Genomic DNA, 135,186 nt, shown 5'->3' on the forward strand with positions numbered 1-135,186 from the left:
TATTACTTTTTTATTTTTACACGTAAAAAGCTATGTGACGGCTCGTTTTTTGCGTAACAAATTGCACTTCATAGTGATCGCATTGAATATTCCATGCCATGTACTGGGAAGCGGGAAAAAAAATTCCAAATGCAGTGAAAATGGTGAAAAAACGCATATGTCTCGTATTCTTGTGGGCTTGGATATTACGGCTTTCACTTCACGCCACAAATGACGCATCTAATTTATTCTTTGGGTCAGTACGATTACAGGGATACCAAATTTGTATAGGTTTTATAATGTTTTCATACATTTACAAAAATTAAAACCTCATGAACAAAATTTTTATTTTTATTTTGCCGTCTTGTGCTTATAACTTTTCCATACTTTGGTGTATGGAGTTGAGGGTGGTGTCATCTTTTGCGACTTTTGATGAGGTTTTGAATGATATTATTTTTAGGACTGTACGACCTTTTGATCACTTTTTATAGAATTTTAAATTTTTTTTTAAATGGCAAAAAAGTGCCAGTTTTGACTTTGGACACGATATTCCGTTACGGGGTTAAACGCAGTGAAAAACCGTTATTATATTTTGATAGATCAGGCATTTTCAGACGCGGCGATACCTAATGTGTTTATGATTTTTACTGTTTATTTATATCAGTTCTAGGGAAAGGGGGGTGATTTAAATTTTTAGGTTTTTTTAATTATAATTTTTTTTTTCACTTTTTTTTAATTTTTTTACTATTTTTCAGACTCCCTAGGGTACTTTAACCCTAGGTTGTCTGATCGATCCTACCATATACTGCCATACTACAGTATGGCAGTATATGGGGATTTTACTCCTCATACATTACAATGTGCTGATAGCACATTGTAATGAATGGGTTAACCTGAAGTAGCTTCGGGTCTTCGTGAGACCCGAAGCTACCATGGTGACGGATCGCCGCTCCCTGTGACGTCATCTGTTTGAAGCCTCCGGCAGCTTTGCCGGTGGCGATCAGCAAGAAAACACCCGCGATCGGTGCCGGCACCGATCGCGGGTGTTACCGGTAAGCCTTTGCTGCAATATGCAGCAGAGACTTACCGGCTATGGAGAGGGCTCGGCCCGCGAGCCCTCTCCATGCATCGGAACGCGACCACCGTCGTGAATACACGGCGGGTGGTCGCGAACCAGTTAAACAGAGGACGCCCTGCCTGTTCCGTTTCAGAGGCCAGGGAACCTGAATCGCTAATTGAGGCTACACCTTCCTCCTCTGATCCTGACCCCTCTGCAATATATACTGCTGCGGAGGTCCCTGGCTGCTCCTGAGTGAGAGGGGGCGGGTTAGGATTTGACAACTCTCTGGCCCTTCGGACTTCTTCGCTAACCACGCTCCTTAATGATTCCATCCAAACGGCAGATTCCTCAGTTAAGATCTTGCCAATATAGGTGTTACAGGTGGCTTTTTCATAACTGGAAAGGAGTTTATGAGTGCAAATTTTACACTATGGTGCGTCTTACGGGTAGCCTTTTTAGGCCTTTCTACTCCCTAAGATAGGCAAACAAAAGATCAGTACAAAAAAAGTGAAAACACTCACCGCCCTGCAGTATAGTTACCGGGGCTGGAGTCCTGGGTGTCTCTGTAAGATCTCACTTGTCTGCCATGCTGCACAACTGACTTGTAACCAGCACTCAGCAGTCCCACTCTTCCATTTTTAAAACTCCAGCCAAGTGGGCGTGGCCCCTGTCCTTCTGGTCAGGCTGCCAGCGGCGAGAACACAGAAAAAAAACAATTTTCCTTTAAATAATAAAGAAAGGGTGAGCCTCACCGCTTTAGAAGATATGCGGCCCGCTCCATTCTCGTTCCGAGCGACACTTTGAGCGCTCGTAGCCGAAACCTGAAGTGACTACGTGTCACTTCCGGTGCGCGCTTTCCACTCACGCCCGTTGTCAGCAGCCGCTGGTTCCTACAAGCAAATTTCCGGCCGAGGTTCTGCACGCACAGAGGGAGGAAGCGCCACAACCTCATACCCACACCGGAGGATAGAACTGACGGAGTCCCACAATCCTTTCATGGAGAAGGGTAAGTGAGACACCGCAGGGACACCTTCATCACGGCGTGCTCAGGTCTCCTTCCAAGGACAGGAAACCAAACTGAGGTGGAGTAGGAGGAGCCTCTTTTTATGCTCAGGTTTCCTGTCCTTGGAGGGCGGATCCCTTTCTCTCTCTGGTGGTGCCATCATGATGAAGGGGAAAAACGCTTCATACATGTATAATATATATTTGTATAATCAAATGTATCAAAAGCCGTGGTAGTATGATAACAAATTATATAAATGGATACTGGCTAAAATAGTGTAAAGATAAAGTGGAAGTGCCAACGATATCAAATATTACATGTGTGATGCTGGGGATCTATCAAATCAACAAATTTTATTCAGGCAGTGCCGGACACTGACTGTCTAACATAGCATGATGGCCAGTGGTGGGAATTGATTGTTTTTTTTCTCTGGATGTAATTTTTGTAGGATTGGGATCATCAATACTAGTCCAAGTCTTGTTGCATTCGGATTGGAAAAAAAATGGTTGATTTGATACATCCCCAGGATCACACGCATGTAATATCTGATATTGTTGGCACTCCCTCTTTATCTTGATAGTATATTAGCCAGTATCCATTTATACTGTTCATTAGGAGCATTGTATGTAACATCCATTATAGGTTCACACTAACTGGGTAGAGGTGCACAGACAATATTTTGTGTCTGGACTTAGAGGTTTTTTGTGGACGATCCAGACCGGGATCTCCACATTGGTCACTTTTTGTATATTTTTGTTTTAAATGCTTTTAGATGTTTGTGTATGGTAATTTTGTCTGCTTTGTTTACATTAATAAAGAGATTATTGTTGGAACATATCTTGTATTGTTACGTATTGGCCTGATTTGTGCATCGCTTTCCTCTCGCTTTCTCATTTATACTGTTTGTTATCATACTTCCATGGTTTCTGATACGTATGTTTTTATATAATGTTTTTAATCATTTGGTGTCTGGAATTAACAATAAAAATATGATTCTTGAACTTATTGGTATTCAGTGTAAATTATTCATAGTAAAAGGTTATGGTTATTGATAGTAAAGGCTATGGATAAAAGAAATACAGATTTTCAAAACCAAAAATCAGAGCAAATAAAAATACTTTTTATGGTAAATATACATATATTTATTTATGACCATTCAATAATTCAGAGTGATTCTATATCTTTTCTTCATGATTGTAGGAGAATGTAGCCTTTGTATTAGAGCCGCTGCAACATTTTCTGTACAGCAGAAAGCTGGAAGTAAAAGAAATGTGCCTGAAAAGGAATTAAAGGGAATATTATAGTGAGAATGCGGGTAGGTCTAGTAGTCAGGATATGCCTCCATTACCATTGTCAATGACCTCTATACCCAGCTTTATGACAACAATAATGGTGAAATCACCTTCAGCAGTCATATTTATCGAACAGGTGAACCGAGCAGAACTTATTTCCTCTTCATATGTACAGGAGGCAAAATCCAACATATTTCACACTAGGCGATAGTACTACCAAGTATGGATCCCACGCAAACAAAATGCTTCTTTATAACATGCTGGTGGACACAACTTATACTCATAGTATGGAGCATATAATTTAATAATAATCATCTTTATTTATATGGAACCATCAAATTCAGTAGTGCTTTACAAATCATAATTTCACTCCCCCAAAGCCTCTATAAAACTATTTTTGAATAAACCCAATAATAAAATGGGCAACACAGCACATGGTAGATTTCAGACACGCCTTTAATATATACAAAACACCCTTTCACATGAAAGGTAACAAATAAGCAATAATGCTTCAAGCTGCAATGTAAAATAAGCAGACACAAAAGCACATATAGTTTGGATTTACACTGAAATATACTCTTCTCGTATTATAATTGGGAATCTGCACCCAATTCAGTGAAAAGCCTAAGGGACTATGAAACCAATAAATGCCAAGCGTGTGCACACTGGTGTGTAGACGTATGGTTAAAAAAGTAAGACCAAAAACAAATCTAAAATATATTACAAATATCAATGAAAAAAATGGCTAGGAAAAAAAAAGCGGAGAGAATAGAAAGTTTTCTTTAAAAATATATATATTTCACAAAGAAAGAATCATTTATTTATATTAGCCAAAAAAAAAAAAAAGGAAAAGGATGATTGATAATATTTCTATAACAAAATATGACCTTGACATGTATATTGGTACGGGAATCCAACTGATCTTCATACAATTATTATCCAGTACAGCGAATATGTGGAAAGTGAAATGCCACAGTTCCCTTAATAGTCTTTTTTTTTAAAATCATTCACTACATTTTACAGAATATTTATCAAATAGGCTACAAGTTCAACTTGTGAAGACAAAGTACATCTAAGTACAGGATAAAGCAGAAGACCAAACAGAGGTCTTCCCAGGTCTTGTGGTGGAGCCCCACATCAATGTTCAAGTGGATCCCCCAAGGCTTCCGAGTGCAACCCAGTACGACCAAGCCACCCGCTCCTCCAGGAGATGAAGCACAGAAATGTCACGCCAAGAAATTGTCCCTGGAAGTCAGTGAGCTTTGTGCTTCCGTTTTTTGTGCTTTTTATCTTTTTTCTGGCCGTCACACTTTTTACAAAACCACTTATCTTCTTCTGGCTCTGCTGTTAATCCAACACAAGGCCTGAAAAGGAAATAGATTGAAAAAAAAAAAAAATAAGAACAAGACACAAGAGTGAAAGTACACACAAAAAGAGCACACAGACACTCAAATAACTGAGGTGCGGCATAGTAACGCATCTACGGATGACCGTAATGCAGGTAGTAGGGAGACAGCCATTATAAAAGGGTTGCGCCAAGTTTAGAGGTTATAACAAGGTGATCAGTGAATGGGACCCCCGCAATCCATAGAGCGGCTGTCCTGTACTCTAATTGGTGATGTAGCAGGACGACACTAAGTGAGCACAGCACTCCAATGTGTGCATGTTTGACCTGCAGCCCCATCAGATTAGAGAGAGCGGCTTCCCAGCAGATGGAGCCTCAAATACCGTGTTATCCCCTACCCACAGGACAGAGGATAGCATTTAAACTTCGGTTAACCCCTTTTAGGGATAAATGGCCATTTACTGCTCAAGTTGACAAGTAACATATTTTCCCTTCACTAGCTTATTTAGATAGTGTTTTGTCATACACTTCAGACAAAATGCGCCAACATCTAGTCTGCCCTAACTGTCCAGTGATGGTCCATGTTGTGGGAAAGAAAGAAGCAGGTGGTGGGATGTTATCAAACTCGGGGAGATGAGCAGTCTCTGTGCCAATTACACATACACACTTGGCGTGTGTAATGGGGGAAAGGGCATAGGCGTATTTGAAAGGGCATAAGATGTATTTGAGTTCAGCCCAAATACAGGAACACATAGCTGTGCCATCTGAATAAGTTGGAAGTTAAAAGATTATTGGTATGTGTACACATAACACATCAGATCCTACAGGAGTATTGTAGTGCAACAGACAGATGCGGGACTTAGTGATCTGCAGCAAATGAGTAACCTCACTTATTCCTGCAGATGCCGATGTGGAAATAAGCGGTCGCTACGCAATGCCACAAGGCTGCGGCAAAATAACGTCACTACACACATTAGAAATGAGCGGATATCTTTGGTTTCAAACAAAAATTAGATTCTTGCCCCCCCATTTCCAAACAGGCGTGAAACTACTCAAAAATTCATAAAAACCATGAAAAGTTTCTATGTAAAAACAGTTTGAAAAATATACTAATAAGCTTCTCACAGTAAATGTGCTGTACTAAACGCAGGGCTAAAATAGGAAGCGGCTGATCTCTGGTCAATCTCTGCAAGTCTAAGTTTCCTGTCAATCAGTATTACTTGGGTTTTGCACAGTGCAGATAAACAAAGCCTCTTAGCTTCCTGACCATTATCAGTATATTTAAAGGTGGAGAATAAGCATTATGTTTAGAAACAGAGATTTTAAGGTCCCGTATATACTCATGTATAAGCAGAGTTGTTCAGCACAAAAAATGTGCTGAAAAACCTCACTTTGGCTTATACACGAGTCAATAAAAAAATTAACTTACATACTCATCCTCCGGAGGCCCTGGTGCTCAGCGCAGCTCCTCTTCTTTCTTCGTTCTTCAGTAACAGCCGGCAGGGCGCAGCCATGTTATCTCCCGGCCGCCACATACCATGATGCGGCCGCTGATGGCGTCATAGTATGTGCCGGGCGGGAGAGGACATGGCCGCACCCCGTTGGCTGTTACTGAAGAACGAAGAAAGAAGAGGAGCTGCGCTGGGCAGGCTGGCTCTACGCTACATGGGGTAGGGCCATGACCAATACATTTCTCACCCTCAGCTTATACTCGAGTCAATAGGTTTTCCCAGTTTTTGGTGGTAAAATTAAGGGCCTTGGCTTCTACCCGGGTTGGATATATACGGTATCTCTTTTTTGGACTAACTATTTACTCGGGAGATTCACACATCTGGGGAACATTTCTTCATAAGTGTGCTAGTAGGGGAAAATGTGGTAACCAAATGAAAGAAGGGAATTTACATCAGGAAGTTCATTAAAACCAGTCAGTAAAGTGTAAGGTCATTCACGTCCGTCATACAGCCAACTCCTAAAAATAGTAGTTATCCACCCACCAATGTCATGCCAAGGTACAAATGACCAAAAAGCAATGAATAAACCATTAACATAATCTGCTTACCAATGATACCACTCATCACATCCATCACACCCGACCATTGGACTGCCGTCATCCAGTTTATTACAACCTGGACAGATCCATATCTGATTCCCCCATTCATCACGGATCTGTAAAAAGATAAGAAAACAAATAGAGTATTATATTCACGTTGTAGTGTTTCTGAGGGACAAATGATACGGAATAGGTGCACAGTATAAATCACAAAAAAAGGTATAACTAATATGATCACACACACACACACTGTAAACTTTTGTAAAAAGGTTTATCACTGCTACATTAAGGTTTGTTATTATTGTTTTAAAAAAGCCCCCACCAGCTTGTATTTCACATAAAATATGTATTTTGTATCATTATAGCCTACAAGAACCTTTTAGAGTAAAGAGACAACTGGGCGTTGGGTTGTGTCTATACACACACACTCCTGCAGTCAGCACTGTGTAGTCAGGACAAGGAGTTGTCAATTTATTCAGAAACCATCCAACAGAATTCTACAAAGACGAGTTCTGGGGATCTTATTTCATGTGAACATCCGACAGACTATTGTCTATTCACTACCATTTCCTACATATCCCTGTGTTGCTATTTTATTGACATGCAGAACACATAGAGCCTAAATTATGCAGTAAAGCAAAGTGACACACGTAGGCCTGGATGTACAGAAATCCCCCTATTACATACACACAGCAGCGGAAGACGGGAATTTATTGCATCTTTACTTATTAGCCAAACTCTACAGTTCAGGTTGCTGATAAGATCAAGGGTATAACAAGTTGTTACTCAGTAACTTTCCATTTACTTTATTACATCTGTCACTCGGAATCAAAATCCAAGTGAAACAAGACCAGAAAGGCAGTCCCATTCCTGCTGGATAATTTAGTCAATCCATTCAGTTAGGAATTGTTCTGCTGCCTACAATTATCCTGTGCAGGGCTGGATGTAAGGCCGAAGTCTAGGGTTGTAGTAAAGGACACGTGGTCATCCTTGTATTCTGCAGTATATACACTAGACAAAAGATACAGATAGGTCACAAAAAGGGACCCACTCAGATTATGCTTCTCCTGGACTTTCTGTTAACCCATTAAGAACCACAGCCCGTTCCCATTTTTGCATTTTTTTTTCACCCACTCACTGTCCAAAACCCATAAGTTTTATTGTATTTTCCTGGTCCTACAGAAGTACATGTAATATGTGGGATAAACTTCTTTTCCTAGTGTTCATATTTTATATTATTTGCAATGCTGACCAAAAAACCCCTACACTCCGGCCATATTCTTACAGGCTTTGTATTTAATCCCCTTTATTTTATGGGTCCGCACATTTGCAGAGATACCAAATATATAGTTTCTGCTCAGTTTTAAAAAAACATTTAAGAGGAAATTTATCATGACGTTTTACGGTAAAACTGTTCTACTTGCCCATGGAAACCAATCAAAAGGTCAAATTTAATTTTATAAACAGCTGTGGGAAAAAAAGCTGAGCTCTGATTGGTTGCCATGGGCAATTAGAACAGTTTTGCTCTAAGAGACTTATGATAAATCTCCCCCTTAACATTTAATCAGCCATACTGGCATATTCTCATACTGCGGTGTATGAAACTGGGATAGGTGTATTTTTTGCAGGATTTTTTCAGAACTATATGAGCTTTGGATCATTTCTATTGTTAGAGGGTGAGGAATCGGGCATTTACAGTCCATGATCCTGGTCAGAACAGATCAGGTATTAGCGGTAGGTCCCTTCTCTATAATACAACAGGTATCTGCTGTGTAGAGAAAGGGTGACACACATAAGCTCTCAAACAAAATGATAACCTTAAAAGTTTTTAGGGTGCGGAGGAAAACACAAGCAAAATAGAAAATGCAGAAAAGTGTCCTTAAAAGATTAAAATGAGAAAAATCAGATCAGACGTGACATAAACACACACAAAAGGCTACAATTTTCCAGATCATCAAAAAACACAGATCCATTCAGATATGGATACAGCTTTGTAAAAAAAACTGTGGGCAGACTAACTTTACTTGTTCCTCTTGTAAAAAGGATAGGATAATGTGTGCTTGGGAACCTAAGTCCAGGAACAGAAGATCAACAGATGGACTAATGGGGATGGTCAGTGCATATTTTGGAAGTTGGCAATACCCATAAACCAAACAATGTGGGGTGTGTAATAATACACAATGGGTTATGCCACAAAGCCAACACACTCAAGGAATGAGCTTAAACCAACAAGAAAACAGGCAAGTGTGTATAGGCGCCTATACACACTTGCCTGTTTACTTGTTGGTTTAAATTGGCAATAGACTTAACCCTCAGAAATGTAAACATGAAAGCACTTACCACATATGTACTGACCGTCTCTGTGACAACACTTCTGTATGGTGTTTTAGAATTGCCAGTGTTCGGTCCAGGTGCAGGGGCAACTGGATTAGGAGCTGGTGATGCTGCCGCCGGTGCAGGTGGTGCCTGTACAGGAGGTGGGACAAGAACTGGTACCGGAGCCGGAGATGGGACAGGTGGAGGCGATTTAGGCAAAGATGGTGGAGGAGCAGTTTTGGCATCTGGAGCAGATACCACTTTACTGATAACTCTGAGGAGAAAAACAGTAGAAAAACATAATTGTCAATTTGTGTCAATATCTGAACAACATCAAAGCGAAGACATCTCCTGTACATGGAGTAAAATATACAATTCAAAATGTGGACACCATAGTTCACAGCGTGCCAGTGCAACACGAGATCTTCAGTAAATCCTGTGGATATACCATACAGACAAGTACCGTGCGGTCACCTATATACGATTATACCATGTAGGATAAAAATATTACCAGTCAGTGAACAGTAAATATTCTTCTCTCTCTTAATTCAAGCTTCCACTGAGCATACATAGAAATGCAGTGAAAATATACCCAGACATTAAGAAGTCCTGAATACACTGGAGTCTTTACACTGACATGTGGGAACTACTCAAATGAACATTAATAGAGGCCCATTTTAGTGCTGATAACTTTTATCTCCAAGATGAAGGGGTGTCCAAGTCTTTCAGCTTCTTACATTAAAGACATTACAAATATTTGCTAATTCAATACTTCCTTCCTCAAATGCGGATCTGTGGCTGGCAGCAAAACAAATTCCTAAACAGTGTAACCTCCACAGGAAAATGCTTCCTGCCCTCGACTTTAGTAGTGTCAAGTGTAGTTTACAAGAGGAGCGGACTGCAGAACCACCCGAATTACATTTCTATAACTCTCACTAAATATAGCCAGCAGGGATGTAGAGTCGTTATAAAATGGACCCACTGCGCAAACATAATAAATTATAAAAATTTGGAAATTTCCTTTAAATCATTTGCTGCATGGTATTTTGTGGCCATAAAGTTATGTTTAGGATATATAATATACACATACACACACAAGCACCAAGAACTGTCATTTCATTTCTTTCAGCAATAAGGATCTCCAAACTATTGCATGTGAACTATGACATGGACCCAGACTGAAGACACCATGCCGTAGAATATAGCACAATTGAGCAATGGTAATTATATTCCTTGAGAAAGGAAAAAGAGATAAAAATTCTATTTTTTATAGAAATGCAAAAAGGACAATTAAAAATAAGCTGAAATGTATCTGACATAATGTAGTCTTACAGGTAGATTAAAACTAACAATAAAATGATGGTAAAAGATGAGACACTTCACTTTCTCCCAACATTAGCTGTGAAATACGGCTCCAGGAGGAGCACATGCCTCCGATCCGTCATCTCGGGAGAGGATACGCAGTGACCGCTATTAGACAGTCTGTTTATTTGCAGTAATTAGATTTCCATTCCTGTGGTGTTGGCTTTCTGGAGATGGTTACATTAATAGCTTCTGCAGCCAATTTGTAGCCAATGAAGACAAAACTGCCTTCAGCTTATTCTGCTTCTCACTGTACAGGTTTATCAGAAGGTCCAGAAGAGAAATCAGAGATTATGGCTGATGCCTTGTATAAAGCACTTGACCTAATGGGTTAAGGTGCAATATGGTGCACAGTGCTGCCTACTTGTGTTATATAGTCACTCAGCAGTCTTTAATGCAGCCATCCAGCTGTTAGCAGTTTTCATTTCTAAGTAATAAACCACTAAATTCCACGTTGTAAAATAATTTGGAGGCCCATTAGTGCAGCAATAAACACAGACAGTCCGTGCCAGCGATCCATTGTTTAGCTCTCCGCATACAGTGGTTTACTCTTCCACATTCTTCTCCCTGCAGTATCATTTCTTCCTCCAGAATTAATTCCACTCCTGGTTCTCCTTCATGGGCTTCTGTTGAATGAGCAATCGCTAGCGGAGTAACCAACACCGCCTACAGCTGTGTCCCACAATAGCCCCCTGCTGCTAGCGTTACGTTTTCTGGAGGATTTGGTCACGCTGCCCTAACTGCTGCAGACACTGGCCTTATTCATGGAAACGTGCACAAGGAGGGATTTTCAGCAGGATTCCTTTACCTGTTTCCCCACCACAGAACAGTGGATTAAATGGACTAGGTCATGAAATGCAAACCAACAGCCTGATGAGTCAATAAAACACCACCCCATCCTCGCCCCAAACACACAGAAAGAGCCAAGGTTAAGGGCAAAGGCAAAGGCAATCTGGATATGCCCATAGAGTGCAGTCTAATGATCCCTATTCTTTTCTGCAAACATTGAAAGGGGTAGCCAGGTGAGTGAGAAGAATGGAGAGGGCACCTTTACTGTGTTATATAAATGTAATGTGCCAGTCCATAGGTCACTACCAACCAGGCAGAATGTCTCATTGGAGCCAATAACATACAACTAAGAGAATTATAAATCAGTAAACAACAAAATCCTGACAATCCACTACACATACAATGAAAGATAACAAACCATTATATATGCAAGTAGAAAACTGTAAAGCTGTCCCATTGCGAGTCATGGTGAAAATCTTGCAGCTCAGCAAAAGCTCTAACTTCTGTCTCCATTACATTTGAGAGTCAACATTTATTTTGCCCTCGACACGTACCTATGTATTTTTATAACAGTGATGGCTAACCCATGGCACTGGTGCCAGAGGTGGCACTCAGAGCCCTTTCTGTGGGCACTCAGGCCATCACCAGAGAGGACTCCAGGTATCTTCCTGCAGTCCCAGACAGCCCAGGACTTGCTGTGCACAGAGCTATTTTAAAGTGAAAGCTGTACCTGGGACTATTTTCTGCTTTATTGGTGTCCTCAGAGTGCTGGTATCAATGAAAACTGTGTCAGAGAAGGGAGTATAAATCACAAATTACATTTCTGTGTTGGCACCTTGCGATAAATAAGCGGTCTTTGTTGTAGTTTGTGCACTCGGCCTCTAAAAGGTTTGCCATCACTGTTCTATGGGCTCATACACACAGTTGCGGTTGCCTTACCCCTGCATGTGAACAGACTGCCCGAGAACCAAACAATAGTGCAGGTCCTATCCTAGTGGTTTGGGCAGTCCTCTTCTGTCATCAGGGTTTTATCCTCTGCAAATAGACCTGGTTCAAGGTCTCCTTCCAATATTGTACTGGCGGTCCCCTAATAAAGAACACCCGACTTACAGACAACCCATAGTTACAAACTGACCTCTGGATGTTAGTAGTTTACTGTACTTTATCCTTAGGCCAAAATAAACAGCTATAACAGTTATCAGTGGTGTCTGGATTGTCATAAGAATCAGGATTAACAATAAAGCTTGATTGCAATTTTTCAAATCCAATTGTCACAGGAGACAAAAAAATTTTTGGCTGGGGTTAAAAAAAATATATTGTGTTGACTTATAAACAAATTCAACTTAACAACCCTGCAGAGCCTATCTTGTATGTAACCTGGGGACTGCCTGTACACGTTCATGAGCAGGTCACTAGCTGAATCATATATTAATATGTACAAAGCAGCCTGATATTAGAGTCTAAGTAACCATATGATGCCCAAAGATGTGCCTGCTGGGTGTGTATAGTAAAGACCAAGGTGGAAAAGAAATTAAACATCCTCAGTCTCAGCCTAATCTGTGAGCAATACCGCCAGTAATTCTGTGACGGGAATTAGAATAAGTTACACACCTACCTAAGTTAGTCCACGAGTGTCCAGTAGATGCCATATCTTAAGCACCTAGTGGCATTAAGTCAATGAGTGATCAGTGACTTGATAACACGGCAGAGAAAATGCTGTAATGCGCTGTTCTAATAATACATTAAGAAGCAGTCTTAAATATTTTAAGCCCAAATGAACTAACACCATCTAAACCATTATGGATAAGATCAGTAAAAAAAACATTAAAGCACAATTTATGGAGGCTGTGCCCAGAGATAAGCTTCATTTGCAGACTGACCTTTTATTTATTTAGGGAACCAAATGAGGTCTAATTGCATTAGAATTGAATTCAGTAAATTTCCCAGAAATACTTATTTGGCAGTCCTCAAATTGGGATATTGGCGAATGCCATGATTGTAAATGACAAAGTGGAGGTAGTAAACAGTCAGGGTCACAGATATGGTAGAAATGAATCATATGGTTAGAAAAATCTATGCTGTTCCTACTTACATAGTATCTTGGCCTGCACCAACCCGCAGAGTCAGTCGGGGGATCACAGGTGATGGGGCAGGAATAGCCAACTCCACCTTGGCCTGCTAAAACAAAAGAGATGAAATACATGAGTAATATACACAACTATAACATTCTATGGTAGTACAGTGCACTCTACTCTCACCACATGTCAAAAAAAGAAAAAGGAGGAGTCCTTTACTCTCACCATAGCCCAAATTTTTCATCTGAAACCCAATAACCATATGCTAACCATACACAAGAAAAGAAATCTCCCACGTGCCGATTTACTTCATTTTCTCAGACTATTTTTTTCTTGTGGGAGATTCATTATACTTTCTTTGGCAGACCTCTGGTGGAGAAGGATTAAGAATCTCCCCCTCCCTGCAAGTTTCTTTCCAGATTGACTGGCGGAGATGAAAGGTCATAACTGCCAGTGTGTGCGCCTGATCTACCAAGATGCTGGAGCCTCTTTGTAGATATGGGAGCAGGAGATGGGAATTTTAAAACTGGCGGAAGGGTGGATACTGTGGAGGAAGGGTTTGGATATAAACCTCCAGCACACAGAGACCCCCAAAAATAAAAAGGTTACCACCCCTAGTCAGTAAGCTGGAGGCCATATCTTCTGAACGGGTGTACAGATTCTAAAACGGCGATCAGATTTTGAGAACAGATACGATAGGATAATATATCCTCTCTATGATACCACATAGCCAAAATTAGCCACTTTGTAGGACTTCTGTCTCATCAGAAAAACCAAAGCCCGGAGAGGGCTCCTTTTTGTAAGCAGCAGAGTGCTGGCTGAGCCAACCGGCCTGGAAGATCTGCTCAGCAGGGCATAGTCTAGCCCTCTGGTAGTGAAAGGGGATATTAAAAAGGAAGACAATGTAATCATTAAGACAAAACAAAAATCTCATTTACATTTTCATTAGCGCCGCTGCTGTGTTAATGTGTTATCTCCATTTTCATTAAGATTCAATCATTGCTTGGCTTGACTATAATTTTAATTCATCACAAATTGCTCTTCCATCCCAGGGATTTATAGATTTATTTCAATAAACTGGAAAAAGTTAAATCTGGCCACTAAGAGTTAAAACTGGATTTTGGGTAAAGTGTAAAACCCGAGATTGGGAGTGTTTTCACTTTTAAGCTTCCTGAATTGCCATAAAAAGGAACGTATTGCAATACAACATGGCTTTGTAAGTGCCTTCCAATACATTGTTAGTGGATTTGTCCAGTTAAATGTATAAGCAACTCTCCTTTCACCTGAACTAATAATAGTAGTCTCATAAACCCTTCACTGCCATGTGCTGCATTATTTGCTAATCTTTAAGGATTTAGCTGCTTTGCCACATACCTCAGGGCACCAAATGATAAAGCTTTAACTCCATATTGCTGCTAAGACCCCAGCGGAGGGGGAGAAAAAGCCTGAAAAAGGATAGTGATTTAAAGGGAAAACAGCCAAAATCCTAATGTGCAAGATGACTTATCAGCCATTCCTTGTACAAGGTTATGTATTGTAGGAATTCTGATTCTTGGGAAGCTTCTATGTAGGGCCCATCGGATGGCCAGTGCCCATTTCTCTTCTTGTTAATCTAAATTTTATGAAGGCCAAAGGCTGGGTACATAGCCCAATTCTTGGGCGGCTGAGCAGCATTTAACAATATAATGAGTCATTTGGCATAATGTAGACCAAGTTCATATGTGTCTCACATCTTTGCAGCCCATTATAATATTTAGAACAGTGGGGCACATTTACTAAGGGTCACGTGCAGCAATTTTGTGGGACTGTGCACATTCTTCATGGCGAAAACAGCTTGCACAGGTATTTAAAGGGAACCTGTCACAAGGAGACCCATTTTAGCACTCCCCCAGTCCCCACAGAGCATACACTGCCAAAGTGTTTTTGTATAAAAAAAAATATCTTTTTTCTGTAAAAATGGTTTTACAGAAAAAAAAAAAAATGTTATATTGTACCTTTCATTAGCATGTGCTGTGTGACTAGGTAGTTGCCAAATGGGAGGGTCTGGAATGGAGCAGATCCCCCCCCACCCTTGAGGAACAGCTACTCCATGTGAGCTTTTCAAATATATGAAAACACCCATCACTTGGCTTAGCAACACCCCCTGCTGCTCTACAGCCAATCCTGAGTGTGGGCAGTTATTCATATATTTGAAAAGGTCACATGTTTCTAAAAGGGTGGGGGGGGGAAACTGCTCCTTTCCAGTCCCTCCCTAGTCAAACAGCAGATTCTAATGGAAGGTACAATATAACACCAATTTTTTAATACAAAAACACTTTGGCAGTGTATGTACTATGCTCTGTGGGGACTGGGGGAGAGCTAAAAATGGGTCTCCTGGTGACAGGTTCCCTTTAAGAAGTGTATGCGCTGCGATTGTCACACGCAACCCTTTTGAGTCACAGCTGCGCTGGCTTCCATGCGTCAAATTAAGTGGGGTGCTGTCCGATGGCCCGACTGATTCGGACCGAGTGCCGTATTTAGCTTGCAAATTGTGTCGCACGCACCCATGTTAAAGGTGCACCACAAAAAAAAAATGGTGAAGTCTGTCGGACCCGAGTGGGGAAGTGACGCAATCATGATTTCTGTCTCACGATCTTAGTGAATCGCCGCACGCAGCATTATACACGGACAATGCACTTTAAGTGAACTCTAGTAACTTTATAAGTAAATGTGCCCCAGTGTGTCCAATGGCACACACTCCAAAACAATGTTTGTGTGCAATGGGGCTTAACCCCATCACGACTTGGCCACTACTGTTCTGTCATTTAACAAATGTCTGCTTTAGGTTGACATGATTTTTTTGTAGGATGTCATGAGGCTTAGAACTTTAGGCGCTAACCGCCCCACAATCATACTTTTGAGGGACCTGCTTTGAGTGTCCTAAATGGTAGTATAAACCACATAAAATTACCCCATTTTAGAAATTACACCCCTTAAGGTATGTAATACAACTTTACATAAAAAAATGTATTCATTTAACCCCCCCCACCCTTACCCCTCAGGAGAATTATATGTAAAGTTTCCCTAAACCTTAACAAACCCATCAAAACTATGCTGGAAGCAGTGGGGCAATGTCTATTAAAGAATGCAGAGTTGGGCTTTGTGAAGTTTATAAAACAAATGCCCGATCCTTTCTTCCCCCTCTCCTTATTTGGAACAGATGTGTATTGAGGTCTAGGAAAAAAAATTAAATACTGGTAAAATATCTTACTTTTTCGTGCTTATGCTTTTCCTTATCTTTGTCTTTCTTGTCCTTTTCTTTTTTCTCCTTTTCCTTCTCCTTCACTTTCTCTTTGTCCTTCTTTTTCTTCTTTTCTTTCTTCTCTTTTTTCTTGTCTTTATCTTTAGTCTTTTCTCTCTCTTCCGTTACCTTTTCTGGAACAAGTGGTGACATGGAAGGCATCAAAGATGGCAGTCTAACTGCATTGGGAGTACTCATCATCGGCAGTGAAATGTCTTTAGTTGGTAATACAACAGGAGTGGATGGTGCACTTTTCAGCTTTTCTTCCTTGTTTTTATCTTTTCCTCTTTCTTTCTTTTCTTTATCCTTTTTGCTCTTTTCCTTATCTTTCTTTTTATCTTTATGCTTTTCTTTTTCTTTCTTCCCGCTGCTCTCTTTTTGCTTTGGTTTTTGATCAGAGTCATTTAAATCCTTTGACTTGAGCCTAGGCATCTCCCCATCTTCTTCCTTGAGGGTGTCCTTCCACTGAAGTTTAGAGTCTTTAATGCCATCTTTGTCTTTATCCTTTTCTTTGCTTTTGTCCTTGTTTTTGTCCTTGCTTTTATCTTTATCTTTTTGCTTCTCTTTGTCCTTTTTCTTCAACTTTGTTTTCAGTTCTTTCTTTGTCTTTTTCTTTAGCTCAACTGGAGAAGCTAGTTTAGACTTGTCCTCAAAAATTTTGACGAGTGGTTCTGGAGTAGGAGGAGATGCAGAGGGAGAAGAAAAGCATGGCTGACTGATAGACATATTTGATGGAGTTTCCTGACTGACCTTTCGAATCACTTCATTTATGGAATCATCCATTGTCCATGAAATATCAGAACTGGATGTGCCTCCTGAAACTGGTAGTGGGGTACTACATGCTTTACCGAGACTACTGTTTGCAGCTGAAACCTTGGGGGTAGAAGGTTCTGCTATTGTAAGTCTTTTGGGACTAGTAAAGACATCACCCTCAGATTCAGAACCTGAGGAAAACTCAAATGGATCAGGCTCTTGTTCCGCACAAGCCCTAGCAATAACTGCATCAATTGAGTCTTCAATTGTATTATCAGACACAGAAGGTTTTTTGGAGGGATTTTCAAAATTGATTTTTTCAGAATCCTGTGATGACTGATTTTGTTTTATCTGTATGTTCTCTCTTCCAATCTTTTCACTTAATGCAGCTAGTGGGGTACGGCTAGGGGTTTCTGGCTTAACAACTGGCTGGGGAGTAGGGGCAGTAGCTTTAGGGCTTTTGGGACTCTTAGGGCTTTTGGCACGTCCTGGGGACTTCTTATCTTTTACAGTACTTTTCGGTGATCGCATTGGACTGCCCAAGACTGTAGTCAACTGTGAGGATTTCGGAGATTTAGATTTTTGTCCTGGTGAACCTTTTGATTTTGTTTTGGAGGAAAATGCTTTAGATTCTAAAGGTTTGGAAGAGGGAGTCTGGGGTTTCAGAACAGGAGAAAGCATTACTGGTTCTGGGGAAGAAAGAGTCAAATCAGATTTGTCTTGCAAATGAGTGGGTGAAAGCATAGGGGAAACCTTTTGAGCATTTATTGAACTTAGTGGCTCTCGTGGCTCCACAGTTCCATCCAAAACATCTCCTTTACTATTGGCTAATCTTTGCCGTTTGGCAAAAGGCATTTCCAAGGATTCTGGACTCTCAAGTGGTCTTTTACTTAAATAGTTCTCGTCATTAATAGTCTCTTCATCTTCCATCTCCGCTTCCTCAAGAGGAACTTGCATAGCTTCTGCTGAAGTCCCACCATCTGTGGGAACTTGCTCCTCTTCTTCCTCTGTAAAAGGGGAGGAAAATAAACAAATCGGATAAATAAAGGTACCCATAAAATGACACTGAACACTATACTACTACATTTGTACTATAGACTGGAAAGTAGATTTATATTTTGACCTTCAGTGGGCACCAGTAATGTGACCAATGCATCTACTATAACTATAGAATCCTCCAATGGAGGCCTGCACGTATTTCCAGATACATTTGGATGCTTGCATGGCCTAGCTGTGTACACAGCAGACCAGCATTGACACCTGATATTATAAATGGACTAATATATATGGTAATAGTGCTGTATCACATAACTGCAGAGCGCCCAGATAACAGAAGGACTGCGAGTTTCTATGACTACATACTAGACCGGGCTGTTTACAGGGACTTGCTGCTGACACCACAAGCGGATTCAAAGCGCTAGGTCTTTGTTATTTATGATATAGTTTATGATAAGGACACCTCAACCTATTCCCTTTGCCTGTCACATACAATAAATTGGACTCATAAATCACCACATCTATGTTATTACTGATGACAGTAACATACAACCAGGTTGAAGAGGCACAGCATTTTCTTTGACAGTACTAGCAGCTATTATAAAACTGCATATTCGACTGGTCAAAAGAAATGTACACATTTAGAGATGTTAAAATTAAACTGTATTAAACTTCTTTTTGAAACAGAGGCAATTTCCGGTGTCAAGTGAAGTTTTACACTTCACAGGACTTATACGAAATAATTTAAGATGGGTTGGGGGGGGGGGGGATTAAAAAACAAAACACAACCCCTCTTTACATACGGTACCCAAAATTGACAAATGGGGGAACTGCTCTATATGCAGAACTGACTGCTGGGAGTCACATAACCTTCAAAATATTGCAATACATTATTAATAAAGTTAATATGTCCGCAGAAATAAGGGCAACCAAGTTTCTTCTGTATGCAGGAAGATACATTAGGACGACTTCCGCAAGTGCAGTAAAAACATGAAAGCTTTACTTCTTGTTCATCTAAAAACGACATAGGACCAACAGTAAAAGAAAAAGCATCCATCTGATGAGTTTCCAGTCAACACAATCACAACAGAGTTTATCATCAGCAGTGTATACACATCGGTCACCAATATCTCCATCAATACTTATAAATCTGCGGCAAGCACATGACTGCACCTTAATACCTCAACCTTAATAATGTAGCAATTTTTGCATTGCATCAGACACCAGACTGGTTTTGATGCCGGTGGGACAACCACTGGGGAAAACCCTGCAGCCATTTAACATAAATCTGCAGATACCCCAAGAGTAGATATGAGCAGACCCGAATGACTGGGATTGGTGGCAGCCAGGGTGTCACATTGACGCTCCTAACTACTAGTCCTAGATCCAAGCAGAGTGACTGTGGTAATAGTCTTATATTTGTCATCCATGGCCTCCTCCCTTCTAAAATCAGAAGCAGGGGAGAGTTCTGAGGGGGATACATTGTACCTAGTAACAGCATGGAGGGGTTCTGGTACCAGCGCACTCTCTTTGCCTTGATTTATGAGTGTCCCTGCTTTATCTTAATGGTAGTTTTCCTTACCTGATGACTGTTTTTATGAAAGACTACATACAAGTTGCACTTCGATATAGATTCATAATTTTTTCTACCACTGAAAGCTCTGAAAAGTGTAATAAAGTGTTACATTTTAATCCCATCTTTAACAATGCCATCAGGAATCAGACCATCCACACAGATATTTGCCAGCTCCTAGTCGTCGCTCTTGTTTGCAGTAAGCAGGGATATAAATCTAATAAGTAATTCGGCGGATGCCTTCATTCTAATGCAGGCTTTGCCCCACTGCTCTCAATGACCTTGACCAAATTCAGGAGAAATATCTCAGGACCTGGGGCTCTGAAGCTATTTTAGAATTAGCTTTGAATAATTGTCCCACAATATGAGTTTCGTGATTAATTGCTTGAGATAAGGTCTGGTTTTCTTGCCTGGCCTCCAGTGGCTCCCCCTTATTTCCCATAACCGCTTGTCTCCTTCCTCTGCACACTGGGAATGGCAGGGAAAAAAAATCAGAGATACACCAATTCCATTACTTAAGGATTAGCTTGGAGATAACCCTCCGTATTCCATTACTGACCATTATTAGTCTAATTATTTCATCAACTTTACTTTGTTTGAGAAATGTACTAATTGTTTTCAGAAGCTGAATAGATAAGTAGAAACTGCTTACAAAATGCCAAGGAATTGAATCGACAGCAGTACAGGAAAAAAAAAAAAAAAAAAAAAAAAATCACAAGGTATGGAAAGTTTACATTTATGTTAGCGCTTTGTCTAAAATGTAAGGGAAAACCTCAGTGATATCAGAAATTCTCATCGGGCAACTACGGTCAGGATTGTGTACGCTGCACACACACACCCTGCCTATTCTGTATAAGCCTAGCACCACTAGCCGACTACTACGGCAACTAATACCGATGTGTCACCAATTGGTAAAACCACACAAAATATATCCCCCCCCACTGTATAAAGTAGTTTATGGCCATGATAATAGGGGGCTGCCACCTTATCGACCTCTAGTAAAAGTAGGGTGACCGTGCACACTCAGAACAGGCATGGGCTGTGTTTCACTAGAATATAGCTATCACCTTTCATGTTGCTTTGAGGTAGATCCCTTTTCTTTTATGCATTTTTGGGGCAAATATTGAACCTTTATGTAAACACACACTCAAGTATTGAATTAGAGGGACTTTTTCAGAGACAAAAACCAAACGGCTTCCATGGGTAGAAATGAATTTATGTCCTTAATAGGTGCAATCTGGTGATCCCAAAAGTTTAGTTGGTCTTTAGTAACTTGTGATGAGTCTCCCTCCTGTATAAAAGTTATTGAAGATAAATGACCACCCCAGTCTGGAAATTTTGCTCCTGCATTTTTAGAGTGGGAGGGGTTGGAGGGCATTTGGTTTGGCTAGTTCGATTTATCTCTGAGGTAGTTAAAACTGGAATTTGACCTGCACAACACGCTGCAATCCACCAGTGTGCAAAAAAAAAAAAAAAAAAAAAGATGGATGTGTGTACAGGGTAGGATAGAGAAGGATGCCAGAACCAGTGGCTATGTCTTAAAGCTTTGGGGTCACTTGAGCAATCTTTTATTCTGGCAATTGGGAGATTGTTCCCTATGAAACTAAAAGGAAGTGCTGCCATTTATATTACATATTACAAGAACATCATTCAGAAAATCTCTGCTATTTTATACAAGCAGTGCAAAAAAAAAAAAAAAAAAAAAAAAAAAAAACACTTGCCTTCCAAAGGAAACCTGCTATAAAAAGAAAGAAAAAGTCATGCTTTGCCTCATATGACTCACTACTTCTACTGATTACTAAAGAGTTAATGCTAGCAGCGAGTGGGGCTGCAACAACAGGTTATAATTACAGCCGGTTTAATGAGGATTGTCAGGGACTGGACACACTACTCACAGAAATGTAAACCAGTCCTCATGTTACCACAGACCCGCTAACCATTACACTTACCAGCTAGGATCCACTAGAGTTTGTGTAAACTCCTTATGACCTTTACACCAGAGGAAATGGAAAATTAAAAAAAAAAAAAATTTGAAGTTTTTGTCAGGTTCTATAAATTAGGGTGTATCAATTTTTTTTTTTTAATCTTTTGCATCACATGACTGCATCGCAGAAAGAATCATTACAGGGAAGATATCACAGGAAGGGCACAGAGGATTCTGGGAGTAGCTTTATATCACATTCTGCAAATGAGGCTGGTGACTATGATGTAGCTGTGAGACTAGCCCTTTTACAGGGGTTTTCTGGGAATAAACTGCTTGTGACCCATTCATAGGAGCACAAATCAGTGCCAAATGTAATGTATAGATATTCAATTGAGGGTAGTACCCCAGCATTGTCACGTCACTGATTGGACCAAGAAGTGCCCCTCATTTTGCTGATCCTGGGAGTCTAAGCAGGCAGACCCCCCCAGTGATATCACATATAACCCCCAAGGGTGCATTCACATGTTGCATTTTGGTTGTGTTCTATCCACTGAGAAGGGATTTTCTCAATTACATTACTGTTTACATTTGTTAATGTAATGTTAACAGCAACAGAACCATACATGTTCATATATTGCGTGATATTGCCCACTCAAGTGCTCCCCCATCCGTCTTGTGCACGATTAGAGTAGAACACTGTATGCAATGCCTGGAGGTATGCCAGACAAAGCGCTGAGCCATACGTTGAAGCCGATCAAAGATGGTTTGGAACAAGTATAAGAGGTGAAGAAGAACATTAATTTTTAGGACATTGATCCTGCCAAACCAGGAGAGAGTTAGGTTCTCAATTGGCTGTGGCCAATTTTATTACAGGGACTTTAATACTGAAAGACGCATTTATTTGTCCTTGCCACCTAAACAGATATCCGATATGACAAAACTGTAAATCGAGGGAACCCCCCCTCCCTAGCATTCTGGCCCTAAAAACGGCATCTCCAGATGAATGTGGGCCAGTAGCATTGGCACCTGAAAAGGCATATAAAAGCAGCGACTACCCGCAATATGCCTTATCAGCGAAACATTGAGGAAACTCGGGAGGAAGGATTAAACTAAAAAAGGTAATTTAATCATTGTTCTCATAACACTTCAAATACTTTGCCATTTTTTTCTCTTTTAACAACATTTGCAAAGACTGTGATAATTACACGAGGTTGTGAAAATACCTGCATGTTTGGGCCGGACAGACTGGCTCCACGGCACAAGTCTGGTATGTGAGGTTTTTTTCTGTAGTATTATTTTGTCTTGGAAACATCAGATGCTTCATAAACTTAAATGAGAATGGTGGAGGAAACGCACTACCATAAAAGTTCAGAAAGAGTTAATGAAAAATATAACATCAAAATCAAGCATGATAAATGAGGGACATAGATTCAGGCACAGGGACAATCTATAGCCTCCTTCCTTTTAAATTTTATTTTAAACGTATGTTAATGAGCCTGAGGTGCTTTGGTGGGTGTTTGCAGAGCCCCTCAGTGATGTCTTTTTAGTGGCTGTTACAATGAGCAGAGCAAGTCTCCTCTCCTTATGCACTTCCTGCTCCTGCTAGATTACACAGACAAGGGGAGGGAGCAGGGGGAGACATGTTCAGCCTGTGAATCTGCAGCACTGAGGGGCTTTGGAAACATCCACCAGAGCCCCTCAGGCTCATTAGCATAATTTTAAAAGCCATGGATAAATATAAGTTTCTCAGTGTCATGATCTATGAAAAAGTACCCCTAGTTTATCATCATGCTGGATTTTATGTGACCAATCAGAAACCTGTAAGACCGGTCCGCATTGTGAGAACTATAGTACGCATCCTGCACATATAGTTCTAGAACATTGAACAGCTCCAGTAGCTGCTCCCAAATCTTGTAGGAATAGATGTTCAGCAACAAAATAATACTGCAGTTCTGAGGGAGGAATCCCCCCCCCCAAAAGTAGGGAAGGAGGTGAAAGGACCGCCGAGCAATCTGGAGAATGGGAACCCAGTATTCTTGGGATCTCAAGTAGCTGGATAGACATAAACGTGCTAATGCATTAAATTTTAAGGGGAGTGTCAGAAATGACCAATTAATGTGCTTTAATGAGATCCGTGTTCTCTGGATTGCTGGGGGTCCCAGCAAATGAACCTTTACCATAAGCTTGTAATCCCCTTTCCTTTGTAGTGGAGAGAACTTACAAAGTTTGCACAACTCCTTTAAAAGCAGAATCTTTAAGATATGTGATCAATATGAGATTGGTGGTAGCTGACACCTGCCATCCCACCATTTTAAAAGAGCGGGTAAGTACTTTGGCCTCTATACAGTGCCATGTGGATAATATTGGTTGTGCTTGGTACTCCAGCTCAGCAGAATTCAATAAAAGGGATGAGAAATGTAAGCAGCACTTCCCACTTCCGTGGTCTCACCCCATGCTTCCCTTGCTAATCGTGTGAATATTGCGCTGCTTTACCGTAGACTTTTTTTTACATGTTGATGGGTAAGGTCTTGATGGCCTTATAAAGCTTGCGCCTTACTGTAGTTATACATGAGTATGCGTCTCTTACCGATCAGCCGATGAATATATCCTAGTCACTATGGAGACTGGTTATCAATACCACAGGGGCAGGTTTTTGAAACCAATGACCTGGTTAGTGGGAGACACTAGATATACCTTACAGAAAGATACCAGGGAGACTAATATCCCCCGATATAACCACCACACACACACACTGGCTGAGGTAGGACTTGGATACCTCCTGCAGTCACATTCCCTGTGAGGACAGCCTCTATGGCTGATGACAGAGTAGAAGCTGCAACAAGACTTTCTAGTTCTGGATACGTGATGCTATAACTGGAGTCTAAACAAAGCCCCCAGCCCGCTCCTACTAGCGCAGACATCACAGGAGAACTAGGTGTCAACACAGACATCTGGATAACCAAGGGCAAAACAATACACAAAGTTATATTTATACAGCTACCTATAGACTGAAATGTATTTACCCCTGTGGCAGAAACTAGACAGTGCTATACCCTGCTGTACCCTTAACCCCATTTATTTTTCGGCTGTACAGTATAACTGTTGGGTCTACATAATGGCTATGGCGCCACTACTAAGCTTCGCATGACTGAAAAAACCTGGCTCAACTGCATTTTATGCATGAAAAAGTGCCAGTATGACCTAAAAAGTGCCATACTATCATTTAACAAACATTTCAACCAGCTTATATTATCTAGAAGTTATCAGCCAGGTTTCATCCAACAACTGAACAGCAGCATGTTCCTAAGAAAGAAAGGCCTACTGTCAAGAAGGTATAACAAAGTTTTGAAAGACTGCATGACCTTTGCCTGGCATCAATGCACATGTAAGAACAATCCGGGAAAACTTATTCACATATCCCCAGAATCCCCCAGTCTTAAGGCCGCCTTGATTGGCAAAGGCTCCGTGAGGAACTCTTACCCTCTGACCCACGTAAGACCAAGTAAGTTGTGAGAGGGAGTCCATCTAACATCAATGTGGAATCCAGTCACCATTGCACAAGTACAGAACAAATCCAGCACAAAAAATATACATTACACATAAACCAAACCTTTACAAGCGGTTATCCTGCTAAGAACGTTCTAACCTTTGCCTCAGACAACACCTTAGGCACACACTAGTCAGAGATGTAACAGTGGTCCAGAGGCTGGGGGCATTCAGCTACTTGGTTTTGTGGGTCTGTAGAAAGGCAGCTTCATAGATTCCTGAGCACTCATACAAAACTGAACTTGATAGAAGTCCCTTATCAAAGGTGTAATCTAGACAAGTTAATGGATTACTCTGGCATGCATATGGCAGAAGGGGAAAAGTGCAGAGAGTTAAGCAGAGTTTCAGTAGCCTACTTATGTCAGCAATATGCCACACTGCACATAATCCTCTATTACTTACATTCTAATGAATTACAGGAACTACCTGAACAAAACCGCATGCTGTGTACAAAGTTCCCACTGTAAATTACTATGTATAAAAGAAAATAAAAAATGTATTGTACTGTCAGAGTCCCCTATTCCAACATGTCTATAATGTAGGGTTTACAAATGCCACTGACTGCACCTGGATTGGCTGAATATGAACGGGGTCCACACTATTATCACATACGCCCAGCTTTTGTATGGCACACCCATGGCTTATGGGCAGATGGTTTCTCTATTCGCTGGAAGTTACAGGGATCCCAACCCAACCAAGAAGAAAGATCTGTGATGGGGCGACCTCTTCACTTAACGCAAACCCCAAGTTCTCCTAGTAGGAAGAAATGCTAACAGGATGGTGTTGATGCAGCCATTTTTTATTTTTAGCGCAGATTTTTGCCTCTGTTTTTTGAGCTAATGCCAGAAGTTAACAGGAAAAGTGAAATATAAAAGAAGGACTTGCACTGCTCTTCCAGATAAATCCCCTGCTGGCTAGAGTCCAAAAAACTGCTGCAAAATTTGGGAGCTCAAACAATACAATTTATTTATGAGCATTTTTAGAGTGTTAAAAAAGAAAAGTTTCTTAAAAAACAAAAAAAAAACAAACAAAAACGGAGATGCATACATTTCATGCTACAAAATTTTCTTCGTTAATTAGTAGTGCTGTAATTGCTTTTTTTCTCTCCCATTACTGCATTTATACAATATACTCATCCACTACTAGTCTCTTGAAGAAAAGCCTATCATGAACGAGCCGATTTCCAGTGGCGGGAAAAAGATTCACAGAATGTAAAGAATAGGAGATTTAATTCCAAGCCATTCCATCTCAGAAGCAGATAAGTAAAACATTAGCAGTGAACCCTAGAAAACTCTAAACAATATGAAAGATCTGGGGTTGGACGGCAGCTTGTGACAACTATCAGGGGAATCCAGCCTCCCTCCAACACTGCTCCGCTAATACTCTCCAGATTTGCTGGGTCTGCATCAAAATATCCCCAAAATGTGTTTACATTCACACAGGGTTCACATGAAAGGTCAGGCTGACACACAGGAAAAAGGCCAAAACTGTACAATGCTCACCGAACACATGGCGTATCGACACACCGTAAACATTGAGGCAACCTCAACATGTGCTAGTAAACCCTCACACACTGGTGTCACAACATATAGACCAACAAAATCACCCCACAAGTATATCCAGCAGGGATAAAGCTTTCCAGACACTACTGCCCTGTATTTTGTGCAAATCTGCCTCTTATTACATCAGGAACATGGCCAAGGTGGTGGTGGTGGTGGTGGGGGGGTGGGGGGGGCAGTGCATAACAAAGGACTTTGTACATGGAAATAAGCTGGAAAAAGAAAATGGCCGAATGCGGTTACCATTGGTGCACATGTATCATCCACAGGGCTGAGGAAACCATCATACTGTGGGTGGGCATAGAAATTAAATGGGAACACATGGACAAAAGCAAAATGCACCAAATCACCAAGACAAGTATAAACATGACAAAGTTTTTGTGGTAGTTTTAAACACACAGGCTGCTCCACAAAACCCATACGACTTGGTCATTGCCGCTTCGTGAAAACCTTCAACATATTCTTCATCTTACACAACGAGTGCTAGAATTTATTTTTTAATAATAAAAAGTCTTTGGCCTCAATTGTCCCCATTTTCTAGGACATAGCATAAGTAGGTAGCAGCCGTGAACAATATGTTAAGTACAGTATAAGACTGCACACAGGGTGACCAACCACAGATCTGTACAGAAGTTATACACACAAGATGGTAGGAAGATCTTGATGCATAGATGCCAGGCAGTCCCCAGATACCATATTGACTCGCTCCGGATGTAAAAACGACATACACCCACTATGCAACTCAAGATATAACCATGGATTTGTAAACCATTCTAGTCTATTATTAAGGTATCTTCTATTAAAACATTATCCCATAGAGAGTTTACCATATTTCAAAAAAATATAAAAAATATTAAGTAAACATCAGAGGGAGGGCTGAGAAAATGACTTTTTCCTTCAAGATGAAAACAGATAAGAATCGCAATAAAATGGCTTTTCTACAAGGTTGCTTCACCATATCTTGTTTTTATTAGGAGGGAAAATTACAGATTTCAACTTTCACCCTTTTGTCCTAAATGAAGAAAGTACACAACGCACAATTACATCATAAGAATGTAAGATATAAGCGATACTAAAATATATGAGCTTGCTGTGTACTTATCGCTCATCTGCTCATATTTCAGATTAATATTAAAGTGGCATGGTCTACTTAAGAATTTCCGCCTGATAAACCAAAAGTGGGGCAAGGTTATCGTTCTACCTCAGACCAACCCACCATACAATACAATGGTTGCCAAGTAAAAACCAGGAGCTTTGGAAAACTACAGATCTCAACAATAAAATGAATAGTCATCATAAGGGGGAGGTCTGTCAATCATTGAGCCCCCCAGTTTCCACCATCAGTCTCTGGTAGTGATTGGTTGAGAGGTCACTTCCTGTATTCAGTTGAGACGCAGGAAGTGGAGACTGCGATAAGTATGAATTATTACATTTGTAAGCACATGGACAACATCTTAAGGAAGACCTTTTCCACAAAGTATTGTAATTTAATTATGTGAACAGGTCAACATCCAGCACATTGCACTGGCATCTATTCCCAAATGGAAGAATAATGGCAACCAGTCCTGAAGGGGTTAAGCAGGCCTGTATAATGAATATAAATACACATGCACTTAATGTAGCCAAGGGCTGCTCTTGAAGGAAATGAATTAGCCCACTGGGGAGAGTTGAAAGCCGGGCTGTTTTCCATTTCATTACTGGAACCACACAAGAAATCAATGCAATCAGATAGATGCTTTGTGGGTGACACAGCTAACGGTTCAATCATTTATCAGTTCTATCGCTCAACTGATAAGAGAGGAGCTTAGGGTAATATTACACACACACAAAAAACACAATGAGAGTATGAAGGCAATGGCGCACTCCCCAATGCAATAAAATCTCTGCTGATAAGTAAAATATAGCCAAACACATCTCTACATGGGATAGAAGGGCTGATTAGCCAAACATGAAAAGTCACATTACAACAATCCACAATATACTTCTAAACATATTATTCTAGTCATTGCCAGCCCCTCAAGGCTGGACTAGCAGGGCCATACCTACAATACAAGGGGCATAGAAAAGCTTCTAACTGAACAATACATCCTATGGAATAAACAGTCATATATTTAGGAATGTAGATGTCTTCATATTACATTGGTGATGCACATTTAGGGAGAAGAATAAATTAGATATTACCTGCCGACCTGGCAAGCACAAAGGTAAAATTGGGGTGACATGTTGAAACACTTGTACTTTAGAGAGAATGAGGGCCATTTAGATAGGTTGGTCCCACTATTGACTGCATTGGCCAATTTCAATTGTGCAACCTAAAACAACAGACTTCTCATTGATCGCTTCTGCATTTGTAGCAAGTTGGTTAAACAGATTTTATTATTATTTTAAGGGGCTAAGTCCTTTGGGATAGAGATTTTTTTCAGGTTAGGCTAATTTCCCACTATCGTTCAAACCTCGATTTCTTCCGTCCGTTAGAAAAAAAAAAAAAAAAAAAAGGGGAGAATGCAGGTTTAACGTATCAGTTAAAAATCCCGTTGACATCAATGTACATTTTATGTATTCCCTAATATTCCGTTTAGGTAGGGATCTCTTATCCATGCGTTTTTTTTTCAAATGCATCTACTGTCGTCTTTTTTTTTTTTCAGTCCAAAAAAAAAAAACAACCCCACATGGATAACACATCCCTGCCTAAACGGACACAACTAACACAACATTTTCAAGGATGTCGATGGGATTTTTAATTGATATGTTAAACCTCCATGCTATACTTTTAATAGGGAAGCAATGAAGGTTTGAACTTTAGTGCGAAATAATCCCCAAAAGGATATTCCATAGTGCTTCAAATTGCTCTACCATAAGCAACACAATACTGCTCAGTGAGATCTTAAACTGCCCATCAATACTGGTGGAAGCCATAAATCCACAAACTGCTACAAATAGAAAAGCAGAAAAATATATAGATATTTCTGCATCTTATTAAACAAGATACAAAGATAAAACTTAGAATGCTACATAGTGTAATCTACATAAACGCTCCTGACGGATGAAAGGCACAGAATAAACATTTTCTGGAGAAGGGCGGCTCCAATGCTATATAACGTTACGTGTGATGTGTGAGGATTCGACTCCGACACAGAGGATGTGGGAGACTGTTTAGTCTCCACAACTGGACTCTTTAGAAAACTCTGAAGATGTGTAGAGTGCGGGGTGGCGGCAGCGCAGACATGTATTCCTCAGAGAGGAAAGGGCCTGCATGTACCCCCATGGAACAGAGGGAAGACAGGAAGGGGGGTGATGAATGGAAGAAGACAGAACTATGAGGGCAAAGCACAAAGGAGCAAAAACGTCTGACAATGTCTCAGGGCTGGGACACATTCTTCTGCTTTCATGCAGGTTTTAATTATGCAGCATCATAACCTAAAGAAATTTTAAAAAAAAATTCTACATATAAGACTAAAGTTATATGTGACATATTAACTGAAATAATATCCATCTATGTAAAATGCAGCTGCAATGCAGCTGTAATACAAGACACTTTTTATTGTAAATTAATTTCTAAGCCGCAGGACGTCTTCTGTGAAGTCTGATGAAGATTTCGTTTGAGTTTCTCCCTGAAATATTTCCGGTGCAGATGAGTTCACACGAATAGCAATGTTCTCCCCGTCTGGAATGCTCATCTTACTTTAAGGCCTCAGTATGTATTTACACACGTAAAGTCGCACGTGCCAAGATAGTGTTTATTAGAAATTGAATTTTTGACAAAAGAAAAAAAAGATTGCACGTAGGGTGGGGTTATGAACAAAATTCGGTTCAACAGGCTTTTAGTCAAAATGATTACAATGATTACATATCTCCGTCCCTGGCGGAGAGCCAATGTTGGAGATAGGAGCTCATTTATGGGGGGGGGGGCCTTTACACGAAAAAGGAAGAAGCCTAAAAGAAATGGTATAACATATTGGGGCATAAGCACCAGCAGCAGTATGGGTTCATGTCATGGGCAGATTGCAACCCAAACAATGGGGGAAATGTAGTAAGACATAATATCCCCCCCCCCCCCATTTAATTTTATCTAGCACTCATGTGACACTCCACCTATAAAAACTGTACAGCCAAACAGAATATTGTGGCCCCCAATGGCGAGTTGTATTTACCATGGTATACCAAGCGACTCGATCCATTTAAATGTTCACCATTTCTTACCATCTAGTGCACACATCATACTTGTATGTATAAAGGACAAAAAGGGAAACATTTCTATAAACAAACTACTCACACACCAATGCTACATAAATACAGGTAAAAGTATCAGCAGAAAATAAGGATGGGGTGAAGTTGCCCTCGGCTGCCACTGGTTTGTTGGGTGAAGGTGACACATCTAAGCACATCTGGAAGATGGATGCTCCGGAGAGGATCCCTGGCAATCAATCAATAAAGATACTTTAATTGGTTTATTGTCCCTGCAGGTTTCTTATCTGCATGTACAGACACAGACTTGCTTTAGCAACCTGGGGAGAATACATATAGAGTTTCTCCTTTCACTAATTTTTGACCCAGCAATTTATGGATACAGCTTCTTCTGAAAAGGAAATCATTTACATAGCGACACAAATGGGGCCTAATATGTAAGAAGTCACATATAGGATTTGTAATTCCACAGATTTATACAAAAAATCCATGACTTTGTGCGATAAATTTTCGTGTGAGTGAGGGTCACTGGTGCAATGACGACTGCCGGTTCATGCATGGAGCAGTGGAAAGGGTTTTGTACACTGTTTGGGGAGATGTATTCGAACGTTCCCAAGGCCTCAATCTAGTCCTCCATTGTAAGGATACATTTGGAAGATTCCTGGTGTATTTATAAAATGGAGTTCTAGGACATATCCCTATATATGCACATACAGTGGGATATGTCATCCTGTTCCAGCATCTGCAGCAGTGTTTTGCTTCAGCAGATGTACAGGGTGTAAGTCAGTGTCCTTATGTGGTCAGCAACATTACTGACGACCTCCATGAGCATATGCAGAGGCTGGGAGTGGAAGAAGTACTGTTGCATCTGTCCCCCATGGCCTCCGCTGAGCATACTCATCACTCAACAGGGAAATATGTAGTTGTCACGTCTTTCCATCCTGCAGAGTATATATATCGCATACTGTGCAGACAGAGGCAAAAGGGATACTGGGATCTTTCCTGGCATATACAGCGAGATTCTCAATACACTGCATTCTCAAATGCATCAGAACAGTTGAGAAGAGGAGGTTTGCCCGATCACATAGCTGTTAACAAGGGGTATACAAAACGCATGCGTTAACACCATTTTAATCTGTTCTCATGCGTTACTGCCATGTGTGAACACATAATAGACATGCAGGGAAAAAGCCATGTGCATCGGCTCTGCACGTCTCTGTCTACAGATCACTGGTAACAGTCATCTAATGGTCTGATACCATAAGATCACTGCCATCTGTATATAAAAACAGATGGGAACACACAATGTGTTCCCTGATAACTTTTGTTTATTAATTTTATCTGGGGCAAAAGTTAAGGGAAATTTAAAAAAAAAAAAAAAAAGCCTGGTCTGGGGGCCTAGAAAAATGGAAAATTTTACCATTCTAAACTCCTATGGAGTATTTATACTACTGATAATATACTCCCCCACGGCTAAAAATGCAACAAAAAAATGGAAAGAGGAGTATTTTTACTCTCCTGAAAAACAATTAGTGCGGCCTCTGGCCAACATGCTATATGGAGGCTGCAGGGGCTGGGCAATTCTGAACACAATGCCTCCAAAATTGTGCAGTCACTGGCCACAGAGGGTAGATATGTTTGTTGCACTGTTCACCACATGTAAGCAGGGAATGTAACATAACCTATACACAAATATATACAAGACCTTTTTGTAGAAAACATTGCCCCTTAAAGGAAACCAACCACTTGAAGTGGCAGGTATAAGGGGGAACTACCGAGCACCAGCACAGGGTGAGCTGGTGCCGGAGCTTAGTTTTGTTAGGGTTTTAAACTGCAGTATTTCGGTTTAAAACACTTTTTAAACTTTATGGCCGAAGCTGCTTCGGCGCAGGGAGGTACGCGCTCGGTGCACGCGGCTACATAGGAAGTGAATGAGAGCCGCGGGCACGGTCGCGCGCATGGTGCGCCGAGCGCGTACCTCCCTGCGCCGAAGCAGCTTCGGCCATAAAGTTTAAAAAGTGTTTTAAACCGCAATACTGCAGTTTAAAACCCTAACAAAACTAAACTCCGGCACCAGCTCACCCTGAGCTGGTGCTCGGTAGTTCCCCCTTATACCTGCCACTTCAAGTGGTAGGTTTCCTTTAAATACGTTTCCAACTATTAAATGTTTATTCAGTTTAAAAGGAAATTTTACCATCAAAATCCATCATAATAAACCAGGGACACTTGGATAGATCCAGGCACTATGACTGTGGTAATCTTCTCAGATTTGTTATCCATGACCCCATTCATTTAAAATCAACTTTCAAACGTCTGACCAATGAGCACTTCTCCTCCTCCTTAGCATAAGGGCATTAGAAAAGGGAAATTAAAAGGAGGCACTGCAGTATACAAATGTGTATCTAATTTGCATACTTTGGACGAAGCACTGACTGCACCAGCTACAGCTCCTAAATGACCCAGAGATGAAGTAGCACTAGGCCGTTGCACATTCGCTCCTCTTGGGGACGCACATCCCAGTATCAGAAAAATCTGCTATGAGCCAAAAATAATGACTGCATTTATGAACTTGTTACCAATTTTATCATGGCACCATAAAGAAGGCATGACGGCCAGTATAGACGGAGGCACGTTAAACAAATGAGCATTCCTTCTCCCCTTACTTTAAAGAACAGTCAGAAAAGCAGTTTCCTCGTAAAAATAAAAATATTATAGAAGCGGCTTATCTCAACGCTGCAAGATCAGCACAACTAGCATTCACTTTATTAATAAAACCCTTTGATAACTTTACAAACAACAGTCTGAACCTAGTAAAGAGAGGTGGAAAGGTCTTCTTGGGATATAAAATCCAAATTATAGCATTGCCCATGGCAACCAGCTACCGCTTCCACCAATATAATAAATCCCACCTCTCTTTTGTGACTAGTGACCCTGCTAATCAAGAGGAAGTTATGGGAGAGTAAATTCTTACAGGATGATGTAGCCGAAATGATGATGAAGCTTTCAAATGTTACAAGCAATAAAAAAATAAGAGCCAAGACATTTTTCTCCTATTATTAGGAACCAGTTATCGCCTCCAGCAACCTCCAGTTCCCAGTGACTCAGGGGTTATGTGCACAAACGCCAGAACAGAAAAATGGAAACTTGTTAAACTTGCCGAATTAATAGACATAATAATAATAGCCTCGGCGCAAAGCCCGTCACATGGAGCAGAAATCTGCACAAGTCTCAGGGATATTCCTATGGAAGCCCAGAGTTTACAGCTGCTATTCAAAGCTGGAAGTGTCATCAAGTACTCTACACACATCAGGACAGATTCAAGCTGCAAATAGTATGTTATAGAGCAGGAAATTTATAGAGTCAAAAGTAAAGCAAAGCAAAATTTATCAGTGTCCCTGATGCTGGATGATAAATATTGCAGTTTTCTGTATGTTTCTATTCTATTTCTATACTTACAAATCAATGGGCAGTTCTTCTCCATTACATCTCTGTAGACATGCAAATACTCAATGGGGTTTAGGCATAAAGAAGAACAGCACGATTATAAATTAATAAGCAAAAAAGGTAGAGCAAGATCAAGTCAGGCCCTCCAAGGGTTAATTTAAAATACATTTGTTGTATTCCATCTGTTTTAAAAATACATGGTACAACACCATCCATCGGGTGTGCAATAAGTTTTAGAGCTACACGTTTCGGTATGATGCCATGCTCAGGATTACTTTGTCATAACAAAAAAAAAAAAAAGAAAAAAAATTGGGATCCCATGCTGCCAGCAGACCGGACACTGAACCATCACCTCAGCTCCTCCTGCTGTATAACATGCTGCCAGCAGACCGGACACTGAACCATCACCTCAGCTCCTCCTGCTGTATAACATGCTGCCAGCAGACCGGACACTGAACCATCACCTCAGCTCCTCCTGCTGTATAACATGCTGCCAGCAGACCGGACACTGAACCATCACCTCAGCTCCTCCTGCTGTATAACATGCTGCCAGCAGACCGGACACTGAACCATCACCTCAGCTCCTCCTGCTGTATAACATGCTGCCAGCAGACCGGACACTGAACCATCACCTCAGCTCCTCCTGCTGTATAACATGCTGCTTGTTAATTACCCGATTTCCATTTTGACAAGAGCACACATTGTACGATTGTACTAAAAGTTGAGGATAGACTAAATGGAAATTTGCTCAGATGCGATCATCTAAGAATAGATACAGATGTGTTGTGATTTCCATCCATGGAAAATATCCATTACATAACCGACATGAATTGACAAATAGGATGTACAAGGAGATGTGCTTTGTTTTTAGAACTACAAGAGGCGCCCCCACCCACATGTGTACACGGCCTTCTAGAGATTAGTAACATACAAAAGTTTCCACATAAAAAATGTCCTTACTAAAAAAAGTTGCCTGTAGTAATAGCAGTAAAAATAATTGTTTTGTAGTAGTAGTAGTAGTAATAGTTCTATGGCTGGGCACCAAACACATTGCATGTCAGGAAACCTCTGCCATGTTTTCTTCAAGTAAAGTCAATTTGATTTCTGTTTTTGGCAGTACCTTCTTCTCTGGCACAGAACGGGTTATTGTCAATTCTGATGAACCCATCCAAGCAACGCAATTCCTACTAACCGGACACTTTTTAGCCTTCTTCAAACGTCTGCAATAGCACTCCCGGGCTGGAAATTATCAGTGCATTTATCACAGCATTACTAGCCGCGCCAGCTCTCTGAGGCAGAACTGCATGCTCAATGCTTTATTTGTATTCAGCAGACCAGCCTCTGCATTCTGCGCCGGGCTCCGATTATTTGCTCTGTTTTCCACCAGAATTCCTACCTAAGTAATCACTCTTGTGCCCTCTAGATCGTCCTCATTTCTTCTGCTTTTACCTGCTCAAAATCCAAAAATAAAGCAACCAAGGACAAAACATGGAAAACTACCTGTAATGCCTTGTGTAACACCAATCTCCAAGATGGCAATTAAAATTACTGGGCTTTGTCATGTTACACAATAAAATACACCTTAACTAGTCAACGTCTTGCTCCTAAATCATTAAAGCAAGTGGCCAAGCACAAGACCACACGGAGCATCAGTCAGCGTTATGCCTAGAGGAGAGATACAGGGGGAAAGGATTATTTTGAACCCTTAGGTTAATAGGGTTGTCTGACTACCTTTCTAACAAAAAAAAAAAAAATAAAATAATGCCTTTTCAATGTTGTGTACTGGTTTTTGCATTTGGCTTGTAGTGATTACCTCAACATGACCATGAGCCATAGTGGAGTCTGCTGTAATGGCAGAGGTAAGCCATTGGCAAGTGGAGTAGGCCAGCAGAATATAACCAGGCGGACAATGTGCTGGCCGGATTTCCCGGAACCCACAGTAACCCAGAATGGGACTCCTAGCATCCTAGTGATTTATGAAACAAGGGGTCTTCCTCCCTGCTGTAATCATTCCCACGAGTCACCCCTGCTTTGCAGGGAAGCATGGACTCCTTGCATTATGTAATTATGATGCTCAATGTCCCAACTTAAAATGGGTATTCCCATCTGGGCATTTACATTTAATGAAATTTATTTGCCATATGTAAACATTTCTTCAATTGGATGTTAAAAAAAAAATAAAAAAAATAATATGTTCCTGTGTGAAGATAATTTCTCACAAATGTAGTAATGTTGTCCCTTAGAAACGAGATAGCTTCCTCGGATACGACCACGTCACATTTTGGCAGCGGTGGCCAGACATGCGCTATTGAGTCCTGCAGGACCACCAGGATTCAGCGATCATTACTACAGGACGAAATGTGCGACATGTAGAAACTCCTCAGACATTTAATATTCAGAAACCTTTTGTTTCTTTGTGCGATCACTCCAGCAGAGGTGGCCATAACCAAGGAGTCAGTCTGGTTTCTAAGGGACCATAAGACTACATTTATGAGGAATCATCTTCACCCAGGTACATTTTTTTTAATAACATCCAATTGAAAAAATGCTTATATATGGCAGATTAATGAAACGGAATGTGAATGCCCAGATGGGAATACCCCTTTAATCTGTACATTTTTTTTAAAAAAATTGATCAACCCCTTGAAGCTACCACGTTGAACATTATTATGACCTTATTTTGTTTGTGTATGTACCCTATGATCTGTAAAGCATGCCAAAATATGATGGCGCTACAAGATCTATCATTGCTGAGCAAACATCTCTTACATATAGGAATACATGTACAAAATGGGCAACAGCTGCTTAGTCCTTAAATTCTACAAGCACGTGGGCAAACTTTATAAAAGGAGGAAAAAAGACAGCAAAGGGTTAATGTAGGAAATCACTCTCCAGACCTGAAGCTACCAATAGATGCAGGGCCATGGGAAAGACTGTGTAGGGAACAGCTCTATGTGCATCTGCTGCCGCCAGAGTTTCAAAGGAGAGTCGTTCTCCATGGTCGGCCGGTCAAACACAACATTAAGTGGCAAACACTAAAAAGTTAATTGAATGTTTGCCAACAGATGCAAGACCCTTATTCTAAAGGGATAATTAATTTCTGTGTTTTTATAACGAAATTTAAAGAGTCATCAGCGCATGCACCCCTGAGGGGTAATTGGGTGTATTCAGGGAAGGTGACTAGATGCTTAGTGTACAGGCCATGACGGACACAAAGTCATATTAAGGGGATAAACTTCTGAAAGAGACTGGGAATATCTGATGCCTGTACATTCTACATAACTACTAAATATGGTTCCAAGGTGATGTGTTGTATAGCAAAGAGAGGCCAAACCATTAGGAAAAGAAATGTTTGTACAAGGAAAACGTTACATGGCCAAGTGCTTATATGTATATACAGCCAGTCCAAATAGTCTTCCTAAGTGGCAAACACTAGACCTCAGGGCGAACCGAGGCTGAGTTGCGGCCGTCTGCAGACAGAAGCTCTACAGGTTACTGACCTGCACGACAGAGGTCAGGCCACCCAGGGAAAGGGAAGAACTACATAGGGAGAGATGGGATGCAGCAACCACTGTGCATATGGTACCAAGCTCTCACCATACAGGAGGAAAGAGTCCTTTTTCAGGAGAAAAACTATTTCAAGTATCTTACATATTTCTACGTCTAGTTTCAAGAAACTGTTCATTCTATTCCATCTTGTTTATGATCATTAGAATACAAGAGAACAGCAGAAATACTGGAGCACTACAGTCGCTGCCTTGTTAAATGTCCACATGTCAATAACTTGTGTGTGCCAAGCAATATTCAGGTACGTATAGTATGGAGATCTATACATTGCAACGGTAGACTACTATGGGTCTGCAGTAAACGTTATCTGCACATTATACTTATCCTAGGAATCTTATTCGTTAACAGAAACATATTGCAAAACTGTACAGAGGTCACGCACATTGCAATATTCATACCCGGATCACCCACACTTGTCCAGTGCTCGAGAAAATACAAACACACAGACATCCAAACTCCATGTAGACATTGGCTCTACTTACATGTAAATCCCAGGACCCTGGTGATGTGAAGCATCAGTAGTAATAATGGTAGGTGCGCTTCTTTCAGCAGCATTTTTTAATAAAAAAGAAGCCCTCGGCCCTTTAATTAAAAGGGGAACAACATTTCTTGGAGTGGGCATGTACTGGCTGGTAGTAGGGCCAAGAGGTTGCTTTAGGATGTAAGGTCTGAATAAAATCAGATGAAAATCTCTTGACGTGCACAGCCTCAGGGGTCACTGGAGCAACGTACCTACACAATGTAACAATATGCTAAAAGTAACATAAGCAACCAAACTGTCTCACAACACCTCTCCGAAAGGGGTTACACCCACATCTCTATTAATATTCAAAATCAGGTGAGGAAAATAGAAATATGAAAAAAAAATAATCTAGAATATAAAAATGCCAAGAGACACACGGGCCCTCCTTATAGTGAGCCTGCACACAGTATTTTACAGCAGTAACTGGGGAGATATTTATGGATTTTTGGTGGGAAAATGTCAGTATTTTATTTAAAATGTGCTTATTCTAGTTTTAGGAGAGTAATAAAGAGATGGCCTTAGATAACCGAGAAGGACCACCCACCGGACTCCTTAGTCCACAATAAGAAGCGGTTTAGCGGTTAAAGGGTTTCTCCACAGAAAAAAAAAAATTGCTGGATTTCTTCCAAAAACAATTGTCACACCTTTGCATGGTTGCAGAAAAACAAAAAGGTAAAAAAAAAAACATAAGTGCAAGATAATGACAGGTTATCACAATCTAATGTCAAAGAGGACAAGAACACCAGACAATCCCCTAGAGACTGTTTGCCTTTGTGGATGACCATTTTCCAATCTGCAAGCATAACCTCTTATTTCTGTGCACCAACAAGGCTGCCATGGAGTCCACGAGCATTATTATTGAACATCCGATGGCTTCAGGTGGAATAGAGCACACACAAGAAGAGAGACGTCCCAGACTGGACACTTTAATGTGTCTCCATTGCTCTAGGAAAAACCTTTACAGCCCCCCGCTTCAACCCACAAAGGATAAAATAACAGAGTAATACAACAAGAGTATTGTATATCTGGGAATACAAGCAGGTCATAAAAGTACTCACAAAACGCAACTAGATATTCTCATTAAATAATGTGGCTACCGGACTATAGTGAACACCAAAATACAATACACTGCAAATATTAGATGGATGATCATAATCATATTATATAGAATGATACTGTAACAAATGAACAAGACCTAGCAGGATGTGAATGTAGGTCTATGGGCACAGACATGGCAGTATTTTCTGTGTGCAGGCAGACCTCCCCTCCACTGAGGCTCATACAAAAGCCTGCTGGTGGCCCAAGGAAAACCCTGCCAGGCTTGTTAATGCATTTCACGGACCATTCCCACTTAAAGAGATCTCGGTAGCAGAAACTTTACCCTACCTGCAATACTCGGGATCCCTACAGAGACTCATTAATGTATTAGCAACGTTTCTTCCCATGATTTTTATACTTCTCCCACACTGCTGGAGGCGACTGCTCCCTGTTATATCGCTGCCCCACAAGGGGTTACTGCTTCAACCCTGGCAGTGAAAAGATTGATCAAAAGTGAGTAGATCTGCTGAAAACACTAGATTAAAGGGATGCCCTATTCACACCAGCCTTCCCTTTCATCAATTTCATAACAGTCCATAACTTCGTAAGGCAAAACTAAAAACACAGGACAACCTGGTGACCTTAACACTTACCACATACATCAGAGAAATACTTCGCTGCAGTTCCAGTTACAGCAGAGTTATACTCAACAGGCTTTAATGGACGATTCTTAGCATTTCATGGTATGCCTGTGGTCAGATCGGGTCTCCAGATCAGCCAGGGTAAAAGTGGGTGGCAGTATCCCTGAAATGTATTGTCCCCATTAAAGGGGCAACAAGCAGACCCCACAATGTTATGGTGACCACAGCACAGCCCTCCACTAAACACTGACGAGATTATAAATTCCATCTAGACGAGGCACAGGACAGTCATCTGAATTAAGTCATAGATTGTAAGCTCTTTTGCGAGCAAACCCATCATTACTATTGTTTCATCTGAACTTGTTATCCTTAAATGTTTTATTTTGTCTGAATGTGCTCCCTATGACCTGCAAAAGGCAGCAAAATACAACGGCACAATTTAAAAGAAATATAAAAGCTTAAATAGCAATGACATAATTGCATAAAGCAAGCCATAACTATGTAAATATCTCAATACATACACATAGAAAGGTAATAAAATCAGAACATCTGCATCCTTGTAAAAGAAAGAAATGCAATAGTAAATGGCAGAACACAGACATTGTAGTAGCAGTACAAGCCTTGAAAGTCTGGTGACAGTCTATGGTTGGCATATATGCTTATACTGTACATACTGTTCTCTGCAGTAGCATTATATACATCAGGTAGAGTCCTGACAACTATCCTCCTACAAGCAGCAATAAAAATTCACAAGATTTTTGAAGATGTGGGCATATTATTTTAGAGTTCTCTAGAGTAGCCATGGTGGCACCGGAGCTTTTTGGGGCATCTAGTCTTGTGACTCCATGGAAAAGGAGAAAAACTATATACAGACCAGATAGGTTTTTTAGGTTTGTTCAAGTCTGGTTAGTTGAATTTGTATGTTGGAACTCGTATATTTTATAATTGTAGCGGCAGACAAAATTTGTTTTGAGCATGTGACAACTGGATTTTCACAATTGTAATAACGTCGTATTGATAATCCTTGGTCCCATTACAGCACACAGACACCCAACAAGTGATCATCGCAGCCTGGGACTAGACTAAAGCATACAGAGAGCTTCACCAGATGTCACAGTGGTCAGAAAGATCTGTCTATACCAGCCTGTAATGCCAAGAAAAAAAAAGTTTATAAATTCCAGTTATAATAATAAAACCGAATTGTGCCCCTTTCCTGTGGAGCTTACTCTAAACTAAGCTCCGTGTGTAACAGCCCCATCTCTAAATCAGATACACAGTCTCTGGCAGTTTGGTGGCCGCCTAGTAAGGAGTATATTCTAGCTAAAACTCCAACTTTAGGCTAAATTGGTCTCCAGCCTCACTTGTTAACATCCTGTTTCCTTCCATCATGAAGCTCAGAGACTGAATTGAACAAACACTTCCCTTTCTGTGGGAAGATCAGGAAACACTTGGACTCCCTCAGAGTTTCTCTCAGAAAGAATTCAAACAAAAGTTACATTGGGATGTGCTTAACGGGGGAATACCCAGAGTAACATATCAGTACATGTAACTACAGGGGTCCGAGCCAGCTCCCAGCACTGATCAATCCCGTATTACATATACATCACACGTCAGTATAGCAGCTGCGGCTTTCCTTTACAGCGTTAGAAGTAATGTATGGATGACCTGTGGCACAGGGGACCTTATCAATATACTGCTTTATGCTGTGAAACTATTCCAGAAAGTGGCTGCGTTACTGCCAGAGGCTCAGTCCAGTTTTGTATGGATCCTGTGTGTGCCAGCTTTATACTATATAACTGCTGATATCCAAGACAGGTCACACTTATACCAGGAAGGGATAAACAAAGCAGAATATCTCAGTATTTGGCCTACAACATACAACAATCATGTGTGTATTTGAATACCTACAAAATTGTCCAGAATAAATAGACTATGAAACTTTCTGAAATTTTAATATGTGTCCTCAATTTTTGGGAGAAATGTTACAGGCAGGGAACCCCCCCCCCCCAAAAAAAAAAAAAAAAAAAACACCCACCCTTGCTTCAAAAATACAAATGACAAAACAAGGGGAAGATAGAAACATAAAAACATAGTCAATATTTTTATATAGAAAGCAAAATAGTTTCTAGAGGAATAACATTTCATATTTAAGAAAATTTAGGTCACTTATTTTATACCACAGATAGTTTCTTGTATATATGGTGTATTTATTGATACAATATTTAAAAAAAAATATATTAAAAAATGTTGAAACAGTTTATTATATTAAATACGCAACAAAAGGAAAGTTACGAGCAGTCACGACACAAGAATGGGCCCGGGACGACTTTCCATGCCTAGGGGCTCTTGACAGCTTTCTATAAGTACAGTTCATTCATGTTAGAATGATAAATGGGGTTTGTCAAAGCATTTTACTTTACCACTATTTGGATCAGACATGACCCTTTTGACCCTTGGTTGGCAGTTACAATTTATATCATGTATTAAACAGAAAAACAAAATCAATGTAAACCATACTAAAAAAAAAATGGAAAACAAACCCCCTCCCAAAAAAGTAATAATTGGGTTGATAATAATTGAAATATAGGAGGGAGGAAACCACTCTAATTAACCCCTCAGATCCGACTTTTATAGGTGGTCTATGTTTGTGCTGAACAAAGTCTATAGAAGCCGACTACAGAGGGCAAATTCTACATGAAGCAAGAAGCACAGCATCACGTGCCCTACAACAATATAACAACGTTACCGAGGTGTACAGTAAAGCGCTATATGGACGGCAGCTTATATTCTATGATGGTTGGTATGCAAACAAATAGACAGCAAATATTCCATGGGCAGAACTAAAATTACAGAAAAAACAAAAAACATTTTTTAAGTTAAAATAAAGTACTTGAAGGAAAAAAAAAAAAAAAAAAAAAAAAGAAGCAAGATAACATGTCTTGTAGTTAAATAAATTCCGTAGCACGTAGCCATGGTGTAAATCTAAATGCTATGCAGAATGTACCCTTGGATTCTGGACACAAAACTAAATATCCACTGGATCAAAAGGCTAATATCTCACTAGAATTGTTCACTTTTTCTTTTTTTATTTTTTTTTATTTTTTTTTTTAAGAGGAAATGTTATTACAAACTGCGGGAACAAACTTGCCGATGAATATGTAACAGATCTCTTTACATTATGATCCCACATTTAATTTAACGCCAGTAATTGCTTTAGAATGAGAAAACATTTACTCAACGATACAACACTAAAGAATAATCTGCCTAACTGTTCCATTAATATTTGTCTGAACTGCCATTCCTGGTGTATGTATACATTTCATCTATACATACTGCAAGCATGTCATTAATCCCCCAGCGCTTTCAATCTTAGAGAACACAGATTCCTTAAATGTTAATTTAAACCAGCGCTGGCTTCATAAAGGATGTGTGTGACCACACTGCCACCTAGTGGAAATACAACTGCACACAGATGCATGGGGCCAAGCAACACTGTTTACGTTAAAGTAATCTTTAATGGTGATGGGTACCCACAAAACACTATCAAATATTTGCATCAAACAGCACCCTCAAGTAGAATATTAAATCTCCTTTTTACAAGCAAAGGAGAATGCTGAAAAGTACCTCTAATAGAAAGGCTGCATAGATAGCATCATCAGTTTCTAGTTAACAGAAAAAATTTTTTAAAGTGACACCAGGTGCTTCTGTGAGCTATAGAACATACAGTCAGCAAAATAAATCTAGTTAGGAATTGGATTTGTATGGGCAGTTTGTATTCCCAAATATATATTTAGCGGTCACAATTCTATAGTAGAGAGAACTCTTATTTTCTTACCTTTAAATGGCACCACAAACCTTGTGCTATGGAACTCAAGACCAAGGTGTTTTAAGTAATAAAGGTTTTCCCTCCAAATCTGGAAAAATCCTTTGGCATACATGTGGTGTAGTTCAGAGTCTGGAGAAACTGGAGATGGCCATTTCTATTGTGAAATAATCATTCCATCAATTTGGCTCTTGCAGATTACATGGATCCATCATAGATGGGAGTAATACATGTTTTGCTGACATCTAGTGGTCAACGTGAATATTTTGTGTTTCACAATAAATTGACAAGTAAATTTAATAAAATAGAAAAATAAACAAAAAACTAAACTAACTACATTCTCTAACAATGGGCCAATGTAACTTTCTATACTTCTATGGATGGGTAAACAAGCTATTGCATTTTTTCCTATCTTATTATGCATTGTACATTTATTTCTCACTTTTGGCACTGGCGAAAAGCTACACATTGCGGATGGAGGAGTGATTAAAGTAAGCTATCATATTAAAAGTAGCACCCTCCTGGTACTTGAGGTCAACAATCCGTCTTAAATTGCTTCTTTTTATATCAGTCCATAGACATCAATGGACGAATCATTCTGTGGATTGTGATTGGGCTCATCTTTTGAAGAATCGGTATAAAACTTACTTCATGTGAGGTGACTAGTAATTTGTATATTTCAGTGATGCCCGCCACTTTATTATCAAGCAGGTTTTTTTTTTTTTTTTTAACAATGAACATGCCAAGTGTGGCATCACATCAAGCTATAGTCATGTGACATTACCATGGCAGCAACCAGTCTGCATGCATTGGGGCAAATTTACTTAAATGTTCCTGCTCGATCCCCAAGGTGCGTTGTCCGCCGGAATCCACATCTGCCGCGATTCATGAAGATCATGTTCCCGAGTTCCTGCATGAGCCGCTCAGGTCTGCTGGAGTTCACCATCTTCCTCCCGATGCATGTAAGTGCTTGGCTTGCGACACAAATTGCTTTGTTAAATCCCGCTCGTCGTCCGACTGCCTGTCCCCCCATTTGTGTCACGTGAAAGCAGGCCCAAAATCCGATCGCGTGCACCAAAAACCCTTTCTAAATGAGCCACATTCTGTAGAGATCCCAGACACGGTAGAATACAGACTGGTGATTGAAGGGTTTTCAGCCTAGATTTTACAATGCTATAGGATTTACAGCAATTGATGTGTTGTGGATTGTATATCTGTTTGTTACACATTGGGGCACATTTACCAAGGGCTTTGCGCTGCACTTTTGTCAGAGTGTGCACGTTCTTCATGGCTAAAAAGTCTTGCACATGTATTTAAGAAGTGTCTGCGCTGCAATTGTGTCGCACATGACCCTTGGCACAGCTGCTTCAAATTAGGGGGGGGGGGGGGGATGTGCCATTGGTCTGTCCAACTGATTTGGACTGAGCATCGTATTTAGCTTTGAAATTGTGTTGCATCCCCCAAGATGGTAAACTCTGTCGGACCTGAGCGGGAAGTGTCACCACATGCAGCTTTATAGACGGACAATGGACAGTGAACTCAAGTAATAAGTAAATGTGTTCCATTTTGTGCACCTGTAAAAATCCTATCCACTATGATGGTAATACATTACACTGCAATTTTTCCAGAGATAAAGTCTGCATAGAGATTTAACCTACAAATCCAGACAGAGATGAAAGACATGTTTTTCTAATCCCGTACAACCAAATCAACATTACATCTCTACATAAAGCTTAAATGAATATAGACAATGCCCAACTTATTCTGTGATTTCCGCATTATATTATACTTTCTATGTCCACATTCATCCACTCCAAGCAAAACACTAACAGAAAGTAGCTACAAGCTATAAATAACACTCAACAGGAATAATGCATTTACATTCAAGCTCAGGGCAGGAAGAGTTAAATCTCTATCTTTCTAGGGGTCAGTAAGAGAGAAAGAGGTGTCAGGCTAACAAGCTGAGAGAAGGGGGCTCTGAGAGAAAGAAGTCCCAGTAACACAAGTCAGGATACAATCCTGCATAGGGCACCTTACTGGGTAGACATAGGGCCGATAAGACAGACATTGTCGAAGTATGGAAGGACATGGGCGGACGGTGACCCGAGACTTCCTTAAAAAAAAGGCAAAATCCCACCACACACACTGTGATCCTAATGGTGATCGACAGTAGGGCTGCCACAATGGGTTACTCTGGGGGAGGGCAACATTCACAGCGAGGCGCATGTAAGAGGATACGGCCATTTCCAATGCCTTACCCTATACTAGTTATTCGTCCAATTAAAGGCCCTTTTCCCACACGTGTTCTGGGGACGTATATCCCGGTGAAAATTTATGACCAGATACAAAACAACTATGGCAACATTGCCTTCTAAGTGTTAAAAAAAGGTTACTCAAAAGTTAAATACCCTTTAAAGGTGCCATTAAAGAACATAACTAAACCTGAAAAAGTATAAGGGCTTATCCAGCAACAACCACGGAGGGCCTATTTAGGCCTTCAATGCCTGGCAGCAGGGGAACTAACCACAGGGCATAGAGGTAGAAGTTGTGGCCAGGCTAGCTCAGGAGAGCTCAATGTTCATCTGTATCTATACTGGCATAGGGATACACAGAGGCCTCTCTGAAGGCCCGGTATGCTGCATTATAAGAAACAGAATGCATTTTCCTAAAAGAAAACAGTCAAAGCTTCCATCTACTTCTATCAAGTAGTAGCCCCTGAGGATAAGCCATACATGTGTCACACAACTCTGACTGGTAAGGGGAAGTATGCTAGTCTACACAAACACAGAAAAAGAGCATACAGTATACCAATGGATGTTCCTGGTTACCTCACAGTTTGGGATAACTATACAACAATCTTATGATACAGAGGAGCTGGAGCTGTATCATAAGTAAAATAAAACAGCAGCAATGTGAAAGAATAAATCAGGGCAAATCAGAATGAGGTACACGCAAGGCATTAAGGGACTTGCAGGAAACTGCCATGACAGGACAATTCCCTGGCTCCTCCCACTTTCTTTACTGTTTAGTTTCTGTACAGCAGGGTAATAAAATGTCCATGAAAGAGAAAGGGTCACACCTTGATCATATCTACATTACTAGGGGATTTAGGCTGTTGTGGGATAACCCGCTTTAAATAACACAATTTAAAGAAAAATCTTTTCCACCAATTGGCTACTACATTCTTTATACGGTCATTTGTGCAAGAAAGGATCACAGCAAAGAACAGGTCTTGCACTTCATCCAGTGACTTCTTGTTTCCTCTTGCACTTCCAGGGTTGAATCAATATGTAGAAACAACTCCTAAGTTTTAGTGGTGTAGAGGCAAGCTGAGGTAGCCACAGCTGAGTTGAAGGCCTACCCCACATCCCCCATACCACTCTCATAGCTAGGAATCCAAGGGGGTGCAGGAAATGAGATGTGAATCTCTCTCCCTTTCAGGGCACGGAGACGTCTTGAGTTGAATAACGTGGTGTGCTCTGGTCAGAAGCCATTATGTCCATGCTCCATTCCCCTTTGGATTTGTCACGACTAATTACCAATGCGCTAGTCATGGAGGAAAAGCATTAGGAGTGCTTCAGATGAGGAAATCTGGTCCAAGCATACATACACTTGTACACACAAACAGAAAGAGCCTTTCCAAACAAAATGTCCATTACACGTCAGAAAATTACCAACATCAGGCAGGTTTCTAGTTACAAACAAAAACCATTCTGCATTTTCTTGACAGGAAGAACCCCCATTCCATAATCCAGGAAATGCATGAAGTCATGTACAAGGAGTCACACAAGACTCAAAACAGCATCTTCCTACCTTTATTTTATTTGCCTCAGTTTCATTAAAACCTTAAGTGGGTCGTCCAAGGTATTACAATTTTAGAGCAGATGTAGGAAAGGATTTAGGAAAAGGAAATTTAAAACTCCAAAATCCATCATGATAAACCAGGACACTTACTCATAGATCCAGGCACCGTGATTGTAGTAATCTTGTATTTGTTATCCATGGACTCATTCCTGCTAATAAGCTGCTCTAGTGGTGGGGCCTTAACAGAGCCCCTCCATGCTCTACACATGCTGTTACACTGTGCATGAATGGGTCTCCCCCTCCCCCACACAAATGCTCCTGCACAGGGTAACAGCCTGCCAAGCTATAGAATGGAGGGGCTCTGGTTCATTAGCATAATTTGAGAAGTCGATTCTAGAAGAAAGGAGGGAATGGATAACAATTATAAGAGGATTACCGTAATCACAGTGCCTGGATCTATGAGTTAATGTCCCTGGTTTATGCATACTTTATTATAATGGTAGATTTCTTTTAAAAGGACATTTATTCCTTACACAATAAGACATTATTTTGAACATCTGATCACTTTCTCAAACCTGTGCGCCACCAACCCACAATATGGTTATGTGAGTGCTTTGATGCCAATGTAAAGGCATGGCTTAATACAAAGATAGCAATTTTGAGAACTATATTATTATGGTATCATTAAACAACCAGTAATACGAGGCCCAGACAGAACAAAAAATCGTATTATACTAAAAACAATGTGCTTACTGCGCAAAAAACGGCAAGCTGTGCTGCGTTTTCAGGGCAGCGCACAGGCTGGCAAGTCTCTTAACGCTAAGGTCGAAGCCACATTACTGGAGGTTTACACTGCATCAGTCAAATCCCCAATACGCTTTTTTTTTTATATTTTATAAATTAATAATAATTTTTTTTGGTTTTCTACAACATCACATGAGGTGTCGAATACATTGGGAACCTATGTTATATTGGCCATGCAAGGAAACCACTGCTTGGATATTATTTCTAGGTCATTTGTACAAGAGCGTTTGGAGTTTGAAGTTTTTTTCCCCCACATCAGTAATTTTTCATTGAAACCATTTTGTCTTATGGACACATTTGTCCGTGAGCCCTCTCCATGCACCGCGACCCGACCGCCACCGTGAATACATAAAGATAATTAAAAATCCCTTACTTTACAATTTTACTCAGTTTTATTGCTGTTTTAGCTCCCATCACTCTCTCTGGTTGGGGACTCTCTAAGCACTTCATGATTCCTCTGTGCAATGAGATGCTGTGGGCTGACAATGTGCTTAGATAATCAGGTACAGGTTTGGCTACATTTTTATTTAACTTCTAATCATTCACTAGTATCTGCCAAAAAGAGATCAGAGATGAGATGGAAATAAAACACGACACTTCAGCTCAGCTTTAACGCCTTCCTATGCTGTAAAGACCTGATCTTATCTGATCTTAACCATAGTCAGAAGACTTACGGATGGATCCCAGGACAACCAAAGTTGTATACTCCAGGACTGATAGAGACAGGTTAGAATTAGAGAATATGTTATTTTGATATCCTGAGCATATCTAAGAATCTTGTCTTCGTGGGAATACGCAGTTTAGGCTGTTGTCTCAAGTTTTTCCACAGGATAGGGGATAACCAGCTGGTTGCTTAATGGTAGACAATTAGTACTCACACGCTCATTGGGGCAGATTTACTTACCCGGCCCATTCGCGATCCAGCGGCGCGTTCTCTGCACAGGATTCGGGTCCGGACGGGATTTATGAAGGTAGTTCCTCCGCCGTCCACCAGGTGGCGCTGCTGCGCTGAAAATCATCTGAACGCGCCGGAATACACCGAGATGGACCAGGTGAAGGTAAGCGCTTCCCAAGCGGCACATTTTCGGTTTTTAAATGCGGCAGTTTTTCTGAATAAGTCGGGTTTTCGTTCGGCCACGCCCCCCGATTTCCGTCGCGCGCATGCCGGCGCCGATGCGCCACAATCCGATCGCGTGCGCCAAAATCCCGGGGCAATTCAGGTACAATCGGCGCAAATCGGAAATATTCGGGTAACACGTCGGGAAAACGCGAATCGGGCCCTTAGTAAATGACCCCCATTGTGTCTTCAGGGGCTACGATCCTGGTCCTGTCTGTTCAGATTGCAGAGAGAAGTCATTGGTTCTCTGCAACCTGATGGTAGATGTCCTTTAAAAGGGGTTGGCAATTTTCTTTTAAATAAATTGCCTATGTGCTTTTATTGCCTTAATATTTCCTGAATGCTCACCAATTGATTTATCATCCCTAATGCTTCCTTTAATGCCATGTGCAGACTTTCTGTGCACTCTGCAGACACATCCTACTCTGTTAATAGGAGGGGCTTGCATCAGGAGATAATGACTGCTCTTCCCCCTCCCCCCTCCTTGTGTCGGTCAGTGAGATGGAGAGAAAAAAACCACACTGGAGGCTGCCATGACAATGTACTGAAGGAGTAAGAAACAAGAAGTTGTGTGGAGATGCAGAGTGCAGCATGTGGAGAACAGGGAAAGGCTGAACCTCTCACAGGAGGCAAAACACATGTACATACACATGCAGATTTATTGAAAAGTGGCCAACTCTTTTGAGTATACAATTGTGCTCTCTGTCAGAGAAGACAGTCTAACAGTCTTCGAATCTGCAGTAAGTAGAAGCTCTGGGAAGCAAGCCCAGTAAAAAAAAAAAAAAATTAATTGAGGAAAGCTTAACATAGGAGGGAGGAGAATGTGTTGGGGAGGGAAGTATAACAGGGTTGCCTGTTATATCACTGAGGAGTCCTGATAAAACAGGGTACTGCTATAGGTCCAACCCACAGAGGTCAATCCTGAGTGCAAACAAGGGGAAAGAAAAGCTGTTAACTTCAGGGGTCTGATAAACAAGTTTTCCCATGCTTTAAGTTGAAGCAACCTTTGAGAATCACACCTCTGCAGCGAGCAGCACATCTGTATGAGGTGAAGTGGTGCATGGCAAACATGAATACGAGGGTGGGCCCTGTGTGTACTGAAAACCTGAGTGCTCATTTCTAGGCATCATATATTATGCCATGGGGAAAGCTGCGAAAGAGGGGGCAGTCCCACCATCTGCAGGACATGGAACCACCCAATGATCTGCATCACCATCAGCTGTCAGGGACAGAGGGGTACCAGTGATACAGGGCAGAGAAAACCCTGGAATACTTGGATTTGTGTTGAGACAATTTTAGTAGACATTACAACTTGTTAGGAGGAGAAAAAAAAAAGTCACCCAAATATATATTTGCATCTAAACTCTGTAAATCTCTTTTCAAACTAGTCATATTGTGATACAACATCTTCAAGTAAAGAATATTCATATGAATGACAATTTGCTTAAAATTATAGTTTGAGATTCCCAGGGAGCAAAAAGAGCAATTCCAAAGGCCTTTACAGTATTAAGGGCTTTATAGAGTAAAGTGAAGGTGGTCCCAGATGACAGACAAGTGATCTGTCATGTATCCATGACACCTGAGAATATCTGCAGCTGTATTATAAGGGCTATCACACACACACACACACAATACCTTCTTGTGAAGAGACGATGAGGGGCAAATAGTCTGGTATATATTCCTTCCGGTCTTCAACATCTTTGCTTCCAGGAGGGGGAAACTGTAGCACATTGTTCTTGGTAACAGGAAAGGACGGGATCTGATGTGGGAAGGTGACTGGTTCAATATTATGAATGTAGTCTTCCAGTTCATGGATGTTCACCCCCATTAGTTTAAAGGCTTGTCCTACATCATCCAGAACAGGGTCTGTCCTTCCATCTGGAACACAAAAGCCAAATCAATCTGATGGAATCAAAATCAAGAAACATAAATAAAGGGAGAAGGCTACATTCACATCTAGTTTTTTTGGATATGTGTAGTTTAAATGGCAGGAAACGCTATGTTCACATATGGACAAGCATGCTTTGTACCTACGTAATGAAGCCTGCTATAACTGCAGGGCTAGCATACATGAGTGTCCCAGGGTGTAAATAATGAATACAGCAGGACCCCAACAGTGCAGCTCCTGGCGTATAGACTAAACGGGTCCATAAACTTATAACTGCCTTATCCTGCAGAGAATACAGGATGGCAAGATGAAGCAAGGCACACCTTTCCATCCTGCTGGAGATCAGCGTAGATGGACAGTGGAGGCCATCCGAGTCTGTGAGAAAATGCAACTGTGTGGGCTCCATTTCTGGCCTCTGCTGAGTGTACGCTCTGGTGGCTTCTGTCCATACAAGGACAGGACATCGACAGGGGAATTAATCTGAACATCAGCTGCAGCCAATCAGTGGCTGCTGCTGTTCGCTCCTCCCGCTTTCAGGGTAGGACAGGAGGATGCATCAGACTGTATGAACATACGCTGCTGCCCAACATATCCAAATCCCCATCAGGCTCAAACACCTATACATGCAATTTCACTCCTTCAAAAGAGGAAATAAGCACATGCCCTCAGATAAGTAACTCGGGTAAGTAACTTGGGCAAGTATTCACATCTGTAAGTGGCTGCTGGTCAGGAAAAGATATGCTACATGTAATGTATAGAAAGTGCAGCAGAGACCAGAAATGTAGAAAATCACTGCACGTAATGTATGAAGTGAAAGGAAAACTATTGTTTCAATGTACATGTGAATTGTGAAAATGTATTGTGTCCAGGTACATCTAAAGTTACTTTCACACAGCGTTGTGTTTACCCGGCCATAGCCTGGGCAAGCACACTGCAGTGCGCTGAAGGAGGTGCAAGCACTCCCTTACATAGCGATAGACATGGAAAGATAGAGCGTGTGGCACCGTACCACTGCCATAGCGCCCTTTTTTTGCCTTTGTCCCCACACATGCATTGTGAAAGGGACCCTAGGTCGTGCTCACATGATACGTCTGTAATGCATTTTAGAGTGCAATGAAAAATTCATGAGGCAAAAACGCACATGAATTATGACAAAAGTGGAGTTCTGCTGCCATCACATTCAATGTCTTATGCTATGTGAACCAAAATGGAGAGAATAAGAAAAAACATTACTAAAAAAGGCTATATTTGCAAAACAAACTCAAGTTTCTTGGTTTCATTTTAATCAAATTGTATAAGTCCACTAACCACGTCACTGTGGCCTTCACTACACTATTGTGTGCAGCATCACTTGGCGTCCACCGCTGCTGCAGCACAGCACCAACAGAAGCACAAGGAGTTCCCAGTAATGCACAAATAATGGAGGTGCCTACACAGAGAGGGGTGAGCATGGTGACCATTATATATTATCTCCAATAAGAAAAAGAGTTGTACAGCACAACATGCTATGTGCCTAGCAAAGGAAGCCTGCTAGAACTACAGGGATATAGTGTAAAGGAGTGGCCCAGGGTGTAAATAAGGAATACAGGAGGACCCTCTAAGTGCGCAGCCTTTTAGCTGATCTGTTCCATTGGGGAAAGAATAGTCTGAATAGAAACCGAAGAACTGAAACCACAACACAGATGCCCAGTGTCCAACCACCCATAGCTCATTTCTGTTATTTATAGGGAAAAAACACAAATGTTTTCTTATTTTGAATAACAGACGCGTAAAGCCAAGTTCACACTTCCCTCAGGATTTAAGTTTATTTTCCTCCCTCACAAAAAGATAATGAATGTTTAATAAATAAAACTTAACATAACAGATGAGTGTAAGTTACAGTGAGAGCCACTTTACTTTCACTTTCAATATATCTATCTATAGCTTCTATATCTGTCTATCCACCTCTAGACGTCTCATTTCTGTCTACCCATCTTTCTTTCTATACCTCACATTTATCTATACATTAACTATTTCTGCCTATCTTTGTCTATTCCTTCACATAAAAAAATGAACACTATTTGTCCTTATTGCCTTCAATAAAAGATAACTTCCTGTCATCCGTTATGAATCAGATTTTTTTTAAAAAATTACTTCAAACTCATTTTTGCCGTCCAAAAACGGATAACGGGTGACATCAAAAATTGCATTGGTATCAATGGGATTTATTACAGATCAGCTCAATTTCCACTCAGCTTAGCCTCTCCATAGAGAGGCCGTATATTTTGCTGTGCACGGTTACAGCGAAGGCAGACAACGTGTGCGGCCGACATGTCGCCAAATTCATGTGCATGAGCCCTCTGGTCAGAAGGAAGGATGAAGCCAGGGGAAGAATAGGAGAAAGCCCTAGCATGGTTGGGAAATGATACCTACAGTGTGATGTAATATTGGTGGAAGTGAAAGGGACCAGGGGGAGCATCCCACATCTCTTATAGATGGAAGCCAAGTAGGGACAGTAATGACTCTTGCAGTCCCCATCAGAAGCATGAGCCTGCATTGCAGACAGGAGATGCAATACATTTATTTCACCTCCAAACATTTCTGAAGGGTAAGCTTGCTCGAGGAGGACTCTCTGGATGGAGTACATTGTGGACAATCCACTGAAGATAAACCAGCCTCCAAACAACAGGTAATGTTGTTTAGAAATCTGCAGTGAAATTCTAAACATTGAACATTTTGCAAAGCTTGTACATAAAAGCAAATATAAAAAGCAAAGCAAAAAAAATATTTCAGCACATGCAGCTTGATAATGCCATCATTGAAGGGATGAACACTGGTAAAATAAAATATATTGCTTGAGGAGTGCTGCTTCATCGTATTTTATTGATTCAGTTTAATGACATTTATGGAGGATAAGAGACCCCAGCTATTTACACAATGGGGGACGAGTTCCCAGGGCCTACTTAAAGTGCGACTCCCGGGTTACAGAAGTCCAATAGAAGTCAAAGAAATGTTCCAGTATTCTATAGTGTAGAAACCTCTCAATCAGAGAGAAGAGGTATCCTAGGTGCCCTCAGTAACCCATGGCTAGTGCCATGTTCCAAGGACACACGTATGAAGAACAAAAAATGGTTACAGTGGGGTTTAGTACAAGTGGCACATGACATAGCACTTTAGCTATAAAACACAAGTCACTAGACTCATGTGTCATGGTGACTGTTGTATCAAGTGATTACTTTTGATAAATCAGTCCATAGAGCAACCTAGCCACAAGTTACTCAGTCTCAGAATGTGCACAAATCCCATGTACCATAAGCACTGCACCTCTATATGGACCTTGTGATACAGGAGGATGCCCAAGCCCATATGACTAACAACAATATACATCAGTGACAATGATAGAAGACCCTTGCCTTGTTATAGCTCATCTGCTCACACTCTCACCATGACCTTGTACGTCTGATGCAAAGTACCACGGGTATCATGACAATCAGCAATAGTCCTTAGTTACAAAGTCACAATCTTGCCCTTGCCTTGTAATCCATCTGGACACTCCAGTCTAGAGTAGAAGCTTCAAGGAACCTCCACAAACTCCCATCAGTTAGAAAGTACCATCAGCACCAGTAGTAGGATGTAAGCACAGTACCCATCTAGCAGTAGTAGTAGGATGTAAGCACAGTACCCACCTAGCAGTAGGATGTAAGCACAGTACCCACGTAGCAGTAGGATGTAAGCACAGTACCCACGTAGCAGTAGGATGTAAGCACAGTACCCACGTAGCAGTAGGATGTAAGCACAGTACCCACGTAGCAGTAGGATGTAAGCACAGTACCCACGTAGCAGTAGGATGTAAGCACAGTACCCACGTAGCAGTAGGATGTAAGCACAGTACCCACGTAGCAGTAGGATGTAAGCACAGTACCCACGTAGCAGTAGGATGTAAGCACAGTACCCACGTAGCAGTAGGATGTAAGCACAGTACCCACGTAGCAGTAGGATGTAAGCACAGTACCCACGTAGCAGTAGGATGTAAGCACAGTACCCACGTAGCAGTAGGATGTAAGCACAGTACCCACGTAGCAGTAGGATGTAAGCACAGTACCCACGTAGCAGTAGGATGTAAGCACAGTACCCACGTAGCAGTAGGATGTAAGCACAGTACCCACGTAGCAGTAGGATGTAAGCACAGTACCCACGTAGCAGTAGGATGTAAGCACAGTACCCACGTAGCAGTAGGATGTAAGCACAGTACCCACGTAGCAGTAGGATGTAAGCACAGTACCCACGTAGCAGTAGGATGTAAGCACAGTACCCACGTAGCAGTAGGATGTAAGCACAGTACCCACGTAGCAGTAGGATGTAAGCACAGTACCCACGTAGCAGTAGGATGTAAGCACAGTACCCACGTAGCAGTAGGATGTAAGCACAGTACCCACGTAGCAGTAGGATGTAAGCACAGTACCCACGTAGCAGTAGGATGTAAGCACAGTACCCACGTAGCAGTAGGATGTAAGCACAGTACCCACGTAGCAGTAGGATGTAAGCACAGTACCCACGTAGCAGTAGGATGTAAGCACAGTACCCACGTAGCAGTAGGATGTAAGCACAGTACCCACGTAGCAGTAGGATGTAAGCACAGTACCCACGTAGCAGTAGGATGTAAGCACAGTACCCACGTAGCAGTAGGATGTAAGCACAGTACCCACGTAGCAGTAGGATGTAAGCACAGTACCCACGTAGCAGTAGGATGTAAGCACAGTACCCACGTAGCAGTAGGATGTAAGCACAGTACCCACGTAGCAGTAGGATGTAAGCACAGTACCCACGTAGCAGTAGGATGTAAGCACAGTACCCACGTAGCAGTAGGATGTAAGCACAGTACCCACGTAGCAGTAGGATGTAAGCACAGTACCCACGTAGCAGTAGGATGTAAGCACAGTACCCACGTAGCAGTAGGATGTAAGCACAGTACCCACGTAGCAGTAGGATGTAAGCACAGTACCCACGTAGCAGTAGGATGTAAGCACAGTACCCACGTAGCAGTAGGATGTAAGCACAGTACCCACGTAGCAGTAGGATGTAAGCACAGTACCCACGTAGCAGTAGGATGTAAGCACAGTACCCACGTAGCAGTAGGATGTAAGCACAGTACCCACGTAGCAGTAGGATGTAAGCACAGTACCCACGTAGCAGTAGGATGTAAGCACAGTACCCACGTAGCAGTAGGATGTAAGCACAGTACCCACGTAGCAGTAGGATGTAAGCACAGTACCCACGTAGCAGTAGGATGTAAGCACAGTACCCATGTAGCAGTAGCAGTAGGATGTAAGCACAGTACCCATGTAGCAGTAGGATGTAAGCACAGTACCCATGTAGCAGTAGCAGTAGGATGTAAGCACAGTACCCATGTAGCAGTAGCAGTAGGATGTAAGCACAGTACCCATGTAGCAGTAGCAGTAGGATGTAAGCACAGTACCCATGTAGCAGTAGCAGTAGGATGTAAGCACAGTACCCATGTAGCAGTAGCAGTAGGATGTAAGCACAGTACCCATGTAGCAGTAGCAGTAGGATGTAAGCACAGTACCCATGTAGCAGTAGTAGTAGGATGTAAGCACAGTACCCATGTAGCAGTAGTAGTAGGATGTAAGCACAGTACCCATGTAGCAGTAGTAGTAGGATGTAAGCACAGTACCCATGTAGCAGTAGTAGTAGGATGTAAGCACAGTACCCATGTAGCAGTAGTAGTAGGATGTAAGCACAGTACCCATGTAGCAGTAGTAGTAGGATGTAAGCACAGTACCCATGTAGCAGTAGTAGTAGGATGTAAGCACAGTACCCATGTAGCAGTAGTAGTAGGATGTAAGCACAGTACCCATGTAGCAGTAGTAGTAGGATGTAAGCACAGTACCCATGTAGCAGTAGTAGTAGGATGTAAGCACAGTACCCATGTAGCAGTAGTAGTAGGATGTAAGCACAGTACCCATGTAGCAGTAGTAGTAGGATGTAAGCACAGTACCCATGTAGCAGTAGTAGTAGGATGTAAGCACAGTACCCATGTAGCAGTAGTAGTAGGATGTAAGCACAGTACCCATGTAGCAGTAGTAGTAGGATGTAAGCACAGTACCCATGTAGCAGTAGTAGTAGGATGTAAGCACAGTACCCATGTAGCAGTAGTAGTAGGATGTAAGCACAGTACCCATGTAGCAGTAGTAGTAGGATGTAAGCACAGTACCCATGTAGCAGTAGTAGTAGGATGTAAGCACAGTACCCATGTAGCAGTAGTAGTAGGATGTAAGCACAGTACCCATGTAGCAGTAGTAGTAGGATGTAAGCACAGTACCCATGTAGCAGTAGTAGTAGGATGTAAGCACAGTACCCATGTAGCAGTAGTAGTAGGATGTAAGCACAGTACCCATGTAGCAGTAGTAGTAGGATGTAAGCACAGTACCCATGTAGCAGTAGTAGTAGGATGTAAGCACAGTACCCATGTAGCAGTAGTAGTAGGATGTAAGCACAGTACCCATGTAGCAGTAGTAGTAGGATGTAAGCACAGTACCCATGTAGCAGTAGTAGTAGGATGTAAGCACAGTACCCATGTAGCAGTAGTAGTAGGATGTAAGCACAGTACCCATGTAGCAGTAGTAGTAGGATGTAAGCACAGTACCCATGTAGCAGTAGTAGTAGGATGTAAGCACAGTACCCATGTAGCAGTAGTAGTAGGATGTAAGCACAGTACCCATGTAGCAGTAGTAGTAGGATGTAAGCACAGTACCCATGTAGCAGTAGTAGTAGGATGTAAGCACAGTACCCATGTAGCAGTAGTAGTAGGATGTAAGCACAGTACCCATGTAGCAGTAGTAGTAGGATGTAAGCACAGTACCCATGTAGCAGTAGTAGTAGGATGTAAGCACAGTACCCATGTAGCAGTAGTAGTAGGATGTAAGCACAGTACCCATGTAGCAGTAGTAGTAGGATGTAAGCACAGTACCCATGTAGCAGTAGTAGTAGGATGTAAGCACAGTACCCATGTAGCAGTAGTAGTAGGATGTAAGCACAGTACCCATGTAGCAGTAGTAGTAGGATGTAAGCACAGTACCCATGTAGCAGTAGTAGTAGGATGTAAGCACAGTACCCATGTAGCAGTAGTAGTAGGATGTAAGCACAGTACCCATGTAGCAGTAGTAGTAGGATGTAAGCACAGTACCCATGTAGCAGTAGTAGTAGGATGTAAGCACAGTACCCATGTAGCAGTAGTAGTAGGATGTAAGCACAGTACCCATGTAGCAGTAGTAGTAGGATGTAAGCACAGTACCCATGTAGCAGTAGTAGTAGGATGTAAGCACAGTACCCATGTAGCAGTAGTAGTAGGATGTAAGCACAGTACCCATGTAGCAGTAGTAGTAGGATGTAAGCACAGTACCCATGTAGCAGTAGTAGTAGGATGTAAGCACAGTACCCATGTAGCAGTAGTAGTAGGATGTAAGCACAGTACCCATGTAGCAGTAGTAGTAGGATGTAAGCACAGTACCCATGTAGCAGTAGTAGTAGGATGTAAGCACAGTACCCATGTAGCAGTAGTAGTAGGATGTAAGCACAGTACCCATGTAGCAGTAGTAGTAGGATGTAAGCACAGTACCCATGTAGCAGTAGTAGTAGGATGTAAGCACAGTACCCATGTAGCAGTAGTAGTAGGATGTAAGCACAGTACCCATGTAGCAGTAGTAGTAGGATGTAAGCACAGTACCCATGTAGCAGTAGTAGTAGGATGTAAGCACAGTACCCATGTAGCAGTAGTAGTAGGATGTAAGCACAGTACCCATGTAGCAGTAGTAGTAGGATGTAAGCACAGTACCCATGTAGCAGTAGTAGTAGGATGTAAGCACAGTACCCATGTAGCAGTAGTAGTAGGATGTAAGCACAGTACCCATGTAGCAGTAGTAGTAGGATGTAAGCACAGTACCCATGTAGCAGTAGTAGTAGGATGTAAGCACAGTACCCATGTAGCAGTAGTAGTAGGATGTAAGCACAGTACCCATGTAGCAGTAGTAGTAGGATGTAAGCACAGTACCCATGTAGCAGTAGTAGTAGGATGTAAGCACAGTACCCATGTAGCAGTAGTAGTAGGATGTAAGCACAGTACCCATGTAGCAGTAGTAGTAGGATGTAAGCACAGTACCCATGTAGCAGTAGTAGTAGGATGTAAGCACAGTACCCATGTAGCAGTAGTAGTAGGATGTAAGCACAGTACCCATGTAGCAGTAGTAGTAGGATGTAAGCACAGTACCCATGTAGCAGTAGTAGTAGGATGTAAGCACAGTACCCATGTAGCAGTAGTAGTAGGATGTAAGCACAGTACCCATGTAGCAGTAGTAGTAGGATGTAAGCACAGTACCCATGTAGCAGTAGTAGTAGGATGTAAGCACAGTACCCATGTAGCAGTAGTAGTAGGATGTAAGCACAGTACCCATGTAGCAGTAGTAGTAGGATGTAAGCACAGTACCCATGTAGCAGTAGTAGTAGGATGTAAGCACAGTACCCATGTAGCAGTAGTAGTAGGATGTAAGCACAGTACCCATGTAGCAGTAGTAGTAGGATGTAAGCACAGTACCCATGTAGCAGTAGTAGTAGGATGTAAGCACAGTACCCATGTAGCAGTAGTAGTAGGATGTAAGCACAGTACCCATGTAGCAGTAGTAGTAGGATGTAAGCACAGTACCCATGTAGCAGTAGTAGTAGGATGTAAGCACAGTACCCATGTAGCAGTAGTAGTAGGATGTAAGCACAGTACCCATGTAGCAGTAGTAGTAGGATGTAAGCACAGTACCCATGTAGCAGTAGTAGTAGGATGTAAGCACAGTACCCATGTAGCAGTAGTAGTAGGATGTAAGCACAGTACCCATGTAGCAGTAGTAGTAGGATGTAAGCACAGTACCCATGTAGCAGTAGTAGTAGGATGTAAGCACAGTACCCATGTAGCAGTAGTAGTAGGATGTAAGCACAGTACCCATGTAGCAGTAGTAGTAGGATGTAAGCACAGTACCCATGTAGCAGTAGTAGTAGGATGTAAGCACAGTACCCATGTAGCAGTAGTAGTAGGATGTAAGCACAGTACCCATGTAGCAGTAGTAGTAGGATGTAAGCACAGTACCCATGTAGCAGTAGTAGTAGGATGTAAGCACAGTACCCATGTAGCAGTAGTAGTAGGATGTAAGCACAGTACCCATGTAGCAGTAGTAGTAGGATGTAAGCACAGTACCCATGTAGCAGTAGTAGTAGGATGTAAGCACAGTACCCATGTAGCAGTAGTAGTAGGATGTAAGCACAGTACCCATGTAGCAGTAGTAGTAGGATGTAAGCACAGTACCCATGTAGCAGTAGTAGTAGGATGTAAGCACAGTACCCATGTAGCAGTAGTAGTAGGATGTAAGCACAGTACCCATGTAGCAGTAGTAGTAGGATGTAAGCACAGTACCCATGTAGCAGTAGTAGTAGGATGTAAGCACAGTACCCATGTAGCAGTAGTAGTAGGATGTAAGCACAGTACCCATGTAGCAGTAGTAGTAGGATGTAAGCACAGTACCCATGTAGCAGTAGTAGTAGGATGTAAGCACAGTACCCATGTAGCAGTAGTAGTAGGATGTAAGCACAGTACCCATGTAGCAGTAGTAGTAGGATGTAAGCACAGTACCCATGTAGCAGTAGTAGTAGGATGTAAGCACAGTACCCATGTAGCAGTAGTAGTAGGATGTAAGCACAGTACCCATGTAGCAGTAGTAGTAGGATGTAAGCACAGTACCCATGTAGCAGTAGTAGTAGGATGTAAGCACAGTACCCATGTAGCAGTAGTAGTAGGATGTAAGCACAGTACCCATGTAGCAGTAGTAGTAGGATGTAAGCACAGTACCCATGTAGCAGTAGTAGTAGGATGTAAGCACAGTACCCATGTAGCAGTAGTAGTAGGATGTAAGCACAGTACCCATGTAGCAGTAGTAGTAGGATGTAAGCACAGTACCCATGTAGCAGTAGTAGTAGGATGTAAGCACAGTACCCATGTAGCAGTAGTAGTAGGATGTAAGCACAGTACCCATGTAGCAGTAGTAGTAGGATGTAAGCACAGTACCCATGTAGCAGTAGTAGTAGGATGTAAGCACAGTACCCATGTAGCAGTAGTAGTAGGATGTAAGCACAGTACCCATGTAGCAGTAGTAGTAGGATGTAAGCACAGTACCCATGTAGCAGTAGTAGTAGGATGTAAGCACAGTACCCATGTAGCAGTAGTAGTAGGATGTAAGCACAGTACCCATGTAGCAGTAGTAGTAGGATGTAAGCACAGTACCCATGTAGCAGTAGTAGTAGGATGTAAGCACAGTACCCATGTAGCAGTAGTAGTAGGATGTAAGCACAGTACCCATGTAGCAGTAGTAGTAGGATGTAAGCACAGTACCCATGTAGCAGTAGTAGTAGGATGTAAGCACAGTACCCATGTAGCAGTAGTAGTAGGATGTAAGCACAGTACCCATGTAGCAGTAGTAGTAGGATGTAAGCACAGTACCCATGTAGCAGTAGTAGTAGGATGTAAGCACAGTACCCATGTAGCAGTAGTAGTAGGATGTAAGCACAGTACCCATGTAGCAGTAGTAGTAGGATGTAAGCACAGTACCCATGTAGCAGTAGTAGTAGGATGTAAGCACAGTACCCATGTAGCAGTAGTAGTAGGATGTAAGCACAGTACCCATGTAGCAGTAGTAGTAGGATGTAAGCACAGTACCCATGTAGCAGTAGTAGTAGGATGTAAGCACAGTACCCATGTAGCAGTAGTAGTAGGATGTAAGCACAGTACCCATGTAGCAGTAGTAGTAGGATGTAAGCACAGTACCCATGTAGCAGTAGTAGTAGGATGTAAGCACAGTACCCATGTAGCAGTAGTAGTAGGATGTAAGCACAGTACCCATGTAGCAGTAGTAGTAGGATGTAAGCACAGTACCCATGTAGCAGTAGTAGTAGGATGTAAGCACAGTACCCATGTAGCAGTAGTAGTAGGATGTAAGCACAGTACCCATGTAGCAGTAGTAGTAGGATGTAAGCACAGTACCCATGTAGCAGTAGTAGTAGGATGTAAGCACAGTACCCATGTAGCAGTAGTAGTAGGATGTAAGCACAGTACCCATGTAGCAGTAGTAGTAGGATGTAAGCACAGTACCCATGTAGCAGTAGTAGTAGGATGTAAGCACAGTACCCATGTAGCAGTAGTAGTAGGATGTAAGCACAGTACCCATGTAGCAGTAGTAGTAGGATGTAAGCACAGTACCCATGTAGCAGTAGTAGTAGGATGTAAGCACAGTACCCATGTAGCAGTAGTAGTAGGATGTTAGCACAGTACCCATGTAGCAGTAGTAGTAGGATGTTAGCACAGTACCCATGTAGCAGTAGTAGTAGGATGTAAGCACAGTACCCATGTAGCAGTAGTAGTAGGATGTAAGCACAGTACCCATGTAGCAGTAGTAGTAGGATGTAAGCACAGTACCCATGTAGCAGTAGTAGTAGGATGTAAGCACAGTACCCATGTAGCAGTAGTAGTAGGATGTAAGCACAGTACCCATGTAGCAGTAGTAGTAGGATGTAAGCACAGTACCCATGTAGCAGTAGTAGTAGGATGTAAGCACAGTACCCATGTAGCAGTAGTAGTAGGATGTAAGCACAGTACCCATGTAGCAGTAGTAGTAGGATGTAAGCACAGTACCCATGTAGCAGTAGTAGGATATAAGCACAGTACACATGTAGCAGTAGTAGGATGTAAGCACAGTACCCATGTAGCAGTAGTAGTAGGATGTAAGCACAGTACCCATGTAGCAGTAGTAGTAGGATATAAGCACAGTACACATGTAGCAGTAGTAGGATGTAAGCACAGTACACATGTAGCAGTAGTAGGATGTAAGCACAGTACACATGTAGCAGTAGTAGGATATAAGCACAGTACACATGTAGCAGTAGTAGTAGGATGTAAGCACAGTACCCATGTAGCAGTAGTAGTAGGATATAAGCACAGTACACATGTAGCAGTAGTAGGATGTAAGCACAGTACACATGTAGCAGTAGTAGGATGTAAGCACAGTACCCATGTAGCAGTAGTAGGATGTAAGCACAGTACACATGTAGCAGTAGTAGGATGTAAGCACAGTACACATGTAGCAGTAGTAGGATGTAAGCACAGTACACATGTAGCAGTAGTAGAATGTAAGCACAGTACACATGTAGCAGTAGTAGGATGTAAGCACAGTACACATGTAGCAGTAGTAGGATGTAAACACTAGTAAGCAGTAGTACGTGTGCGGCAGATACTCACACAGCTCGGAGTAGCGGTGGGCTCCCCGGCACAGCTGCTGCAGGTACCTGTGCAGGACATCGGTGAGCAGGTCGCAGGCGGTGACCTGCACGGAGTCCCAGCCCAGGGCTTGGCAGATCTGCGCCACCGACACCCGTAGCAGCGAGCGCGAGTAGCTCTCACACATCCCGATTTATCCCGCTCCCATCACACACTCAGGAGCCACGGTCTCGGCGCTTTCCTCACGATTAGCCGCACGGCCCCTTCCGCGCTCTCACTCTTGCCGCCATCTTGGCCTTCCCTCTTGTCGCTGCTTAGCACATCCAGCAGTCCGCGCCAATCCATCCCAGAGCTCATCGATAGGCAACATCCGGCTTCCAATCTGTTGCTCCGGAATCAGCCATTGCTACAAGGAGGAGGTGTTTATGTGCTCACGTGTGGCGCCGCTGCCCTCCATCTTGGTCCTGGGCAGAACGCCAGATACTGGGAAACAGTGATATCATTGCTGTGATCCTAGTGGTTACTAATCACAGAGCAGCAGAGGTTACAAAGTAACATTGGAGTCTGTTCAGCAACCACAGGCCGCTTCCATCCCTGATAACTGCCTGCTGGGAGTTGTAGTTCAAAAACCTCCTTAAAGCAATAAGAAAAATTGTCTGCACCCGACTACATAGCAGCAGCACATGGGGAGTGAGAGCTCCTCAGACATGCCTACAGTCCTGGAGACCATGCTTATACAATGGAGCATAAGGGATCAATATCATCTCTCATCCCTTCTCATCAGCAGTCCAGAGATGTCACATCCATTCATCACAATCAAGTCTAATCTAATTACATCAACCTTGGGGTTTATTGAAGATCCAACAAACTTACCGAACCCATCAATGAAAACACTAAATACAATAGGTAAGTGGGAATATTTAGAACTTCACTTTTAATAAATCATGTAAAAAGTCAAACATATGCCATAAAAAGTCAACCTGTCCAAAGCCTCACTGATACAAGACACAAATAATCTCTTATGAATTACCTTTTATCGTTATCCATATAATAATAATAATTATTATTTATATAGCACACACAGATTACGCAGTGCTGTTCAGAGCTTGAAAAAATCAGTCCCTGTCCCCTATATACTTGCATTATTCCTAAGACCAGACCAGTATATCTGAAAGGTTCTGTTGATTGTTGCCGGTTTTCAGGCACAAAAGAGATATAGCGGAAAATGATCATATGAGACTTAGGTGACAGAGTTCTATGAGACTTCACCATACGATTTGTAAGATCCCATATACTAGCCCTAGTAAACCTTAGGCACAAAATTCTATGTCAACCTATAGCCTCAACACGGGGCCTCAGCCCTAAGCAGCTGCCACCCTGACCGGGACAACAAAATCCCTATTTTCCATGACGTCCCCCATGACGGCACCTGGAGGTTGCACCTTGACCTTTGGTAGGGACAGGATGTTGCGAAGTTTATAAGGCCCCTCCTCTGCCGCTGTTCCCCAGTGTATTCCTGTCCCTACCAAGGGTCAGGGTTGCGAGACCTCGTCTCTCCCCTTGGGGGGGGGGGGGAGATGGAATTAGAACCCCCCTGGACTGGTCGCGAGCGGGGGTCTTACCTCCCTTCCTGACCTGGTGTCCTGCAGGACGCGGTCCTGGCCCCCCTCCTCCTGCAGCCCAGAGCTAAAGCCGAGGGGGGCACGGGTCTCCGGACCCTGGATAAGGTGCCTCCCGGCCGCCGGGAGCTACCTCCCACAGCTTCTTCCTACCGGAACGCCGGCGTGTACTGCGCAACGGCCGTGTATCGCCGGCCGGTTCGCGCATGCGCAGTACACTCGACTTCCGGGTTCGGGCCACGTGATCGCTAAAAGCCATCTGATTGGCTTAGGGGGCGGCGGGAAGCTTAAAAGTGCTTCCTGCCTAGTGTCAGCCTCTATACCACCAACGAGTTCACCACTGAAGCTGTGGAAATATCCTCTACTATGGCGGACGACCTTGGTTCTTCCCCCATTGTCCCGGGTACCGTGAGTACAACCAAAAAACTTTTCTTAAAGGGGTAAAATCTTGTTGTGCACTATTTTGTGGATTTTAATATAGTCTGTCTCCTTGTCCTAGGACGACCCTTCAAGACCTAAGGACAAGGAGAGGAAAGACAAGGACCCCAAAAAAGGAAAATGTGTTACTAAATCAAAAAGATGCCTTTCTTGTAACATAAGATTATCAGATTTATATCCTAAATCGCTATGTTCTGAATGCCTAGCCAGGGCCTTACAACAAGAAAAGGAGTCAATGTTAAATGAGCTTAAAGTGGCCATGCGGGAGGAATTCCAATCCTCCCTTATGATGTTTACTAATTTAAACCGACCGGTCCCGGGTCTAGGTCCTGAGCCAAATCCTGGACCTGAACCAGACCAGGATCCGGATTTATATCCAGAGCCAGCTCCTAAAAGACTTAGATCTCTAGATACTGATTCTGACTATGATAAATACTCTGCGGCTCCTACCTATTCTTGGAAGGACTCGCTTGAAGACGTCTCTTTGGTATCTGAGGACAAAGGAACCTCAAAATACCTCTTTTCTAATGATGAACTGGATAACCTCCTTAAAGCTGTACGCAATACGCTTAATGTGGAAGAGGTGGTAGAGCCTAAATCCATTCAAGATGAACTTTTTGGAGGGTTAAAATCCAAAAGGAAAAGGGTTTTTCCCATAAATCAAACCCTAAAGGATATCATCCAAGAAGAATGGAAGAATCCTGAGGGGCGGGCATACATCACTAAAGAGTTCAGAAACAGGTTACTCTTTGACCCCAAAGAGACAGAAACCTGGGACAGCCCCCCTAAGGTAGACATCCAAGTGTCTAAAGTAGTGAAGAAAACGGACCTGCCTTTTGAGGACTCTTCCCAATTAAGAGACCCCATGGACAGGAAGGCTGATGGCCTACTCCGTAGAGTCTGGGAATCTTCCATGCTTAGCCTCAAGTCTAACATAGCCGCTACTTCGGTAGCGAGAACTCTGTTTTTTTGGTTGGGAGAATTGGAAGACCACCTTAAAACAGATGCGGACAGGAATCTCCTTCTACAGACGATACCGCTGCTGCGTTCAGCGACAGGATTTCTTGCTGATGCTTCAGCAGAAAACATCAGACTGTCAGCAAAAGAAGGGGCACTGTCTAATTCAGTCCGCAGAGCTATCTGGTTTAGACAGTGGGGAGGGGATGTAAAGTCCAAGACGAAGCTCTGCAACATCCCATTCTCAGGAGACTTCATGTTCGGCGCTGAACTAGATACTCTTCTGGAAAAGGCCTCTGACAAAAAGAAAGGGTTCCCGGAAATTGAAAAACCTCAGAAAAACTTTTCCTTTCGGAATTCCAAGGATCCTAAAGACTCCAGAGGCAGAGTAAAACAGGGCCGCTGGCCCTTCAACAAAGGTGGAAGAGGTCGAGGATATCTATTCTCCAACCTTCCACATCAATCAAAAAAACAGTGACTACCAGGTAGGGGGGCGTCTTCTTTTCTTCCTCCACAGATGGAAGACGATCACATCAAACAAGTGGATCCTGAGTATCATCAAATCAGGTTATCAGATAGAATTCAGCTCCCCTCCACAACAAAAATTTCTTGTCTCCAACCTAACATCTCTAAATGGTTAAGACCTAACACCCTTAAGGTCCAAATATCGGCCCTAAGCGCCTGTTTTGACTTTCCCTTAGCAGAGCACAAGTGGGTGAAAATGTTCATGAAAGCAGTCTTAAGACTACGACCTACAATCAGATCCGATATACCTAAGTGGAACTTATCACTAGTCCTAGACTCCCTTATGAAGCCTCCGTTCGAACCACTCTCGGAATGCAGCCTGAAAGACCTATCTCTCAAAACTTCCTTCCTTGTGGCCATAACATCCGCCAGGAGAATTGGAGAACTTCAGGCCCTATCTTCCAAAGAACCCTTCCTGATCATCTCGGAAGACAAAATAGTTCTGAAGTTAGATATGTCTTTCCTTCCAAAGGTAGTCTCAGATTTTCATAGAAGTCAGGAAATCGTTTTACCATCCTTCTGTAACAACCCAAGGAATGAGAAGGAAGCACTCTGGCATACTCTGGATGTCAGAAGAGCTGTCATAATTTATCTAGATAGAACCAAATCTTTCAGAAAGTGCAGAAACCTTTTTATTCAGTTTGGGGGAAAAAATAAAGGAGAGAAATCATCAAGTTCCACCATTGCTAGGTGGATAAAACAGACCATCTCTAAATCCTACCAGCTACAAGATGTGAGTCTTTCAAAAAACAAAACAGCCCATTCTACTAGAGCTATGGCTACTTCCTGGGCAGAGAAACGGGGAGCATCCATCTCCCAGATCTGCAAGGCAGCTACGTGGTCAAGTACATCGACATTCCCAAAACACTACCGCCTGGATCTACCCTCTAGCCATGACTTGAGCTTTGGACGGAAAGTTCTCCAGGCCGTGGTCCCTCCCTAGTCTATTTATCTGGTAAGTCTCCAGGTGCCGTCATGGGGGACGTCATGGAAAAAGTGAATTAGTCTCCTAACATCTCGGAGAATGACAACACAGTTATGGAAAAATCTGCAAGAACTGTTATCAATGAAGGTAATTGTTACAGTTCCCAAAGAAGAAGAAAAGAAGGGCTTCTACTCCCCCTTATTTCTTGTGAAAAAGCCAAATGGGACCCTTCGCCTTATTATAAATCTCAGACGGCTAAACAAGAACATAAAATACAAATATTTCAAGATGGAATCGGTGAAGACAGCCACCCCACTAATTCCTCCAGGCGCACAAATGTGCACCATCGACCTAAAGGACGCCTACTATCATGTCCCCATACACAAAAATCATCAGAAATTCCTAAGATTCGCGGTAGAATCGCCACAAGGGAAGGTCTGCCACTTTCAATTCAGAGCCTTGCCTTTCGGAATTTCATCAGCCCCAAGAATCTTCACAAAAGTCATGGCAGAAGTGACGACATTCTTGAGAAAAGAAGGTATCTCCATTATTCCATATCTGGACGACCTCCTCATAGTGGCAGACTCGACCCCGACTCTTCTCAACCACAGAGATCGGACAATCCGAACCCTGGAAAATCTGGGCTGGATTATAAATCTCCAAAAATCTCATCTAGACCCCCAAAGGGAGACAAGATTCTTAGGGGTGATGTTAGATTCCAGACGCCAAGCTTCTTTTCTCCCACAGGACAAGAGAGAATCCCTTACCTCTTGCATAGGCAAATTCCAAAGGAAAAAATCATGCAGTGTCCGCTCAGCCATGAGACTACTAGGTCACTTAACAGCTTGCCTAAACTGTGTATCATGGAGCCAGTTCCATGTAAGAACACTACAGGCGTGGACATTAAAGGTTTGGGACAAAAATTTGGAACATTTGGACTTCAAGAAGGTCATTCCCTTGAAAGTCAAAAATTCTCTAAACTGGTGGAAACACCAGCAACATCTAGAAAAGGGAATACCTTGGAACCCGACTCCAGTCCTAGTCATCCAAACGGACGCCAGTTCTTCAGGATGGGGAGCCGTTCTACCAGACCGTTATCTTCAGGGGTCATGGTCCCCTTGGATGAGAAGACAATCTTCAAATCTAAGGGAATTATCGGCAGTGTGGGAAACACTAAAAAGGCTACCCAGAACCCAGGTAAAAAATATCAGGATCCTGTCAGACAATGTGACTACAGTGGCCTATCTACGCCGTCAAGGGGGCACAAGATCCTCGGACCTGATGGAGGTCACCAAGAAGATTTTTTCCTGGGCAGAGAATCACCTAAATTCCTTAACAGCGGTCAGAGAATCAGTCGGCGGATTTCCTGAGCAGAGAAAAGTTGGACCCACACGAGTGGTCCCTGAACAGGGATGTCTTCCTTTCTCTAACCCAGAAATGGGGCTCTCCGTCAATAGATCTGTTCGCTTCAAGAAAGAACACTCAAATAGAGGTATTTTTTTCCATCTCACCCAAAGACAACCCCCTAGCACTGGATGCCTTAAGCCAATCATGGGGGACAAATCTAGCATATGCCTTTCCGCCATTTCCCCTAATCTCCAGAATCTTACAAAAAATTCAATCGAGTCAGACGACAGTGATCTTAGTAGCGCCATTCTGGCCGAAAAAAACATGGTTTCCACTTCTCTTAAAATTAGCAATCTCAGGACCCATCTTCCTTCCCTGCAGAAGGGATCTGCTACACCAGGGCCCTCTTCTTTACCCAGACCCGAAGTTTCTGAACCTAGCGGCCTGGCTCCTGAAAGGGAATTGCTCCTAGCTAAGGGAATCTCTCACCAGGTCATACAGACTCTAATAGCAAGCAAAAAACCAATCACCAACAAAATATACTACAAAATCTGGAAAAAGTATATATCTTGGTGCGAGGACCGTCCCCTGATTCCAGGCAAACCAAATATCGCTAGAATTCTTGATTTTTTACAGGATGGTTTCTCTAAAGGGTTAAGACCTAACACCCTTAAGGTCCAAATATCGGCCCTAAGCGCCTGTTTTGACTTTCCCTTAGCAGAGCACAAGTGGGTGAAAATGTTCATGAAAGCAGTCTTAAGACTACGACCTACAATCAGATCCGATATACCTAAGTGGAACTTATCACTAGTCCTAGACTCCCTTATGAAGCCTCCGTTCGAACCACTCTCGGAATGCAGCCTGAAAGACCTATCTCTCAAAACTTCCTTCCTTGTGGCCATAACATCCGCCAGGAGAATTGGAGAACTTCAGGCCCTATCTTCCAAAGAACCCTTCCTGATCATCTCGGAAGACAAAATAGTTCTGAAGTTAGATATGTCTTTCCTTCCAAAGGTAGTCTCAGATTTTCATAGAAGTCAGGAAATCGTTTTACCATCCTTCTGTAACAACCCAAGGAATGAGAAGGAAGCACTCTGGCATACTCTGGATGTCAGAAGAGCTGTCATAATTTATCTAGATAGAACCAAATCTTTCAGAAAGTGCAGAAACCTTTTTATTCAGTTTGGGGGAAAAAATAAAGGAGAGAAATCATCAAGTTCCACCATTGCTAGGTGGATAAAACAGACCATCTCTAAATCCTACCAGCTACAAGATGTGAGTCTTTCAAAAAACAAAACAGCCCATTCTACTAGAGCTATGGCTACTTCCTGGGCAGAGAAACGGGGAGCATCCATCTCCCAGATCTGCAAGGCAGCTACGTGGTCAAGTACATCGACATTCCCAAAACACTACCGCCTGGATCTACCCTCTAGCCATGACTTGAGCTTTGGACGGAAAGTTCTCCAGGCCGTGGTCCCTCCCTAGTCTATTTATCTGGTAAGTCTCCAGGTGCCGTCATGGGGGACGTCATGGAAAAAGTGAATTAGTCTCACCGGTAATTCTGTTTCCATAAGTCCACCATGACGGCTATATATACCCTGCCCTGTGTTATTAATGATGTCTGGCTAATATCTTCTAGCTCTCTACTGGAACCTCCGGTGGTCATTTGGAAGACACTGGGGAACAGCGGCAGAGGAGGGGCCTTATAAACTTCGCAACATCCTGTCCCTACCAAAGGTCAAGGTGCAACCTCCAGGTGCCGTCATGGTGGACTTATGGAAACAGAATTACCGGTGAGACTAATTCACTTTATCCCCTAATCAAAAATAACGGATCTGGGTTTCAAATAAAAATGTGTTTAAAGTATATAAGCACAAGGAGTCAGAAGATCCCAACATGACATATTTTTTGCCCCAAGCTTGCTGAGAGGACTCATCAGGGGTGAAAGAGAAATGACCCCAAATCATAGATTCGATAATATCACGCTAGGGTAAAACAGATGTCTCTTCAAAGGAATCAGAAACCACCCCAATATTACGGAAAGGCAATAAATGGATCCTATGCCAAGTTGTATGTTAGCAGCTATAGTAATGCTGCTCGAGCATGTGTTGAGGGAGGGAGCTAAATGTTCGTGTTCCCTCTTTCCCTGCTGATCTGGAGCAATGAGTCAATGGACTGGCTCTTGGTCTGAGGAGGAGGAACACAACGAAGATGGAGGTGTGCATAATTAAGTATCAGAGGTGCCCGGTGATATCAGGGGGAGCAGTGATCTCAACAAAGATGGCGGCGCCCATGCAATCAAGAGGTAACACCCGCCATCAGTGCTAGCACCCATATGTAGCAAACCCCTATGTCTGTATGAAGAGGGCTCAACCTATGAGCCCTCTTTATATATCCTTAATAGTTTGTTGACGGATATATCTGTCAGTGAGCATTAAGGGGTAAATGGATCAGTGAAAAACGTTAAGCATTCAGATGGTGTTCAAATGGGGCCAGGTACACGCCACATAATTGGTGTTTGCAACGCTATCGAATCTTGGGAACGTCACTATGTCTTTCGAGGCTTATTCACCCAGGCGTGTCCTTGGCCCATCCATTGAAAACAGATTAGTTTACTTTCCATTTTGAATCCATATGCTTTTTTTTCACGTTTTATTGACATCCGTGGATCTTGCATTATTTCATTATTGTGAAATATATTATTCAGCACCCTTCTTTGGCGGAAGTTGCATTTGGCACATTGTAACAGAGCTGCAGAAATGACAAGTCCACAGGTCTTACAGGCTGTCATGGCGATGGATCATCCCTCCCAGATGACATCACCGGGAGCAATAATCACACCCAAGATGCTGGCAGCATGTAAAGAGTTTGCAGTTGTTTGCTGCAATATGCGGCATACTCCCAACTGCGATCTTCCAGTGATGTTAGATTAATCTCTCCCTTAATTCGAACCTCTCCAGGACTTCTCCCGAATCGCACCAATTCTCTGGAATGACCTTCCCTGGACTATCAGGCCGCGGTCACACGTACCGCTAAGCGTCCGTCATAACGCGATGCTAGCGCACAGGGGGAGGTCCTCGGCCCGAACGAGGACCTCCCCCTGTGCGCTAGCATCGCGTTATGAACGGACGTCTAGCGGTACGTGTGACCGCGGCCTCAGACTAATACCTGCCCTCCAAAGTTTTAAACATGCTTTTAAAACCCATCTCTTTAGGGCAAGCCTATCATACCTGCTAACTGCATGAAATGTCCACTCTCCCTTTACTAATCCATCCTATGTCCTATCTCCCGTCTGTTATCCGCACCCACAAGATATACACCGAGCTCCAGGCTTCTTTGTAGTCACTTTCACCTTGGACCTAGTAAATAAGATGGCGGCTGATGGCTGGTTCAAGCAGCATCATCTTTATTATATTATTTTGTTTCATTCCCTTATAAAGAATGGCAGGACCATTATATAAGCTCTTATACCTCTTGTGCCACCCCCTTCATCCTCATAGACTGTAAGCTCTTGTGAGTAGGGCCCTTACTCCTATTGTTCCATATGAAAATGTAATATATTAAATTTGTATATATATGTCCCCTATGATTTATAAAGCATCATGGAATATGATGGCGCTATATAAAGATTATGATTACATCCTGTATGTATGGAGAGCGCTCAGCCCTAGAAAGTCAGGAGGATTTTATGTAACTAAGCTTCACTGTGACACAGGATGAATATATATGGAGAGGGATCTTCTCAGAGATTATTATTATTGCGATGATGATTATTTATTATTATGGATGCCTAGAATACAGTTAAAAGAAAAAATAAGGGCTCATTCAGATGGGCATGTCTGCCGCTCATCTGCAAAAAATGCAGTTGTGATGTCTGTGTTCAGTCCATATTGTATCCGTTTTTTTGCAAAAAAAAACTGCAACACTGTATACGGATATCACGCATGTGCCATCCATTTTTATTTTTTTTTTGCGGATCCATTGACTTATGGATGTACATGGTCTGCATGCTGCAGTTTTTTTTCTCACTGTCTGCACATCTGTGAAAAAAAAAAAAAAAAAAAAAATGGACATGTGAACAGACCCATAGGAAACAGTGGGTCAGTTTGCCATCCGCAAAAAAAGTATAGTATACAGACATCAAAAACACCAGGCTACTATTTATTATAGTATTTTATATTAACATTACCAGGACAACCTGTACAATACTTATACTACACTGATGTAAAGCACTAAGGGTGATGCCACACATGGCGTTTTGAAACCGTTTTTGGTCTGTTGAAGCAATCCGTTAAAAAACAGATGCGTTAAAAACTGCATCCGTTTTTGACAGGTTTTCCAAAATTGCGCAATAAAAAATGGATGCGTTTTCAAAAACGGAGTGCTTAAAAACGGACCAAAAATGGTTTCAAAACGCCATGTGTGGCATCACCCTGAAGCTTCTCCTGGCAGATCACTGGTGACCCTTACTGATCTCATGTGTTTCAATGGAAACACAAACGCAATCAGACTGAGCCCCGCCCCCAGGCGTTTGCATTGCATTTTTAAATGCAATTTCAAGGGAACCTGTCACCAGGAGACCCATTTTTAGCACTCCCCCATTCCCCACACTGCCAAAGTGTTTTTGTATTAAAAATTGGTTTTACAGATAAAAAGACATGTTATATTGTACCTTTCATTAGCATCTGCTGTGTGACTAGGCACTTGCGTGAAAAAAGGTCACATGTTTCCCAAGAGTGGGGGGGGGGGGGGAACTGCTCCTTTCCAGCCCCACCCAATTGGCAACTGCCTAATCACACAGCAGATGCTAATGAAAGGTACAATATAACATCTTTTTTTCTGTAAAACCTGTTTTTTATACAAAAACACTTTGGCAGTGTATGTACTATGTTCTGGGGGAGTGCTAAAAATGGGTCTCCTGGTGACAGGTTCCCTTTAAATGTCCCATGTGACCGCACCCTAAACATTAGATAACTTTTTTCTTTTCTTGAAATTATCGTATTGGTATGGAGAATCACAATACTTTTCAGAGTATTGTATCGCCCTCAGGGTGCGGTCACACGTTGCAGTGAAAGACATCAAATCAACAGGTGGATGAAATTTGTGGAACAGCTTTCTCCTTCAAAAATCAAATTCACCCGTTCAGTTCATGTCTTTCACCTGTGAAATTGACGAAACTGCACCTAAAACCACCTCAAAACTAATTGCGATGCAGTTTTAACTGCAACATGTGAATGCACCCTCAAACTTCTGGTATATGTGCAACCCTAGCGCACATCGAAGCACAGGAGGGATGGAGCACCCTACAGCTGCCAGGATTTTAATTTCATTGGCCTCTTCTGTAGACTACAAGATTTTAGCTTTTTCCTTTTTGGGGATATGGGATGGCATTTTTTGCGGGATGAGATGCTTTTTCCAGTGTTACCATTTTGCAGTTGGTATCTCCTATTGTTGAAAATGTAATAACTTTTTTTTTTTTAGGTCAGGAGTAGAAAAGCATGTACTGGATTTTTTTGGTTTTCACCATATAGCCTAATAATCATGTTATCTTTATTCTATGGGTCGATACGATTACAGGCATACCAGACTTTTTTCTTTCATTTTACTAAATTTGCCAAATAAAACCTAATGCGGTGGTCGTTTCGGGTGACCCATCAGGCAAGTTAAATGCCACAATCGTGCCCACCACCGCAGTTGACAGGTTAAACACCCGAGTTGGCGCCCTGTCTTACCGTGGGTGTTACTGGGGTGTCAGCTATTAATTACAGCTGACACCCAGTGCATTCCAATGCCGGCCCAGCTCTGAACTGAGCCGGCATCAGCTCTGCGTCCTATATGTTGGATGATGAGTGCCAAGTTACAGCACTCGATATATTGGATGCAGAGCGTTAAGAGGTTAACATATCTTTACAAGGACCTATTAGTCAATGATGGTCTGACTGAATAAGAATTATAAAATAAAGTATCAAAGATACCAATACAAGTTAGTTTAACCAACTTGAGGCTTGTGTGTTTTTTACTTTTTCAGCTATGAACTGGAGTACAGTTTGCATATACAGGGAAGTTGTAATATTTTGCTGCATAAATTAATTTGAAATAAGACTTGGTGATGCATTACAGTGACTACCACACTGGATGGCATTTGTAACTTCACAAATGTGGCATGAGGTGTTCATCAATATAATAATTGTATAACCAAATACCATCAAACAGGCATGAATCAAGTCAGTCAATCATATAGATGTTAGTGACTTCAGCAGCATGTGCTCCTGCAAGCCTGATCATCTCATAAGTCAGTAGCAGACACGACAGACCTGTCCATGTGTCAATATATAAATCAAGTACCGATACCCATTGTTTCTTGGGAAGGGACAGGCCTAAAAAATACTATTAGTAAAGATGCTGCCTGTATTACATGACATATGCTACAAATGTTTCGATGTTAAAATAGACGAGTCTACTTTGTTTTAAACAGAGTCTTTGATACAGCACGTTTCAAGGAAGCACAGGACTAAACAAAGCAATACAATTATTCCAGGTAGGCAATTTATTGGAATATAATTTACAAACATTGGTTTCCTTCACAAATAAACCAATCCCGTGAGACATTGAGATCCAGACAAATTGCAAGCTGATGGTACATTATCTGAAAGAGAGAAGAAGTTAATGAATACATAGAAGCAAACAGCAGTTGAAGCATCAAGACTAAAAGCAGATAGGAGTATTATTGATAAAATTTAGCAGCCTTTTTAAAAATCACTTCGCTTATGAATCCTTTATGTAGAGTAGTATGACTAGAAACTATCTGTAGACGCTTAATGGGTGGGGGAATTTATTAATCAGATTTCTGGCGAATCTCTCCAAAGAAACAAAAAAAAAAAAAAAAAACCACACACCACCTTCAGACACATTTATCAAGGCTTTCAGATCATGTTTTGGCAGTGTTCCGATAAAGGAGTGTGGCTGGCTGGGAAATGGTCTGTGCGCCCAAAAAATTAGGTGGTGCACAGTTTAGACCCACTAAAAGCAGGTATAGAATAGAATCCGACAGTCTTCAAGGACATCTACCACCAGGATTAAAGATTGTAAATCAAGCACACTGACAGTGGTGTGTGCCCCCTCTGGCAGGATCTGCTCTTTTACATTCTTATACTAAGGTTTTTAAAGAAAAAAAAAAAAAAAAAAGCGTTAAGCCCCCTCATGGCAGAGAGATCTGATGGACATTAGTAAATAGTTCAACAATGTCAAGTTACTGCTGGGGGTTAATGGGGCAATGAGGTCTTTACACATAGACCAAAGTGGAAAGACTGCATAACACATAGGGTTGTTTGAAAATTTCCCCAATTTGCTCATGCTTGGTGAACCTGGCAGTAGAAATTTACCTAGCATACCCCTAGCAGTACTTTATAAAGCAGGTTAACACTCTCAGAACACCCTAATCTGAATCAATGATGCATACACAAGACAGCAGTCCATGGATGCAGAAACACCCACATATCTAGTTTCTTAGGGTACTGGAGCTGCCAAGTTTTCAGGCAATGTCTATTTGAATAGATATATGCATAACCACAGGTGTATGTAAATGAATCTGACACTGGATGCAGAAATATTGGACTTTTTTTTTCTCTATCTTTTACAGAATGAACAAGTCCCCTCTAATAGACCAATCCAACAGGACTTCTACATAAGAGCATTACCTGACAAATGTTTCGTGCTTGTACTGATTTCATCCCCTGGTAAAAGGGTTAGAGACAAGACAAGCAAGTTAAGGCACACCATGCAATGTGAAATACTGATATGCACACCAAAGGTTAAGTCCTTTACATAGAATTTAAGCAAGATTTTCCAGTATGCAGAATTTTCAGTTGTACACGCATTTTATACAGTATTCAGACACACATCTATGTAAACAGCTAGTAGTGCAAGTCCAACACTGTGGTCCAGTTTAATATTTACATCATGTTCCAGTGATAATTCACACCATGCAACATTACAGTGATAGGAAAACTAAGGGATAGTTTACACCTATGATCTACCTCCCATTCAATGTGCTGTGAGGCAGACACCAATGCCACCCCCCCCCCCCCCCCCCACACACACACACACACAGAGAAAAGTGACATTGTTTGTCATGCTCCGAACAAATGTACAAGTGAGCAGAGGCATGGCTTCACCTAATGCAAATGTTGATCATTAAAAAAATCCGCCATGTAAACGAACCCTTAGATTCCAACTAAACATTTCAATATCCTATTATATACCAGACAATAATGGAGTCGTGTACTTACAGGGCAGCAGCACCAGAGATAATCTCAATCAGCTCCTTGGTGATGACGGCTTGACGGGTGCGGTTGAAAGTTAATGTCAATTTGTCAATCATCTCAGCTACAGAAAGGAGGGAAAAGAGAAAAGAAACATTTTCACAAAATGTGAGAAGCAGATTTTTTTATTTTGCACTCACACACCAATCACAGAGGTGAAAGATCATAGGCTTACAGGCGTTCTTGCTGGCATTGTCCATAGCAGTCATCCTGGCACTCTGCTCACTAGTGGTGGACTCTTTCAACGTGAAGTAGATGATGTTGGCCAAAGTAAACTCCTGGTAGTTTCTCAACACATCTGCATCAATGTCATCATAGACAGTAATGCTCTCTAGAAAAAAAAGCATATAAACTCATATAACAAGTTAAATGAAGTGAAAATGGGAATCAACATAACCATGATTGAAACCATTTTGACTTTTTTTAAAGGGCATCTACCACCAAGATGAAGGTTTGTTTGCTGGCTGAGGGGATCCAGGCTCCATAGGTGTTAATGGAGCCTCTCAGGCTCATTTGCAAACAATCCTTCATCCTTGCTGTAGATGTCCTTTAAATCTGTACTAATTCACCACCCATTAGAAATAAGGTAAAAAATTATAAGTTACCAGAGTTTGCAACGGTGTCAAGAGAAAAGAATGGCTTTTCATCAGTCTTGTAAGAGATGACAGACCTACAAGAGCAGAAATGATCAGTACAGGCTCAGGGAACAGTTAGACTCTCTATAGTCAGTTTTCATACCTGAATCTATTGAACACCACGGATCCTTGGTCAAACTCATAACCGGAGTTCAGCAGCTCTGATGCGATCACAGATGCATCACCAAAAGTAGGAGGCTTCCTGCCAACTTCCTTGAAGGTCAGAAGGAAGTGATCATTATGAGTCCTACAAGACAAGATATTACAATGAAAATATATACCATCACAGCAGATATTCTTTAACATAGATCTGCTCCAGGAAGTGAATGGGAACGGTGCTGCAGTAACAAGTATAGAGTGCAGATAGGTCTATGAACAGTTTTCCACACTGGAGTTATGGCAGCTGATCATGGTTGAACACATCACCTTATAGGTCAACAATATTAAAAACTAAGGAAAACTTCATTGAAATCTCTTCCTTCAAATAGGGTTAGTGTGGGCATAAAATTCCCACACGCTCAGTAACCATTCCTTAATATAGTTTCTAGATTTGCTAAATTTTGTACAAACGTTTCTACTGGTGTTTGGGTGAGCTCAGTGTGACAGATTTATAAAAAGTGTCTCACAGGTAGACAGTGCAAGATAGGATGGACATGTTTTATTAAAGTGTGGATATAAATTGAGCGTAGTTTTAGGACTGGAGATGCAAAGTACAACTAGTTAGTTGGTGCTGAAAATTTAGACAGCTTTTTGGAGCACCTTAACCCATGTGCCCTTTTAAATCAATGGCACACTCATTTTGCAAACACACTTCGTGAGGGCGGGCAGCTGGGATAAAGTTAAGCAGCCCTGCCTCTCCGGGCCTCCAATACATTAACTAACTCTGCTTTGAAGAGACATACATGGACGGCCTCCCTGAAGGTGTGTGAATTAATGGGGAAATCTGTGATGACAAGTTCACTTTAAGACTGTTTTTAGACATAACCAATGGGTGTGGCCTTTCCGGAAGTTATTCTTCCATAGGGTTGTAGTATATTTTACCGTACACTAAAAACATATCAAACCAACCTCTGAAGTAATCCTCTCAGCTTGTCCCCAATTCCAACCACCATAACCTCTTTTCCACTTTCAGAAAGCGAGGAAATTTCACTTTTAATGGCTTTTGCCACGGAGGTATGAATAGCACCACAGAGACCTCGATCAGAGGAGACACCAATAATAAGATGCTTCTTCTTGTCTTCAGGAGCCTTGATCTCAGCTTTGTCATACAATGCTAAGTGAAGCAAGAGAAGTTACACGTTTATCTACATCTCACTATATAACTCATGCAAAAGATCAGATATCACATATGGCCATTCTTGTAATGAGGAATAGCAACTTGTGCATTTTTCATACATATTCCTACCTAGGGCACCAGTTCCATATACTCTAGCCGGTTTCAGCTCTCGTTCAGCTCTAGAGTACTTAGCTGCGGCCACCATCTTCATAGACTTTGTGATCTTCTGGATATTCTTGATGGATTTCAATCGCCTGGTAACTGAACACAACAGATCAATCTGTCACATCAAAACATAACAGCAATTAACGCTACTAAAAACTTCCAAACCCAAACAACAGACCCCATGAGAGGTCTGAAAGGTCCTTTAGGCTGTGTTAGGATCCCCTGAATGACTGCTCTAACAAAGTGCTGGGAACAGAGCCTTAATCCGGAATGGACTAAAGTCTAATCCTTCTTCACAGAGTCTTCCTTATAGACAGAGGGGGAGATTTATCATATGCTGTGCGCTGGTGTATGATAAAGCTCTGGCACCACCACAGCAGATACATCATAAGGTCTAAGCCTTATGATGTATCTGCTGGCTGACAAACTTACACCAGGGGTGAATGTTGGCAGGTATTTAGAAGGAAAGGGGCAGGAACTACCTATACTGGCCCACTCTGCAGGCATCTGCACCCCTTCACAACAGAAACACTGATAAATCTCCCCCAGAGTTAGTAAATCAGATGATAAAGTGCATACTAGTCATAATAAGTGTGGCACACCTGCTAAAGGTATATATAGGTGTACAAGTTTCAGACAGAGAATGAAAGGGTGACAAACGGTAGTAATTCCACCAAGTCCTATAAAGCGGGTCCAAGATACTTATTACATTTACCACCATGACACCAAGTCTTACAGATAAGACCTTGACCTTGTACTCTCTTAATACACGTTCACCTGGGCACTGTAAATGTAAGACTTGGAGAAAACAGCAAGGAGCAAGTCTGTGGGGCTGATGTGCGCTCCATCAATCCTGTAAGGAAGGGTTTAAACCAACTGCATGACTTCTAGATGGCAGCACCATGCCCATGTTAGGGCTAGCCTTGAGGGGAACGGTCAGTAGATTGGAGAGGAGCCAAATTCAAGGAAAGACGAGCTCGGGAGTAATTACAGAGTCACAAAGGAAGCTGAGAGTAGCTTATACCCTTACATAGAGTAAGGGTTTACTCATTAGGCAGCTTCACAGCTATTTGTTAATCACTAGTTTCTATCCCTATCACCCATGACTTAACTGATCTGTGCCCACTATAAGGGTGCAGGTTATTGTTAAGCTATCCAGTATTGGAGGAGGAGTTATCTACACTGAGCTGGTGGTCCTGGGAAGACTAATGACTTCATTCTTGGTCATGTAAACAGGGAAAGTGACAAAATTACAAAAGTTTAGTACAAGTAATCAGCAGAAAGGATATGTTCCCCTATATATCAATATAAAGGACTAGCCACACTAAATCTGAGCAAGTTAACATTTATAAGGGGCTTGACCCAAAGGTCAAGGTGACCTGAAGAAATGTACCACCTGCACCAACCACATACACTGAATGAGAGATACAGACATAAGGGCAGTCACATCAGGACTGACCTTTAGGATAACCCAAAAGGACACTTGTCTGAATGAGTTAACCCTATGACCCACAATACACAGATACTCACTGTCCTTCAAAGTTGCCATGTTCCTGACTTGGCCCCTAAAAGACATAAAACAAGTGGTTAAACCTTGCCCAACACCCTCAGCCATAGTGTCCTCCATGCAAGCCTGCACAGGGTAAAGGATGCCCGCTGTGCCAGGGGGGGTGCAGGCCTCTGATATGCCAGGGACACGGATACTCCGGTACAGCCATGAGCACAGCACGCCTCTCCTGCAGTCACTTCTGCCTGACACCTTGAAGTACAAGGGCCGGCTGCGGCCTAGTGTGTGCCGGCATTGCTGCACCATACACAGCCCATACAGGCAGCCGCCGGAGCCCGCCATCACCCTGCGCCCCATGTCCCCGGGGCACACTTCATGAAGCCTCAGCTCCTCATACACTTACCATTGTGGCTGGAAGATGAGGACACTGCTGCGGGACAACATGGTGACTGCAGGCAAGGTCAGACAGCGCAGTAGGCGCATGCGCCGGAACTAAGTCCTCAAGAGCGGGCACAGGGGCGGAGACCTCGCGAGATCTGTCAGCTTCCCTGACCCTGGCACCGCCATGTTTGAGACTGGAAGTGGGAATACAGCTAGTTTTTTCAATCCGGTTTCATGTGGAAGCTCCGCCTTCTGATGCGTTGTATGATTGTATCGCTATAGTTTTATATTTAATGCTATATTATTGACATCGGACACATGTTTATCATACAATAAAAAATACTGCTGTTTTCATCGGAAGAGCGTTCAGGGTGTAAAAATCGGCAGCACATCTGGGTATATGAGAATAAAATTGTGATCGGCCAAGTAACCTGGAAACAATGATGTTCTACACATTTCATCACACTCAATATGATGTATAATATTATAATGCCCTTCTGTCCTGGCCTCCAGCCATAAGTGACTACTACACCGCGTCACTGGTGGCACCACCGAGGGCAGCACTGTGCCCAGCCATAAGCAGTAGAGAGCACAGATCAGTGTCAGGAATTCACGGTTTCAGGCCAGGATACACAGGTGTATCAGAACAGGAGCAGTTAGACCAGGGACACGCGTGTTGTGTGTGTGCAAAAAATGGGGCATGTGTGATATCCATGTGCAGTCCATACTGTACCCGCATCAGTTTTTTTTTTTCATATTTCATCTGTTTAATCATGTTTACTAAAAAAATGTTGTTTTTCTAATCTATTTTCTGCCCTGCCCAGTTGGTTGCCTAGCAACATTTCAGAAAAAATGGACCGTATACAGATGTCATCTTTGTGCCGTCAGTTTTTTTTTTTTTGCAGATACATTGACTTCTATGAAGGTCCGTATTCCGCATTAGAGAAAAAATATTTCAAGTTTTTTTCTGAGGCTGCATTCACACATACATGTAAATGTTAAAGCAAATATCCTCTTCCACCTGTTGCATTACATTACATAACACACTGTAAATACCATGTGTGAATGCAGCCTTACTGTCTGCACATCTGTGAAAAAAATGGTCGTGTGAACAGACCCATAGAAATCAATGAGTCAGTAGAGTAGGCTATCCGCAAAAAAACGGATTGCATACTAACGTCAAAAATGCCCGTCTGATAGAGCCCTTCGGCAACAAAACAAAAAATCAGAAACTATACAATTATTAATGAAAAAAATTAGATCGCCTTATGTACATGACATCAAAAAACAATCAGTTGCAGAGAGATGAAATTTTTCAGCTGCTCAATACTAAAATTACTGAATACCCCTGAGACTACAATAGATGTACATGAAGCAGTGAATGACTGCTATATAGGGAGTTCTCATACAGACTTCGCATATTAGTACCGGCATACCACTGGCAAATTCCCATTACAAAGATGGCGGCACTACCGCTCGCTCCTCCCCCGTAGAAGCATCACTCAGGCCCCGCTTCTCTTCCTGACGTGGTGACGTAATGTACTACGTAGAGCATTGTTGTCGGATACGCTGCCGGGAGCTGCGGGTTTGGAGCTATGGGCAAGTCAGATTTTCTCACACCGAAGGCGATCGCCAACCGCATTAAATCGAAGGGACTTCAGAAGCTGAGATGGTACTGCCAGATGTGCCAGAAGCAGTGCCGGGACGAGGTGACTGATCTGTGTGTGGCACGTGTGCCCCTGCCTGCTAGTAGTCTATAGGAGTCTGTGGTGGGGTCATGTCATTATGTACACTGCATTCTGGGTCACCTGTTATCCTGCCATTAACCCCTTCACCGCCTTCCTCATACTCTTTTGCAGGCAGGTTTTGGGGTACATAGGTTAAGCTAATGTCACTTTGCTTTATGATGGGCTGATCGGGGGGTTTGGAAGTTTATAGGTAAATAATATTTATTGGAGATACAGATTTTCCTGGAAAGCCTAACACTTAGAAATTGTTATCCTTCTCTTTCTATCTCTTTAAGAATGGCTTCAAGTGTCACTGCATGTCCGAGTCCCACCAGCGGCAGCTGCTCCTGGCGTCTGAGAACCCCCAGCAGTTCATGGATTACTTCTCTCAGTGAGTATAACCTGTAGAAACCACACAATGTCCGTGTACTGCTTCCTACATCACCATAGACTATATATTTATGTCACATGTATGACCTAGGCCTCATGTATATGCCGTCTGTGTCTCGCCGCACCATGACCGAGCCGGGTGGTGCCTATCCCTGCGCATTTTATTCTGGCAGCTTCCTGTATCATTTATATTGTAAGAACCCCTGGGCGACCGCTGTGTCAGGATTCTGCAGCAGTTGTTCTGCGGCCTTGTTCTCAGGTGCCACCTTTCTATGGCAATGCTTCAGAAGAAGATTGCAGGAGGTGGTGGCCAGGGCTCAATATAATACCACGTTCTAGGGATGGCACAAACAACCAGGTAAGTAGCAGTGATCACAGGGTTCTGATCGTATCACATGGCAGCTTGGGGTCTGCCGGTAACATCCTGGATGCATATTCCTGTGGGTTCATAGCCCCAGCGGGATGGGTCATTAGATTAACGTGTATGTATGTAGATTAACACTTTTAATCTTAATCTAGTTGTGAGAAAACTGAAAATCATTCAATTTACCTGCAACACTTGAATTAGTTATCAGATATGTGTGTGGTCAGTGAGGGTCACTCCACAAACACGGATCATATGTCTTTCTGTGTAACTGGAGCTGTAATCTGCTGCTGCTATTATAGAAATGTTGATTTGTTCTTTCTAATTTTTTTTCTTACTGTCATTATATTTCTTTATTTTAAAGGGAATTCCGCAATGATTTTGTAGAACTTCTAAGAAGACGTTTTGGTAAGAAACCGCCGTGTTTACGTTTTCTTTCCCTAAAGCTGTAAGTCAGTGATTAAAGATTTTGTGTTTATGCCAGAACATTCTTCCAATATGTATCTACTTTGGATCGCTAATTTTGGCCTAGGGTTAAGTAGTATACTGTTTGTTTTATACTAAGGTAACCTGCAATAAAACATTTAACGCAGCCATATGCATCATTCAGTTAAGATATTTGCCAAAAACTTTATTGGGATAGTCTTTTCTACCTGTTGGCTGATACAATGCATTTCTAATACACATTTTTACACTTTTATACCTTCTAGGAACAAAGCGTGTGCACAATAACATTGTATACAATGAGTACATCAGTCACAGAGAGCACGTCCACATGAATGCCACGCAGTGGGAGACACTAACAGACTTCACAAAGTGGCTGGGCAGAGAAGGTAACATTTCTTTTACTTGTCTTTTGTCATGTAGGCCTGATAATCACAACAAGATAATGATAATTATCTATGTAAAGTTTATATTGTATGTTATATTGTATGTTAACTGTTTATATTCAGGTTTAGCCTTTTTTTTTTTTTTTTTTTTTTTTACCTACCTCTTGTCATTTTTATCTGGTGTCATCTTTTACCTCTTAATGCTGCATGGGAGAGGAGGAGGGCTGAGCAGTGTTCGTCCCTGCCCCTCTCCATAGAAATGGTGCACGGCGCCGTAATATGGGGAAAGCTGGGACATGTCCTATCTTTACTCCAGGTACGTTGCCGCACCATTTAGCTCTGTACCGCTCTGTGTGGCCAATGCCGGCCTACAGGGGACATGTATACATCCACCAACGTTCCTGTGAATGTTTAGGCTCAAATTATTCTTAAATTACATCCAAATTGATTGGTTGTTTTTATATCTTCGTAGGTTTATGTAAAGTGGATGAAACTCCAAAGGGCTGGTACATTCAGTACATAGACAGGGATCCCGAAACAATCAAGAGACAAGAAGAACTAGAGAGAAAAAAAAAACAAGATCTTGATGATGAGGAAAGGACTGCAAAATTTATTGAAGAGCAAGTAAAAAGGGGCAAGAGTGAAAAAGAGGAGGTATTTTACACCATAATGTTGTCTTTTTCATATGTTTACCTGTGTTACCTCAATGAGCACTTAACCCCTTGAAGCACCATGACTTTTCCCAACGTCATTGTGAGGTAGCGGTTGTAACCACGCACTATTACAGATCAATAGAAAATCTCCATATACTGCAATACCGTAGTATTGCAGTATATGGAAGGATCAATCGGACCGTGTAGGGTTTAGGTACCCTAGGGTTACTAAATATACAGTAAAACTTTTTTTTTTTTCTTTTTTTTTAGAAAAATATATTAAAAATTAAAACCTAAAAGTTCAAATCGCGGCCCCCCACCCCAGATAAACATAAGTAGATGAAATTGTAAACATGTTGGGCATTGTCACGTCCCTAAATGCCGATCTATCAAAATAGAAAAACTATTATTCCCAGTGATTAACCAAAATGTCCAAAATGCCATTTTTTTGCCATTTTTCCAACACATAATTATTTTAATAAAAAGTGATCAAAAGGTTGCACAGTCCCCAAAGTATGAAAAAGTTATTGGCCTCAAAATATGGGAAAACATTTTTAAATCTACTAAAACATAATAAAACCTAAATATATAATTAGTATCTCCGTGATCATACATACTGACCCATAGAATAAAGTGGAGGAGTCATTTGGAGAGCACAAAGAAAGCCTTAAAAACAAGGCTCAATAGAAAATGGCGCAAATGTGTTTTTTCATCAGTTTTACCGGATTTTTTCTAGTTTCTCAGTAAACGACATGGGCAGTTAAATGCTATTACTAGGAACATGTTAAACTGAAAACAAGACCCCATACTGCTGTGTACACAGAAAAATAAAAAAAAGTAATGGGTTTTTGAAAGTGAAATGTAAAAATGCAAAAGGTCTGTGTCCTTTAGGGGTTAAAGGGATATTCTCATTGGGCATTCACATTTAATTCATCTGCCATGTATATACCGTATACACTCATGTATAAGCCGAGTTTTTCAGCACAAAAAATGTGCTGAAAAACCTCGCCTCTGCTTTTACACGAGTCAATGATAAAAAAAAAATAAATTACTACTCACCCTCCGATGTCTCCGATGTTCCTCGCGGCTCCCGATCCCTGTCGCGGCCCCCCGCGTCTTCTCTTCTGTCTTCTCTAGCCGGCAGAGTCGCGTTCATGCGATCTGCCGGCCGTCGCACACTGTGATGCGACGCTGTCGCTGCGGATGATGTCATCAGCGGCGACAGCGCTGCATCACAGTGTGCGACGGCCGGCGCTATCTCCCGGCCAGAGAAGAGTGAAGAAGCCGCCGGGAGCCGCGATGGGGATCGGAAGCCGCCGGGAGCCGCGACGAACATCGGGACAACGGAGGGTGAGTATTAAGTTTATTTTTAGTATCTGTATACTAATAGGGGCAGACTGTATACTACTGGGGACAAGCTGTATACTACTGGGGGCTGTGCACTACTGGGGGCTGTGCTGTATACTACTGGGGGCTGTGCTGTATACTACTGGGGGCAGTGCTGTATACTACTGGGGGCAGTGCTGTATACTACTGGGGGCAGTGCTGTATACTACTGGGGGCAGTGCTGTATACTACTGGGGGCAGTGCTGTATACTACTGGGGGCAGTGCTGTATACTACTGGGGGCTGTGCTGTATACTACATGGGGGCTGGTTGGCTGTATACTACATGGGGGCTGGTTGGCTGTATACTACATGGGGGCTGGTTGGCTGTATACTACATGGGGGCTGGTTGGCTGTATACTACATGGGGGCTGGTTGGCTGTATACTACATGGGGACTGGCTGTATACTACACCCTCGGCTTATACTCGAGTCGATAGGTTTTCCCAGTTTTCGGTGGTAAAATTAGGGGTCTCGGCTTATACTCGGGTCGGCTTATACTCGAGTATATACGGTACATTTATTTGTTATAATGAACGCTGAATCCAGGTGGTGAGGTGTATGTCTGGCCATCTCTGGAAGAGCACGGTGGTGGTCATATCCAGTGACCGTGTCTTGTTTCTAAGGAACAACATGGCTACTTTTATGGAAAATTATCTTCATAAACGTACTTGTTAATAACATGCAATTTAAGAAATGTGTGTATATATAATATAAATTGGCAGATGAATTAAATTATATGTGAATGCCCAGGTTGGAATACCCCTTTTCAGAAAGCTATCGGCTTATTATGAGATGGTCCTGTTGTGAAGAGTCAGGTGTGTGCAGTCTATAAAATATGACTATACACTACCCCACGACCCAGACATAGCCTGTCACCGGCTTTTTACTGCATTATACTAGCCGCATGAAATGTCCTTTCTAGAATCCCATTATTTATGTGAAATCTCACCTTTTGCTTATAAAATAAATTATCCTCTAAAGTCATGTTAGAATTAGCTGAAAAGATTCATTTTTGCCTGATTTGAGTCGAATTTAGAGGCTGCAGGGGGAGGGTCCCGTGTGTTCAGTAATGTAGTACCTAGACACATACTTTTGGTGTCATATTAAAGATATGCAACTCCTCTTTCAGCTTGCATATGTTACATTGGGTAATCCTCCTGACATAAACCACAAGTGCAAAGATCTACAGCGTCCACTGCTACAGTGCTAACTGAATAAAGGTTCTTGTCATGACGTAAATGTTTGTATTACAGGAGACTCCGGTCTACACAGAGTTGAATAGAGAAAATGAGGAGGAGAAAGGTATGTGCTCCCACATTTTGTCGTTTAAAGTGATGTCTTGTGCTGTTTTTATAAGTTGGATTACTTTATAGTTCAAGAGGGATTTACTGAGTGCTAAAGTCACAAGCAATAATTTACAAAGTAGAAAAAAAAAATAAGGCAAACATCTGAGTATGTAATAAACATCTGCACAGTACTGACGTAATACAGGTTACGAATGTAGCGCAGATTTACAACAGCGTGTAGGGTTCATTAATGACAGCATACACAATGTGTAGGAGAAACATAACATGGCTGTGACGAGAAAGTGACAAAAAGAGACTTTAAATGAAGGAAAAGATGAAGTGTCTGGAATCTATACCACAGGTGGGGAGGTACAGGACCTGACTAAATAGGGCAGGTGCCAGGGTGTACATCAGGGTTTAGGGCTCACTTCCATTAAAGGGGAGCTCCCATTTCAACAAATAATTGATATTGTTTGTGTAATGAAATGTTATACAACTTTCCAATATACATTCTGTATCAGTTCCTCACAGTTTTCTAGATCTCTGCTTGTTGTTCTTTTATAGAAAGCTTCATTGTTTATTTCTAGTGGAAAGAAATCTGTCCGTGGTCACACAGGTGCACGGCTCATTATATCACACAGCTCTGATCACTCTCTGATACTAATGAGCCGTGCACCTGTGTGACCATGGTCAGATTTCTGTTCACTGGAATTAAACATGGAAGATTTCTATAGCAGGACAGCAAGCAGAGATCTAGAAATCTGTGAAGAATTGATACAGAAAGTATATTTGAAAATTATATAATTTTTCATTATACAAACCATGACATTAATTTGCTGAAATGTGAACACCCCTTTAACTAAGAGAAGCAAAACAAGGAGACTTCTGTTAAGTTCCCAGATCTTTAGCTTTGTCTCAAATGTTTGCAAGGATCTGGCTATGAGCTCTTCTAATCGTTGCAGGTGTAAGAGCTCCCGGTACCATTCATTTACAGAAGGGCCTGTTGAGGATTTCTATAGCCTGGAGATAACCAAAATTTTTGAAACTAGTAGAAGTAGAGTAAGGGGCGAGTTCTCCAGTTGAATTCCTGTTAGGCCCTTGATTAGGGCTATGACCTTTTCCCAGAAAAGGGTTGGATACTTGTAAAGCCCCACCATACAAAGCGCCTCCAGGGTCCCCGCAACGCCAACAGACAGGTGGGAAATAATGTGTCTGGCGAGGACCATGTACCAGTGGTACAAAATCTTAAAATTAGTCTCTTGGGTTCTAGCAGAGCAAGACTTGTGGCAAAGCTTAAATACTTTAGACCACTCCTCAGTTTGTAATGACTGTGACCCTCCATTCCCAAATCTCTGTGTATGTGGGCCCAAGTGTCAAAAAAGAGCAGGTAGATGAATGAGATGGAGTACGAGATTGGGTGGTGGAGATGCATTGATTTTCATATTCAGTCAGGTCATTGTGGAGTCTAAACTGAGTCTTGTAAGTCCTGTAGAAAAGTACAGTAAGTAAGGGGGCATGGTGCCAAGACTTGCTCAAGTTTGATCCATAATTTATATTAGTCATGATGGAACCATAAACTACTTTCATACTACCGCATTTTTGCCTAGGAAAGCATACGATAGCGTGCTGAGCACATTGTTCACCCCTCCCCTCTCCATAGTAAACATGGGAAACTATTTTTCCCATGCATTCTACGGTGCCACAAGGCTGGGCGCCGTATACGTCTGCACAACGTCTGTGTGAAAGCAGAATTAGTTGGATTATGTTGATGAAACATCACAATTTGATATTGGGTATATTTCTGTAAAGGGGTATTTAAATGACTAAATATGCAGTTATTTGGCCTCAGGGTGTGATGAAGACACCATCAGTGTAAAGATTCTTTCTTGATGTTTTGGCCTATTGGCTCTGTGCTCTAGTATCCTACTGATGCTTAACATGAACTTTTTTATTCTCCCTAAGTGGTATTCAATCTGGCTAAAGGAGCAAGTGCTTCAGGACCATCATCCTCCAAGCCAAGGTAAGATTTTTCTTCTGACATTCATTCACAACTGTATCGCCAAGATGTATCAGATGAGGGTCTTAACGTTACACTGCTGCTTTCTTTGAGCAGTGGTTCACTAGCAAGCAATGCACTGAAACCCCCTGCAGTGACTGGACCAGTTAAAAGAAAAGATCCCACTCTGAACCCACCCAAAGATAAGAAAAAGAAGTCTGCCCTCGATGAAATCATTGAGGTAAGGGATAATACATCAGAGCTGTTGGCTAGGTTGTGTGCCGCACATAATTTTATTTTATTTTTTTCTTTTTATACCAAAATAATCTTGCATTAGGCTGTGTATGGGCAGGGAGCCTTGTTGTATGGGGGGAGTCTGTGGGGAAACCTCCCTGTAGTTGGCTCTGGGAAATACTTATGGGAGAGGGTGAAACCACCAGTGATGTTAGGCAAAGATGACATATCCACATATGTATTTATTATTTTTTTCTTTTAATGAGAGAGACTACCGTATACACTCACCGGCCACTTTATTAGGTACACCATGCTAGTAACGGGTTGGACCCTCTTTTGCCTTCAGAACTGCCTCAATTCTTCGTGGCATAGATGCAACAAGGTGCTGGAAGCATTCCTCAGAGATTTTGGTCCATATTGACATGATGGCATCACACAGTTGCCGCAGATTTGTCGGCTGCACATCCATGATGCAAATCTCCCGTTCCACCACATCCCAAAGATGCTCTATTGGATTGAGATCTGGTGACTGTGGAGGCCATTTGAGTACAGTGAACTCATTGTCATGTTCAAGAAGCCAGTCTGAGATGATTCCAACTTTATGACATGGCGCATTATCCTGCTGAAAGTAGCCATCAGATGTTGGGTACATTGTGGTCATAAAGGGATGGACATGGTCAGCAACAATACTCAGGTAGGCTGTGGCGTTGCAACGATGCTCAATTGGTACCAAGGGGCCCAAAGAGTGCCAGGAAAATATTCCCCACACCATGACACCACCACCACTAGCCTGAACCGTTGATACAAGGCAGGATGGATCCATGCTTTCATGTTGTTGACGCCAAATTCTGACCCTACCATCCGAATGTCGCAGCAGAAATCGAGACTCATCAGACCAGGCAACGTTTTTCCAATCTTCTACTGTCCAATTTCGATGAGCTTGTGCAAATTGTAGCCTCAGTTTCCTGTTCTTAGCTGAAAGGAGTGGCACCCAGTGTGGTCTTCTGCTGCTGTAGCCCATCTGCCTCAAAGTTTGACGTACTGTGCGTTCAGAGATGCTCTTCTGCCTACCTTGGTTGTAACAGGTGGCGATTTGAGTCACTGTTGCCTTTCTATCAGCTCGAACCAGTCTGCCCATTCTCCTCTGACCTCTGGCATCAACAAGGCATTTCCACCCACAGAACTGCCGCTCAATGGATGTTTTTTCTTTTTCGGACCATTCTCTGTAAACCCTAGAGATGGTTGTGCGTGAAAATCCCAGTAGATCAGCAGTTTCTGAAATACTCAGACCAGCCCTTCTGGCACCAACAACCATGCCACGTTCAAAGGCACTCAAATCCCCTTTCTTCCCCATACTGATGATCAGTTTGAACTGCAGGAGATTGTCTTGACCATGTCTACATGCCTAAATGCACTGAGTTGCCGCCATGTGATTGGCTGATTAGAAATTAAGTGTTAACTAGCAGTTGGACAGGTGTACCTAATAAAGTGGCCGGTGAGTGTATGCTCGTGTATAAGCTGAAAAACTTCCCCTTGGCTTATACACGAGTCAAATAAATAAGTAAAAAATACTTTAAAAATAATAAACTTATATACTCACCCTCCGGTGGCCCCGATGTGCAGCGCTGCTCCCCCGATGTCCGATGTCCGCGCTGCTCGTCTTCTTGCTTCCGTGCTGTCTTCGGCGCCTGCCAGGGGAGATCAATGGCGGCGCCCTGCAGAAGAAAGAAGACGGGCACGGATGCCTGAAGACGAGCCGCGCGGACATCGGGGGAGCAGCGCTGCACATCTGGGCCACCGGAGGGTGAGTATATAAGTTTATTATTTATTTTTTTAATGCTGGGTTTGGCTGTATACTACACGGGGCAGGCTGGTCTGGCTGTATACTACACGTGGGCAGGCTGTATACTACACGGGGGCAGGCTGGGCAGGCTGTATACTACACGGGGGCAGGCTGGGCAGGCTGTATACTACACGGGGGCAGGCTGGGCAGGCTGTATACTACACGGGGGCAGGCTGGGCAGGCTGTATACTACACGGGGGCAGGCTGTATACTACACGGGGGCAGGCTGGGCAGGCTGTATACTACACGGGGGCAGGCTGTATACTACACGGGGGCAGGCTGTATACTACACGGGGGCAGGCTGTATACTACACGGGGGCAGGCTGTATACTACACGGGGGCAGGCTGTATACTACACGGGGGCAGGCTGTATACTACACGGGGGCAGGCTGTATACTACACGGGGGCAGGCTGTATACTACACGGGGGCAGGCTGTATACTACACGGGGGCAGGCTGTATACTACACGGGGGCAGGCTGTATACTACACGGGGCAGGCTGTATACTACACGGGGGCAGGCTGGGCAGTCTGTATACTACACGGGGGCAGGCTGGGCAGGCTGTATACTACACGGGGGCAGGCTGGGCAGGCTGTATACTACACGGGGGCAGGCTGGGCAGGCTGTATACTACACGGGGGCAGGCTGTATACGAGGGAGGTCTGTGACCAATGCATTTCCCACCCTCGGCTTATACTTATAAGTTTTCCCAGTTTTTGGTGGTAAAATTAGGGGTCGGCTTATACTTGAGTATATATGGTAACCATATTCCATGTTTTATAGAGGCTTGGTAATGTGTTTTAATGGTTTATGTCTTGTATATTTCAGAAATATAACCTATATCTAAGTGCTATTTATTGAAATTAAATTCTGTATTCTATGTGAACAGATGGAGGAGAAAAAGAAGAAAACTGAGCGAACGGATCACTGGTTGCATCCGGTAAGCCGCACATTCAGTATCCTCTTCCTAAGAATTCATGGCATATGGTAACTAGAGCTTGAAGATGGCTGCATTGAGCCAGCCGAAACGTTGCACTGTATTTTCCACTTGTGAATAAATTTTGAATACCAAGGAGTGCTGCTCTTCTGTCTACAAATTTTGGATATCCGCTGGGGTTTTGAGTCGAATCCCTGGAGCCTGCACCCACACTGGATTACAATCCTTTTGTCTCACTGTGCCGCCTGTATTTGTTTGTTGGTAACTAGAGCTTAGATATTGTATCTTCACTATCAATCTGCTTTCGTAATTTGTGGAGCAGGTTTAAAAACGTCCTGGTTTTATATCTATTAAGGGATAAGAGGAGCGAATTTGTAAATTTCCCCTAAAGTGTTGGACATTAGACCAGTGTGGAATAGAACTAGACAGTCTTCTGCTGCATCAGATATATCACTGTCTGATGTTGGATAATACTTCTGGGGAAGTTTAAGACTGTCTAGAAATACTTTACATAATCATCTTCAGTCTGATCTATATGTACTTTTTATTTTTTTAGGAAATTGTTGTGAAAATTATAACAAAGAAGTTGGGGGAAAAATATTACAAGAAGAAAGCTGTAGTAAAGGTAACTCTCTCCATGGTGTGTTGCTATGGCAGATGTTTCTGATCTTGGGATGGGTTCACTGGAGATGATGTGAATTTGTCAGGCCTAGCACACTGGCTATGTGTTACTAGATATATCCTCATCAATACATGTGTTTTTCTTATTTAGGAGGTGATTGATAGATATACAGCAATAGTGAAACTTAACGATTCTGGGGACAAACTGAAGTTTGATCAGACACATCTAGAAACGGTTATCCCAGTTCCAGGTAAATGATCTCTCTCATTGAAGGAACATCAGCCTATGAATGTCTCAGAATAAGCCAACATTGCAGATTTCTGGTAATTCTATACTGGTGTCCATCTTCAAGTTATTGTGAAAATTCTCATTTAAAAAGCTTTCATTGTTTTGTTATGTAATGTTGCTGTAATAATTGCAATAATAAAGTGGGATCTGCTAGACACTCCCCCTCATTCTGGAGGCTCTAGGGATTTCGGATGGATATGTAACCTTTTTTTCTCTTTCTGTACCAGGGAAGCAAGTTCTAATATTAAATGGAGGATACAAGGGAAATGTTGGCACTTTGGAGAGTATAAATGAAAAATCCTTTTCTGCTACAATAGTTATCAGCTCTGTAAGTAAAAATGAATATTCATATATTTGTAAATGATTCCATGATTAACCCCTTTCCCACATGTATTATTACATCCCCAAGCGCTGTAGGAGTTGTTGCAGTAGCAACATGTAGCAGTATGTTTTCTGTTTACACCGGGAATCCGTATATAATTGTAACTTGTATTTCTTCCACATAAAAATCCAGGCATCATGATCATGGACACAGCTAAAAAATGATGCGTTTCGTCCTATTGGACTTGATCATGACTAACTCCGATTTGACGAAACGCATAGTTTTTTTGCTGTGTCCATGATCATGATGCCTGGATTTTTAGGTGGATGAAATAAAAGTTGCTATTTTATATGGATTCCCATCGATGTTCTGTAGTTTATTCCTTGTGTATGCTGTTGAACCGATGGACTTCTGGTTACTTCTTCCACTTCTCTGTGGGAAACCAAGAGCTTTCTGGGTGAGCTGGACGCTATTTGTTTTTGGAGCTGAACCGCCGTCTGTCAGCTGTAATGTAACACCAGTGTTCGGAGCGAGCACATTTTAAATTGCCTTCTGGTGGTCTTTTCCCCACAATCTGAGAATCTGTACCAGCACTTAACGCATTGGTGGTTACGTACCCTGGTTGAACAGGGTTCAGCCTATGAGTCCTCTACAAACATCTTTAATGGCACTGGGACATACAGTTATATCGTCTGTCAAAAAGGTGTTAAACTCTTGGAGCTCCTTGATGTACTATTACTACTGTCACTTAGATCTCTATGCAGTAATAGTAAGTCATGGCTGCTGAATACACACAAATCATCACCATGTTGCCTGACATGTTGGCTTGTATTTGGTCTGGTGAAGTCGCCCAATCAGAACGGTCCTGCCCCGGGGATCACTTTGATTGGTCAGTTGGACTTGACTGGTCAATCACCGCGCTTTACAGCCAAAATGGGCTGTTTAAACTGTTTTCCTTCTCCCCAGCGGCTCCATTCTCCATCTGGAGAGAGGAGCAGATTGCCTTTGCTACTATGCCAATATTAACTAATACTACTACACCCATTCTACCTGATCACTCATCCTATACTCCTATTATCCCCTGTCTTCTTCCCGGTGTGATTACACTCATCATCCTGTGGCTCACCCCTTTGTGATCACTCCCATCATCCACTTCCCCCCCAAACGCATTTGTGTGTAGTGCGGTGTGTATTATTGTTGCATCAGATCCTTTCTGCACGGATAACGCACTCAACTGCCATGTGTGCCTAGTGAGCTTTTGTACCCAGTGTCATATTATATCATGACCAGTTTTTGCTGCATATGACCGGTAGCTACTTCAGTATGGGCCATAGAACCTATATGGTGTCAGAGGAGTATAATGGCCTCAGATACGGAGTCAGCTAGCAGGAATGAAGGCCCAATTTTTGTCTGCGAGAAGGCGCCTTGGGACTTCTTTGCAAGAAGTGCCTGGGATGAATGTGGCTGATGTACTTTCCACAGCTTATACATAATACCACATACTGCACCCTGCCGTGTGCCCAGCCTGTAGATTACGGTATATATATATATATGTGTGATACTGCCATACCCAGGATAAGCTGCATAATGATTTTTTGGGGTGTTTGTCTCCAGTGGCATGAGCTGAGTACAAGATACTGTATTTGGAAGCAAAATACAAAAATTTTTACTATGCACTGTCCATTATGTATTATCTTTGGGGTCCACCTGTGGGGTTAAAATGCTCACTATGCCCCTAAATTCATTGAGGGGTGATATTTTCAAATTAGGGTCAGTTCTCTGGGTTTTCTACTGTACTGGTCCCTAAGGGCATCTACAAAAGCTTCATGATGCCAGAAAAAAATAGTAAAATGTTTGTGCTGCAAATGCCAGTTCTTCCCTTCTGAGCCCTGCCTTGCTCCCAGCCTGTAGATTATTGCCACATATTTGGTATTGGCGTACCTGGGAGAACCCGTGTAATGATTTTTTACGTGTTTTCCCCAGTGGCATTATTTGGGCAAAATACATTTAGCACTAAAATTATACATTTGACAGGACAATGCAATTTTTACTTTGCACCATTCATTTTGTATTGCATTTTGGCGAGCATCTCGGATATTAAAATGCCCAATGTAACCCTAGATAAATTGTTTGAGGGAGGTTGTTTACAAAATGTTGTGGGTTTCCTATTGTACTAATCCTTTAGGGGATCTGCTAGTACGTGGCACATGAATATATTTATAGCCAAATTGGCCCACCAAAATCCCAATAGCACTAATTCCCATCTGGACATCGCTGTGCACCGAAACGGCATGTGACATTCATGTGTATTGACATACTCTGGAAAAACCGTCCAAAAAATTTGGGGTGTATTTTTACTATTAATGCCCTCTAGATATATACATTTTGGGGCTAAATGAGAATATTCTTATAAAAAACTGAAATGTAAATATTTTATTCCATATTTATTTTATAATTTTTTTTGGATTCCTGAGAAAGAAAAGGGTCAACATTCTTCTCAAATGTTGATTTAAATAGTTTGAGATGTTAAGTTCATAAAATGGAGTTACTTGTCGGGGCTTACACTACATAGGCTTATAAAAGGCACTTACTAAATAAACCGCATGCCAAAAATAGCGTTTTTGAAAACTCTTGAAAATCTGAGGAGAAGAGACAATGGGCAGATTTTTTTTAAAAAGAAAAGAAGGTCTGAGCTTTAAAGGAAACCTACCATTTGATTTGATGCATTATGAACCAAACTTACCTTCAGAATGCTGTAGCTACACTGATGCAGGCACATATCCTGTTTTATCCCTGAGCTGAGTGGTTTTCCTGAATAAAAACTATTAATAATAATTCCTTTATTTATATAGCACACACAGAATACGCAGTTTCCCAAATCGGCCACTGTCCCCAATTGGGCTCACAATCTAATCAACCTACCAGTATGTTTTGGAGATTGGGGGGAAAACCGGAGGACCCAGAGGTAACCCACGCAAACACGGAGAGAACATACAAACTCTTTGCAGATGTTGACCCTGGGACTTGAACCCAGTTCCCCAGCGCTGCAAGGCTGTAATGCTAACCACTAAACCACCGTATCGCCCACCAATTTTAACATTCAGGATCTTGGGAAAGCTGGATTGCCTTCAGCCTGCACATTACACGGAGCTTCCTGAACTGTTAAGACAGGACTAATCAACCTAAGATGGATCACACTTATTCAGCAGCTGGGGGATGGTGTAGTGAATGATTACTTCTGCCTGTCAGGCACAACACCGTTAGATTACATCATTCTCTCAAGCAGTGCATGCTTAAAGGGGTATTCTGGTCTGGGCATTCACATTCAATTTCATTAATCTGTAACATATATACATTTCTTCATTAGATGTTGTCAAAAAATGTTTACCTGTGTAAAGATAATTTCTCATAAATGTAGTAATATAGTCCATTAGAAACAAGACTGTGTCCTTGGATATGACCACCTCTGCTGGAGGGATTACCACAGGACGGCTGTAAGATTTCTCTTCTTTGTGCAAAGAACACTGAAGCCAGGTGGTCAAGCAGAGATAAATGGTACATGTGCGGTGTGGTTGTATCCAAGGAAGCTAACTTGTTTCTAAGGGGCAGCAAGGCTACGTTTATGAGCAATTATCCTCACACGGTAATTAATTCAATTAAATGTGAATGCCAAGATGGGAAAACCTCTCTAATGTGAGAGGAGAAGAGAAGTACCAAGCCCCAGCACACAAGCGACAGAGCTTCATTATCTTAGTTTTATAAAAATTTTTTTTTCAGCAAAATCACTCGGTTGAGGGATTAAACAAGATACACTCACCGGCCACTTTATTAGGTACACCATGCTAGTAACATGTTGGACCCCCTTTTGCCTTCAGAACTGCCTCAATTCTTCATGGCATAGATTCAACAAGGTGCTGGAAGCATTCCTCAGAGATTTTGGTCCATATTGACATGATGGCATCACACAGTTGCCGCAGATTTGTCGGCTGCACATCCATGATGCGAATCTCCCGTTCCACCACATCCCAAAGATGCTCTATTGGATTGAGATCTGGTGACTGTGGAGGCCATTTGAGTACAGTGAACTCATTGTCATGTTCAAGAAACCAGTCTGAGATGATTCCAGCTTTATGACATGGCGCATTATCCTGCTGAAAGTAGCCATCAGATGTTGGGTACATTGTGGTCATAAAGGCATGGACATGGTCAGCAACAATACTCAGGTAGGCTGTGGTGTTGCAACGATGCTCAATTGGTACCAAGGGGCCCAAAGAGTGCCAAGAAAATATTCCCCACACCATGACACCACCAGCCTGAACCGTTGATACAAGGCAGGATGGATCCATGCTTTCATGTTGTTGACGCCAAATTCTGACCCTACCTTCCGAATGTCGCAGCAGAAATCGAGACTCATCAGACCAGGCAACGTTTTTCCAATCTTCTACTGTCCAATTTCGATGAGCTTGTGCAAATTGTCGCCTCAGTTTCCTGTTCTTAGCTGAAAGGAGTGGCACCCGGTGTGGTCTTCTGCTGCTGTAGCCCATCTGCCTCAAAGTTCAATGTACTGTGCGTTCAGAGATGCTCTTCTGCCTACCTTGGTTGTAACGGGTGGCGATTTGAGTCACTGTTGCCTTTCTATCGGACCATTCTCTGTAAACCCTAGAGATGGTTGTGCGTGAAAATCCCAGTAGATCAGCAGTTTCTGAAATACTCAGACCAGCCCTTCTGGCACCAACAACCATGCCACGTTCAAAGGCACTCAAATCACCTTTCTTCCCCATACTGATGCTCGGTTTGAACTGCAGGAGATTGTCTTGACCATGTCTACATGCCTAAATGCACTGAGTTGCCGCCATGTGATTGGCTGATTAGAAATTAAGTGTTAACTAGCAGTTGGACAGGTGTACCTAATAAAGTGGCCGGTGAGTGTATGTACCTGCATCAGTGTAGCTACAGCATTCACAAGGTATGTTTGCTTCATAATGCCTGAAATCAAATGGTAGGTTTCCTTTAACATACAAATTGGCTGGCGTCCTAAAGGGGTTAAGCATGTTGTTATGTATGTTGTTACCGTAACTAGTTTTTGTCATCTTCCTCCATCATGGTGTAGACATTTGTAACTTTTCCCTTCTCCATTTATAGGGACCTCTGACTGGCCGGAAGGTGGAAGGCCTCCCCTATGAGGATTTTTCCAAGATGGCATGATGAGTGTGCCTGCATATTCCAGAAACATCCAAAACTCTACTGTGTCAGGGTTTTCATATATGTTACATAGAGAACTTGCGGAGTGCTAGATGCAGTACCTCCTTATTGAAGTATATTCCTTCATATTGCAAAACATTTTTATTGGTATATCTGAAAATAAAGCTATTTTTACAAAAATGATGATTTTTGTGTTTGTTTTATTTTACTAAGATTTGCTGTACATTTGTTACAATGGATGGTTGGATCAGCGGCAGAACCTTAAGGAAAATAACTCCACATTTACGTACATAAATACTGTACAGCAGATGTCACCACGCAATTGTGTAGTTGAAAGCTGCCTTAAACTTAAAGAGGGCCTGTCACCTTTAAAACGTGCACTAGGAGCTTCTTACCAAAGTAAGCAGCTCATAGCACTACCCCATTTTTAGCAGTGTTAAACTGCTAGCTTTATCACAACCCTCAGATAAAGCTAGCAGACACAGCAGTCCCATAGCCTCAGCTTTCAGCGGTCCAGTGTATTCATGAGGGGATGGCAGGGCCGGATTAAAGGAGGGGCTCCTGGGGCTCAAGCTCCGGGGCCCCCACCAGTTTCCGACAGTCAGCTTCTCAATATGAAGTTTATTATTTTGTGGACATTTTCTACAGGGGGGGGGGCTGATGGCTGTATACTACAGGGACGGGGGCTAGTGGCTGCATACTACAGGGGGGTTGGCAGGCTATATACTTCCAAAAACACTGTTGGTAGTGGCCCCCACCAGCCTTAATCTGGCCCTGGGGGACGGTGCAAGGAGGCGTTGACTGACGCATGAAGCCAAGCAGAAGGACCGCCCTATGGCATGGGGAGGGGTGGTCTGGGGAAGAAGCAGCACCTCGAAAAGCCCCCTCATGAATACACTGGGCCGCTGTAAAGTCAGTACATCGCTGCATTGTTTGCAAGCTTTATTGGAGGGTTCCTTTTAAAGCTAACAGTTTAACGCTGCTAAAAATGAGGTAGTGCTAGGAGCTCCGTGACTGGTCCTCTTTGAGAACATATTTGCAGCATGATCTCAAACTCATGGTACTTTTCTTAGCTGCTAGGGATTGTGAAGCAGTTATGATGTGTACTATTAATATGCAACATTTTTGTCCTTTGAATAAACCTTGATGAGCAAAAAATCTTCCTGTCTGATTTAGTTTTTAGGTAACATTAGCTTGTAAATGGCATAAATCAAGTTTATGTACTTGATGGCAAGAATGAAAATCGCACACGGCCCTTGCTGCGGTGCAGCCAGCATTGTCATACGGCAGAGGATGTCTCTGTTTATTCACTGGTTATTAAGTTACATTCCTGTTATAGTGCACCCTGCTGTTCAATAATCTCCAAAAATAAAATAAGTGAAATAATCTTGGCATAACTCAATTAACAGTTAACTATGTTGTGCTTAAAGGGGTTCTCCAGGGTTTTATAAATTGCCTCCAAACCCCCCCCCCCTGCAAATGAGGGGACAACTGCTTGTACGCCGCTATTTATTCTACACTGAAATTACATTGTATATGTAATAGACAGGTGAGCTAGATGAAGATGCCAAGCTTGCTAAAATGCATGAACAAATACATTTTCCTCATAATAGAAAATCCATTGCCTTACCTGTGTAAGGTAAGGCAATTACACAAATTGCACTAGGTACAGAACCCTCCTGGGAATATTGGGCCCCTCCCTCTGTGGTTTCTGCTCTCTCCTTCTCCTCTATCCCTCTCTTGAGCTTAGTACAGTTTTTGGACTCCACACCAGACAATGTGTAGATTGCAGCTAAGGTTTGAAGTATTGATGGTTGAGTCAGCTGTAATCCGGCAAGCATTAAAAAACTGCCTCAATCAGGTCTCCAGGGCTACTGGGGTAGGATTGCAGTGCCCTTCGTTTTCTCGTTGCATATTTGTTCAGGCACCTTGGGAATTGAAGGAAACTGAGGGAAGATGGATTTTGTTATTGTTCCTGGTTTCATCATATCCAGTAACAGGTTTCCCCTGTTCTCAGTGATCTGGAGGTACACATCCATGTTTAGGCTTGTTACCAATGTATGCAGAGTCTTCTTCCTGAGCAGATCTCCCCTGTTGTTGAGTGGACCACCGAAGTGTATTGTTGACAATGAGGTCATGTTGTTTTATTACTAGACCATATTCTCATTGCATTCCATCAGTAACAGAGTTCTTGGTTCCTCTTTGCTTGACCAAGTACAAAACTGTAGGGAGGTTGTCTGAGTGTATTTGAACATCTATGCTTCTCGAAAGGAATTGAAAATGGAACAATGCTAGTCCACTTCTCCTGAATTCACTATGTGTACCCATAATTTAACCTGAGGGATCCATAGTGATGACTACCATTTGTGGAGGACTGAATGAATGGCCCTTTTGAAAACTATGTGGAACACACCACCATTGAAGTGCTTTTTACTTTGTAAATGTTTTGTACCAGCTCTGCAGAACATGAATATATGCCCCGGGCATGACCTCTGTTGTTGAGGTGAGTAAGCCCAGAACCTTTACTGCAAATCATATTGAGCACTGATTTTGGAGAAGAATTTGGAGTCATTAATGCTTGTATTGTATTCTTTAACCTTTTGGGGAAGTGAAACAGTTTCATATAAGTAGTGTCTATAGATAAACCCCAAGGATTTTTTGGTGGTTTAGGATTTTATGCAATACCCATTATTACAGGGTGTTATTATAGATGATTGCTTGTTCATGTCCCATGGTGGAAGTAATAAAAAAGAAAAAAAATATGTTATTCAATCAATGAAAGGCTTAAGAAACCCACCAAAAAATATGATTTGTACCTATTTCATCCAACAAATAAAACAATAAAAATTATATACCGCTTGGAAGACGACGATGCAAAAACTTTCCCCATATTAGGTTCTATTGTAAGGAATTTAGTAAAACGTAAAAAAAAAAAGTATGGTATCCACATTATCGTACTGACCCATAGAATAAAAATAAGATGTTTATTAGGCTATATGGAGAACACCAAAAAAAAATTATGTAAAAAACAATTACATAATTGGTATACCAAATGGGAAATTCATCTCATCCCGCAATAGAATTGCCCACACATGGCCCCACTAGCGGAAAAACAAAAATTTTATAGCCAACAAAAGGGCGCCAATGAGGAAACTAAAATCCAAGTTTTAGAAGATAAAACTGGAAGCTGCAGGGTGCTCCTTCCCTTCTGCACCTCGCTGTGCGTCCGTACAACAAGTAACGTCCATATGTTGGGACAACAAATTTTAAAATTAATGTATTACCGACCATTCTAAATTTCATCTCAAAGGGTTGAAATCTTCCTAGAAGATAGTTTAATAGTTTGAAGTGTGTACTTTTGAAAAATATGGGGATTGATAGGGGGATTCTTAAAATTTTATATTTCAAACTCATTTCAAACAAAATTGATGCCAAAAATTTCAAAGTAGAAATTTTGGGAACAAATTATAAACTCTGTTCTATTTGCAATTTGCTAATGTTATAAAATAATAAAACTACTTTAAAAAATTTATGAAGACATAAAGTTGAGATATGGGACATTTTTAGTAAGTAACTTATTTGGGTGGGAAAACTATCAGTTTCAAAAGAAGATCATTTCAGATTTTGAAAATGACAAATTTCTCCCAAAATTTAGCAAATGTTTAGTTTTTTCATAAATAAACTCAAAACATACCAACCAAAATTTACTTCTAACATAAAAAAATCTCAAACTCACGTTGGTAATTTAAAGTGTTCAAAAGTTATAACCGTATGAAGCGACACATGTCTTAATAAAAAAAAAACCTGGCTGGCTGTGTCTTTAAGGGGTTAAATAGATCTTATGGGCAAAACCTAATACAACCCATAGATCATCTGTTCTATTTACCATAGAAATTATAAATAGAGCACCTCTAGTCACTGTTCAGCTGCGACACTCTCAATATTTGTTCATATTTCTTTTTCAAATTGATATTTTTTTTATATTCTGTAAGAGGTTTCAGGTCGTCAGGGAATGATATAGACCAGTATTCAATGAGGTAACTGGTCTTACTGAACATGTTTTACTTGACTTTTATATTTTTTCTAGAGGTGGCCATATTTTGATTCTGCAACTGGGTTCTTATGTAGGTACCAGTATTTCCAGCCCTAGGAATTTGACAGGGCATATGGTCTAGAATTGACGGCTCTGTCCTGGCGGTGCCTAACATAATTGGCCAAATACCTTCTATTCATCTAAGGCAGTGGTGGCGAACCTATGGCACGGGTGCCAGAGGTGGCACTCCAAGCTCTTTCTGTGGGCACCCAAGCCATCGCCCCAGCACACCAGGCAGGACTCAAATAATTTTCCTGCAGTTTCAAACAACTTAAAGATGCTGCTTTCAGTGATATTTTAAAGTGATACTAACAAGGCTACTTGGGACAAAGAAGAGGGAGAATGTGTAGGCAGGGCCAAATTATCTTTGGAGGACACTTGAAAGAAGCTACAATGATGCAAATGTTCCCTCTTCCTTTCGATTGTGTTGGTGTCCACATTGTTGAAGAACAGGGAGCAATAAGTTACTGCATTAATTTTTGGTTGGCATAAATGAGGGGGGGTTTGCGGTTGCAGTTTGGGCATTCGGTCGCTAAAAGGTTCGCCATCACTGATCTAAGGTTTATTTATTGGCTCCAATTATTAATGGATCTGTGAATTCTATGCAAGTTACAATAGTAATGTCACAACCTGTTGTTGTTATGTCCTATCAATACGATGTGTTTGCTGTAAACTGATTACTCTGCCCGTAGTAAATATGGCGAGGGCTATTCACTCCACGCCAGTGTACTTGCGCACATTGATATGACTGCTTGCTTGCTGTCTGAAGGGCTGTGACGTGTGCAGTAGATATAGAGTGTTGGAGTGCCGCCTTGTTTCGGAAACTGAATATTTGTTCTGTGAGCTCTACTAGGCAATGTGTGAAAAGTACCACAGATCACGCAAAGTTTTACAACCATCAAATGAATTGTATAGCAGACAGATCAGAATATAACATTTTGTCATTTTTTTACTTTTAAAACAATGATGCTATTTCTACTTCACAATCCATAAGTAGAACACCTCTAAAATGAAAACCTTTGTATATTTTATTATAGATTCCTTATTAGCACAATTTATGAAAAATCTTTTTTGTTACATTCACAGGAGTTTCAAGAAGCTGTGCAGCTGAGGTACTATGTAGTCCTTATAATGGCCATCGATGAAGCCCTTTCCACTGTTGTGTACGAACCAGCAGGTGACTTTAGTTCCTTCAGTTCTGTTGTACTGATACTGTTTCTGAACACCTCTGAAAATAAATAGTCAGATAATTCATGAGCCAAGTTATTCTACTTCCCTATATCTCAGCTGCTCATCTTATACCTGCAGGTCTTCTTTACTATTGCATGGGTGAAATATGTATTACATTTTTCTATTCGGTTTCCTTAAATCATGACCCAGATCAGCTTCATCTGCCACCCTCGCCTCCCCCACAAAGAAATAAAAAAGCAACCTCACATTTCTAGATTAAAGGTAAATGTTTCCTCTGTATGCACAGTTTGCATATGAACAAAAACTATTTCAACGATCTCTCTCTGTCCAAAAACTGATTGCTTTCATAGATGGCTTAGGTCAGGTAGACAGTGATGTCATTGGGCCTATTTTATGCATAAGAACATAATAAGTTTGTCTAAAATATCTAGTTTAGGATGACTTAGTAAAATGGGTAGCCAGGATTAAAAAAAAAACAACTTAAGCCTCTTTCAGATAGAAGTATAAAAACATCTGTATTCTACCTGTACCGCACAGTTTTCGTGTGGGTAGCATACGGACACATTGATTTCAATGGGCAATACAGCAATCCATTTAAATGGCCGTATTGTTCACCATACCGTACTGTGAGCAAGACATAAAAAATGTCCTTTTTTTGCCAGTATTTCATGTTACATGTTACATACTGTATGTGCTGCATACCGTTGAGCACCGCATGTTGTATATACGTGCAGTATACAGAACCAGTGGGATGTGCATTCTGGATACAGTGACATACATGTACATACGGATGAAAAACATCATATGTATACAGATTTATATGGCACTGAAATACTGGAGAAATCATACATTCATGTGAAAGGGGCCATAGCCTAATTGGGATCTGGAACTGAGCTGTTATGCACCACACAACCTGCAGAGAGATGTGAAGCAGGTATTTGGAATGTAGCTAGAACTACGTAGTCATGTAACAAACCCTTTAAAGAGTACAGGCAGTCCCCGGGTTACATACAAGATATGGTCTGTAGGTTTGTTCTTAAGTTGAATTTGTATGTAAGTCGAAACTGTATATTTTATAATTGTAACCCCAACCAAATTTCTTTTGGTCTCTGTAACAATTGGATTTTAAAAATATTGGGTTGTCATAAGAACCAGGATTAACAATAAATCTTCATTACAGACTCCTCTGATAACTATTACAGCTGATTATTGTAGCCTAAGGCTAAAGTATAGTAAATTACCAACATCCAGAGGTCCGTTTGTAACTAGGGGTCGTCTGTAAGTAGGGGACCGCCTGTAACTCTCTCAAGTGGGTTTTGATTGTACAGTGCATATCATAGAACTGCAATGTTTCCCTAAAAAATGAGCTACAAGAGGAAAATGCCCTGAGGGAAGGAGAAAGGAGTCTCCTGGGCTATATGATGTCTCAATGAAGCACTTTGTTACAAAGAATTATAAAATATCGCTATATGTTATATCTATGTAAATTGTACATCTATTTTTTGTCTTTATATACAAACCTTGTTACAGTCAGCTGCTGTCCTTTAACATTCATCGTAGCGACTGGTTTCTCTGGATCAGTTCCATCTCGTATATCATAGACACTGACTTCAGGTTCCTTCATAAACTGACCTAGATAAAGATATGGATTGTCTATACATTTAAAATATATATTACAGACCATTCTTTAGCAGAAATATATTTCTTTGTCTGTACTGCTACCAATAACTGCAAAAGACAGTAGTTTGCCATTAGTTGAGCGAGGTTTATGTCAGAACCCCTACGAAGACCTGCACCAAAAAAGCCTTCAGTCACGGTGCTGCTCTACACTGCTTTGTTTTCAATGGTGGATCTTCATATAGGCGGTATGGTCACGTGTGAAGGGGGGGGCTGATTGGCTTTCGAGGGGCCCATGACCTCCCAAACCAATGGTGGATCTCCCAAATATATGAAGATCCGGCATCAGGCTAAAAAAAAAAAAAAAACTATACTCACCTTTGTCTTCTCCTTCCTGGCCGGGGCATACACTATGATGCGGCGTTGTGTGGCTGCGTGAGGTCACAGTGTATGTGTGTGCACGCAGGCGCTGTGAGGGCGGATAGAGGAGAAGACAGAGCTGTGGGGAGAAGAAGTGAAAGGTGCGTATAGAGTGTATATTAGTGTATTTATAGAGTGTATTTATTAGTGTAGCAGCTGTATTTCCTACCCTAGGAGCCTCGGCTTATACATGAGTATTTACAGCGCACAGAGGCTGGGACAGCCAGAGGTAGCATCCACATCTCCTACACTGTCTGGGAGAACTGGTCTGGAAGGCAGTCGGGGTGGAGGATTTCATGCAGTTAGGGAGTGTGATTAAATAGATGGGTTATAAGAGCATGATTGTAGTTCATCATTAAATTACCTTTATGTACAGTACAAGATTAAGGAAATAGAGCATATAGAGCACATAGACTTATTACTTAAGTCCTAAAATCCAGGCACATGTTGGGGGCCCTAGTCATGTGAACAGCCCGGGGCCCATGGGACACTCTTCTCTAAGCTTCCTGTGTCCTAGTTTTTAAGAAACAAAAAAGGCTTTAGCAATTATGCAAATTAGCTTGAGGAGCTCCAGGCTCCATTAACACATATTGAGCTTGGATCCCCTCATTTGCATAATTGTAAGTCTTTAATAAAAACAAAACAGGGCAAGAAGCTAAGAGAAGAGCAGATCCTGCCTGATGGGCACAGACCAGTATGTCAGTGTGCTTGGTTCACAATCCTTCATTCTGGTGGTAGATGTCCTTTGATGTACCGTACATAAGTGGTCACCAAAGAGAATGTAATATTTCTCTGATTATAAAGCTCATAACAGATAATTTACCTATTAAACCATGTGCTTTGGCAGAGAATGTGTCACTTGAAGGAAAGTATAACCCAAGGAAATCTACATTAATAGGATGATTCTTCCAAACACGATGCAGAACAATGAGGAACGTCAAATCATTATCCACAGTGATGGTGACATTGCTTTCCTTCTTCAATGATATAGCAAGCCTGTGAAAGCAGGAAATCCAGTTTAAGTGAACAAAATATCACAATGTGGTTCAAAATAATACACACAATATTTAGAACAACACTAGGCGTGTATGATTCACATTTCTTGCCTTTACTTATATCCCATGATACTATGGTTAGGCTTACGATATATTTGTAATTCTAAAGGCTGACATGCCCTTTCAAATAATTCATTTATCTGTGCTGTACTTCATGTTCTTTTGTAAGGACACTGAAAGCTGTTTGAGTTTATTTCTGTTGTCTTAGGAACTTTGTAGATCAGTGGTGCAAAACCTTGGGCCTGCAAAGCCTCTAGCTGGAGCCCGCAACAAGACCAATGAGTGCTTCTTTCATTGATGGAAGAGCTCATTGGTGCAGGAGGCTGACAAGTATTCGCTGCTCCCAGGTTTTCTTCTGCTGCTCTACTCTATGCCCTGACACTGTTTATATGCTCCATCGTCAGGACCCAGAGCAGAGCAACGCCCAGAGAATGAGAAGATTCAGAGCTGTGAGAACTTGAATCAGTTCTGTTCTGAGCATATCCATACCTCCCAACTTTTGGACAAGAGAAAGAGGGACAAAAGCCCCTCCCCTTTTTCTAAACCACGCCCATTGACCCACCCACAAGCATAGTATAATATCAACCTTGACGGTCCCCACATAGTAAAGTGCCCCTTACTTTGGCCCCCCACCCCCATGGACCCGTATAATATCCCATAAAGCAAATCTGCAACATATAAAACCCATCTTTAATTTTATCCTCCCTTGACATTTTGTTTTCCACTTTTATTTATCTCCCCAAACTTACACATAATATTATCTGTACCCCCACCCCTCCTCACATGTCCTCTATCCTCCTCATAATGTAGCCTCCTGTCCTACAGCCTCCTCCTGTAGCCTCCAGTCCTCCAGCCTCCTCCTGTAGCCTCCTGTCCTCCAGCCTCCTCCTGTAGCCTCCTGTCCTCCAGCCTCCTCCTGTAGCCTCCTGTCCTCCAGCCTCCTCCTGTCCTCCAGCCTCCTCCTGTAGCATCCTGTCCTCCAGCCTCCTCCTCCAGCATCCTCCACCTGTCCTCCAGTCCCACAGTCCCCTCTAGAATCCTCCTGTCCTCCGACCTCCCCCTCAAGCATCCTCCTGTCCTGCAGCCTCCTCCTGTCCCCCAGCCTCCTCCTCCTGCCCTTTAGCCTCCTTCTGTCCCCCAGCCTACTCAAGCATCCTCCTGTCCTCAGCCTCCTCCTGTCCCCAGCCTCCTCCTCCTGTCCTCCAGCCTCCTCCTCCTGTCCTCCAGCCTCCTCCTCCTGTCCCGCAGCAGCCTCCTCCTGTTCCCCAGCAGCCTCCTCCTGTCCCCCTGCAGCCTCCTCCTGTCCCTCTGCAGCCTCCTCCTGTCCCTCTGCAGCCTCCTCCTGCCCACTTGCAGCCTCCTCCTGCCCACCAGCAGCCTCCTCCTGTCCTCCTGTAGCTTCCAGCCCCCCCTGTCCTGCTCCTGTGCCCCAGCCCTCCCTGTCCTCCTGTAGCCTCCAGCCCCCCTGTAGCCTCCAGCCCCCCCTGTCCTCCTCCTTCAGCATCCTCCACCTGTCCTCCAGTCCCACAGTCCCCTCCAGAATCCTCCTGTCCTCCGACCTCCCCCTCAAGCATCCTCCTGTCCTTCAGCCTCCTCCTCCTGTCCCGCAGCCTCCTCCTCCTGCCCTTTAGCCTCCTTCTGTCCCCCAGCCTACTCAAGCATCCTCCTGTCCTCAGCCTCCACCTGTCCTCCAGCATCCTCCTCCTGTCCCCAGCCTCCTCCTCCTGTCCTCCAGCATCCTCCTCCTGTCCCCCAGCATCCTCCTCCTGTCCCCCAGCAGCCTCCTCCTGCCCTCCAGCCTTCTTCTGTCCCCCAGCCTACTCAAGCATCCTCCTGTGCTCAGCCTCCTCCTGTCCTCCAGCATCCTCCTCCTGTCACCCAGCATCCTCCTCCTGTCCCCCAGCCTCCTCCTCCTGCCCTCCAGCCTTCTTCTGTCCCCCAGCCTACTCAAGCATCCTCCTGTGCTCAGCCTCCACCTGTCCTCCAGCATCCTCCTCCTGTCCCCAGCCTCCTCCTCCTGTCCTCCAGCATCCTCCTCCTGTCCCCCAGCATCCTCCTCCTGTCCCCCAGCATCCTCCTCCTGTCCCCCAGCCGCCTCCTCCTGCCCTCCAGCCTTCTTCTGTCCCCCAGCCTACTCAAGCATCCTCCTGTGCTCAGCCTCCACCTGTCCCCCAGCATCCTCCTCCTGTCACCCAGCATCCTCCTCCTGTCCCCCAGCCTCCTCCTCCTGCCCTCCAGCCTTCTTCTGTCCCCCAGCCTACTCAAGCATCCTCCTGTGCTCAGCCTCCACCTGTCCTCCAGCATCCTCCTCCTGTCCCCAGCCTCCTCCTCCTGTCCTCCAGCCTCCTCCTCCTGTCCTCCAGCATCCTCCTCCTGTCACCCAGCAGCCTCCTCCTGTCCCCCAGCCTCCTCCTCCTGCCCTCCAGCATCCTCCTCCTGTCACCCAGCAGCCTCCTCCTGTCCCCCAGCCTCCTCCTCCTGCCCTCCAGCCTTCTTCTGTCCCCCAGCCTACTCAAGCATCCTCCTGTGCTCAGCCTCCACCTGTCCTCCAGCATCCTCCTCCTGTCCCCAGCCTCCTCCTCCTGTCCTCCAGCCTCCTCCTCCTGTCCTCCAGCATCCTCCTCCTGTCACCCAGCAGCCTCCTCCTGTCCCCCAGCCTCCTCCTCCTGCCCTCCAGCATCCTCCTCCTGTCACCCAGCAGCCTCCTCCTGTCCCCCAGCCTCCTCCTCCTGCCCTCCAGCCTTCTTCTGTCCCCCAGCCTACTCAAGCATCCTCCTGTGCTCAGCCTCCACCTGTCCTCCAGCATCCTCCTCCTGTCCCCAGCCTCCTCCTCCTGTCCTCCAGCATCCTCCTCCTGTCCCCCAGCATCCTCCTCCTGTCCCCCAGCAGCCTCCTCCTGTCCCCCAGCAGCCTCCTCCTGCCCTCCAGCCTTCTTCTGTCCCCCAGCCTACTCAAGCATCCTCCTGCGCTCAGCCTCCACCTGTCCCCCAGCATCCTCCTCCTGTCCCCCAGCAGCCTCCTCCTGTCCCCCAGCAGCCTCCTCCTGTCCCCCAGCATCCTCCTCCTGTCCCCCAGCATCCTCCTCCTGTCCCCCACGAGCCTCCTCATGCCCACCAGCACCCTCCTCCTGTCCTCCTGTAGCCTCCAGCCCCCCTGTCCTGCTCCTGTAACCTCCAGCCCCCCCTGTCCTCCTGTAGCCTCCAGCCCCCCCTGTCCTCCTGTAGCTTCCAGCACCCCCTGTCCTCCTCCTGTAGCCTCCAGCTTCCCCTGTCCTGCTGTAGCCTCCAGCACCCACCTGTCCTCTTACTGTGCCCCAGCCCCCCTTTCCTCCTCCAGTAGCCTCCAGTCTCTTACCTTCTGTCATTCTTCTCCCCTGGACGCGCGGAGGGGGCGTGGCCAGCCGGGGGCGGAGCTTGCTCCTCACATGATTGGTGCAGACATCATGTGAGGAGGGAGCAGGGGCTGGTCCCGCCTCCTCCCGGCCCCCATGCCTTGGCTGCTCTGCAGCTCTAAACTACGGGGGCTGGAGGAGGCGGGACAAAGCGGAAAAAGTGGGCGGGGCCCGGGACATTATCTCCCCTTTCCGTGGCAGCGTGACAGAGCCCATAAAACGCGACTGTCACGCTGAAAGCGGGACGGTTGGGAGGTATGCATATCGTTTCCAGGTTTTCTTCACCAGCCGTTACTCTGTTCAAAGTCCTCACGCTAACCAATATTACCAGAGTCAGTACACGGAGGAGACAGGAGAGATGATTTTTTTTTTATTTATCTCCCTTGTTCTTATATGTTTGCTCTTGGGCCTCCATTGTTATTATATGCCTGTCCATTATTACTAGTCTCCTTTGGGGTCTCCAGTATTATCTGTTCTGGGGGTTCAGCCGTTGCTCACGAAAGAACAGGCTTTTGAATTGTATAAACCTCTCGTTTTCTGGAGAGAGAAATTGATCAAAGTACAGAACCCATGATCAGGAATAAATGTTCCTAGGAGAAGTCATATTCCACAACTGGCCTCTCCAGAAATAACCCATATAGCAAACACATATAGTTTCATATAACAATGTGGAAGCTCCTCTGTGATATATGATAGCTTATTGCTGAATGAAATGTATACTTCCACATTTAATGGAAATGGAAGAATCACATTTTATATAAAGAACTATTGGTGTTGGTTATTAATTATTGACACCAAGTAAACAGCACCATAAATATGGGGGCACATTGTCCAGTGTAAATGACAAAACGCTACAGAGAAATTGCTGTATATATGGATAAATTATGAATTCATCACCATAGAGCAGTTATAATATATCTGACATGGAACAATCATAACTTGTGTTAATTCATATCAGCAGATGAAACAAATTATACATGTAGTTATCAGTCCATACTATACAATAAACAGTAAATGTAAAATAATTACACCTACCTATTATATGTCAAAGCACTGGACTCAGACCATTTCATGGTTCTTGTGTGTGAAGGATCTTTTAGTGTTATTTTCTCAGTGCTGATTTCAATCTTTATGTTTAACTGCTGGAAATACAAGCCAAATGTACCAAAGTAGGTGCTCAGCTTGCCATCCTTGGCTTTCTTAGCAGTTACAATTTTTCCATTAATTGTAATACCTGCAGTAAAAAATAACACACATTTAATTCTTTACTCCACTAAAATCCATGTATAACTTCAGTCTGTCATTTCTGCCTCCACAGACATTCAGTACATACTAACTGATGCTCAGCATCTTTCTGTTGTGAGGGGATTGAAACTACACTGCGACTAGTTTACGAAGGAGGAGAAGGACACCCTTCCAAACAATTGAACTTTTTGTAACATAAATTATAATCTGCACTGATTTCTTTCACAGTGTTTGAGATTTTGAAAGTCACTTGTCCATCACTCAGTCCCATGCTGGTGAATAGATTGAAGCTGCAGTACCATGTATAACCTCTATAAAATGTATGGCAGTATGTTTGATAACTATAGCCTCTTCACATAGCTGATCAATGGCTGTCAGGCCCCACCATTCTGATATTGATTACTTACACAAAGATTAGGTTATCAGGCACAGAAGGTGAAGTTTTTGGGCTCTCTTCCTAGTGAACAATCCTCTTACCTAATTCAGGATCTGACAACATGTTCAGGATACTTCCAGCCTCTGGATCAACATTGAAGCAGACATCAGTTTGGCTCTTCGGCAAGTTAATAATGAAATGTGGATCGTTGTCGACTGCAAAAACAGAACCATGATCACTAAATTGCATAATGAGTTACATGGAATAAACATGAGTCCATAAGTACCATGCTAACTTCATTCTGCAGGTATTTTTATTGATTTAATACTTTTGCTGAATGCACCTCTTCTTGCTAATACACTGTCTTCTTTGAGACATTGCTCTATTTCTAACATCTAGAATATCAACCTTTCACAATCCTATAGTGTAAGTGTCAAGCTATATGTGAATGGAACATCTACATGATTTTAGGAGCTGGAGGAAGGGGGAGTGAGCGGGTCTGTGGGCTGATGGGACAAAGTATAACTGCCAGGGTGGGAACACTGACAAGGATCTGTGCAGGTTTTTTACTTGGAAGGGAAAGTGTTCTGGTGAAATAAATACAATAATAAATAATTCCTTTATTTATATGGCGCACACAGAGCTTACCAAATCAGTCGGTAGAAGAAAAATGCTTCGGGGCCCTGTTATTGTTTACATAAATACAGTAAAGAGTGATTTTTAAATTAAACTTTCTGCAATATTTTCATCTTGATACACGAGACTATCTGATTAGCTGAGGGCCATGGAGAAGATGATAGATTCACTGTAAATAATAAAAACTCCAGTATCCATTTATACAGATATCTTTACATTCTGCACTTTTTACGCTGACCTTGGGGTGCATATACATGGCCAGGTCCTTGCCCTGGCAGGTTCCCGGTCGGGTACAGGGCTGGGAGGGGTTAACACTCTTCAACCCTCCACAGGCAGAAAAGTGGCTGCGCCGCATATCAAATCCTATACTTGTGGTATGGCTGCCCGGTTTGGACACAGTGTGGTGGAGCATCATGTGCTCACCGTGCCTTGACCAGGAGCCATTGAAGTCTATGGGGGCCATCTGAATGAGGCCTAACACTTCCTGTTCTGAGAACCACAGTCATCTCATTTTCATTACAATGAATTACAATTTCATTAGAATGAATTACAATAAAAGAGAATAGCACATGGAATATAGGATCTTCAATTCAGAAGATTATATTTTGATTATAATTATAATTTGATTATTATAATTTTATTATCTAGTTGTATTAGTATAATATATATGTGTTCTTTGCCCTTTTGGTGCCTGAAGTCATGTATTTTAAGGTTCAATCATTTCACTTATGCTATGAATTGAAAGACTTTCTTAGACACATGCCACATCCCCTACCGGAGCCTAGTCTTTTCTTGGGGCCTGGACGCAGCTGGGGCCCAGGATACCGGAGTGGCTGGCGGTTGCGGCTTAGGTACGCTGATGTCACGGTGCTTGGTATGGGGACTGGAGGGCTGTCCTACAGCCTGGAAGGTCTCCAGCAGGTGGTGTGTGCAAGAAATATGGAGGGAGAGGCTGATGTACTGGTTTCTGCCTGGGGCAACCCCTAAGTGTCTGTAAGGTATGTCCCTGGGTGATGGATGGGGAGCCCGTGGTGGTGACAGCCATATGCAGGGACTAGATGGAGGCAACGTTGTGCAAAATAATTCACCACCTCCTCTTTATTGAACAACAGCAGGCAACGGGCCTAAACAATTCACAGCAGAACTGGTATTGGAGTGGTCATGGAGAGTGGTCCTCCAGGCAGATGCAGGCTGGGATGGAGCTGTGTCCAGTTATGAATGCTGCAGCTCTTGTCCTGGGTTTAGCTGAGTATCAGCCCTGATGGTAGACTGTTTCTCTCTCTTCACTCTATCTGTGACATGATGTGCTCTCTAGTTGGAGCTAGGGCCTAAGAGGTCTGTGGTAAGAGCATGTGCTCCAAGATCTGTTCTTTCTGGAACTGACCCAGAACTGACTGACCTAGCCCCTCCCTGGCCAGGTGGTTTTTATTATCCTATTCAGGTGGTGGCTTCCTCTCCAATCACACTCCAGTGTACATGGTGCTATACAATTGGTTGACAACTCACATCCACTTAACCCTTGCCTTAATCTACAGCTGCTGATTTCCTGAGACTTACTGCATTTCCCCTCAATGAGTTGATCAGACTCACTAGATGGGTTCTAACAGGTTGAGGGCCTTATTCGCAACTTCCCCCTTTGGCAGGGGTGTTGCACACACACATATATATGTTACGTACCACAGTTTGGAGATCCATTTTGATCATTTTTGCATTGTTGTTTTAGTTGTTTTGGTTGTACAGTTGGTTCTACAGTTGGCTCTTCAGTTATTGGTTGTACAGTTATTATTTCTGTTACTCCTGCATTTAGCTCGGAACCGGGAGGATTTTGGCACTGTTCTTTTGTTGGTGGAGGTGGAGGAGGTGGTGGAGTAGTCTTCATTGATACAGCCAATGCTGAAAAAAAAAATAACGGTATAATCATTACTGCATTTTTTTCTTTCCTATGAAATATGCTTTATGCAATTATTTAAAAGAAAACACTAATCTCTTCTATAACTTGTATTTTAACATGACTGCATCACTTACAATAGGAATTGATCAGCAACCCACAGGACAGATGTGTGTAGGTGTTTGGCTCTTACTGTGGCCTTTGATACAATAGTGTTTTGCCACAATATTTTCTTTTTTCACACACAAGGAATACCATTGTTGTAGCAGAAGGATTACTGTTAGCAGGTACAACCAAATACGGAAGGGAACAGATTGGAGGGAGGGGTTACCCTCTGGATTACTGTCACCATCGAAAATCTATGTGTTCCATCAGTAAAATCTTATTCCCTTTAGAAAAAGAACTTAACAATGTCTGCACTGCAGAAATTGTTACGGTCAAGTGCTCAATATAAGCTTAAGATCTATTAAACTTTTTACAACAGATTTCTGTCATCATTTGCACTAATTGTATCCTAGTATTCTGATGTAAAATAAGTCAAGTAATAGGAGATGCAAAGTACGACTAGACAGTCTTAAAGGGAAGTTCCACCACATATCTACCTATAAAGGTAGATTGGGTGGTAAGTACATCTTTAGGACATGAGGATAGCCCTTTTAAGGGCTAATCCTCACGTCCCCCCACTCTTTTGCTAACTTTTGTTTTGCAAATATGTAAATTTTCTAAAGCGGCTACTGGGGTGTGGAGTAGCTGGAGCTGAGGTTACGCGTCGTGGCCACTCCACGCCCCAGTAGCTTCTTTGTTCCTCCTACCAAAAATCTTAGGCGTGAAGCTCCTCATAGCTGCACGCTCTCGTCTGAGAAACCTGCCGTGTGCAGAACAGCAGGCCCGCGGCTGCGTGGTCACTGCTCCGAAGCCGTAGCCACTGCGCATGCACAGACGGCAGGATTCTCGGACGAGGGCACGCAGCTATGAGGAGCTGCGCGCCACAGTTTTTGGTAGGAGGAACAAAGAGGCCACTGGGGCATGGAGTAGCCGCGGCGTGTAGTCTCAGCTCTGGCTACTCCACTCCCCAGTAGCTGCTTTACAAAATTTACATATTTTAAAAATAAAAGTTAGCAAAAGATTGTGGGTACATGAGGATTAGCCCCTAAAAGGGCTATCCTCATGTCCTACAGATGCCCCTCCCATACGATCTACCTATATAGGTAGATATGTGATGGTAGGTTCCTTTTAAACTATGACAGATTTATCATAAAGCATCAGAGTCTTATATGAATCTTGCACTGCATAAGAATGTCTAGTTAAACTCTGCACTCTTAGGCCCCTTGCACATGACCGAAAAATTGTATTGTAACTGTATTGTTTCTGCACGGGTAGCATACAGCCACATCCATTTCAATGTGCAATACGTCCATCCATATGTCCCTCCCTAGCTTTCTCTATCTTTTCGTGTCAGTACAGCCTTTCTGCACTCCTCCCTAGGCAGAGGGGAGGTGTGAGCATTGTTTCAGCCGAACATATGCTATACCCAGGGCCAGGACTCGCGTAACATACATCGTGTGCAAGGAGCCTTACTCATACCTATGACAGAATTCTGTCATACACAGATTAATAAATCTGGTCGAGTGAACATACACTGCTGTTTTCATTGACATCTTAAATCCTTTACACACGTCTATTCACTAATCGGGGTCATACCAAGGCGTAGCACATGGCCAGTTGGTGAGGTGAGGGGGAGTAAGTGGTCCTCACTCATCCCTTCTCTATTTAAAAGCTGTGGTGAGACACTGAGTACCCACCACACCATGGCCAGTTGCCATAGACCTCTTTGTGCAGCCATATCATCGGACCCCAAATGGTCGTGAAAATTGGATCTTAGACTGGGAAATATATATAATATTCTTTCATATACAGTAAATTCATAAAACATTTAGTTATATACAGACTAAACTTCAACAAATACTGTAACATGGTATTACTGACTCTGACAGCAAGCTCCTTTAAGTGAATTTGGGGAGTCAGCAAGCATTTTCTCCTTTCCATCTTCACTTTCTATCAGCAAGGATGTAAATGGAGTCACAAAATGGTGGGTGATGGACAACTGCATAATTTTTTTTGTTAGCGCACGTTTTGCTTCAGCTGTTGTAGCCAAGTTTCTGTAAAAAAAAAAATCACATTTGTTAAAGAAAAATAATCTTTTTGGGTCACACACTTATTCTTCTGTATTGGGATACAAGTCAGTTTGGTTGGGCCAGGAAAGTTCCAGAATTACAAAATATAGAAAAATATAATTTTTGCTATCTTGATTGATCCAATCCTTTCATATGCAGAGGGTTTCTACTCCATATGTCAAATCTATGTATACACTGGTTGTAATTATAAAGCAGGATTCAGGCTATTGTAATGCAGTGCCTGTTTGTCTGTTTTACCTGGTCATCATTGGTAACCAGGTGCATTTGAAATGAACAATGGGGCACATTTATTTACCCGGTCCAGTCGCGATCCCATGGTGCGTTGCCCGACGAGGATTCGGGTCTGCCGGGATTCACGAAGGTCGTGCTCCCGAGTTACTGCAGGTGTCGCTGCTGCGGCGAGGTCTGCCGGAGTTCACCTTCTTCTTCCCGGTGCATGTGAGTGCGTGTCTTGCGAAATCGTTTTCTGTCTCGTGAAAGCCGGCGCTGATGCGCCACAATCTGATCGTGCGCGCCAAAAACCCGGGCCAATTCAGCGCAAAACGGTGCAAAACAGAAATATTCGGGAAAACCCAAATCTTAGTAAATGTGCACCAATAAGTCACTGTATGTTTTCTGTCAATTGCCCATATGCAACCCATCTGGAAAAGGAATAATAATTTTCCAGTCTGATCCTGCAGCTGGACAAAGTGTAAATTCACTTTACGGTAGATCCACATGAGGAATAAAAATGTTGCTGCGCACACAAACGGTATAAATAATATACTGAACCATCCAATAAACCACCAAATTTGTGAATGCTATGATGATTGCCTTCAAATTATGGTGGAAATCCACCAGTGCAATAAAGGAAATCCATGTTGGGAAATAGTATAAATCAGATGCAGGTTTGAATAAAACAAGATGTTCAAAAACATTGACTTGAGTTATAACTACAAATAAAAATTTTACTTAAGACCAAACCCAATGAACCTATTGTGTTTGTAATCCGAGGACTGACAAGTATATATATTTTTTACTAAAAAAGTTAAGGTAAAATACAGTACTTTTAACGTCCTTACCTCTCAGCTAGTAGCTGGTTAATGGTCAGCTGGGCCCAGTATTGCTTGGCAAAATCAGGAAATGCATGTCTACTCTGCGCAAAGAAGTCATTCAGTGCTTCAACTTCTGCAACTGTTTGTATTAGGAAGTTAACATCATCCTGAATAGAAAATACATTTTGAAGTGTCAAGATAAAATAGCAATTTACATGGCCTTTATTTATGGCTTGTGCATTTCCAACTTGGACAAGATTTATCAATTCCTCAGGTATCAGTCACATGGTTTTGGATATTTTATCAATCTGTAATTTGCTGAAAATTACACAAAGTTCTTAGAACACTTACAGCTGAAGTTGCAGTGATGAAACTTTGGATGGGTGTTTTCTTGTCAGGATCAACTTTACCAGCTACAACTATTTCATCACCTCCAAAATAGTGGTGGAAATGGTTATTTGTGACATCAGAAATTCCATTTAATGGATATTCAAATATAATGTCCTTAAGAAGAGGTGTTGAGACCTTTTTATAAAATTCCTAAAAAAAATAATTGAACATTATTAGTTATCCATTGTTATGTCGTCTCTGTTGATCCACCATGCCTCTATAAATTGATAACCACATCCTTATGTTATTATGTTATTACATTTTTAGTAAGTTACGTAATATAATCTTTTTGTCCTGCAAGAGGTAAATTAAAGTTTCTGTTAATGACATAATTAATCACATAGAGGCTCATTTACTAAGGGTCCGCGGACTGCACTATTGTCAGATATTCTGACGATTTCCATTTTGCACTGCATTTAGCAGGGGTTTTTAGTGCACGCGATTGGATTTTGGCGCAGCAGCGCCGGCTTTCATGCGACACAAATCGGGGAGGCGGGACGTCGGAAGATCCGACTGATTCAGACTCAGCGTGGGACATAACATTTAAATTGCGCTGCCAGCCATTGGGAAGAAGAAGGTGAACTCTGTTGGACCTGAGCAGGGAAGCGACACATGCAGGATATTGGGTGCACACTTGTAGTGAATCGCGGCACAATCCATGATCGGCGGACATTCTGGATGGGGGATTGCGACATGGACAGGTAAGTAAATGTGTGTTTTTTAACCAAGGAGAGTATATTTAGCTTGAAATAAGTAATTCCCATACAATTAGCTCTTAAATAATGTTATTATCCAAACATAGCGAGCAATAGTATTAGTTATGCAGTAAAAACCTTAAGTTGGGCAGCTGTATCCTGGTTCCCAAAAATCCTCTGAGCCAACCCATGGTTCTCCTGGGCCAATCTTTCTAAGAAATCATAATCCACATCAAAGCCAATACCAAGGGAGTGAAGGGAAAACTCATCCCGGTTATTTGCTTTAACATTCTTAAGAATTTTAGACAGTTTCAATTCACCTGGAGGAACAAGGCAATACATGATGTCAGTATTGTTAAAGTATATGCTATTCATCTAGCAAACAGCTACCGTAGATTAAACATAATTTAGCTGGAGTAGAAATATTGGCAAACTCCTCCATGCTCATGCAAATGTTAAGAATGGGATAAGGAAGAATTCTGCAGTCAGTCACAATCGGTAGAAGCTTATTTCCCTCACATTTAAAGGATTTGAAAATAGGAAAGAGTTAGGAGTGTCCCGTGCCCATGATATGGTTGGTCGGTTTGCCAAAATCTGCATTTATCGTAATTTGTATATTAAAAACCATCAGCACAATACAGATAATAAAGTGGAACAAGCCTCCGGTCCACATTTAATAAGTTCATATAATGTATAATTACATAAAAGAGAAAATAATGAAATGTGTCAACAATGGTACATTTGAATACAACTTTTGTACAATAATCATGCATAGAGACCTTTATATAACCAATACAGCTAGCTGGTGTACTTACCCACAGTAGGGTCTCCATCTGAGACCAGCACTATCAATGAAACAGAGTTAGGATCCAACAGTTTCTGTTCGCTAGCTTCTTTCAGTATAAAGATTGCCCTCAAAAGAGCTTCATTGATGTTTGTACCTGTTAATGAATAAATCATATTGGTTACAAGATATTGAATAATCTGCCTTTTATGGATAATGGTATATATAAAGGGGAATTAAACCCGTATCACAAAACTTGACAAAAGGTAGCAGATGAAGCACCAGGATTGATGAATTCCCGTAATCCGGATTTCATTATTCTGCTTTTTTTGGAAGCCATTAAGATGACTGCACAGAGCATATCACAAGGGTGTCTGGAGTTACCAGACCCTAGAGTAATTTTCTGGAACACAAATTTCTGGTTCGCTCTAGAGAAGCTTATATTTCTGTTATTTTTTAACATGCCCACTACTACAGTATTTGTTTACAGTGTTGCAGTTAATGTTATGGTGCTTTTATTTTGGTCATGTATTTAATTTCTATATGTAATACACTATGTGACCGTTAGATGGTATCTTGTTCATGTTTTGTGGAATAGATTTTTATGCAATAAAGATAACACGCTGTGATATTTACATGTGCATATTACCTATTATATTTGACTTAATAGCTACAACAACAAACATTTTATTTTTTTACCTCCAATAGGTTGTATGTTTTGTACATATCTCTTGGCACTATCTTTTTCAATAGGTGAGGCATAAACAAGCTCGTCTTTCCAGCACCGAATATTATGGTTAAAGTCAACAATGCCAAACTGATCATCTGGACGAAGGTCATCCAAGATAGCTTTCATGGCTTCAATAGTCTGAAAGGATAAAAGAATGAGGGAGATTTTAATGCCCGGCATTTTTATGTAATCATTAATCTCTATATACACACTTAAATCATAGGAATTGAGGATCAAGTTTGTTCAAACCCAAACAATTGCTAGAGCAAAGGAGCATCAACGCAAAGTGACAGTTCTCTGACCTTCTAGATTGAAGATCGCTATAGTTGGGCAGTCAGGAGTAAATGTGTTGTACTCCAATGGTGTACAGATCCTCATCTGATGCTGACTCATTTACTCCTGACTGCCCTACTATAGCAGTCTTTACCACTTCTCTTATTTCTCATAACTAGCGCAATCTGGGTTTATGGACCGGAACATCCCATCTTGACTACTTTATTTTGGATTGCTAAATCTTCTTAATAACAGTACTACTTCTTGCATCATAACGTAGGAGTGCCAAATCTTTACCACTAAATTAGAATTGGTAATGTGTTCCGATGAAAAAGACTAAACACACACATGGACAATGGGATGAAAGCATAACCAATCAGAAGCAGCTATAATCTGCCTGCACATTAAATGACACCATATTATAACACTTACTTGTCTCATTTTGATCCCCCACATGGAACCGCTGACATCAATAACAAATAAAATATTTTTTGGAAGTGGGGGCTGATTTTCTGGAGCAAAAAAGTGCAGGAAGTATCCATTGAACACCTAAAATGAACAAGATCATACCATAAGAAGAATAAAGTGTGATTTATTTCATATTCAGCTTCATGCCATAATACATTCAATGAAAACTATTTTCCTAATATTATGTTCACACAACCATCATGGCCTCTGTTGTTAATGGGAATCTGTCACCACATTTTCACATATGTAGCCAGAGGCAGTTTCCCACCGAGCTCTATTAACTACCTAACAGCCTTCTTTTATCTAAAAATTGTTTCCTTTTAATCCACATAAAATCAATTTACCGTATATACTCGAGTATAAGCTGACCTGAGTATAACCCCTAATTTTAACACAAAAAACTGACTTGAGTATAAGCCAAGGGTGGGAAATGCATTGGTCACAGCCCCCCAGTATATAGCCTGCCAGCCCCCCGGTAGGTCCTCTTCTATCCATTATGGCTCTGGCATCGGCTCTGTGTCCCCAAATGGTCTGTCGTAGGCACCGTAATGTCAGCCGGTCGCTGACATCATAGTGTGTGCTGATGCTGACGCACACATTAGAATGTCAGCGTGCGGCTGGAGTCACGATGCCTGTGATGGATGATGCAGGGACACAAAGCCGATGATGAAGCCACAATGGATAGAAGAGGACCTACCGGGGGGCAGCACATTTTTTGTGCTGAAAAATTCGGCTTATACTCAAGTATATATACAATATTTTTCCTGGCATCAGAGGGGGAATGTCTTGCTTGGCTGTCTCCCATCTAGGCCTCTCCATGTTGCATGCCTCTTCTCAGCAGTCATGTGATGTCATCTAAGATCCTGTTACCTCCAACAATCGCAAACTGTACCCCATGTGTGTATTGGATCACATGAAATCACAGAAGTAGATATGATGGTAGATTTTTCCTGCCTGCCTCTGCCCTAATCTGTATTTTAATAATCCTGGAACCTAGTAATTAGTAATATGTAAATTACTCCAGAGGCCACTGGGGCGTCTAGTAGCCTTAGCTCCCAGTGCCCGAACAAGCTAGTACACCCCCAATAGCCTCTGCTGCTAATTTACATATTACTAAAATAAAGTTTATAACTAATGGTTAGGTTCCAGGATTATTACATTACAGATTAGAGTAGAGGCAGGCAGGAGGAATCTACAATCAGATCTACGTCTGATAGTAGAATCCTCATGTTATTTTTCTTTTAACATACACCTGACAGATATGACAAATCCATTGTTGGTTCACAAATCTTCCTGAATCTAATGAACTTGTAAGGTCAGCTAAGCTTCAATATAATGCATGGCCATATCAATACTTTTTACTACTTTATACTACTCACATCATCAAAACAAATGGATCCCCAACTAACCCGGGCAATTTATTTTGATTAAAGCTAAATTTTTATTATTTTATTGGATGAACAGACTAGTTGAGAATTCTATGACCCTTGTGCAATCCCAAACTGGAATTCCTCTTTATATTACAACTTCTTTCTGACATATATTATATATTACAGAAATAAAGTAGTTTTATAGGCATATGGTTCTTTGGTATATTCATTTTACCTGGAGTTGACTGGACTTCTCCCTCTTGACATCATATTTCACGCTCAGTCTTCCTTCCACTGCTGTTTTAACACAGGTTGGGCACTCACGCTGTTGATCCACAGTTGGCTTGAAAGATATATGAGCCTGAAGAAAAGGTGAAAAATATATATATAAATAAATTGCACAAATTATATATCTTTTCTATGTGTATCTATATGTATTAGTTATAATATATATTTTATTATATATATATAATTATGTATATTTGGTAGAATTATATGGCAATCCTTCCGAATAATAGAAATGTTAAAATCTCCACATATAATAATGTTATATGAATCTGTTCTGTGATGTCTTTGCACAGTTATTATTCTCATTTCGTTTTGGTTTTTACCCTTTTGCTTTGCATATTTTACAAGTATACAGAATCAGCTTGGCCACGGTCATACACATTCATTATTGGTCGTAATATACTAGTTACTACATTTAGTAGATACTTAAACCAACAGTCAAGCATGGTCTGTAACACACATAGGATGAAATGAATCTTCTTTTTACCTTTTGTTCTCCCTGATCAATATTGATGAGGTTAGTGAATTGCTTTGCTACTGGGCTAGCCACATTAATAGTACTGATTCCTTCAGGCTCCAAGACATAAATATCCACCTGGAAATATAATATTAATGCTTAATTACAGTAAGCAGTTTAACAATCATTTGTAGATCTAAGTGCTTGACATTTTGCCTCCTGTTGAATATATTCAACTTCTTACCTCAAAATGTTTAGCCAACCGACCTGGTTGGAGATAGAGAACGTGTTCATAGGCTCCTAGCTTCCTCTGAAGGACTTCCTGGTAATGAAGCTCAAACTGAACTTTAGTTCCTCCAGGAACATTCAATTCAGCTTTGAAGTTTTCCATATCAAGGGAATTAGTTCTGTATAGATGAAAAATAAGTAATGCTGTAATTTATTAGATATAAATGAACCCAAAAAAAATTGTTGGAATGAACATATCTAATGTAGATGCTCTCCTCAAAGGGTTTTTCCAGGATTTTAATATTGATGACTTAACCCTATAAGGTTAGTGTATGTCCAACATCTTTCAACCAGCTTCATACCTTAACAGTCCGGCTGATTTGCCTCTTGCTCTTGCTTTGGAGTACAAGTTTCTAGCCTCTGACTTCTCTCTTATTGAGCCACTAAATGTGATGCCGTTGACATTCCTGAAAGAAAAAAGAAGACATAATGATGCACAGTGTTCTACATATTTTATATTTTTGGGGTCATCAATGTATAAAGCTACTATATCTTTACACTCTTTTTACTCCTTTGTCACCTCTTTTTCCCTCATAGATTGTAATCTTTTGTGAGCATCCTCATTACCTTTCACGTGTCTATTATCACACTGTAATGTCTCATTTTGTTTGTATATATACTGCATAGTTTGAAAAGCTTTGTGGAATATGATGGTGATATAGAAATAATGATTTTTTAAATTATCATTATTATTATTATAAATTAAGCATTTTATAGATTGCCCCACAATATACACTAATCTCTATTCACTGATTAGGATAAAGGGATAATTGCAAAAGATCTGACTCCTGTAAGCCCCAGTGATTATACGTCCTTGTGCCCCATGTGAATAGGGTGCTGTGATGCTTGCACAGCCACCTCTCTGTTTTCTTCTATGACTGCAAGATTGTCGGTATCAGCACTACAATGGAAGTGAAAGAAGATGTGCTCATTATAAGCACTACTGTACAGTTCCATTAACATGCTGCTTGAGGAACCTGGTTTGTCTGAGCTCCAGGGACCTCAGTGATCAGGCACATATTTTCCTATGCTCTGTAACATTTGTAGGATAACCCTTTTAAATCTACATGTCAGTCATTTGTTTTGTAGTCTTGTAGGGAAAAAAATTAAATAAAAGAGTGAATAATACAGAAAAGATTTTGGTGCAGGTCGATTAAAGTGGCTGCACCAGTTTTCTTTCTGACTTTGCACTAGAATAAACGTCTTTGGAGCTTGCACGTTTATTTAAGAAGTGTCTGCTCCAGTTTTGTGTCGAGGCTGCACTGTGCCAACAAGACAGAAAAATATGTTTGAGTTTGCGACACATTTAATACAGCAGATGAAAATCAAGTAAAAAGGATATGTGCACTACCATATTCCTACTAAAATGTACAATTTGTGTCTGCTATTGCCAGATACCAGATGCACATAACAATAGATTGTAACAATATCTCCTATATTACCTACATATCCATCATGTTGATTGACCATAGACATACTATCACCCAATTATAGTTGTAATTACAAACCTCATCCATAATAAAATTGCATAAACATAATAAAATTAATTTACAATGGCAAAAACAAGATACAATTCATTAGGAAAATGACCAGGCGGGATAATAAGTGGATAGACAGATGATCTACTAATAGTCTCTTATAAAGCATGTACTTGGAATAAATGACCGACATACGATATATCAAGATCTTGTATATTGTAAGATCTTACAAGGATATTTCTTGTCATAGCCTTTTACAGGTATTACACCCAATGTTTGTTTGCACGTGTGAGTGTCTTGCCCACCAGGGCCGGCTCCAGGTTTTAGTGGGCCCCTGGGTGACAGAGCCTTAGTGGGCCCCTCCGTGGGCCACCCTCCAGTGGCCACACTGCCCCCCCCTCCGGACACACTGAACCCCCCCCTCCGGACACACTGAACCCCCCCTCCGGACACACTGAACCCCCCCCTGCTGACACAATGACCCCACCTGCTGACACAATGACCCCCTCCCTCCCCCCTCTCCCTGATGACACAATGACCCCCTCCCTCCCCCCTCTCCCTGATGACACACTGACCCCCTCCCCCCTCTCCCTGATGACACACTGACCCCCTCCCTCCCCCCTCTCCCTGATGACACACTGACCCCCCCCTCTCCCTGATGACACACTGACCCCCTCCCCCCCCCTACCTGATGACACACTGACCCCCTCCCTCCCCCCTCTCCCTGATGACACACTGACCTCCTCCCTCCCCCTCCCTCCCCCTTTCCATGCAGACACACTGAACCCCCCCACCCTCCAGGAAAGAAAAAAGAATTTACCTTTCCTGGTTCCCCCGGAGCAGCGCCTGCAGCTGTCTTCGGCCTGGGCCTCCCGTACGTGCCGGCTCTGAAGCCGGCACACGTGGTCCGATGACGTCATCATGTGCGCCGGCTTCAGAGCTGTCCCGTCGCATACCCTGCGGAGCGCCGCATCGTGGGAACCGGGACAGGTGAGTTTTAGATTCTGTCTCTATGCTGCGCTCCCGACCACAAGAAAAGCTCCCGACCACAGAAAAGGCAGAAAAGCGATCGATCCGGATGGTGATCAATTGTACCAGTGTCTTATAGCAACACTGGTACAATTGATCCGGGGGGCCCGAGTGGGCCCCTCCAGTACCCCGGGGCCCCGGCACTTGCCCGGGTTGGCCGGGTGCTGGCGCCGGGCCTGTTGCCCACATACACAGTTAATATCCAATATAGGGTAGCTTCTAAGGCACAGAATCATATATGCAATCGTACATTTGCAATAACATATAACACAGAGACTCAACAGAATCGTGTTGCGCGCTGTATGTTAAAGGCGCACCTAAAAAAGATTGTGCAAACTTTCCAAACTTGCCAGTAATAAGCAGTCAATAATCTGGCACACTCTGCGTACTCAAAAGGAAAACTGCACATAGTGAAACTCTGACCCTCTCTCTGTAATCTCAAGAGAAAAACTAACTGAAATGATACTTACATAGTGAAGTTATTAATAAATGCTCCTTTGGGTATCTGGATATCAAATGACAGACTTTGTGGATATTTTGCAGTATTTTCCACTTTGCTTTGTATCATGGTATTGACAAAGTGTGAAGTGATAGTGGATTCCACTTTGTAGCTGTACAGAGAGATCGAATCATGGGAGGGCACCTGGTAGGAGGAATGGTGGGCACATATTACACATGTTTGGACTTCTGATATATTACTGGTTATTGGCATAATTATATATTGACACATTATATAGAATGCAGTTTAATGACACAAAATATTAAAATAAATAAAAGTTTATTGTGTTCTCCAGTGAGATATGCTTCTGACCAGGGACGTAACTTGAGGGGAGGCAGAGGGTTCAAATGGGCCCAAGAGGCTTAGGGGGCCTTAAGGTGTCACTTTCCCATATGAGAAGACTAGCACTATAAACCATACATTACAGTTGGGGGCCTGTCAGCTTAAAGTTACGGCACCGCTCCAGACAGTAAGCATATAATAAGAAACATTTATAAAACTGCTTGTTTCACATAACTAATCAATAAATGTAACACGTGGCACTCCTAACATTAATACAAAGCTAACCCTAAATAGCTGACACATTGCAAGCTGTAATAGACCCTCCTTATTCTTATACAAAGTCTATGTCATTGACCCTGGAGTTAAAGGAACAGTCAACATTTGGTTATCTAGCTCTGACCTTGTAGGTTCAGCAGGAACACATACCTGTTCATCATCCGCAGATCTCTAAAAAACAAGAACATAGAACATTATTGTCATTATGAAGCTAAATATTCATGTATTGCTGAAAACAATCAAACATTTCAGAGATGATTATGTAGTTGTTGAACTGTTACTATTACACACATCAAATACAGTGTAATTTCCATAAAGGAAATCTACCATCAAAATCAAGAATGATAAACCAAAGACCCTTACTCATAGATCCAGCTAGTGAAGCTATAGAGAGGCTTTGATAAAAAAAATTATTAGCATATTTTTAAAAGTTGATTTTAGAAGGATGGAGGCCGTGGATAACAGGTATAAGAAGATTACCACAGTCACAGTGCTTGGATCTATGTGTAAGTGTCCCTGGTTTATCATGACTATTATGCTATATTTGAACATTATGCTATATTTGATGTGTTCCATAGTCTACAGCTCAATAACTACATAATCATCTCATGGTAGTATCGCCGATGGTAGTTTTTCTTTAAATATATTTTCCAATAATTGACATATCTAATCTTTCCACAAGATAGGGGATACATGTCTAATTTCTAGGGTCATACTCATGGCCGGCGCCAGCACCCGGCTTACCCGGGCAAGTGCCGGGGCCCCAGAGGTCCCAGAGGGGCCCACGGCACAAACTGGCAACATAAGTAAACTCAATTACATCGGCATACTTGTCGCCAATGTAATTGAGAGAGGCGCCGCACTCACAGTGCTGGCGCAGCTGACAGGGGGCGGCACCACAAGCGGACCCGCACATACCATAGTAACATCGACATGGCCAATGTATTTCTGCCGGGGAGCGTCTTATACTGTGCAGGACGCTGCCGACGTGATGACGTCTCGCCGCCAGCGTCCCTGCTGCTGCACAGTAGACGCTGCTGTCACTTAGAAGATGTGTGCAACGCTTCAGGTAAGTTAGCGGTTTTTTTTTTCTGACCACTTATAATGTATATTTAATTAATTAATGGAGCCTGTCTGGGGGGGTATATTAATTAATGGAGCCTGTTTGGGGGGTATATTAATTAATGGAGCCTGTCTGGGGGGGTATATTAATTAATGGAGCCTGTTTGGGGGGGTATATTAATTAATGGAGCCTGTCTGGGGGGGTATATTAATTAATGGAGCCTGTTTGGGGGGGGGGGGTATATTAATTAATGGAGCCTGTCTGGGGGGGTATATATATTAATGGAGCCTGGCTGGGGGGGTATATTAATTAATGGAGCCTGTCTGGGGGGGTATATTAATTAATGGAGCCTGGCTGGGGGGGTATATTAATTAATGGAGCCTGGCTGGGGGGGTATATTAATTAATGGAGCCTGTCTGGGGGGTATATTAATTAATGGAGCCTGTTTGGGGGGGTATATTAATTAATGGAGCCTGTCTGGGGGGTATAATAATTACTGTATTCTGGCTGGGAGGGGATATTAATTAATGGAGCCTGGCTGGGGGGGTATATTAATTAATGGCGCCTGTCTGGGGGGTATAATAATTACTGTATTCTGGCTGGGAGGGGATATTAATTAATGGAGCCTGGCTGGGGGGGGGGGGGTATATTAATTAATGGCGCCTGTCTGGGGGGTATAATAATTACTGTATTCTGGCTGGGAGGGGATATTAATTAATGGAGCCTGTCTGGGGGGTATATTAATTACTGTATTCTGGCTGGGAGGGGATATTAATTAATGGAGCCTGGCTGGGGGGGGGGTATATTAATTAATGGAGCCTGGCTGGGGGGGTATATTAATTAATGGAGCTTGGCTGGGGGGTATATTAATTAATGGAGCTTGGCTGGGGGGTATATTAATTAATGGAGCCTGTCTGGGGGGTATATTAATTAATGGAGCCTGGCTGGGGGGTATAATAATTACTGTATTCTGGCTGGGAGGGGATATTAATTAATGGAGCCTGTCTGGGGGGTACAATAATTACTGTATTCTGGCTGGGAGGGGATATTAATTAATGGAGCCTGGCTGGGGGGGGGGTATATTAATTAATGGAGCCTGTCTGGGGGGTATAATAATTACTGTATTCTGGCTGGGAGGGGATATTAATTAATGGAGCCTGTCTGGGGGGTATAATAATTACTGTATTCTGGCTGGGAGGGGATTTTAATTAATGGAGCCTGGCTGGGGGGTGTATATTACTTAATGGCGCCTGTCTGGGGGGTATAATAATTACTGTATTCTGGCTGGGAGGGGATATTAATTAATGGAGCCTGGATGGGGGGTGTATATTACTTAATGGAGCATGGGGGGCTGTATATTAATATTGGAATCTTAAGGTTTTGCGTTTTTAATGCCACCACATGAGTTTACTGCTAAGGGGCCCAGTGAGGCGCTGTCGCCCAGGGGCCCACTGAAACCTGGAGCCGGCCCTGGTCATACTGCTAGATTTGGCTATTCCCATCAGTCCTATAGACTATGAAAGAGGCATTAGCACAGATGCACTTTGACTACTCAATTAATCCTAATTGGGGGAATTTATCAGTATTTTCATCTAATTGGCTGGTGTCCTTTTTTGCATTCAATTTATCATACAAATTGCGGTTAAATTATGCCTAAAAAGTTGCATATCCTGAGTGTGAATTTAGACTGCTCCTTCAAAATATCACAGAAAAACCAGAAAATGTGCGAAATCATGTGCTAAACCACCCATCAATGTGAAATTACAGTTTTTATTGTGACATTTCAGTGATTTCACAAATTAGTCCTGGCATGTTTGAGTTTGCTTCGCTCAAATGTTGCATGAAAACCCAACAGTGACACTGATACACTGATACATCCCCCCCCAATATCTTCTCCTCTGACCAAGAAATACAAGGTTCATGCAATGCACATAATTTCACTGTAAATTTCTCCCTTGAATTTTTTACAGTTCTAACTAACAGATATCAGGCTGAAATCTTTGTCTGATCCTAGCCATTGATTACATACACAGAAACTATATCAAAATTCACAATAGACTTTGCTTCCTACTCTACCACATGTAACGTGCCATCATATTAAAGTTATTATTACTGTACTATATCTGAATATCATTTGTTTTTTATGATAAATGACATTATAAAAGGTGCTTGCAGCCATCACTAGAGGGTGCTAACTGTACATAGATCATCACTAGCAATAAATTGAATGTATCTGTAACCCAAACTCTAACAGTCCAATGTCCTCATCTGCCTTTGGAAAAAATAATAATTTTAGTCATTGGCAAAGATCAGCCACTATTTATTTACTTGGCCTGAATATCGGCAAGTTGATGTTTTGCTGTGTGACTTAAAATATTGTGCAATGTTGTGGAAAATAGGAACATAATGTCAGTCAGTCAAGTTATTGTTTATCACTTCTGCACGGACCTATTCAGATAAACTATATGTTTATAAATTTACATTAAAACCTTAGAACAGATAATCTGTCCATCTATGCTATTGATGCTCAGTGGAAGAAAAATAACTGGGACAATTCTTTTACATTTTTTATGTTGACAATTATTGCATTTATTGGTGGTTTGATAATTAGTGATAGATCATTATAATACACAGTTTATACATTTTAAAAATCAATTGTTTGTATGACCTTTAGTGATACACTGGACTGTGTACACTGATGTATGAGTACAAGCCCCTCACTTTGTGACCTTGTGCAAGCAGCTTTATCTACATGGCAAACAGACACCAGAACATAATATATAAGACTAGTTCCAAAACATCTCCCTTCCCTTGTAGTACATGCAAGTCTGATCCAGTATTAGTAGTATATATTTTAATGGACAGGGAGAAAATACATTTGTAATGTTCTTGTTTATTATATCCATACCGTAAATCTTTCATGATTAATTCCAAGCTCTGGAAGGAGGTCACCAAGATCCTGAAAAATAAAATATATCATTTAAATATACCACAAAACCCATATGCTTCATATAGATTTTTTAACCTAAGACTATATGCACTACAAATCCAAACAAGGTTGTGATTTTTAATAAAAATCTTCCAAATTAATGCTCTCCAAAAAAGTAGCACAAGTGGCTTACTAGTTGGTGATGAGACATTGCATAGTGTTACATGGCATTAGCTTCAAAATCACATTCTTAGCGCTAACATTCTCATTAAAGGATTCTTGAAAGATTTTGGTATTAATATAAAATGTTCCACACTGTTCCCATTGAAAATGGGCATTGCAAGGGAATTGCACATCAACTTTCAATCACTTGCATGCCCCATATTCCCTCACATTGCTGCTATACAGTAGACAGTTCTGCTTCTGGCATCCTCCATTAGAATGGATCTGATTAAACACTGATCACTAATTGTATACTGATGACCTTTTCTGTCGATAGGCAATCAGAATATATATATTAGTATATTCCCCATTTCATATACAGACAGTCCCCAGGTTACGTACAAAATAGGTTCTGTAGGTTTGTTCTTAGGTTGTCGGAACAGGTGTACAGGCGGTCCCCTACTTAAGGACACCCGACTTACAGACAACCCATAGTTACAGACGGACCCCTCTGCCCACTGTGACCTCTGGTGAAGCTCTCTGGATGCTTTACTATTGTTCCAGACTGCAATGTACAGCTGTAAGGTGTCTGTAATGAAGCTTTATTGATAATCCTTGGTACAATTACAGCAAAAATTTTGAAACTCCAATTGTCCCTGGGACAAAAGAAAAAAATTTGTCTAGAACATCAATTATAAAATATATAGTTTCAACTTACATACAAATTCAACTTAAGAACAAACCTCCGGACCCTATCTTGTATGTAACCCGGGGACTGCCTGTATTTGGTAAGTGTAGCTCCAGCCAACTTATTTATAAGCGACATTGGATTTTGGTTTGACAAGGGAACAATGATTAACATTAAAGCTTCATTGCAGAACTTAGGCAGCTAACCATTGCAGCCTGAGACATCCCCTTGTAACTAGGGGGCGTCTGTAAATCGGGTGTTCAGTCAGGGACTGCCGGTACTTGCTAAGATATTCTATTTACAAGCCAAAGGTGAAGAATAAAAACTTCTTGGTTTGGTATTTTCATGCTTACACCTAGGGTGCAGGCATGAAAATGGAAAGGGTGCATTATAACTTTAGTTTGAAGGTCCTAGCATTCATATTCTCCATCAATTCAGGGTAACATGCATCTTGGGCCAAGATAAATGTGTCTTCTAATGGAGGGCCATCAGTAAGATATTACATGTGTATGGCTAGTTGATGGCTTTAAAATAATCCATCAGGTGATGTGATGGAGATCACAATACATTGCGAGAAATAAAGGATCAGGTCCCACTCAGGTTGAAAAATAATTTTCTCAATTTTGAAGTAGAAAATTACCCATTTTCTTGTAATAATGGGTTGGGAGGGAGTGAATACTGCTGATTTTAGTGCTGCTGTATCCTTCACTTTCATTGTTAGCTAGAGTTACATTCCACATCAATGCCATTCAGTGTTGTGGAAAAGCTGGATGAACACCTAAAGCAATTAACCATGAGTGGTGTCTATGTAACTTATCTTACACAGATAGGAGACCACAATAACCTAGGAACAGCTGAATAAAAATATTTAAAACCAATTGTCTTTCTTATTCCAGGGGCACATGAAGACTATAATAAGACTATAAGGCTGTAATAATAGTCAAGTAGATTTACACTGATAAAATTACAGTAAATATAACTTGTATAAAATACTTACAGCAGAATCAGGAAACTCCTCTATGAAAAGGTCAAATCCTCTTAATTCAGCAGATAATAGTAGTAACAGCAGACACGATATTCGCTTCATGATTTCTGGTTTTTAGCCAGAGAAAATCTCTGGCCCCCACTTGGTCTTTAAATGAGGTGGAACCCTCTTTACTGATGAGTTTATAACTTCTCTTTCTTAAAAAATCTAAAATAATAAACTTTGTTCTGACCCAATGCAAATATTTGCCATGTGGGACAAGTCACAGGTAGGACAGGGACTGAGAGGTTGTGCAAACATACAGTTTTCATGTTATCATCTGCCGATAACCGTGAAGCTCCAGCTAGGATGGATGTGGTCTTTCTGTCTTTCCCTTTTACTTTGAAGTTGATTTTTTTTGTTCTTTGTTTGAGATAGAATGTCAAAAATATATCAGGAATACACTTGAAGGGACAAGTCAAGCCCAGAGGCCAAATAAAATACTCACAAAAGATTAATAAGGTTAAAGAGAAATAAAATCCAATAATTCAAAATAATTCAAAAATATTTTCTATTTTGCAACATAGTTTTAATTATATAAACAAGTTCTACATTCTTCATAGATTATTTATAGATTGTATTGCTAGTTTTGTGCAGAAATAATATACCAAACTTTATATTAAGCTCAGGGCCGGTTCTAGACAAAGTGGGGCCCCAAAA

At 42.0% G+C, this 135,186-nt stretch overlaps 4 protein-coding genes across 9 annotated transcripts; 1 reads left to right on the plus strand and 3 right to left on the minus strand.

Annotated features, from left to right (window-relative positions):
- Positions 1 to 3,772: 3,772 nt before the first annotated feature.
- Positions 3,773 to 64,434, minus strand: TAF3 (TATA-box binding protein associated factor 3). 3 transcript variants are annotated; one of them, XM_072147413.1, is made up of 7 exons: positions 64,059 to 64,434; positions 51,484 to 51,726; positions 16,522 to 18,311; positions 13,289 to 13,371; positions 9,070 to 9,319; positions 6,739 to 6,845; positions 3,773 to 4,698 (listed from the first exon to the last, which is right to left on the minus strand). In XM_072147413.1, exons 1-7 carry the CDS (start codon positions 64,222 to 64,224, stop codon positions 4,587 to 4,589), a joined length of 2,751 nt encoding a protein of 916 aa, XP_072003514.1. In that variant the 5' UTR covers positions 64,225 to 64,434; the 3' UTR covers positions 3,773 to 4,586. The 3 variants fall into 3 exon arrangements, with proteins under 3 accessions (XP_072003514.1, XP_072003515.1, XP_072003513.1); XM_072147414.1 differs by having other exon boundaries at positions 9,085 to 9,319; positions 13,289 to 13,374; XM_072147412.1 differs by having other exon boundaries at positions 13,289 to 13,374; positions 64,059 to 64,433.
- Positions 64,435 to 76,372: 11,938 nt separating this feature from the next.
- ATP5F1C (ATP synthase F1 subunit gamma) lies at positions 76,373 to 82,308 on the minus strand. 3 transcript variants are annotated; one of them, XM_072147417.1, is made up of 10 exons: positions 82,156 to 82,308; positions 81,776 to 81,810; positions 80,210 to 80,341; positions 79,873 to 80,077; positions 78,908 to 79,051; positions 78,775 to 78,839; positions 78,345 to 78,500; positions 78,137 to 78,233; positions 77,546 to 77,581; positions 76,373 to 76,494 (listed from the first exon to the last, which is right to left on the minus strand). In XM_072147417.1, the coding sequence occupies exons 1-9, from the start codon at positions 82,233 to 82,235 to the stop codon at positions 77,575 to 77,577; spliced, it is 921 nt and encodes a 306-aa protein (XP_072003518.1). In that variant the 5' UTR covers positions 82,236 to 82,308; the 3' UTR covers positions 76,373 to 76,494; positions 77,546 to 77,574. The 3 variants fall into 3 exon arrangements, with proteins under 3 accessions (XP_072003518.1, XP_072003519.1, XP_072003520.1); XM_072147418.1 differs by lacking the exon at positions 77,546 to 77,581; XM_072147419.1 differs by lacking the exons at positions 76,373 to 76,494; positions 77,546 to 77,581 and having other exon boundaries at positions 78,133 to 78,233.
- A 1,290-nt stretch (positions 82,309 to 83,598) lies between these two features.
- Positions 83,599 to 100,395, plus strand: KIN (Kin17 DNA and RNA binding protein). 2 transcript variants are annotated; one of them, XM_072147415.1, is made up of 13 exons: positions 83,599 to 83,842; positions 84,157 to 84,251; positions 84,979 to 85,022; positions 85,325 to 85,447; positions 85,917 to 86,098; positions 88,737 to 88,785; positions 90,732 to 90,789; positions 90,880 to 91,006; positions 93,731 to 93,781; positions 94,335 to 94,403; positions 94,551 to 94,650; positions 94,916 to 95,016; positions 100,153 to 100,395. In XM_072147415.1, the coding sequence occupies exons 1-13, from the start codon at positions 83,729 to 83,731 to the stop codon at positions 100,213 to 100,215; spliced, it is 1,176 nt and encodes a 391-aa protein (XP_072003516.1). In that variant the 5' UTR covers positions 83,599 to 83,728; the 3' UTR covers positions 100,216 to 100,395. The 2 variants fall into 2 exon arrangements, with proteins under 2 accessions (XP_072003516.1, XP_072003517.1); XM_072147416.1 differs by having other exon boundaries at positions 83,603 to 83,842; positions 90,883 to 91,006.
- A 4,915-nt stretch (positions 100,396 to 105,310) lies between these two features.
- Positions 105,311 to 134,668, minus strand: ITIH2 (inter-alpha-trypsin inhibitor heavy chain 2). The gene is made up of 21 exons (XM_072147420.1): positions 134,500 to 134,668; positions 132,632 to 132,682; positions 128,811 to 128,831; positions 128,074 to 128,246; positions 125,399 to 125,503; positions 125,053 to 125,215; positions 124,839 to 124,946; positions 124,299 to 124,424; positions 122,658 to 122,774; positions 121,922 to 122,090; positions 121,254 to 121,379; positions 120,577 to 120,758; positions 119,705 to 119,893; positions 119,381 to 119,520; positions 118,111 to 118,283; positions 115,914 to 116,129; positions 113,702 to 113,815; positions 113,015 to 113,213; positions 108,357 to 108,529; positions 107,017 to 107,128; positions 105,311 to 105,533 (listed from the first exon to the last, which is right to left on the minus strand). Exons 1-21 carry the CDS (start codon positions 134,587 to 134,589, stop codon positions 105,386 to 105,388), a joined length of 2,895 nt encoding a protein of 964 aa, XP_072003521.1. The 5' UTR covers positions 134,590 to 134,668; the 3' UTR covers positions 105,311 to 105,385.
- Positions 134,669 to 135,186: the final 518 nt, after the last annotated feature.

Source organism: Engystomops pustulosus, chromosome 4 (assembly GCF_040894005.1).
Source record: "Engystomops pustulosus chromosome 4, aEngPut4.maternal, whole genome shotgun sequence".
Taxonomy (NCBI): domain Eukaryota; kingdom Metazoa; phylum Chordata; class Amphibia; order Anura; family Leptodactylidae; genus Engystomops; species Engystomops pustulosus.

What these genes read in the sequence shown, in the direction of transcription:
- TAF3 (XM_072147412.1), bottom strand. Translation starts at nt 64,224, where the DNA reads ATGTGTGAGAGCTACTCGCGCTCGCTGCTACGGGTGTCGGTGGCGCAG. An exon ending in CCACCGCTACTCCGAGCTGT is followed by an intron (nt 51,727 to 64,058) that starts GTGAGTATCTGC and finishes TTTGTGTTCCAG; the next exon opens with ATGGAAGGACAGACCCTGTT. An exon ending in AAAAGCATAAGCACGAAAAA is followed by an intron (nt 13,375 to 16,521) that starts GTAAGATATTTT and finishes CTTTTGTTTTAG; the next exon opens with CAGGCCAAGGTGGAGTTGGC.
- ATP5F1C (XM_072147417.1), bottom strand. Translation starts at nt 82,235, where the DNA reads ATGCGCCTACTGCGCTGTCTGACCTTGCCTGCAGTCACCATGTTGTCC. An exon ending in CATGGCAACTTTGAAGGACA is followed by an intron (nt 80,342 to 81,775) that starts GTGAGTATCTGT and finishes TGTTGTGTTCAG; the next exon opens with TTACCAGGCGATTGAAATCC. An exon ending in CTGAGAGGATTACTTCAGAG is followed by an intron (nt 79,052 to 79,872) that starts GTTGGTTTGATA and finishes CTTGTCTTGTAG; the next exon opens with GACTCATAATGATCACTTCC.
- KIN (XM_072147415.1), top strand. Translation starts at nt 83,729, where the DNA reads ATGGGCAAGTCAGATTTTCTCACACCGAAGGCGATCGCCAACCGCATT. An exon ending in ACTTCTAAGAAGACGTTTTG is followed by an intron (nt 85,023 to 85,324) that starts GTAAGAAACCGC and finishes TATACCTTCTAG; the next exon opens with GAACAAAGCGTGTGCACAAT. An exon ending in AGAAGAAAGCTGTAGTAAAG is followed by an intron (nt 94,404 to 94,550) that starts GTAACTCTCTCC and finishes TTTCTTATTTAG; the next exon opens with GAGGTGATTGATAGATATAC.
- ITIH2 (XM_072147420.1), bottom strand. Translation starts at nt 134,589, where the DNA reads ATGAAGCGAATATCGTGTCTGCTGTTACTACTATTATCTGCTGAATTA. An exon ending in AAACATACAACCTATTGGAG is followed by an intron (nt 121,380 to 121,921) that starts GTAAAAAAATAA and finishes ATTCATTAACAG; the next exon opens with GTACAAACATCAATGAAGCT. An exon ending in TAAAGGAGCTTGCTGTCAGA is followed by an intron (nt 116,130 to 118,110) that starts GTCAGTAATACC and finishes TTTTTTTTTCAG; the next exon opens with CATTGGCTGTATCAATGAAG.